This window comes from Nothobranchius furzeri, chromosome 14 (assembly GCF_043380555.1).
Source record: "Nothobranchius furzeri strain GRZ-AD chromosome 14, NfurGRZ-RIMD1, whole genome shotgun sequence".
In the NCBI taxonomy this organism is placed as follows: domain Eukaryota; kingdom Metazoa; phylum Chordata; class Actinopteri; order Cyprinodontiformes; family Nothobranchiidae; genus Nothobranchius; species Nothobranchius furzeri.
In genome coordinates, this window is record NC_091754.1 from 21,607,404 (window position 1) to 21,749,386 (window position 141,983).

At 41.0% G+C, this 141,983-nt stretch overlaps 5 protein-coding genes and 2 long non-coding RNA genes across 9 annotated transcripts; 4 read left to right on the forward strand and 3 right to left on the reverse strand.

Moving 5' to 3' along the window:
• The first annotated feature begins 17,250 nt into the window (after window positions 1-17,250).
• On the forward strand, window positions 17,251-31,990 carry hnrnpa3 (heterogeneous nuclear ribonucleoprotein A3). 2 transcript variants are annotated; one of them, XM_015966455.3, is made up of 11 exons: window positions 17,251-17,321; window positions 18,279-18,401; window positions 18,484-18,630; window positions 18,709-18,919; window positions 19,003-19,092; window positions 19,223-19,294; window positions 19,451-19,495; window positions 30,003-30,146; window positions 30,233-30,349; window positions 30,425-30,494; window positions 31,784-31,990. In XM_015966455.3, the coding sequence occupies exons 1-10, from the start codon at window positions 17,286-17,288 to the stop codon at window positions 30,475-30,477; spliced, it is 1,038 nt and encodes a 345-aa protein (XP_015821941.1). In that variant the 5' UTR covers window positions 17,251-17,285; the 3' UTR covers window positions 30,478-30,494; window positions 31,784-31,990. The 2 variants fall into 2 exon arrangements, with proteins under 2 accessions (XP_015821941.1, XP_015821940.1); XM_015966454.3 differs by lacking the exon at window positions 31,784-31,990 and adding an exon at window positions 30,596-31,245.
• On the forward strand, window positions 20,374-21,267 carry LOC139062626 (uncharacterized). Its single transcript, XR_011516191.1, has 3 exons — window positions 20,374-20,507; window positions 20,587-20,655; window positions 21,035-21,267. It is a non-coding gene; the product is annotated as an uncharacterized lncRNA (long non-coding RNA).
• A 2,842-nt stretch (window positions 31,991-34,832) lies between the features above and the next one.
• On the reverse strand, window positions 34,833-40,584 carry nfe2l2a (nfe2 like bZIP transcription factor 2a). Of its 2 annotated transcripts, XM_015966453.3 has the most exons (6): window positions 40,403-40,541; window positions 38,341-38,368; window positions 37,970-38,239; window positions 37,638-37,730; window positions 37,384-37,551; window positions 34,833-36,445 (listed from the first exon to the last, which is right to left on the reverse strand). In XM_015966453.3, exons 3-6 carry the CDS (start codon window positions 38,234-38,236, stop codon window positions 35,189-35,191), a joined length of 1,785 nt encoding a protein of 594 aa, XP_015821939.1. In that variant the 5' UTR covers window positions 38,237-38,239; window positions 38,341-38,368; window positions 40,403-40,541; the 3' UTR covers window positions 34,833-35,188. The 2 variants fall into 2 exon arrangements, with proteins under 2 accessions (XP_015821939.1, XP_015821938.1); XM_015966452.3 differs by lacking the exon at window positions 38,341-38,368 and having other exon boundaries at window positions 40,403-40,584.
• Window positions 40,585-42,448: 1,864 nt separating this feature from the next.
• On the forward strand, window positions 42,449-43,490 carry LOC139062627 (uncharacterized). Its single transcript, XR_011516192.1, has 3 exons — window positions 42,449-42,597; window positions 42,684-42,720; window positions 43,355-43,490. It is a non-coding gene; the product is annotated as an uncharacterized lncRNA (long non-coding RNA).
• Window positions 43,491-44,737: 1,247 nt separating this feature from the next.
• Window positions 44,738-74,618, forward strand: agps (alkylglycerone phosphate synthase). Its single transcript, XM_015966450.3, has 20 exons — window positions 44,738-45,001; window positions 50,212-50,301; window positions 52,049-52,139; window positions 52,237-52,357; window positions 52,468-52,542; window positions 53,414-53,485; window positions 53,806-53,885; window positions 56,963-57,043; window positions 57,940-58,065; window positions 58,199-58,307; window positions 61,391-61,518; window positions 63,333-63,384; window positions 64,678-64,754; window positions 64,836-64,948; window positions 66,243-66,312; window positions 67,197-67,258; window positions 67,958-68,047; window positions 70,638-70,737; window positions 70,837-70,894; window positions 74,408-74,618. Exons 1-20 carry the CDS (start codon window positions 44,817-44,819, stop codon window positions 74,527-74,529), a joined length of 1,902 nt encoding a protein of 633 aa, XP_015821936.1. The 5' UTR covers window positions 44,738-44,816; the 3' UTR covers window positions 74,530-74,618.
• Window positions 74,619-80,269: 5,651 nt separating this feature from the next.
• pde11a (phosphodiesterase 11a) lies at window positions 80,270-134,279 on the reverse strand. Its single transcript, XM_015966448.3, has 21 exons — window positions 133,341-134,279; window positions 132,894-133,052; window positions 119,094-119,183; window positions 117,082-117,222; window positions 116,898-116,962; window positions 115,624-115,756; window positions 114,851-114,926; window positions 106,701-106,768; window positions 106,516-106,608; window positions 105,643-105,693; window positions 101,774-101,920; window positions 101,554-101,661; window positions 98,034-98,143; window positions 96,576-96,666; window positions 91,238-91,338; window positions 90,885-90,962; window positions 90,738-90,801; window positions 90,572-90,646; window positions 89,876-89,959; window positions 80,594-80,813; window positions 80,270-80,416 (listed from the first exon to the last, which is right to left on the reverse strand). Exons 1-21 carry the CDS (start codon window positions 134,130-134,132, stop codon window positions 80,403-80,405), a joined length of 2,760 nt encoding a protein of 919 aa, XP_015821934.1. The 5' UTR covers window positions 134,133-134,279; the 3' UTR covers window positions 80,270-80,402.
• A 1,471-nt stretch (window positions 134,280-135,750) lies between these two features.
• Window positions 135,751-137,101, reverse strand: LOC107389987 (cytochrome c-b). The gene is made up of 3 exons (XM_015966449.3): window positions 136,967-137,101; window positions 136,341-136,517; window positions 135,751-136,254 (listed from the first exon to the last, which is right to left on the reverse strand). The coding sequence occupies exons 2-3, from the start codon at window positions 136,510-136,512 to the stop codon at window positions 136,109-136,111; spliced, it is 318 nt and encodes a 105-aa protein (XP_015821935.1). The 5' UTR covers window positions 136,513-136,517; window positions 136,967-137,101; the 3' UTR covers window positions 135,751-136,108.
• Between the last annotated feature and the right edge of the window lie 4,882 nt (window positions 137,102-141,983).

Below are 141,983 nucleotides of genomic sequence, written 5' to 3' on the forward strand. Positions count from 1 at the left end.
ACTCATACCTGAATACATTCAATGAATTCTTTTAGGGTGTGGTTTTGTTTTGTGGGTCATCTTAATTTTCCCATGCTGTGATGAAATGTAAATCCTTGGAGGACAAGACGATTGAGGACATTTGCCAAATTTTATCTCAGAGCTCAGGCGAAGCACTAATGATGCTGATACAATTTCCTCACACAAACAAGCAAGTGCACATTAGCACACAATCCCCTGGAATTATGACTACATTAACCTGCATTCCAAAAATGTTTCTGTGTGGAGTTTTCCTGCCTGCACACTGTGATTTCTGTTGAAATTAAAAATGTGGCGTTGTTGTGTCGGTCCATGTCTCTGATCTGGGACCTTTAAACGGTGCCCGTGTCCTTCCCCTTGCCGTGAGGCTGTGTGGCTGTGCCCTGTGTAAACACCTGGTCACCGCTGCTGTGAAACGTCTGACCACAGAACAATAGACAGCCAGCTGGCCCATCTATTATTGTATGTTGAGCTTCACCTCAAGCCTTTGCGTGTGAGTCCACCACCCCCCCCCCCCACCACCACCCCCGTGAGTAATTACACAAAAATGAGCCTTTGACCTTTGATGATCACTGGAGGAAAAAGAAACTTTAAGGGTAATATTGTCAATGTGTGTGTATCGATCACAACTGTAATTACATCTAAATACCTTCACAATCGAGTGGTGTTTTCTGTTGGAAAAGGGCCGTTAATTACAACACAAGAAACAGATATCACTGCTCTCATCAGGAAAGAGATTTATTCTGACTCAGCTGTCAGGTGTGATCTTCAGATTGGTTTGATGTTTAAAGGTACAATATAAGAGTTTTACAGTAAAATTAACACAAATTGGTATGATGTCTCAGCCGTGTTTGAAGGAATGTTACATTGAAACAGATTTCCTTCTCAGCTGGTTTGGGGGTTGTCAGTTTTTCTACTTTCAAGTTTGGCCAAAGAGGGACGCGGTCTTTGTTTACAATCTGCGAGTCCCCAGGACAGCTGTGGCTACACTGTAGCTTATCACCCTCTGTGTGTGAATGTGTGTGAGCACTGGTGAATGACTGATTGTGTTATAAAGCACTTTGGAGGGTTCTATGACTCTGGAAGGTGCTAAATCAAATACAGACCATTTCTCTTATAATCTAAAGCCCTTTTTAAAAAACAATGCCATCAAACTGCAGCAACGCCGTGGCGGCATCAGGGACACTTAGGTCGTTTATAAGTGGTCAGACTGTGGAGGTAATGTGGCACAGTCGTGTCCTTTTTGTAAAAAATTAGGCAATGGCGACGTAAAGGAGGTATGGAGAAGTCTCTGCGACACCGTGGACTTCCGTTTATCTTGAACATAACTTGCTTTTTATTATGATTGAAGCCGTGATCGTTACGTTTGTTTTTTTAACAAGCCGCCCCTAAAGATGTCTGTTCCCGTCAGTCCCCGTGCAGTCTCTGATGATCTGAGCTGCAGCTCCAACAGAGAGACACTCATGGAGCGCTATGGAGCTCCAGTTTGCCATCTCAGCTGTTTTTGTTCAAAAAACAAAACGTGTTGCCCGCGTTTACTTTCATTTTCAGTATATGTGTATGCCGGAGCTCGGCATTTATTCCCCACGTCCTCTGTTGCGCCATGTTGCAATAGCCGTTCATAAGACAGACCATTACCACAGTATTACCACCAAGCGAGGCAGAACGAATACCGCAAAATTCACGCAACGCCATGGCGCGTTTATAAAATACACCGTTGTGGTAATATTACGTTGATTTGCCGGCATGGCTTATCTTGTAAAAAGGGCTTAATATAGGGAAGGACAACACAAACGCTGAGCTAGCGATGTTAACAGTAAATTAGAAACAAAAAGTTCATCTCTAAAAAAAATCTCAAGCTAAATTTTCAGTAACCAACAATTCCATATTATAGTGAAACGTATTTATCTACTCATCAACTTACTGTGTATGACTCATCGTCATCTAAAATCTTCCGGCGCTGATCCGTAACTGGCAACGGTGATAAAAGTCACGGAACAGCAGTGCATGTCACTTTTAAAGTACCAACTTTAACCACAGGACGTAATTCTTCCTTCATTCTCACATGATGTACCTTTTATAAAAACTTTAAGTCATCAATAAGATAATGTGACTAAATCATAGCCAGCAGTTCAGTCTATTGCTTGGTTTTCACCATTCACACCATGTGATCATGACGAATAATGGTTCATCCCAACGTTTGAGTTTTTTTAAGAGCTTGCGGCACGCTTTATTAAAGACAAAATAGGTAGAAAACTAATTAAGCTGACCAAATAGGAATGACGGCATGCTCAACTGCCAGAGCCAAGTAAGGGCTTGAAAAATGGCTGCGCTGCAATTTCAATTAATCAGTTGTATTTTGCTTAATTTTGTTTGACGTTGGCAGAGGAAACGTCCCCTGGGAGTAACTGTCCTTTGACCACTAATGCTTTAGTAATTCTTCCATCAGTGAAACTCATGATTGAAGCAATTCAAGGGTGTGTGTGTGTGTGTGTGTGTGTGTGTGTGTGTGTGTGTGTGTGTGTGTGTGTGTGTGTGTGTGTGTGTGTGTGTGTGTGTGTGTGTGTGTGTGTTCGTTTCAGTGAGGGGTTGTGTGTGAGTACCTGTTTTATTGTGCACGGAGTGACGAGTATGGAGGTTGATTACAAAGCCCACACAACCGAGAGTGGAACCTGATCAACCTTACAGTGACTCCAGAAGCATGTGACCACTGCTGCTTCCTCTCTTCTCCAGCCGACAGCCCAGGAAGGAGACGTTGAGCCTAACCTCTGCAGCAGTGATGAATTAACAATAGAACAATTCGATGCCCCGGTAATTACAAAACACTTTGGACAGGGCGACATTTTTCAGCTTCGCCACACAGGTTTGCCGGTATTGGTGGCTTTCACCTGGAATGCCGGGACCCCTTTGCTCTCCCTAACTTTGTTTTCTCTGACGCAGATTAGATCTGCCACCCCATTACAGATTCATTTTCCTAATTTTTCATGTCTGCGCCGCTCCCCATCTGCACAGGGCTGATAATTGTGGGGACTAGCCCTGGTGATTAACATCAGCAGAATTAATTACGCCCGCCATTAAGGCTCCAGGTTGCACACAATGATCAAGAGAAATTAACTTTCTCCCAGGCTCCTAAATCATCTCACCTTCAAGTGGAGTGATGGCAAAGAGACAGGACCCGGAGTCCTGGACCCCGCTCAGCAACTTCTTAACCAAACAGGGGGGGCGTCCTGTCTCTCACCAAGGAGATTAGAGCTGCGGCATGATGGGTATCAATTACACCACCTTATGTGAAGGGATATGAGCGAGGGGTGTCCAGAGTCTGGTGACTAATGACCCTGGGTTGGAGCCACCCTGCAGCTGTAGACCAGGGAGCTAAATGTTTCTTTGGCCCAGGAGTACCCAACAGATGCTGGGAGCTTCAGTTTACAGACCAGACACACAGGCATACGAGCATTTCTCTACTGGATTGGATGACCGTTTGATTTTGTTTGGGAATTCACAACTTAAAGCCGAAATCCAGAGATCGATCTCAAATTGCACCTAGAGGAAGAAGAATGTATTGCACCTTTAAACCCCTCTCCCTGCTTCCGTGATTTTGTAAATGTGCACCTTTACAAGTGATATTTCAACTGTTATTCTCTCGTTATGCAATTTATTCAATTTGTTTGTGTGTGCATTCTCTGCGTTGGCTCTAAGGCCATGAAATGATTTGCTTCTAATCGTGGAAGGGGCTTAACAAAAAAACGTGAAATGAAAATATATACACACACATATGATTTTTTGAGACGTACTTGTCCATTTGCCAACTCTGCATCTGCTCAACATCCAAGCTGAACACAGAGATCCTTCCGCTGTTGAATAGCAGGTCAAAGGTAAATTCTCTGCCTGTCTTTGAGGTGCTTTGGGCAAGTTTAGTTCGTGGGTTTTTTTTTACTCTTTTGTCTGTCTTCGAGTTGAAGCAGAAAGTCGTGGAATCAGTATTTTTTTGTGGCTGTGAAGGCGATTGTAGCTGCACCATGATTCTCCATGACTTCACAGCTTTGTAAATAAATCTAAAACACAGCTCAGGACTTTTGCAAACACTTGTGCACACTCTATGACTGACATCCATACGTACGTAAGCAGACGTCTAATGCTGGCTAATTGCCGAGCGGCGCTCAATTCAAATTCCACGGGGCTCCCCTTCATGCAATGGGAGCGGCCTTAACTAAATTAAATTGAGGTATTGCCTACATTATAGCACAGTACAGGATAAGACTATCAGTTTTACGGATTTCTAAAAAAAATCATACATGATTCCTGAAAAGGGGAAAGCCTTTTAAAGAGCAAGTAACCCCCAAATCTACTTTTTTGCTGATAGCCTATAAATGAGTGTCTAATCGTGCTGTACACATGTGTAGTCAATAATTTGGCACTCAAGCGCATCTTAGTTCAAATTTAAATATTCTGCCTAAAACTGTCAGTGTTGCGCCCTCTTCAGGTAAAAACTCTACACTACATTTGAACTTAAATCTGCCATCGCTATTGGGTAAGAGGTACACTATGATGTTAGCTGGTACCATATGATGTCACAATGTTGCTGTGATTCTGTGTGTGTGCGTGCGTGTATTTGTTAGCGGCTCTGCCCTCTCGGTCTGCCTGGCAACGGCTCCTTGCGGCACATTTTTCAAACAGAAAATGAGAGTGGCGATAGACTCTGGTAGGAGGTGACTTGCTCTTTAAAGAGAAAAATGTGTTAAGTTAGAAGCCAGTGTGTATTTTTAGATTGCGTGGTAATTATATATAGAGAATATGAATGCCTGATGTGTTTGTAATGGTAATGGAGCGGGCCCTGTGCCCCCCGCAGCAGGGAGAACAGTGGTAATGTCGAAGGGAGATAAGCAAATTACGTCTGCATCATATTGACATGTCAAGGTTAAGCAGACAGAGTAAGGGGCAATGAGTAAGAGGCACAAACTCTTCATTCTTCTCCCTTTTTTGAACACCAAGATAAGTGCATGCAAGTACGATGAACAAAAGGTAAATGGATCAGGAGCTAGCAGAGAGGTGGCTCTGCTGTGCTAAAACCTGACTCTGTTCCCCATGAAGACTCGTGCTGAGATAGAAATCACGCAGAGCAGACCAGCACACACGCCCGTTTGTTTAGGGAGGGCTCGGCTCTCCGCTCTCGTTTAGACTGATTTGATTTAGCTCCACAGGATCTAATTAAGCTCAGACCCAAAGCTCTCCGGAGTTTCAACAGTCATATTGTGAATGTCAGGTTGTGAAGAATTGCCACGAGCGATCAAACCTGTTAATGTGTGTTTTTATTCTATTTTTTTATGAACCGACATCACATTGATGGAATGATTGCTGCCAATAGATGTGCGGCAGTAAAAAGCTGACAATTGTCATGCGCGAGGACGGTATAAAGTTTAACGAGGGCTAGTGCAGAACGGGGCTGTAAAAATGATAACAAAAACAGTAACAATAACGAGTCTGCCAAGTTTACTTGGGCAAAAGTGCAAAATGGTGAGAAAATAAAACAGTGCCTGCACAGCCCGAGGTTTATCCCATGGTGATTGTCACAGTGCCTCCTTTTTCCCTCTAATTAGCTGTGGCAGCTTTGCTTGAATTTGGTGTATAATCCCCTGGATGAAGTGCAGTCAGCATCTTTTCCTTTTCCTAAAAGCATGAGAGGTGCAGTATCATCAACTCTATCTTCTCTCCAACACCGCCTCTGGAAGATTTAATAAGGTTAAAAGACTAGTCAGCAATTACCCCCTGCTCAGCAGAGAGAAACTCTAAAACACAATTGCATTACAGCTGTAGATAAACGCCAGACACCACATCCACACACAACGTGGCCCCCTCTGCTTTTAAACAGCGTTTTAGCTGTTGTTTAAAAAGACTTAATGGTTTAAGACTTCTGCTAACAGCTCGTGTTGTTTTTAACTCCCCGCGTGTGTTGGTGTCTCTGTCTCACTGCCTTGCAATGGGCCGAATGAGACAGTCCAGAGAGCGTCTCGGAGTGACATTTATTACCTCTGCTGTGGGGAAGCAGGTAAGCAGAGCACGCCATCTACAAAGTAGTCCCCTTTGACACCAGCGCTCTACAAATCAGGGCAGGCCAGAACAGGAGGGGGGCTCTGACACAGAGGTCCTTTAGAGTTCCAAGAACGGACGGGACCACAACAGCCAGACATCTGGGGTTAGTCTGGTTTCATTTCACTCAGACATCTCGAGGAAAAGACGTGTCTCATGAAACTTACACCAAAGTTTCTTACCTGGGCTGTCCTGAAGTTCCAGAACTGCATGCGGGGGGGGCTCCGGTGAAATTAGCGCTCCTTGTTGCACCTATTAGATAATACTTCCTGTATTAGTGGGGCAGCAGTGATAGGAGGCAGATTTACAGCTCTCTGCGGCGGGTAGCCCTCTTTAACATGAGCCGTACTCATTAACCAGAGGATGTCATCACTCCACGCCACCGCTGCATGGTACATGTCACACACATCCTCCATAGGCCAGCCTTTGTCCACCTCCGTCCACAACATCCTCTAAATCTGTCACTGGCACCTGGACGAGGGCCGTGTCGCCGTGGCGCTCAGGTGTTTGTGTGTGTGGATGGATGTGTGGGACAGTGCTGGGTCCGTCCACATGGGGAGAGGTGTGGGCTCATTGAGGACCCGACTCTGTACACGGGCCAGATAAGCAGAACAGGACAAGATAAGGAAGCATGGCCGGCTGCAGCAGAGTGCAACAGATATTCGGATGCCGCCAACAGATTTAGCAGCCTGTGCTCCTTCTATGTAAACAATTACTCTACTGTTCTTCCATAACAGGATTATATTATCAATCTGCTGCAGTGGGGGTTAGGGTTAGGCTTGGTTTAATGATACAGTTTTTGCATGCTTTATTCCAAGCAAAAAACTAAGATGTAACTGGAAAATCTTCCTCCTTTTCATCATTTTTGGCCAGATTATAATAATTTTATAACATGGAACTGCTTTGGGCTCTGGGCTAAATTATAAAGAGATGGTTGCAAAGGTTTTGGGATCTTTGCCCCTTTTATTTTTTTATTTTTTATTTTTTTGCTTAAGACAAAGGAGTTGACAACAAAGAGCTTCAACCTCAAGCTTAAGGCTCCCTCCAAAGTTGTGTCTAAGCATTGCATGTGATTTATATTCTAAAGGAGCAGAATCAGCATCAGACATTATAATGATGTTTATGATCATGTTTATTTTAGTTTGCATTCATTAAATGAAACCTTTAAATTCAATTTGGAAAATTTGAAATTAGTGTAGTAGAAAGAAATATTGTTTGTTTTGTTTATTTTTTTGTTTGAATAATGAAAGTAGGAATTACTAAATGTTCATTTATTAGATTTTGTATTTATATACCTTGCATTATTTTTTTTTTATTCACTGTGGACAAAGAGCTGAAAATTGTCTAAAAAATGTGTTGAAGCACAGTGATGGTAATCATATTCTAACGAGATAAAAGACCGGGGAGGATTTGCCTGGGTCGACTTGCAAAATGACCCATGCCAGCACCGGCTATTATACTACATTAGTCATCGACTCCTGGGAGCATGTAGGCCTTATGGTTACTCTTCTTTAAATAGGGTATCATCTAAGTCCAAACGTTGTAGAGTTGTGTACATTTGCTGGTGTCTGAGTGAGAATTATGGCTTGTTTATGAATCCGTGGGCTTCTTTTATGGATCTGTGTGTGTTTGCGTCTGCGAGCCTCGCTCTCTCAAGGTGCAAATGTCATAATTCAGCTGCTTGATAATGATGCTCATCGCGTTTGCCGTGTCCAAGCGGTGCCGTTAGACACTGTGTCTGCAGAGATGCAGCCGTTCCCCCTCACTCCATGGATTGCACCTCTCATCATCAACAGCGCAATCATTCTCAGCGATGGTAAAACGCAGGGGACAGGAGACGAGTCGTCCCTTCAAGATGGATGTGTGTTATTGTTTGTGGGATGACAGTTTGTTTCAATCAGGTCCTCTGTGCTCTAATCCCAGGTAGAGCTCCTAAAGTGCTGAGTCAGTCACTGCCTCATCGATCCATCACGGTGGGTTAGTAGTGGGCAGGTGTACTATGCCGCTCCCAGGAGACAGAGGAAACACCTGCCCTGCACTGCCCGGGACTTCATCATCCTGCTGTTCCTTTGTCTAGTTCTGCCTGCAGCTCAACGTCGGGCCGCGGAAAACTGTGAAAGCAGCACTTTTGTGCTTGTTTGTTGCCCGTGCACAAGAATTAAGGCTAGAGGAAGATGGCTTTCCCCTGCCTCCCCCACCACCACCTTACCCCTTCCTTATTTCTCGCCCAGGAAGAAGAAGATGCACCAAACAGACCGCACACACAATGATCTCTATGAGCATAAAGATGTTTTCCTTTACTTTAATCTTGTGTATAACACACAGACCCTGAGTTATCCAACTGGATGCTTGTTTCTAGCATCTGCAGAAAGGTCAATGCATTTAGAAGGATGCTGAGTAGGTGCATTGTGCTTACTATTACGTCTGAGACAAGTGTGCAGAGGAAGGGTGGGAGTCTATGTTTCTCCCACTGCAGGCAGTCAATTAGTACCAGAAGGAAGCACAGCGCTCCTCTGTAGCTCTCTCTGCTGAGCAGCTGTAAATAAAAGCTTTTATTACACCACACTACCCGTGTCTCTTCTCTGGACATCAATGGGCTGATGCGCTGGGTTGTTTCCAATCATAATAACCTCGTTCCTTCTTCTCTATAAAAATAAAATCTTATTCTCGGACAAATCTGTAGTTGTTATTCCTAAATTAGAAACAAATTTAGCACAGGTGCATTTGAGAAGAGCTTTGCAGTAACAATTTACATTTTAAGAATCCATTTATTAACTATTAAATAAACTATTAACAACTGCTTAATCATATTACATAATGCATTATTAAGCAGACATCCTTCTTAGTCATTTGTCCTAACCTTAAAGAGACTACCGGTATGTGTAGTTTTTTACCATTAATTTCTGGAAATATCCATCAAAATGTTGTTGAAAATGAATGAAATGATGCCCAGTTGTTGAAAAATATTGGCGGCTTTGTAACATATAAGCATAAAAATCAGGTCTAAATTACATGGGAGTGGGTCTAAGTCTCTGGGCGACGCTATATTAGAGGCCTACTACGGGAGCCCATGAGGACTAAATGGATTTACTGATTAGTAACAAACGATTACAAAACTTTTGCCATTCTTAAATGCTGTTGTTTTACACATTTATCTCTTCACTTGTTGCCAGTGATGAAAGGGATTCGTTATTTAGCTGAAGTTTGCACTCCCCAGGGCTTTTTGACCCTAATGGACATCCGTTGGCAAGGTCTTACTCTAACACAAAAATACTGCTTGCCTGCAATGATTTAGGTATCTACTGCCCCCAGTGCCAAGAAAAGTACATACTGTCCCTTTAAGGACACTTAATACTTAACAATATTGGTAATGTTTGCAAAGGGACCCTTTGGAGGACAGCAGGAGCTCAAATAGAACGGGTTGTCCAGTAATCAGAAGGTTGCAGGTTTGATCCCGGCTTCGATCAGAGAATGCTGCTGCCGTGTCCTTGGGCAAGACACTTAACCCACCTTGTCTGCTGGTGGTGGTCGGAGGGACTGGTGGCACCAGTGTTTGGCAGCCTCACCTCTGTCAGTGCGCCCCAGGGCAGAGTGGCCACATCGTACCTCATCCCCACCAGCGTGTGAATGGATGAATGACTGATTGTGTTGTGGAGCACCTTGGGGGGGGGGGGTTGTATAACCCTAAGAAGGCGCTATACAAAAACAGGCCATTTACCGTTTGTTTATTAATCCAAGTAACATTAATAAAAGGACCCTTATTGTAACGTGTTACCAGATTCCCAAAGCAATTTAAACATCTTACTTTAATTGCATCCATCAGAAAAAAGTCTGAAATTTTTAAAAATGCATTTGTTCCAAAAGAAACTGAACTAAACATTTGAATCCCTGTCAAAATGGTTTGTTAAAAATATTTTGATATTTTAAAAGCCTTTGACAAAACACACAAACTTCTTTAATTTGATAAAGATAAAATAATAAAAATGTTACAACACCAATATGTGTTTAATAAATTACCAGAATCATAAATAAAGCGATTTGACTTAAACAACACTGAAATGACTAAACATGACTGAAATCTTGCTTTTAGCTCAAACTCAGTGAAGTATGCTCATGTTCTCTGCAAAACAACATATAATGTTGTACGATTAATGTGGCTGCTCATGCTTCAAATGACAGGTTTCTTTTAAATCATGTAATGACAGCATTGCTACATATTTTACAGTAATTTGCACATGAATTTATAGCCCCGGATCTCAGATAAGAATGTTTGGTTTGATTTATGTTAGTTTTCAAAGTCAGATCTGAGGAATTTGTGCAGCTTTTACAGGAGAAACGTATTTCAGTGACAGAAAGAATCAAAACGCAAACCTTAGCTTCTGAATATTGAATTCTATTTATATTTGGTGTGATTTACACTCTGTTTCCTCCACACAAGTGAACAGGAAACAGATGCGAGGAATTGTTCTGTCCCTGAATTCCTCAGAGGGAGATTCTCGTCAACACCAGCATGTGAGGCCGGCTTTGTACTTGCATGTGAAAAGGTAATAGACGGTGACCAAATTGACTCCCTGGTTTCCCTGCTCTGAATGTCCATTTCCTCGCTGTTTCCACTTGCGTACGTCCGTCTGTCCAAGCCCAGGTTATAGCTGGCACGCGTCCCCAGAGGAGTCCCCGAGCCAAGTCTGAGCTTTCTCAGGACAAGGTCATCTTGACGGAGACAGAGGAGCGCCAGGTCCACAAAAACATTTTAGAGAAAAATATTAGACGAACTCTTGTGAACAAAGAAGAAACCATGTATTATAATCATTTCAGTGCTTTAACAGCATCCCTGATGGAGGATTATCCATGCAGCAGCTAATGAGAACATGTCCCCATAATAAGATTAATTATAGAAACTAATACAGCAACTATGATTAAGACTCCAGATTATTGCAGATAATCAAGTGCCCAGACATTTGACAAAGGAGGGATGCAGTAATTTCATATGAAAGAATTTTGTTTGGCATTTACAAAGAGAGATGAGGATTTGCTCAGATGATAGGGAAGGCCACTCGTTGTGTGGAGTATGGCGCCATCTAGAGGCCATTAAAGGGACTTCAGGGACAAACAAGCTGGACTATTGCCTTCATTATTTAGTTGTTTTGTTTTGTGTTTAATTATGAAACCTTTTTATATCTTTGCACGAGAACAAGTGGACTCACTCGGTTTTTTTATTTTGTTTATGTCATTATGTTTATCACGTGCTGTTTACCACGTGCTGTTTACCACGTGCTGCCCCCTAGTGATGGATCAGCTTGACTACAAACTCAAATGACAATGAGCCTCATTTGCGTCAAAAATAAATAAAAACAGAACAAGTATGACCGTGTTTTCCACCTTGTGCGTTCTCGTCTGTGCCACCCGATAAGAACAAAGAGGAGACGGTGACATTTGTGCCATCCCTCACCTCACTGGCCATTTGCAGCCGTTGGCTCCTTCCTTGCAAGATTTATTATACATAAAATTTTTGCTGACATGCTTCCCCTCTGCTGCTGCTTGGATATATGGCAAACCATAATTTGGAGGTGTAAAAATGGATATAAAACCAGTGTTAATTATTTAATCGTGGCTCCACAGTAAGTGCTGCCTTTTAGCCCCTGACATGAATGTCATCCCCCTCTGTTTCAGCAGATCATTATATCACTCATTTGTACCAGAATTAACTAAAAAATAAATAAAATACTATCAAGACTGAGACTGAACAGCTTTATAGCAAATCTGAGAAAACAAGACTTTTTATGAGTGTCGTTAGCTTACAATTTCTGCCACTTTTTGGATGTAAATGACCAGATAATTGCCTCATTTTCTCCTGATTGGACTGAGCAGAAGGCCTGAAATGCTCTGATAAAGTAAAACAAAAGCTGCACGCTTCAACAATTAAAAACTAACTTCTTCAAAAATGTTGTCTGAAAGTTAAAAGGAGCCTCCAGGAGAAGAGGGAATGGAAATGTGTGTGGGACGCAGCGATGTGTGGGACCGGTGATACATCTTTGTGTCAGGGGGCAGTTAGGCACAAAGACTGAGGGGTGTGATCAACAACCAAACAAACATGTTGTGCTGAGGTGAGGGCGAGGAGGTGTACACAGAGCATCCATCAAACCGCATCTGTGAGCGGCTGATACTGCTCGGTTTCCTTTCACTCTTCACGCTCAGCTCGCCTCCTCCTCACCAAAGATCTCACCTGTAGAGGTTCAGCTTTCAGCTTCTGATTCCTGAGCATCACTGTGTTGGATCACGTGTGTCTTTTGGATGCACCGATACCTGATATGCAATAAACGCAGCACTCTGGAAAATCTAATCACACGTGTTTGTAGATTTATGGACAGATGCCAAAAGTATCCTGAATACATTTTTGTTTTCCTCGACATTTGGAAAAGTAAAGATTGTTTGATTTTCTCCCATGAGGACAAAAATGCCTTTTGTTCAGTAATCTGTACTATTATTTCATTAAAATGATAGTATCCTTCTGTTTATGTGATGTTTATATTTATTGTTAACAGTGTTGGCTGAATTTACTTTTTACATGTGGAAATGTGTAACTGGCTAGTTCTGCAATAATGCATGCATTTGCCTCTGAGTGTAATTCATTCTTTTGCACACACCAAACCAAACCATACATTTTTCTAATTTTAACAGTTAATGAAGGCATTTACGATGAAATTAACGGCATTAAAATACTAATTGTTGCATCTGGTCAATTTGCTCAACCAGTTAACCGATTGAAAGGTAACTTCATGCTTTCGTTCTTTTTTAAACACAGAAACAGTTTTGTTTACCTGTTTGTAGCTACGGTTTCGCCGACAGCTGCCGGCTTCTTCAGGCTGACGCTGATGGTGGCGCGTCACTTCCTTCTCCGTTTATGTAATCAGAACATTATATCACCGAGCAAACATAATAACAGAAGAGAGAGACCGTAAACAAGAGGACAAACACATACAACACGCTTTAAAGACCTGCAGATACCCGACATGGGCAAACAAACAAAGGAAAACAACAAACAAAAACAGAAAGCAAAGAACAACCCAAAAAAAAAGAACCAGAAACCCAGAAAGAAGAGAACCAAAACCAGTGATAACCCTACCATACATCAGAGGCATAACGGAAAAAATAAGAGCAACAATGAAAAAACACAACATAAACACACCAACAAAGCCATACACAACAGTTAGAAACAGACTAGTACACCCAAAAGACAAAATATCAGCTGGACAAAAATGTGGAGTCATCTACGAAATCCCATGCAAAATATGCAATAAAACATACATAGGAGAAACCGGACGCCAACTCAATACACGGACAATAGAACACAGAAAGGAGTGCGAGAAAGAGGCAAATCGTAAACACACAAGAGCAGCAAAAGAAGAAGCAGAAAGTACGATAAAAAAGTCAGCCGTAACAGATCATTGCTTAAGAGAAAACCATATAATGGACTGGGACAGCACACGGATCATAACCACTGAACAACAAAAATACAAAAGATGGATCAAGGAAGCAATCGAGATAAGGAGACGTGGATGTGGGACCATGAACAGGGACGACGGAGTTTACACGCTGGACCACGCATGGGACTGCATCGTCGGAGAGGGGAGAGCGGGCAGTAGAGGGCGACAACGTCCTCTGCTGCCCGCAGATAAACGGAGAAGGAAGTGACGCGCCACCATCAGCGTCAGCCTGAAGAAGCCGGCAGCTGTCGGCGAAACCGTAGCTACAAACAGGTAAACAAAACTGTTTCTGTGTTTAAAAAAGAACGAAAGCATGGATTTACAAAGACACAGCAAGAACACACATAAGATGAAAGGTAACTTATTTTTGACCAAGACTTTAGTTCACGGAGCAGACCTGAAGTATCTCTCCCTTTAATGTGATATTATATAAAAGGCAGGAATACATTCCTTAGAAAATGTTGTCATATGCTTACAGCATAGTGGAAAAGCTAAATCCAAAATATGAGCGTGCACGTCGCTATTTTCTTCATTTTTCTGCAATGAAAATATTTATAAATCATGCAAAATATTCACAATCTCAGAGTTATCAATAACACTTCACATTAAGGGTCATTTTATTAACGTCATTTTTAAACTATTAACTATTACATAAAGTATTAACAACTGCTTAATAGTAATGTTAATATTAAGTAATGCATTACTAAGCAGTTACACACCGTATGCCCCTTTGTCATAACCTTGAGGACACCTAAATGTTAATACTGGGAATGTTAATAAAGGAATCCTTTGTTTATTAATGCTTAACAATGCCCTAAGTAACATTAATAAAGGGATAATTTGATTATTAATGCTTAACAATGCACTGAGAAACGTTACTAAAGGGATCCTTTGTTTATTAATGCTTAACAATGCACTAAGTAATGTTACTAAAGGGATCCTTTGTTTATTAATGCTTGACAATGCACTAAGTAATGTTACTAAAGGGGTCCTTTGTTTATTAATGCTTGACAATGCCCTAAGTAACAGCAATAAAGGGATCATTTGATTATTAATGCTTAACAATGCACTGAGAAACGTTACTAAAGGGATCCTTTGTTTATTAATGCTTAACAATGCACTAAGTAGCATTAATAAAGGGATCCTTTGTTTATTAATGCTTGACAATGTACTAAGTAACATTAATAAAGGGATCCTTTATTATTAATGCTTAACATTGCACTGAGAAACGTTACTAAAGGGATCCTTTGATTATTAATGCTTAACAATGCACTCAGAAACGTTACTAAAGAAATCATTTGTTTATTAATGCTTAACAATGCCCTAAGTAACATTAATAAAGGGATCATTTGATTATTAATGCTTAACAATGCATTGAGAAACGTTACTAAAGGGATCCTTTGTTTTTTAATGCTTAACAATGCACTAAGTAATGTTAATAAAGGAATCCTTTGTTTATTAATGCTTGACAATGCACTAAGTAATGTTACTAAAGGGATCCTTTGTTTATTAATGATTGACAATGCCCTAAGTAACAGTAATAAAGGGATCATTTGATTATTAATGCTTAACAATGCACTGAGAAACGTTACTAAAGGGATCATTTGATTATTAATGCTTAACAATGCACTAAGTAGCATTAATAAAGGGATCCTTTGATTATTAATGCTTAACAATGCACTAAGTAGCATTAATAAAGGGATAATTTGTTTATTAATGCTTGACAATGCCCTAAGTAACAGTAATAAAGGGATCATTTGATTATTAATGCTTAACAATGCACTGAGAAACGTTACTAAAGGAATCCTTTGTTTATTAATGCTTGACAATGCCCTAAGTAACAGTAATAAAGGAATCCTTTGTTTATTAATGCTTAACAATGCCCTAAGTAACATTAATAAAGGGATCATTTGATTATTAATGCTTAACAATGCACTGAGAAACGTTACTAAAGGGATCCTTTGTTTATTAATGCTTAACAATGCACTAAGTAATGTTAATAAAGGAATCCTTTGTTTATTAATGCTTGACAATGCACTAAGTAATGTTACTAAAGGGATCCTTTGTTTATTAATGCTTGACAATGCCCTAAGTAACAGAAATAAAGGGATCATTTGATTATTAATGCTTAACAATGCACTGAGAAACGTTACTAAAGGGATCCTTTGTTTATTAATGCTTAACAATGCACTAAGTAGCATTAATAAAGGGATCATTTGTTTATTAATGCTTGACAATGTACTAAGTAACATTAATAAAGGGATCCTTTATTGTTAATGCTTAACAATGCACTGAGAAACGTTACTAAAGGGATCCTTTGATTATTAATGCTTAACAATGCACTGAGAAACGTTACTAAAGGGATCCTTTGATTATTAATGCTTAACAATGCACTGAGAAACGTTACTAACGGGATCCTTTGATTATTAATGCATACCAGTGCACTAAGTAACATTGTTAAAGGGACCCTTAATGCAAAGTGTTACTGAGTTAACAGTATAAATCATCCAAATGAAAAAGGTTTATCATTTGTTTAGTCTACAGTTAAATATTATGTTTTATCGATGATAAATTTTTATAGTTTTGGCACAAAAAATATCAATAAGAGATGCAACTGGTCAATAGTCCAGGTCACATTAATTAATTTGACTGTAATGTTTGCAGTGTTGCAACTTCAGAACTTGATATTACATAAATGAACTAAATTTGCAGGCGTGGTAATATAATAAGAAAAGCAAAGAAATTTGTGGGAAATATCTAAAAAAAAGGTGCATCAGTCCCTCTAAGCAAATGAGGGACCCTCTAAGCACGAGGGTAAAAAGAACAAATCACTTTCTTCCTCTTAACTGTGAACTATGGACCTATCATAAATACTCTCCATTAACAGTGTCAGAAAAACATTAGGCTTTTATTGGGGCTGTATTTTCTTCACATACTACTATAAAGTTAATGACGAGCATTGTCTAATCCATAAAACTGTCATATATTTTGGAGACGCTGGTCAGCTTCAACAAGGCTGAATGAAAATTCATAAATAAAGATTCAATGTGCTGAGTCGCTTTGAACAGAAAATACACACTCCTTTGTGTTGTCTTTTCGCCTCTCTTACAAACTAGGTTAATATTTTTCAATATGAAAATATCATATATATATATATATATATATATATATATATATATATATATATATATATATATATATATATATATATATATATATGCTGATTGCATGGGAGTTAATGATCCCACATATTGCTGCAATTATTGTCCATAAAAAGTGCCAGTGTTTGTTAATCAACAGAGAAAAGAGAAAAAAAATAACTGTCTGTAGGTCTGTGGAGATTAAAGCCCTCATGTTATTATTTTCTATTTTCTATTTGCTCCTTTGTATCAGAACAAGACAAACACACCACACATCTGTCCAATGAAAAATGCTCATGTCACTATTGTCTATAACCTCTAGGTGGCGACAAAGTTTTGTTCTAGTTTGACAACGGTTACAAAAAATCAATCCTAATTTATACTAAAACCAAAACCTGACCTGAACCTTTATGTAATATTCATAATTGTATTAATGACTAGAGGTGTGTATTTATCATATGTTATTACAAGCTGTTATTTTGCTGTTTGTGTGTTTTAAGGGAGAAATTGTCAATAAAATGCGCGCACACTTGGCTGAGGTAATCACGTGACCTCCCCCATGTCTCCGCCCTTCTCAGGAATCAGCAAAATGGAGGTGAGATGTTATCAATTGTCGCAAATTAAACTCGTAAAAATATGCAAAAACAAGGACAGCACGGTTTCAGTAGTCTCTTGTCACACGAGTCTAATTTGTGACAATATATTTGTTCCGTAAAGTCATTTGTGTCTTGCCTGTAGGTCGCTGGACTCTTATTTCATATTAGCTATCGTGGAAGCTAATGCTAATGGTTGCTAACGCTTTGGTAAAAAATATGAATACATACGATATTTCTGGCTTTTGCCCGCCCCAAACACTGTCTATGCACTACACACGGATATATCTATATGCATATATTTAATTTTTAAAGTTAAACTGCTTTTTTCCTAAAGCATTTTAATCGAAGCCGTCAAAACAGCTAACCATTTCGACAGCAGCCATTTTAACACAATGTTTGTAAACGCCTTTCTAATCACATTAATCTGTGAAAGCATGTTTAAACTTAGGGTAAATTTCATTAAATTCATTTATTCCTTCAGTTTTCTTCAAATTGTTATCCGTTAAATCCATTCAGTGTAGCAGAAACTGGGATTAATTCCGACCCGTCAGTCAGGAGTTAATCCTTGTAGTTTGCACAGTATTTATGTATTTTAACTACACACACACACACACACACACACACACACGCGCGCGCTTGTCATGAAACAGCCTTTAGTAATCTATAGATAGCAGGTTTCTGGGGCGTTACTTGGCTAAATACTCTTCTAGGGAAAAGGGATCAAATTTTCACCCATCAGGAAGCGTTTTATTCATAAAGCAATTTTTTTATGGATTAAATAAAATTATGAAAAGATTTAGGTTTTATGTAAAGGAAACATCAGAATCAGACATCACACATTTGCAGTAACCACTTTAAATAATTTTTTGTGCCTAACTTAAATGTTAGGGGGTTGTCCATTCGCATTTGTTGTGTTATTTGCTGCAAATTCACTTTTTATTTTGTTTTTATGACAGGATTGTGAATCTAAAGAACCCGAGCAGCTTCGAAAGCTGTTTATCGGAGGCTTGAGCTTTGAAACCACCGAAGAGAGTTTACGAGCCCATTTTGAGCAATGGGGATCTCTTACGGACTGTGTGGTTTGTAGCTTTGTCATAATCTTTGAAACAACAGTGCCACATAACATGTCAGTATTGTAACTGTCTCTTTCTTGTGTTTTAGGTGATGAGGGATCCCAACAGCAAGCGGTCAAGGGGTTTTGGTTTTGTAACATACTCTTCTGTGATGGAAGTTGATGACGCCATGAAGGCGAGGCCTCATAAAGTAGATGGTCGTGTTGTTGAGCCCAAGAGGGCTGTGTCCAGAGAGGTAAATGCATACATTTCATACCAGAAAAGGAAAAGACGAATGTCATTTGGAGGTTGATGCATTTTACATACATTTTAGGACTCTAACAAACCAGGAGCACACATGACGGTAAAGAAGATTTTTGTGGGCGGTATCAAGGAGGACACAGAAGAGCACCACGTCCGGGATTATTTTGAGAGATACGGGAAGATCGAATGCATCGACATCATGGAAGAACGCTCTACAGGCAAGAAGAGAGGATTTTGCTTTGTCTCCTTCGACGACCATGACACCGTTGACAAAATCGTCGGTATGCTGCTTCTGAATTTTCGGTGTTAATTGTAGGTAAACATAAAGCGGTTTGTGATCGACCATTATTATTATTCCTTACAGCCCAGAAATTCCACATAATCAACTTTCACAACTGTGAAGTCAGGAAAGCTCTGTCAAAGCAGGAAATGAACTCAATATCCAGTAATCGTGGTAAGCATGGCATCAAATGAACATGAAGGCAGGCCCTACTATTATGGTGGGTGCTGTATTTAGTTTGGAGTCTAATAGAGTCCTAATTCTGTTTCTAAAATTACCCCCCCCCCCCCCCCCCCTTTCATAGGCAGAAGTGGAGGATCTGGAAATTTCATGGGCAGAGGTGGTAACTTTGGAGGAGGTGGAAACTTTGGTCGAGGTGAGCTGACTTTTACAAACGCAGCTCAGGAGTTTCATGTTGTTAAGATTTATTTGATATGACTCTATTATTTTTTTGTTAGACCTGTGAAACTGGCAGTATTTCATCTGGTTTCATTTAATTGGCCTGTATTTGACATAGATTGTGTTTTTTCAGGTGACTTTGGAGGAGGGCGTGGCTACGGCGATGATTTCGACAATGGTATGAAAAGCACCTTTTAATGAAGTCTTACTCTGGCCTTTTTTCCTGATGCATAAGCTGAGCTTAACGTCTGCAAAGGGGCTGCCGTTATAGTCAGTGGGTGTGCTTCCGCCAGGCTCACAGAAGCTCACACATCCTCGAAATGCTCTGTTAAAATTATGCACCCGGTCTATTTTTTTATGAGCAATGCTTCCACAACGCATCAAACTCAATAGTTCAGGTTGGGTTAGCAGGGGTAGGCAACCCTGGTCCTTGAGCCACATTCCTGCTGTTTATTCCCTGGACCAGGTGTGTGCAGCCAATTAGAAGCTGCAAGTTCAATGGGTGTGATATTACCGCAATGGTGTGTTTTATAATCGTGTTGTGTCCAACCGGTGTTGTACAATTTTCTGCTACCATCTGATCCTCTGACTCCAGAGTGTGCCTAAAGTCAGGGGGTTGGACATTTTTCCCAAATGTAGCTTTTTTTTTTTTTTTTTTTTAACGGCTCTCCCCAAGAACGTAAATAATACTTTTAACCGTTAAAAACAAATGTTGTCACATTCATAGTGGACGTAAAAGGAACAGAAAATAAACCCCAGACCTTTTTAATAGAAGCTGTCATCTTTCTCGTGCTTGTTATAGGGAGCCTAAGTCTCCTTTTACGGTCGGCTCATGGGGCTGAAAGAGCCGTTTTCTGATCCACTTTGCCTTACGCTCTGGACCGCACATAAGTGGTACTTCAATTTAAATGAAAGGTAATGATGTGTGTTTCGACCACGCCTGTGTAACCCGGGTTATCTTCCAGGGTTATTGAGCCTAAATTCCTTTAAAAAATTCTCCATTGTTAGGAACCGTTTTTCGTTAGTATAAAAAATTACGAGGGTTACTTGAACGCAGCATGGAGCCGAGCTGCGCAGCCCTCCCCACACCGGAGAAAAAAAACGTTTTTGTCCGTTAGGCTGAACAGGTGAGCAGAAGTTCAGCTAACTGCCGTCAGCGATGCAATAGGTGACTGGAAGCTTCTAGAAATGTAAGGTTCATCACTTAAGAAGGGTTTAAGATTATTTGTGAGAAGTTTTTATTGAAACAAAAGTGTTTTATGATTATAGAGTGTGTTCGCTACTGAAGGAGGAGCCGTTAGAAGTAGACCTCGATTTGTTTTTTGAAGAAACCCTTTGGTGAGTTAATCTAATGTTTCATGGACTGAATGTATATGTAGATGTGAAACAAAGTAGAAAAAAATGTTGATGTAAGCTATGCTAAGCTATGTTCTGTGAAATATATGTATGTTTTTGACCATTTGTGACGGTCTCGTGTAGCCAGATTTTTAAGCCACCCGGCTAGCTGTTAGCTCAGTTTCTGTGAGTAGATGTGTTAAACTGTTGAGAAAATGAATTGTACACAAATTTCCTTTGAAGATAAGGTGATTTGTTTTGCTTTTATATTTATTTTGTTAATGAAATCTACTTTTCCAAGTATAGTTATTTTGTGAGTTTGGAAGATAATAGAAAACAGACAGTGACATTATTATAATTTTGTTGCATATGTTTTATGCAGGCTTGTTGATTGAGGTTTAAATCACCTTTTCCTGCCTGGAAAGCCAACACATTTAAAGACTCAGATGCACTGCTTTGGTCCACTGGGGAGGTATTAATACTCATGGGTGCCACATCCATGGCAGGATGTCTTCATCATATCCTGTCTCATCAAAGATGTGGTAGGATCATTTAAGACCTCTACACGATTCAAAGGACTAAGGTTTTTTTCCCTTCCTGAGTGAGGGTTTGGACACTTTTTTTGGCAACTTTCCAACATTTTAGTGGACTGAATTATCAATTTGCCCAAAAGCAAGAAGACTGTGTGACATAGTCCTGAACACTTTGTTAAAGGACAATTGGTTTTATTTATTTATTTATTTATTTATTTATGTATTTATTTATTTATTTTTTTATTGTCTATTTATTGATTGTTCAATTTTTATCATTCCTTTAAGAGCTCTCTAGGAGAGGGAATTTAGCATTTATTCCCTTTATGATGAATATTACAAATTGTTACATATTTCAATATATTTAATTTATTGAATTGATTGTTGTGTGTGTGGGTTGTGGGTTGGAGGTTTCAAACTTCAGGTAATGAGATACTACTGCTAAGAACCCAGAAATAGAGTTCAAAGGAACAAAAAGCAAGAAACCTTAGTAAATAAGACAGATTTGATCCTGTAGCTCCCACAACACTTTAACCTTGAAGAAGTATTCCACGCTGATATATTTGAATACACATACTCAGTCTTTCAGGGAGCCACAGGTTACAAAAAAATGGAGGTTCCACCGAGATTCTGGGTTGCAGTAGTCGCCTAATCCTCCACCCCATAGCACAACACTTTTACGTTGGTTTAAAACAAACAAGTATGGATCTTTGCAATCATTTTCATGTTGATGGTCAATGTTCTTTGTATGTGGAGGGTGTTGAAGACACTTGCACTAGTGAAGACATAGCAAGTGTTTTTGAAATCAATGGGAAGGTATCTAGAGTTGTCAGAATTCCCAATGAATCAAACAAGCCAGAGGGTAGAGCCCTGATAGAGTTCGAATCTGACAAAGCCATATCAAAGATAAATCCCCAAATCTTAGGCAGTTTTCCAAGCCCACTTAACCCTTCTGTTATCTGGTCTGCAAGAACAATACGTGACATTGCCCAGGAAGAAATCGGAAAAGAAATAGGCCAAAGATATCTTGAGGAACTGAAAGCTATTGGTGTCAAGGGGAAAGCGGGGTTCCTTAGCATTCTGCTAAATGAGATGCAGGGATCTCAAGAAGCCGTACCTCCGGTCTCTGATACCCGATTACCTACAGCAGAGGTTGGGCTTTACTCTATAAGTAATGAGAGTGGAGAACCTGTTCGAACTTTACCATGCCAGGGTGTACCTGACCCTGTTTTGGACCCAATCATTCTTGATAAAAATGTGTTCAACCCATCTTCTGTCCAAAAAGTTATTGTTGAACATGTTATCCGGAACGAGTCCCTTAATACATCCAACACCCCTACGCGGATACGTACCTTCTCTGGTCGTGTCCCGAGACCAAATGGGGAAGTAGACTATGATACCTGGCGCACTCAGGTGGACCTTTTAATGAGTGACTCTTCCTTGAATGATGTGACAAAAGTCAGAAAGATACTAGAAAGCTTGCTAAGCCCAGCTACTGATGTTGTTAAGATACTAGGGGTTTCTTCTCCACCTAGTGCTTATGTTATGCAGCTTGATGCAGCCTTTGGTGTGGTGGAGGATGGAGAGGAGCTGTATGCTGTTTTTTTAAGCTCAAATCAGAACAGCGGTGAAAAACCCTCAGCCTTTTTGAACAGACTGCACTGTCTTCTCACAAGAGCAATTTCTAGAGGGGGAGTTCCCCCTGGGAATCCAAATGAATTGATTCTCAGACAGTTCTGCAGGGGTTGTTGGGATCAAAGTCTTATTATTGGTCTACAGTTGGAGTACAAGAAAAATGATCCACCATCTTTCCCGAACTTGCTCCTTTCAATAAGGACTGAAGAGGATCGAAGATCTGCAAAGCTTGACAGGATGAAGAAACACCTTGGATCCGTCAAGACCACTGCACTCGCTCATTCAGTGCTTGACATGCCTCAATATGATATTGACTGTAGTTCAGCATCCAGTGCTAAAGAGAATAACATGAGCAAATTTCAAAAACAGCTCAATGAACTCTCAAAGCAAGTAGAAAAATTAAGCCAAGAGTCCAAGAAGCCAGCTACTGGATGTGAAATCTCTCCAGAGCCAACATTAAGACAAGCGGAAAATACTAAGCTAGAGAGCAAGATAGATGAGCTATCAAACCAGCTAAAACAACTGACTGAAGGTCAGAAGCTCAGCAAGGCAGGCAATTGTGATGGAAACACTCAATGTCTGAGAGTAACCAGTAACAGTATTAAGAACCCAGGGAAAGTTCTTAGCATGCCAAGGGCCTGGTTCTGTTTCAAATGTGGAGAAGACAACCACATTGCTGTCCGGTGTCCAAATGAACCGAACCCCATACTTGTTCACCAAAAGAATGCAGAATTAAAAGCAAGAAGGGAGAAGTTCTTGGCTCAACAGGCAGCCGAGCCTTTTTCTTTAAACTTGTAACAGCTCCTGCAGTGGGACTTCCAGGAGCTGGGACTGCAGAAATCCTACGTCCCAAAAGTTTTGTCTATAGTTCTGTAACCCAAGATGCAGTGGTGCCCCATGCACCAAACTTGACCAATGGTGCAAATCCAATGTTACCATCTGGGCTTGTGGGTCCTCATTGTGCAGCATCTGTCCTTCTTGAAGGGGTGCCGTGTGAGTCAATTATGGACACTGGATCCCAAGTCACAACCATTTCAGAATCCTTCTATCGAAGCCACCTTTCTCATTTGTCTGTGCAACCAATCCAGGCTCTTCTTGAAGTTGAAGGAGCAGGAGGACAGCATGTCCCGTATCTAGGTTACATCGAAGTATGTGTCACTTTTCCTTGTAATATTACTGGTCGAGAAGAAGAGTTAGCTGCTTTAGCACTTGTAGTCCCTGACTGTGCTTTTAATAACAGAATTCCCCTTCTGATCGGGACCAATGTGATGTTCCAACTACATGACAATCTCCTTGAGCACAGTGGTCCAAAATTCATACATCAGCTGTGTTCTCGAGATTTGACAATGGTCTTGCAGCATGTAGCTCATGCACAGAAGAGTGACAAATTTGTATATTCTGTGAAGCTGCATGGCGAAAATGCCGTCACTATACCAGCGAATCAAAAGCGTTGCATTATGGGTAATGTAAGATTAAAGAAACATGATATGAACAAAAATTTTGTTCTTGAACCACACAAACATCTTCACTTACCTGGTGGATTACTTCTTGAACCCGCATTGGTGGATACCCCTTTCATGACTAACGCTAAGATCCCCATAGTGTTGCGTAACCTGAGTGACCACAATGTGATGCTACGGCCGAAGTCCGTCCTTGCTCAGTTATGTGCAGCGCAACAGTTGCACACACCAAGACCTGAGAGAAATGTGCCTCAGAAGCAGCCTAATTGCGGAAACCTAACATTTGACCTTCAAGATTCGCCAATTTCAGAACAGTGGAGAGAACGCATTACCACCAAACTTAACTCCATCCGTGAAGTCTTCTCTACTAATGATTTGTCATATGGTCATACTACAGCTGTAAAGCATCACATACGGCTTAATGATGAAACACCTTTTAAGGAAAGGCCACGACCCATTCATCCCAGTGACAGGGAGGCTGTCAAGCAACACTTAAAGGAGCTGCTTGATGCTGGAGTCATAAGGGAGTCAGAAAGCCCCTTTTCTTCCCCAATAGTTTTGGTGCGTAAAAAAGATGGGTCAATAAGATTGTGCATAGACTATCGCAAATTAAATGCACGCACTATCAGGGATGCTTATGCACTACCGACTATCGAGGAGACCTTCACAGCCCTCAGTGGAGCGAAGTGGTTCTCAGTAATGGACTTGAAATCTGGATATTACCAGGTTGAAATGGCTGAAGAAGATAAGCCAAAAACAGCATTTGTGTGTCCTCTGGGATTCTTTGAATTCAACCGTATGCCACAAGGTGTCACAAATGCACCAAGCACATTTCAGCGGTTAATGGAGAAGTGTGTCGGAGATCTAAACCTAACAGAAGTGCTGGTATTTTTAGATGATCTGATTGTGTTTTCTGACACACTGGAAGAACATGAAGCAAGGCTTATGAAAGTTCTGAACCGCTTGAAAGATTTTGGATTGAAGCTATCTCCAGAGAAGTGTCATTTTTTCAAAACTTCAGTGAAGTATCTTGGTCATTTGGTCGATGCCCAAGGGGTTCACACTGACCCAGAGAAAGTTTCAGCCCTGAAGACCTGGCCTCGCCCAACAAACCGGAAAGAGCTTAAATGTTTTTTAGGGTTTGCTGGGTATTACCGCCGGTTTGTTAAGGAGTATTCACAAATTGCCAAGCCTCTGAACAACCTGACTGCTGGGTACTGCCCACCAAAGAAAAGGGGTAAAGTTTACCGTAGAGAACATTCAAAAACCCCAGCTCCGAATTTTAATGTGCCCCTTGCTGATGAATGGACCTCAGAATGCGACAAAGCTTTCCAGACCTTGATAGAGAAGTTGACAACTGCGCCTGTACTTGCTTTTGCCAGTCCATCACTGCCATATATCTTACACACTGATGCTTGTTGTGATGGGTTGGGTGCAGCGCTCTATCAAGAGCAAGATGGACAGTTAAGAGTCATTGCCTATGCCAGTCGTGGACTCTCCAAAAGTGAACGAAACTATCCCACACACAAACTGGAATTTTTAGCTCTCAAGTGGGCTATTTGTGAAAAGTTTAATGACTATCTGTATGGTTCCAGTTTCACTGTATTCACAGACAACAACCCCCTTACATATGTCTTGACATCAGCCAAGTTGGATGCTGCTGGACACCGTTGGTTAGCCGCTTTGTCCACTTACCAGTTCAGTATCAAGTACAGAGCAGGGCAGGCTAATCGTGATGCTGATGGGTTGTCCCGCCGACCGCAAGAACCACCCTGTGAGGATGAGGACTACATAAAGGAGAAGAGCAGAGTAGACGACATGAAAAAACGTCTTCAGGAAGTAAGTGCTGATGTTGATCATGAAATGATCTCTGCATTGTGTCAGCGTCACCTTGTGAACTACCAGGACAGACATGATTCAGACATTGGACAAGTTTTGACGGTCGAGTCTCTAATCATAGAGCCCTCAACTCTTTCTGAAATATTTTGTGAAGACACCCTTCAATCAATGACAATCTCTGATTGGCGTGAAGCCCAAAGACGTGATCCCTCCCTTTGTCATGTCATTACTCTCCTTGAGAAGGCAAGCAAACCCAGTCTAGCTGACATCACTTCTGAACCTGTTGATGTCAAACTCCTCCTGAGGGAATGGAAAAGGTTGGAGTTAAGAGATGGGGTGCTTTACAGGAAGTGGATGGATAAGGGACATGAGGTTGCACAGTTGGTCCTTCCTGAATGTTTTAGAGAGAGGGCTATGTACGGTCTCCACGACGAAGTGGGCCATCTTGGGGTTGAGCGAGTTTTACATCTTGCTCGTGCCAGATTCTACTGGCCCAGAATGGCAAAGTCAATTGAAGAAAAGTGCCGGAATTGCCCACGCTGTTTCAGGAGGAAGGCCGTACCACAAAGGGCTGCTCCATTGACAAATATTTCATCGACTTATCCACTTGATCTTGTCTGCATGGATTACTTGTCACTAGAACCAGACAGTCATGGTACAAGAAACATATTGGTTATCACCGACCACTTCACCAAGTTTGCTGTGGCAGTGCCTACAAAAGACCAAAAGGCAAGAACCATTGCAAAAGCTTTGTGGGAAAATTTCATTGTCTGCTACGGTTTCCCTAGCCGCTTACTGAGTGATCAAGGTAGGGATTTTGAATCCAAGATGATTAAAGAGCTATGTGCAATGATGGGGGCTAACAAGATCCGTACCACTCCATACCACCCCCGTGGAAATCCGGTGGAACGGTTTAACCGGACACTCTTGGACATGCTTGGTACTTTAGAAGAGAGAGACAAATACCATTGGAGGGATTTTGTCAAACCATTGGTCCAAGCATATAACTGCACGAGAAATGACACTACGGGGTATTCCCCTTATGAATTGATGTTTGGCAGACAGCCAAGACTGCCCATTGATATAATTTTGGGGATACAACCTGAAAAGACAAGTCACAAGACTCAGAGTGAATATGTTGAGAATCTCCGTCAACGGCTGCAAGAAAGCTATTCTTTAGCTGCAGAAAAATCTCAGAAAATGGGCCAAAAGAATAAAACAAGGTTTGACAAGAGAGTCAGAGCAGCCGAACTCATTGCAGGTGACAGAGTTTTGGTCAGGAACGTTAATATGAGAGGAAAGCACAAACTCTCAGACAAATGGGAACAGGACATTCATGTTGTGGTCAGAAGAATCAAAGACAGTCCGGTCTATGTGGTGGAAGCAGAATCAAGAAGAGGACCACAACGCACCTTGCATCGAGACCTCCTCTTACCATGTGGATTCTTACCCGTGGAAGAAATAATTGAACATGGAATTCATGAAAAGGAAGGAAAAAAAATGAAATTGAGAAGCAAAGATCTGAGACAGATGCAAAATCACCAAGAAGGTGACCCAGACAACAGTGAGGATGAAGTGAGTGATCAGGATGAACTGAACTCCAGTCAGCTGATTCCAGAGATAATTACTAGGGGTCCTTATATATCAACTAATAAGGATGTTGTACCTCTGTCACGCACCTGCGACACAGACCCCAGTGCTTTTGGTGTCATTTCGCATACCTCTGTGTCTGATCGTGAGATGTCGAATAGGAATGAGAAAAGGCAAATCTCACCTTGTCATGTGGATGATGACGGGCAGTTTCTGCCTAATAGATCCCCTTGTGTGGATAAAGACTATGTTGTCATTGACATTCCCACAAAACCGTCATCTGCATCAGCTGACAGTAATTACGCAGCAGATATCAATGCTGAGCAAATCCTAGATGGCTCAGAGCCTGTCACTTGTGACTTGCCATCATGCGACCTGAGACGTTCCAGTAGAGACAGACACCCACCTCAGAGACTCACATATAATCAGTTGGGTGAACCCTTGATCCAAGCAATTAGTTTATTTCTCCGAGGTTTTGTTGCTGCATTGTGCCGTGAAGTCCCTTTATCCATAGCAACGCATGAAGGGACCCATGCCATCTAGAGGGGGAGAATGTAACCCGGGTTATCTTCCAGGGTTATTGAGCCTAAATTCCTTTAAAAAATTCTCCATTGTTAGGAACCGTTTTTCGTTAGTATAAAAAATTACGAGGGTTACTTGAACGCAGCATGGAGCCGAGCTGCGCAGCCCTCCCCACACCGGAGAAAAAAAACGTTTTTGTCCGTTAGGCTGAACAGGTGAGCAGAAGTTCAGCTAACTGCCGTCAGCGATGCAATAGGTGACTGGAAGCTTCTAGAAATGTAAGGTTCATCACTTAAGAAGGGTTTAAGATTATTTGTGAGAAGTTTTTATTGAAACAAAAGTGTTTTATGATTATAGAGTGTGTTCGCTACTGAAGGAGGAGCCGTTAGAAGTAGACCTCGATTTGTTTTTTGAAGAAACCCTTTGGTGAGTTAATCTAATGTTTCATGGACTGAATGTATATGTAGATGTGAAACAAAGTAGAAAAAAATGTTGATGTAAGCTATGCTAAGCTATGTTCTGTGAAATATATGTATGTTTTTGACCATTTGTGACGGTCTCGTGTAGCCAGATTTTTAAGCCACCCGGCTAGCTGTTAGCTCAGTTTCTGTGAGTAGATGTGTTAAACTGTTGAGAAAATGAATTGTACACAAATTTCCTTTGAAGATAAGGTGATTTGTTTTGCTTTTATATTTATTTTGTTAATGAAATCTACTTTTCCAAGTATAGTTATTTTGTGAGTTTGGAAGATAATAGAAAACAGACAGTGACATTATTATAATTTTGTTGCATATGTTTTATGCAGGCTTGTTGATTGAGGTTTAAATCACCTTTTCCTGCCTGGAAAGCCAACACATTTAAAGACTCAGATGCACTGCTTTGGTCCACTGGGGAGGTATTAATACTCATGGGTGCCACATCCATGGCAGGATGTCTTCATCATATCCTGTCTCATCAAAGATGTGGTAGGATCATTTAAGACCTCTACACGATTCAAAGGACTAAGGTTTTTTTCCCTTCCTGAGTGAGGGTTTGGACACTTTTTTTGGCAACTTTCCAACATTTTAGTGGACTGAATTATCAATTTGCCCAAAAGCAAGAAGACTGTGTGACATAGTCCTGAACACTTTGTTAAAGGACAATTGGTTTTATTTATTTATTTATTTATTTATTTATGTATTTATTTATTTATTTTTTTATTGTCTATTTATTGATTGTTCAATTTTTATCATTCCTTTAAGAGCTCTCTAGGAGAGGGAATTTAGCATTTATTCCCTTTATGATGAATATTACAAATTGTTACATATTTCAATATATTTAATTTATTGAATTGATTGTTGTGTGTGTGGGTTGTGGGTTGGAGGTTTCAAACTTCAGGTAATGAGATACTACTGCTAAGAACCCAGAAATAGAGTTCAAAGGAACAAAAAGCAAGAAACCTTAGTAAATAAGACAGATTTGATCCTGTAGCTCCCACAACACTTTAACCTTGAAGAAGTATTCCACGCTGATATATTTGAATACACATACTCAGTCTTTCAGGGAGCCACAGGTTACACCTGTCACGTACTTTAAGAAACACTCCTGTTAGGAAGGGATTGTGCCACTGAGGGGTGAAAATGTCTGCTGTGCTGCACGTCCGTTGAAAAGCCCAGGTTACTGCTAGCAAGCATCTCGTTTTTAAGGTTCAGGACCGGTGCTGTCACCTGTTTTTAGTTTTGATGTCTTTATGTGAACATTAATAATAGCTAAATGTTTTGGGTTATTTTCGCAGGTCCTCGAGGGGATTATGGTGGTGGACCCAGTTATGGAGGTGGCCGGGGGGGTTATGGAGGAGGTGGTGGTGGTCCAGGGTATGGAAACCAGGGTGGAGGTTTCGGTGGCAATTGTGGTGGAGGGTATGGAGGAAATAGAGGAGGTAAAAACACGTTCTTATCAGATGCTAAATTTGTCAGAACTAAGGTTAAGGTTATAATTAAGGTTTGATTTAAACCGATTATTTAGATTATGGAGGAGGTGGAAATTACAATGACTTTGGAAACTATGGTGGACAGCAGTCAAACTATGGTCCAATGAAGGGAAATAACTTTGGTGGGAGAAACTCCAGCGCACCATATGGTGGTGAGTTTATCCTCCACGTTGAATCAGATCTTAAAGTCCAACAGCATCATAATTGTTTTCTTCTCTCCTTTCTAGGAGGCTACGGCTCCGGAAATAGTGGTGGGGGCTACGGCTCACGGCGGTACTGATCATTTTCAGTTTTCCGGTATGTTGCATCGAGTCTCACAGCAGCCTCGTAGCACAGTACAGCGTGAGCCCATGAAAGTGCAGATTAACTGTTTGTTCTATCCTGTATCCATTCAACAGGCTTCAGTTCTTAGCAGCAGAGGCGAGGAGGTGAGCAAAGGAGTTGTCAGGAAAGCTGCAGGTTACTTTGAGGCAGTCAGAGGAACACGAAGTCAGACTTTACTGCAGCTAAATCTGAGAAGTTTAATGGAAGAAGGACTGTAAGAACAAGAGCACAGACCATGCCCTTCCCTGTTTGTGATAGATGTTCCCCAACTGAGAAAGATTTCCTTTTTCTGCGTCTAAAGTGTGTGTTGTGCCTATGGTATCGGCTAAAAAGAAAAATGTGTTTTTTCTTAAATAATTATTATTTGAACTCAATCCTTTATTTTTCACTTTTATTTTTATTTAGTTCCCTGATGGCCAATTTATCGCTTGTCTTTTGAAGTTGTCAGATAGCATAGCTACACCAGGCCCTTCCATCAGTTAGAATTACAGATTTCCTTTTTCTCAAGTCGTCAATTTTGTAATTACAAGTGAAAAGTGTAATTTTGATTTTGTATGTAAAGCACAGTGTGTACTTCCTAGTATCAGTGTCAACAAATATAAAACAGCCTGGATTAGACCGAAGGAACTCCTTCACTCATCCTGTTCCCAGCTAAACAAATTTGAGATTGTTCCAATATTTTGATTAGTAGAAAAAGACGTAATAAAATTGTGTAGTAAAGTAATCATGAGGTGCAGTGCATCATTGGTCCAGAAAGCTTCTATTTGTTCCCTTCTCATTGTGATGTTGCATGTCTAGGGTGAATGAATGTAAAAGGGAGTTTTGGGAACTTGTGCCAGTAAAGTAGGATTATAAAAACCACGAGCACCTGCAGTTGGGCCATCAGCGTCGCTAGTGTGGAGGATTGCAGATGACTGTCAGACAGGACGTCTTCAGCCCCAGCACAGTGGACCAGTCAGCATTTTGAGAGAGAAGGGAGAAGGCAGCATCAAGCACATCGCCCAAGGAGGAAGCTTGCAGTGTCGTTCCTGGTAGTGAGCATCTGTCTCTTTCCCCCCCCCCCCAAGGCTAGCTAAGCGTCTGAGCCACTGGTGCAAGCGAAGAAAGACTTTAGGTCCCAGAAGCACTGGAGCTCCTGTTGAGTGTGTTACAGCAGCTTAACCTTCTAGATGTCAGACATTAACAAGAAAAGGCAGCGAGTATTTCACAAAAGCTTGAGAAGATGGGAGCAGGTAAGAGTAACCACTTTGCTTGATTTACAGATGTGGAAATGGGCATTCTCTTCTTGCTGAAAAGCTGTTGGAAGGTTCTGGATGGGTAAGACTTCTTTTGAAATATTATCCAAAGGTTGTACACATTTTATAGCAGTTTTGTTGATGAATGTAATGATGGCAGGTTTGTGACCAGTGTTGTATTTTATGCTCATTGTATGCAAGTCCATTCAGAAATAAGAGAGGAGACTGTTCCAGACAATCAAATTTTTGGAAATCTTGTGAATGACGTGCTTTTCAACTAAAAAATGTTTTTTGTAGTTTAAAGGGGGTGATATAATGGAAAATCCACTTTTTGAAGCTTTTTAGCATTTAATATTTTTGTTTCCTCATGAAAAAAATACCCAAATCCATTTTTGGCTGCATTCATGCATTTTCCCGTTTCAGCTACAAACTGTAGAATTTTATTTTGAAATTCCTGAAAGGGCCTAATGTAGAAGTTGTACATCACTCCATCTTCCTGCTCCTCCCCTGGAAGCTAGTCTCAGGTCTTCCCTGGCCAGCTTAGGCTAGTAGTCTAGTGGTTAGAGTGCTGGGCTGACGTAGCTTTGCACAGGTTCATGTCCCAGTCTCAGCATTAACTTATTTCTTCTTTTTTTGCTGCACTTGCCAGTGTGATGTTTTCTATCCTTTATTGGTAAACTGTTTAAATATAAGGGCTAATAATAGGGATGCACCAAAATGAAAAGTATTGGCCGAAACAAAAACACTGAAAGAAATTATCATGTCAATAATTAGAACCATAGTATTTATGGCTATGATGTGCACTAACCTCACTAAAATCAAGGCATTGTAATAAATCAATAACAAAACCATGAATAATGAATAATTAAAGAAAGTACAAGCAATCAGCAAGTTTCAACTTGAGGGCAGAGCGAGATTAAAAGAAAGCAGGTTTACCTGACGATCTGTTTCGGTTTTGGTGATTTAGGTGGAAAAAGGGATGTATATTGGTGAAATTTTGGCGATACGATACATATCATGATACGGGGACATGATACAGTGTATCGCAATATATTGTGATACATTCAGTTAGACGTTTTTAGCGTTATTTATTGTAGGAATATTCAATAATCAGTCCAAACTGATACTTAACATGAGGTATCTGAAGCATAACAGAGGGAAATAAAGCCCATTGCACACTGCTGCCAACTAAATGATAAATGACCCGCACTTGTATAGCGCCTCTCAGAGTAAGGACTCCAAAGCGCTTTACACTACAGCGTGTCATTCATCCATTCACACTGATGGCGTTGACGGAGACGAGGCTGCCGAGCACAGGCACCACCGGTCCCCCCGACCACCACCAGCAGGCAAGGTGGGTTAAGTGTCTTGCCCAAGGACACAACAGCAGAATTCTCGGTCCAGAGCCGGGATCAAACCTCCAACGTTCCGATTACTGGACAACCCGCTCAACTTGATGAGCTGCTGCTGCCCTAGCAGTCTGATTTTGAATTGTACCAAAAGAAAAGAAAATACACAAATATTTATATATAAATTCTTCCAAAAATTAGATGAGGCTTTTGAACATCGATATAATATAGCAGGAAAAAATATCACAATATATTGCCATATCGATATTTTCCTTTATCCCTAGTGGAAAATGACCCAAAAGTGCACTTTCGGTGGCTGAATTTTTGGTGCACCCCTATCTAATGTGGTCTTCGGTAGGTGTTTTATTTATTTTTATTTTTTGCTTTATTTATCCAGTGTGAGACGATGTGAGGTGAGCAGAATCAATCAACTAAAATGCTGATTGGAAATGACCAAATTCAAAGATGTTTAGAGACACAAAATAATTTGCAGAAAATAATCAATGAAACTAAAATATCAAAATCTGCTTCAGCTGGCTAAATAAATTACTGCTGACACCACTGGGATTCAAATCTATGCCAGCACATGACTAAACTGTTATGTCAGGTAGACACTTTAACCACTGGACAACCGTAGCTAATACAGTAACAAACTTGCCCTAATGCTGTTGTTGGCACGTTTTTTTGGAGTGGGCGTGGGCGGAGTTTCATTTAAACAAAGCATTTTATTTCCCAGTATAAATTCAGGCTGACGAAAATAACTCCTATTTAAGAGAAATGACATCTCAATAGTGCCAACAGTAATATTTAGTCATATACTGTGCTTACCATTGTTCTCAAAGGTTTAAGATCGCATTATATGTAACTAAAGACATAAAAGCAAGTAATTAAGATCTTAACCATTTCCCCTCAGCAGGAAATAAACGTGTTAAAGCCAAGGCTACTGTAGGATTTCAGGAATGAATGCACCCTTCCCAAATTTCAGTTCTGAATATTATAAAACATCAACTAATAGAAGCCATTATCTCAAAGTGATCCAGAAAGAGGTGTGGTTAAAACTCAGAAAAATAGTTGCTCATGTTAACTTGGGTGCCTCAGCCTGTAGTTTGTGTACATAGCAGTGTTGTATTATTGTCTGAGCGTTGACACACTTTCCTGTGTCCTGCTTTTTTTTTATTCAAATTTTGTAAAATGTCTTTTTTTTTTTTTTTCAATAAAACTGTTCCCACATGGTGGTTGTCTCCTTTCTGAACCTCTTGTGACCTTTAGTTGTTTTTATTGCACAGTATCTCTGATTTCAGACTCCGATGCCCGTGGGGTTTATAAATATTTACTGTGCACAAAGTGGTCAAAGGTGCTTTATCTAGGAGTGAAAATGAACATAAAGGGCACGTTGTTGGGTTGCCAAGCGTGTTTTACAACGGACCCACGCCACTGCATGCATAAATGTTCGTTGTGTAACAATGAGTGAGGTGTGTTATGCTTTAGGCAGGAGTGACAACTGAAAGGCTTTTAAAATGTTTAACAAAGCTCACTGGGACAAAAGTTTAAACCGGTGACTATTTTGTCTCCAGATGACTCCATTTACCAACTTTAGTAAGCTAAGCCTTCAAGTTGGGGCCTGACTCGAGCATGTGGCGAGTTATGCAACCACCCCTTAGATTTTATGAAGCATCTGGCAGCAATCGGTTACAAAACACCACACAAAAATCCTCACGAACCAAAGAGCAGTTTTATGAATAGTTTATTTAAGGGCATAAAAGACAGGATTTCCAAACCGGACACCAAACAGAAGACAAGTTATAAAAGAAGTAACTGATTGAAAGAATCAAGATGTATAGAAATATTTATATATACAATATATATGTACACACAGTAACATTCTCATTTATCTCAAAAGCAGATATTTATATTTACAAACGTATTGGTTAAAGAACTTTTGAGGATACCAGTACAAAATATTGAAATATTACAACGTTGAAGAGTAATAAGCAGGAACTACTATAGCTTTGTTGGGCTTCTAAAGCTTAAAGCTGAGTAAATACAAAGTTATTGCATAGTTTTCTGTTAACGCAGTACCGTGTTACAAAGGAGACAAGTGGTCGTCCTCGCTCTTGAAAGTCTTTTTGATGCGAGGGACGAGGAAAACACTGCCGTCTGTTGACTGCTGCAGAGAGTAATCCAGAGGCGAGTACGAGTTCCCCTCCTCGTCCCTCAGCATGCTAAAGACTTTCAGGTACAAGCTGTGGAGCTGCTGCTTCATTTCCTTCAGTTCTGTCTTGTTCTTGCTCTTTTCGTTCAGCTGGCGCTCCTTTTCCTCCTTCAGCAAGTCGAGTTCGCTCTCCAGACCCACTATGTTCTCCATCTTGCGCTTGCGGCAGTTCTGAGCGGCCACCTTGTTCTTACCGCGGCGGCGAATGTCGCGGACCAGGGCCAGCTGGGCCTCGTTCAGCTGGTGCTTAGACATCAGCTCGTTGAAGTCGTCAACAGGCAGGTTGATTATCATGCCGACAGTGAACGGGATCTTGAGGGACTTGGCCCTCTGCTCGTCTCTGGAAAGACGCACATCGGAGCGTTTCTTTGGTTTGTCTTTGGTAAAAGGAGCACTGCTGTGACCAGCCTCCTCCGCTGGGTCCACCTTGTGGTCTTCTGGTTTCTTTACCTGTTGTTGTGACTGCCCAGTTGGTACTGACACTGGTATAGCAGATCCAAGATCATCAAGTTGGTAATTTAATGGAAACATCTCAGAGTAGTCTGACTCTGGGCTCCCAAGGTAGTTGTCCATGTCCTCCATCTCTGAGTCACTGTAACCAAGGGAACCGCCTCCATATGCAGATTTACTCGGTGAACTGACATTTGGGCTTCCATTAGTGGAGAATCCTGAATCTGAATCTGGATGTTCTTTCAGATTTTCTTTGCTTTTGTCGAACGTGTCGCCAGGTGAGAGGCTGTAAACGTCCATCGGCGTAAAGGCGGGTTTGTTTGGAACGTCGGCCACGGTTTCACTGACTTCTTGGCCAAACTGACCACTACGCCCTTCCAGCTCATTGGTGGGATAAAATACATCATTGAAGGCTTCTGGGTTAAAGGTTGCATTTATCTGAGGGGCCTCTGCTTTCATCTCCACTCCGGGAACAGGGCCATCAAATGTGTGCAGAAACTCTGCAGGGCTAAAGTTCACAGTGTTTGTTTTGACATCTGAGATGTTGGTTGTGGGGTTAAAAATAGGAGTCTGGATCTGTAGATAGTTGGGAAAGTCTGGATTCTGAACTTCACAGTTGTTGGGAAGTGGATAGGCTGCAGTCTCCATTGTGTCTTCAATTTGCATGTTCAGGCATTGCTGGAAGACAAAAGAAGTGATGAATACACACACCAAAAACAGTATAAGGTTACAGTTTAAGATATGTTTGTGTAAAAAGAAGTCAAATATGGAGTTTTGATACAAAATACTCCACTGGTCACATTCGTCAGATGGCACCGAAACGTGGGATCAGTTACCAAATTTAATTTGACGTTAAAAAAATGTTCTCTGTATGTCAACTATAGAATAGAACAAACCTTTATAATCCCACAAATGAGAAATTTAAGTGCTACGCAGCTCTTATAGCAAAAGGAATATAGATGAAGACACAAAATAGGGCTATATGCATAACAAAATAAATTTATGTGAACAAAATATATAAAAAATTTTGGTGACGCTTGAACGAGCTGAACCAGTTTTGAATGTTTCTCAAAAGGAAGGGGAAAAAAACCGGTAGAGCCGGTTGTTGAACAAAGTGTCCAGCTGGGTTTTCCAAGATGAGGTAAACATCCTCCTCTGTGATCTCGTGACAGTTACAAACGATTTCATCTCCACTGTCAACAAACTATTCCAAGATCTCTGGTATGTCGGACTCTTGACAAAACTGTGCCACTTGACAGGTGGACTGTAGTTCAAGTGAGGTGAAGACAACAAGCCTCAGCCTGCTCCGCCTACCGGTTACCATGGAAGCGTGAGGTGCAGCTACAGAAAAGGTGCTCTTCACCTTTCCTCCTGTTAGTGTGGGTTTAGCCACACCCTCTTTAAACAAGATGTCTCCCATTTCTATGACATTAAAGTCCTTGAGAATTGTGTTGTAAGAACTCAATGACACCTAATCAGTGGAATTGGCTGGGCACACGTGACTCACGTACCCCCCCACACAAAAACGTTTACCCCCTAATGCCACGACGCTGCTATTAATACGTTCTTTGGGTGCTGGTTCCACAACACAGCCTGCTAGAGTCCCTGCACTATACCTGCAGCTCGGGGAGGGATAATAGCTCCATCCAGGCCTGCTCCAAATCTGGAGACATCCTCTGTGGCGGTTCCAGCTGCTCTGAGGGGAGGCTGACTGGCGGCAGAGCTGGATGCTCGGGGGACATCATGGTGCTGTTGCTGGTAGGTACTGAAGCAGCCAGTGTGTTCTGTGAGAGAAAACACAAAATGTGACAGTCAAATGTCCTCTACAGGCTGCTGTGTTGTGTGGCAATAATTGAGTCAATATTCTTACCTCGGTTTCCTCTACAGGAAACGTCTCTGCCAGAAGCTGCAAACATTCATCAAATGACATGCCATCGATGCTTTCTTCTGTGAAGCTGACATTCTGCAAGAGGATGTAAAGATGTTGCTGTGACGTGTGTACTTAAACTCCATTTGTGGCGTGTTTTTGATTTTGTACGGCGGCTTTAAAATGTATTCCACTTCGATGCAAACCACCTGACCCACCTGTGTGTGTGTGTCTGCTAGATGAGGTGGTTACCTAGCTACAACACAACCAGGGCCTATCACATGATGTAGGAGTGGCCAGCCACCAACAGGAGTAATGATGCCAGTTGCTTGTACCTGAGTAACCTCCAAGGGTGTGCCAGCTGACTGCAGAGGGGCGCTGGGCGGTGGTGGGCGAGGGATGTACTCCCCAGTCTCCTCATCTAGCTGTAGCTGTGCCAGAAGGGCCTTCTCTTGCTCCCGCAGCAGGTGCAGCTTCTTCTCCTCCTCCAGCTCGCGCTGCCTCTGCAGCTCGTGCTCTTTCTGACGGTGGTTGTAGTCGAACACCTCGCGCCTGGCTCCGAGATCGATGTCCTGCTTCCACAGGATGTCAATCAGGTCCATGTCCTGGAAAGACGGCCACAGATCACCTTAGAGAGTTGCGAGCTGCCGTGCCATCCTGCAGCGATGAGTGCCGGAACAACAACTGTGAAATCAGGCCGTCGTACCTGCCACACCCTGTCCTGTTTCTGCTCGCTGTCAGCAACGTGGTACAAAGCCCAAGTGGAAGAAGAGAATGAATTATAAATGTTGTTCTCTGTTTTCATTGTCGCCACCAAACACCCGACAGCGTCTTGATCTGATAGCCTTACCCATCTCATTACACTGAGGTGTGAGTTCTTTTGTCCCGCTCCAACTCTTCAATAATCAAGTGACCCTATCATTTTATGCGACCCTTTGAGTTTTCTAAACCAGTTTAAAGCCAAACGTTCGTTTGCAACTTGTACACTATGAAGACAGAAATAATTTTACACCATAAATTCAGATCAGAAACCAAACAACTATAAGAATCTTCTGAGTTTCCACTCACCACCATCATGCTTTGTGCTCTTTAAATGAAAAAACCCCAAAGTTGGTTGTTGTTTTACATTCTTCTTGGGTTTTTCTCTGTAGTTTATTTACAGAAGAAATCTGTTTCACAAGACCTCAGGATGTTGCATGAAACCAGACACCGGTCTGAGAAAAACCTTAGAAGCACGTGACATGTTTGTTCCTCAGATCGGTGAATAAAAACTACTTCTGATTGGTGGCTTTATCCTGAACTCTGGGCAAAAAAACCCACAAAAAGCAGAACAATGCAAAAACGAACGGGGTGTAACTATCTGATTAAAACGTATAGCGACAAACCACCATAGCAAACAGATGAGCTCCTATGTATTTTTGGACACTGTTGACACAATCTTTCCTGAATTTGTCTTTTCAAAATAAAAAGCCACTAACACCCCTTGCCTCAGTGTTGCATCAGAGTCATGACCGCCAAAGGATTACACGTTACTGAGCCTGCCTACGATAAATCACGCTCCCCGGCAGAAAGGTGAACATGCAACCAGAAATTATAGCATTTGGCAGAATGAGGAAGTCCTCAAAAAAAGTGTAGGTGGCATCTGAAAACACACCTGTGGTCGATGTTTTTCAAAGCTTAAAAAAAGAAACTGCGTTAGTCAGGCCTTAAATAGAAACTTCAAGTTCAGCACTTAAAATTCTCCTTTTGTGCACCACAGAAGTTTTATTTTAGTTAGATTCTCTTTTAGAGTAACCAGAAAATGCTAAAGTGTGGTGGCTTTTCTTTTGTAAGGTCAATGAGGATTTCACAAGACTCAGGTGGTCACGTGAACGAGGAAGCTTGGATTTCCCCTCGACAACATGCAGCCACACCAGTCAGACCACCATCCTTTCAGGTAAAGTTAAGACTAATGAAACGGGTCACCATAATGAGTATTTCACAACATTAAAGGCTGATCTGAACACGTGTATCATTTAAGATGGTTCTTTATTTAAAGGAAGTGAAAGGGGCCGATCTTTCCTTTGATCATTATTCTTTGGACATTCACCCTTGACCGAGAGTGGTGAAACACAGCAACACATGTTCCAAAACAGCCGCTTTAGGCTCTGATCTGTCATTTTTAAACACCCAAGCTCCCTTTGACAACATTCTTGCCTAAACACAGTAAAATAATTAACTAGTCAATTGAGAAAAGAGTTTTTGTGTTTTATGTAACAAAATCAGATTTAAAACAACAAAAATAGAAGCTACTATATGTTTTTTTTAAATATATAATAAAATGGTGGTTAGAAGATGGCCAGTATCAGATAAGGGATCACATGCCTGGGAGAGGAAGGGGGTGAGGAGGAAGAGGGAAAGGACGCGCATTCTTGTGAGAAAACAATTTTCTCCAGGTTTACCCACTTTTAAAGGCATGACACTTTGTATGGCCAAGGGGGAAAGAGCCAACGCCGGTTAAATCGTGCCACTGATATTTTATGTTATTCCTATTTTGATTTCCCTGCGAAGAAAAACGTTACATGACTTGCAGAACTGAAAGTTTTACATGAGTTACCGGTTTTATTTAAATGTTTTATCACAATAATTCCAAATTAAATAGTACAATCTGCCCCAACTTAGATATTTGATTTTAATTAAAAATACATAAGAAGGCCACCTAAAGTGTTATAACAGAGGACGTTGACAAGGTTTGTTCAAAGAAAGCTAATTAATCAAATATTGTTTACCTGTTGACTGGAATGCATCACCTCCATTTCCATCATCATGGAGATCTGTGCTGACGTAAATAAAACGCCTTATAGGTGAAAACTGGATGTATTATTAATCCACAAATGGCAGGTTAAAATGGCGAGCGGTCCGTAAGGCCAATACTGTCCGTGAGGGCGGCCGCAGCTGACTTTCGGGAAATATTTGCCTCCTCCGGAGCTCGAGAGCGTCACGGAACCGATGGCCCCGCCCACCAAGCTGCGGCTCCGGGATCGTCCCACTCACGGCGGCCTATGAGACAGGAGCATAAGACCCGCTGTGCGCATGCGCGCTATGCCAGCCTGCCTAAACCAGTCTATGGCCTAAACTCATAACTGTTTAACATACTGGTACCCAAGTAGTTATTACACAACTTACTTACACGTGTTTAAATTATCCTCAAATATCCACGTGAGCTTAATTTTATATCTAAAAAAGATATTTTGTGCTTAAATTGGCCTCTCCAAACATTGCAGCTGTTACCTATCAATGTTTTTGTTTCGTTTGGTAAACAGCGAGCCCTGCTGGTGGTTTGGGTGTGGGACTGGACGCCATGGCTTCTCCTGTCTCCTTGAGGTTATTTACTGACAACAGGAAAATTTCTATTAAAAAAAATTGTACATTTATTGAAAATGCCTCTTGGAGACATAAAGGCTGTTTTAAAAAGCACTTATTTATATGTGGTAACTTACTATTTTTGAATAGTACTAGCACATTTAAAGGTATTTGTATGGTATTTTGGCTACTTTCTAACAATTCCTAGATGTCACATTGCATCATACATTTGCATGTCTTCAGTAAAAAGTATGCAACTGATTCACTGCATAACAACAGGTTCTTTTTACAATTATGTCACATATAGTGGTCAAAATAATTAAAAGGTGAATTTTGATTATTTGTTTTCAAGTTTTGGTCATTGTGCTGTTACATCATCACGTAGTGTTTCTGATCTCCTTCAGCTTTTTGTTCCTTTCCTTTATTGTTTAATTGCAAAATATGAAAACTCAAGTGTCGTAAAATAATCTCAAAGAGATGCCTTCAAACAATAACTCAAGACCTGAGAGATACTTCATAGTTCAACCATGTGTGTGTTTTGTCGCTAAATAGGCTACTACTTTACGTGTCAAACTGTTGGGTTAGTTTTTATTCATCTAAATAAGTGGGGAAAGTTGCTTTTATGCCTATTAATAGCAATTAACTTGGTAATCTAAAAAATAGTTTCTTTCAAATTTGTCAAAGACAAAATAGTGTTGTTTTTCTATTGAGCTTGAGACTTTCATGTCTAAATATTTCATAAGTTTGCACTTGACAGAGAAAAAAACTGCCAAAGTTCAATGAAAAACTTTGATAGACCATCAGAATAAATGACAAAGAGCTTTTTGAAAAGTATAAGAAAGTCTGATTTCTTGGAAGAAAGATGAAAATGAGGAATGACTCAAGACTTTTGCACAGTACTTATTCATTTGAACATATTTGAAACAACAGAGGAAATATACACTGAACAATGAGAATTACTTTAACTTTTTTCTGCCAAATAAACTGCTTCGATAACTTTCACCAAAGGAAGTACATTTTTAGATTATGATCGTCTCACTTGCAAACAAAAGTCATGTTTTAGAGTGCAATTCATAATTCTCCACCAAATGAGTTACAGTAAAATAATAATTGTGTTTAGTGTTGTAAAATGAAACATTTAATAGGTGGTTTACGTTTTATCTTAAACTGGTTGCATGCATGTTTAAATATAATACAAACATTTTAAACTAAAACGGGGTTTAAGTTAGTGAAAGTTGATATCGGGAACACAAGGCGCGCTTTCTGAAGCTTAACTCATCAAATAAGTTGACTTGTGAAATATGTCAAAGTCGCAAGACTGGCTTTATTGTGCTGGGTTTGGCACTTATCTGCTAAAAACTCCACACTAACGTGCAGCTCGCTCTGCTTCTCCGTGAATTTACACTAAAAATCCCATTTTTCTCCCCTCCTCTCTCCCTGGTGCGCGCTCACGAGCACGCGTTCACGTTTGGCAGCTCCACGTCGACATTCTTCCAGCTGCATATAGTGAGAGCTGCACGGCGCTGGGGGAAGAAAAGGTAAAAGCGGTTGTAGTCACCTTATGATCTGAGCGCAGACGGACGTCAGCAGCAGTGAGAACAAAAAACAACAACAAATCGGGGTTTGCTTTGCAATCTGTTGCCTTGGCCTGCAGTGATCCCCAGCTCGCTTCTCTCTTTTTCTTATTTTTTCTCCTTTATGATCTAGACCACCTCGTGTTGGATTGCAGCTGTTTCCCTATCAGGTACAGTATGGCTTGCATAACTGATATCCTGTAAGGATAACCTTGCTTCACACCTAATACTGTCTGTTTTCTGTTATTTTGCATTGCTAAAGTTGCAGCCACTTGAATGATTTCTGATTTAAGTCTCCCAACTATCTCCAAACTGGTACAGCTCCCTGCTGGCCTTCTTTTTTCCTCACTGTCATGTCTGTTAACATTGTTTGGGGGAAAGCACGGTCTGGGCCTGCTTAGTTCAAGAAGTTTTTAAAACTCAACAGGTTGCAACCAGGCAGATGAGTTTATTTATTGTGATTTCACAAGTAAAATTCAAGAAAATGTGGATATGGCAACTTCTGCAACCATCCAGATGTTCACATTTGAGGAGGTGAGTAAATGTGCTCCAGGTTAATTCGGAGAAAGTGTAAAAGTGGTCCACATTCCTAAATGATATTTTGGTGGTTATTTCAGAAAAGAACAGTGAAAAAAATTCCACCCGGCGTGTTTTTGCCTGTGTGACTGGAAGGCTGTCTGTAGGCCCTTCTCAACTTTCTTCTGTATTCTTTAAAAAACAACATCAATGTTGCTCTCTGGTGTGCCAAGCACTGGAGTTAGTAAAGTTTTTGTGCATTTTTCTCTGTTTTTTACCTGGCTGCAGTTTGAAGGAGCACCTAGTCGTCTGGAGGATAAGGTTCCACACAAGGACAAACCTGTGAGGTGGCACTGTGGCTTTCCAAATAAAGTTCTGTGATACACTCAGACTCGACTCGCATGCAGTCAGTGCATTACAGAACTTTGTTTTGGGAGTTAATGCTTTAACTTGTGCAGAAATAAATCATCAAACCCTTCACTGTTCAGTTTCCAGAATGATGTAATTATTATTTATAACAAGCTTTTTAAATAAATCTTCATGTTTCACAAGTTGATCATAGTTTTTCTCTGTGTCTGTTTTTTGTAAAGGCTTGTATTTTATTGTAAATATGTGTTTACTTGTTTATTAATTGTGTTAAAACGTTGCTGAAAGTGCAGCACTGTGTGTCGTATGGAAACACTGATCAGTAACAGTGTTGTTACAGTTTCAGCTCTTACATTTTTTACAGTGTAATGTTTCTACATATACTAAAATCTAACGGTTGCCATTTTGTTCCCATCATCCTGTATCGTGGGCAAATCAATAAAATTTCTATTTCCATTTAAATATCCTCTAAATTTGCTTTTTATGTATGAAATGTGATAACATGTTGACTAATCCACATATTACCTTTCATAATAAACATTATTTTAATGTTTTCCAACCAATCTAACTGCTATGACTCCTTTCTCAACATATGCAACCGGTTTGGGGTTGCAAGGCATGCTGGGAAATGCATTAAATGATGCATTCAAGTGCATGCCAGTGGCTCATTTTAAAGAGTGTTTGAAAACGTGCCGGCTGCACAGTTTTCTGCAAACTCTAAAGAAGAAAATCCCCAAATCATACTACTTTATTTTAGTATCTGCCATAATTGCAGGCGGAGGAAAATATCCATCATATTTTCCCTGACCTAGACCATGCACTAATCTCTCAAACCCTTTGTAAGGATAAAAAAGACAGATTATGACCTGATCACTGATACATATTTTTTTTCTATATAATTTAATTTTTTTTGTTGCTTTGAGTTCTGTATTTGTCTTTGATTAAATTAGTTTCTGTGCAGTTTCAATTTGCGTTTCAGGGAATGTTTAAAATCCAACCATCACTGTTTAATATTAGTGATTAAATAGCAACTTTTACTAAATTTTGCGATGATTTGAGCTTAGAAAGCTTCAACTGCACTTCCAACCCAGCAAATATTAAAAACATGCCAATTTTTAAAGATTTATGTTGATGGTAAATTACAATTTGTGTTTCAGACCTCGTAACACAAAGCAGTAACGATTTGTAGATTTACTACCACTTTAAAATAGTGTCAAAGTGTTCTTTATTAACTCCGACAACGAATAAATCGATATAATTCAAAGCCGCCTTGACAATTAAAATCTGTGGCCTGATTCTGGGAACGGCTTATGAAGGCAGCACACTTTTCCTGCTATGAGCCGATCCTGGATCAGCTCCCTCCTTTCACAAACACGGAAGCAGCATGGCGTCCAACAGCTCCCGAGGCAGCTCCGAAAGGCACAGGATTGCACAGCACAGACTGAGCGTAATAGCCGGGCATCTACAGCGACCACTGAACGGTGACACAACCATCCGAGCCACGGAGTGCAAAGCTCAGGGGACCAGACCAGATGTCGCCACCGAAATGAAGACTGTACCCAGAAGGAGGTACAAGGCTGTGATGGAGCGGTTGACTACCGGCCATCTAATAACGAGCTTTTGCTCGTTATTAATCTAACATTTAACTACAATAAACAAAACAAAAGCTCATAGGGTGACATTTAATATAATCATGGGGGTTGTTCGTCCTCAAGCATAAATAACGTAGCTTAATGAAGCTTGCTAGCTAAGCTTCCTCGGCTACATAGTAGCCAGTCATTTGCTACAGAGTGGGTGGGTGCGGCTAGGAGTTTGGTTGACTTTGTCAAAGTTAGCCCACGTCGGTTAATGTGTCTCACGAGACAATTTAGTTGTCATTTTGGTTGTACAAGCCCAAGATAAATGTCGACAGAGCTACTCTTCTATCCACGAATAAGACGAGTGAACGTGGCGGCTTATTTCATCTGATATATACCGTTATGATTAAGTCATCCTCTGTCGTTCAGTTAATGCGATTGAGTTGTTTGAATTATTTAATATTACGTACAATACCGGATTTGACAGAGCATTGCTTTATTTGATGATTAAAACTTTTAATAAAAACAACAACAACAATAAAACCATAAAATTTAAAATGTATGAATCAGCGGAGAGCAACACGGAAACGTTTGGTTCTTCTGTAATCTGATTGGTCAGAACAAGCGATGGCCTGACTTTCAACCTCAAACTTTGGCAAGCTGATTAATCATATAATCCTTAGGGTTTTTTTAACTAATTTGAAACTTGCAGCATAAAAAAACCCTAACCCTAAATGTAAAACGGGAGGCAAAAACTGTTCAACTAATTGAAATTATTCAAAAGGCCTAATACACTTGAATGAACAATGTGGTGTAATAGGCAAATTTCTGAATTTTTTTTTCAGTTGTGACTAACCCATTAAATGTTGAAACGGCCTACCAGTTTTTCAAAGAATAATCCGATTCTGTAGATTGTGGTCTGTCAGTTGTGTAGATCTGGAAAAATAAATTAGATAAGTAGGGATGTGTATTGGGGAAATTTTGGCGATATGATACATATCACAATACTTTTTTACTGTTTTACTTTTTATCTGTACAACACTTTGGTCGGCTGCCATGCCGTTTTTAAATGTGCTTTATAAATAAAGTTGGTATGGTATGGTACAATGTATTGGATACATTCATGCAGATGTTATTAGCAATTTTATTGGACTAAATTTATTGTAGGAATATTCGGTAAATTGTCCAACTGATACTTAACATGTTTAACATGAGGTATCTGAACCATAACACAGGGATTTACATTTCGTTGTTGGAAACAAAACCCATTGCACTCTGCTGCCAACTAGCGGTCGGCTTTTGAATCGCACCAAAATAAAAGAAAATACACAAATGTTTGCATGTAAATTTTGAATATTGATATAATATTGCAGGAAGAAATATCACAATATTTTGCTGTATCCATAATTTCTATACGCAGCTTTTGAATATCGATATAATATTGCTGGGAAAAAATCACAATATATTGCCATATCGATATTTTCTTGCGTCTCTATAGATAAGCCTAATTGGATTTTGCCTCCTCGTGCAGTGCATTTTAAACTTATTACTCTGTTAAATTTTATTTTTGCAGTGCATATTAACAAATAAACATAAATTAGAAGTGTATCTGCGCAACTATGGAAGTGTTTGTTTAGATATCGGAATTTGTATTTTGACTTGTACAAACGCTATTATAAAAGCCATTGTGGTTAGATTATATGTTACAATGATTTGCCATAAACATCTTGCCATCGTGTGCTGACATCTAGAGTTAGCTTGGGAAAGCTTCAGTCTAATCAGCACCCCACAGTTATGGCTGCACCTGGTGTTGTCATTATATCTTTATTATGATCAGTGTTAAAGTGGCAGTGGGTAGTTTATGTTTATGTTTATTTATTTGGCAGACGTTTTTATCCAAAGCGACTTACAATTTATAACCTATAGGGCATGTTGTGATCTGTGGGGGAAACCGGAGTACCCGGAGGAAACCCACGCATGCATGGGGAGAACACGCTGCGCAACTCCACGCCGAAAGGCCACAGCCGAGTTTCGAACCTGCGACCTTCGTCCTGCGAGGCAACAGTGCTAACAACTGCACCACCATGCAGCCCAGCATGGTGGTGCAGTTTCTTAGTTTCTTGGTGAGAGGGGGCAGTGCATACATTTCAGGGTAGTTTTACACCATATCACTGACTTTTGCTAGTTTCAAAAAACTGTATGATTAAAGTTACCTGTCGAGCAGAAATCATGCAAACTCAGCGTGGCTCCTCGGACTTTGAGGGTCCTTCTGTTAATTCCATAGAGAGAATGTCACGCCGATGCTAGTTTTCTGGTGCTGTAGTTTCCGGATCTGCTCGGAGTCCTGCGCCTGCCAATGATATCAACCTACAGCAATACCATTCGGCTAAAAATTATTGCATAGTTTAGCAGTTTTGTTATTTACTGCCCAAAGGTTTTCGAATATGGCAACAACTTCTGTAGGCCGTACGTCCTGCCAATCATTTAGTATGACATCATCAGTAGACGCAGGACCCCGAGCCGGCCAGAAGGAAACATGGCATCAAATATGGCATGCACCAAGACTTATATCTGTGCCAGATTGACTTTAGACCTGATTTTTATTGTTATGTTTCAAAGCCACCAATATTTTTCAACGACTGAACATTATTTTATTTTGAAACATTTCGATGGATATTTCCCGAGATTAATTGTAAAAATTACTCATTGTGTCTTTAAATATTTCAAAGTTCAGAAGAAAGCACTAAATGGTTTAATTGTGTAAAAAAAAGTGAGTGAATTTGTTCAACAGCATTATCACAAAACTGGGATTACATGATTACTACCGGGGTGCTTTCAAGCAAAAAAAATCTGGATTTTCAGGCAGTTGTATGTTTTAGACTACATACCTCTGTAACCTTAGGTTATGTTGTGTAAACTGCACGCGTCCTCCAATAAGTCAAGACCTGAGATGTTTTTAACAGCAAGTGTGTGTGGAAATGTAGACTAGACAAAACCAATAAATGTAAGTGCAGCTCAGAAGAAAATTAATAAAGTTGTGCTTTAGGAAGTTTTCGACAGAAGATGCTTTTCCCAAATATTCATCAGATGAATTAAAACTGTTACAGCGGCTCTGCCGACGAGTTAGCTTTTGAATGCAAACACGGACACGAAACACCCACCTCTCTCCTCGGGTATCTTCCCTGGATCCGCTTCCATCGGAACCGGGAGCCCGCATTGCCATAGGATACAAGATGGCGCTAAACACCAGTCACCGTTTTCTAGGTTGAAATGTCTCTTGTTGTCCAAATCGTGTTTTTCTTTTTGCGACTCTGGTAGTTTGTTCTGAAGTTGAAATGGTAGCAGCCGGCCGTTTCTCCTTTTCTGATATTATTGAACGGAGACACCAGTGGTGTTCTGTTGCAAAATAAGGGAGTGCATAATGAGTGGAGGACTCGGGGAAGTGTAGCGAGACCGACGACTGTACGGTCCAACAGTTGCTTTCAGTCCAAAACGTTTTATTGGCGAAGGTTTTTAGACAAATTCGAGAGAACCACTTAATTAAATGTTTCCGTTTCTTTAAATCCACGATATATTTATAGCTATACTATGTTAGAACATTGTTAAGAGACATGAAAAATGTTTAGGCTAATTTGTTTTCCGAATTTTGCTAACACAGCTTCAAATTTTTATATAATAACATACGAGACCTGCGTCTCTGCTTTAAAGATGCTCCATTTGTTAACTTTTCTCTGTTGTAGGTTGTTAAGTAATGCCAACTTGATTTATATGAATCTGGAGTGATTAATCACACATTTGTGTCACTCTGCACAACACCTGGCATCATTTATTCTCATACCAGACACTGCTGAGAAAAAAAAACCCTCAAACAATTAAAATGTTGGAGCATGGTTGCCATTCAGAATTTGTAGGGAATTCCCAATGAACGACTTTATCCCACTTTATTCCACTGATAGGATCTCATCCAAGTACCAATAAGCTAATGTGAATCTTCAAGTTGTTGTACAGCTGAATTTACTTAAAAAGTATAGTCTACTACCTTTTTAGAAAGCAAGAATGATGATGAATTGGTTTATTCCTAGAAAGTATGCTGTTTGCCTGAGAAATCCCAGATCCTCTTTGCATGGAAAACCATTTTGTGGGGGAACACCTGTGAAATCAATTGGTTACTTCCCATTGTAGTTCCTCTGTGTCAAACAAAGAAGAGAAAGTGCCTTTGTCATGTTAGAAGTCACGAGTTTAAGCTTGATAGATCTACGAATTTAGTCCCAAAAACAAATGTACTTAAATGTAAAATAGTTCAACACATTTTCTGGTTCCTGTTTGAGCAATATGCTCGCAAGCCTGTGTGCAAAACATTTCAGTTTTCTGGGCACCCTGGGAATACCATAGGTGTGCCTGCCTGCATCCTCACAGTAAATGTGCCCACTCATAGCCAGCCTCTTTTCTCATGAATAGAAATGCTGCACGATTTGTTAGTAATTCTGTAGATTTTTTGGTCACACACATGTAGTCGTTTTTTTCTTAAAATAGACAATCCTCCATCGCCAATGCAGGAAAAACGGCTTGGGTAAACGCCACCTGATTTTCAGCAATAAACGATCCAGGCAAATTCTTAGGCATGCCAAGCCTGCAGGTGGCAGTAGTTCCCCAAATTGTCACCATCTTTGCTGATAAACATTCCTTGGACGTGGAATAACTAGGTGGCAGGGAAGAACAGTTTGTAACGTCGTCCTTCATCTGTGGTCTACGTAGACGTTATTGAGTGAAAGTGAATGTAAACACAGGTCACACATGTGATGTCAGAGTGTTTTTGTCCCGGGCAATGACATTGTGATACCTAAAACCCAATCATTTATGTTCAGATGCAAATGCTGACACCCAATTTGGTCAGAGTTTGTGAAATAATAGTTTTTAGTGTCATTTATCTTAACTTTCATGTGGATGTAAAGCCAAACTCAAAAAAATATCCTCGTTTTGCTACATGTTTACAGGGCCTTGCTCTTTTTCACCTTGGTGTTGGACATGTGGAGTTTCAGATATCAAGAAGGTTTCAGGGGATCAGTAATTACCTCTTTTCTAGTTTTTGTAATGGGAATTTTACACGACCAGTAAAACATAACAGAAGAATAGTAGCAAATACATTTTTGTAGTCTCCTGGTATATGATATTTAATCTCACAGAGTTGTTGTTATTCCACAGGCAGGAGATTATGAAGTGGAATGGCTGGGGTTACAATGACTCAAAATTCATCTACAACAAGAATGGCCAAGCAGAATTCACAGGCAAAAGGTAAAGTGGAATATCACACAGTGCTCCGAGGCAATCTGCTCTTCCCTTTCTGTTGGTAATTTAATCTTGTTCTAGGCAGTGTGTTAATCTTGAGGATTCATTCTGTGTTGTGGCTGGAGGCTGGAGCTTTATGCGCTGATCCCTTTCACAGTCCCCTCTTTGAATCGGTGTGCTGGTTTCATCATCCTCCCACAACAATGTGCTGCTTCTGCCACCTAGTGGTTGGCATTTAAATCCTTCATTGTCATCGGAGAAGGTCACCAGTTGTGATTTTTTTGCCTCTCCAAACTCTGCTGCTCGTTAGCGGGAACAACCTCCCTGACTTTTTTATAATTGATCATTTTATGTTGGGTGGGAAAAATCTAAATCCCAGGTGCTGCAGGAATGATGTCGTTTAATTGGCTGCAGGTGTTAAGAAACCATTTTAATTCAGAACAGAAAATAGCTTTTTTTAAACCTTTTTTTTTCAGTCTAGCCTAAAACTGATGAAAGCTCTTGTTTCATAATCAGCATGCCAATCGAGAAGTTAACGGTGGAAACTTTTGCAGCATCCATGAAAATGCATTTTGAGTAATGAGCTAAACAGGATGTAGCATTGCTAATTGTTTCCTCCTGGTGAAGCACGTGTCACCAGCTGCTCCGAGCTTTTCCAACTACCTGACTGTTACATAGCAACAAGGAGCGAGGCTCTGCTCCTCTGTGTTTGCTGGGACAAAAGTTTTTTTTTTTTTAGTGCAGAATGTGTTTCACCACGTCTCTTTTGGACCTGAGGCACACCACAGTTCCCTGATGGGCTGGCCTAGTCTTTGCCAGAAGCTCAGTTTTTGCAAGAAATAGCCAAGACAATCACGCGAGCAGCTCTGTCACTGCTGCTAACCTCATAGGCTTTTGTATTTACGCTAGATAGAGATAGAAAGATTTGGCGGGCTCATATTAACCATTTTTTACATATCAGCATCAGACCATTTATAAGCACGCTCATCCGTGGGCAGCCTAGTGCTGCAGCTGAAGTTTGATTTTAATTCTGACCACAAAATTACGATCAACAGTTGGGGTTAAAAAAACTGATTCAGAGTTTGAAAACTGTGTTATTGTTGACATTTTGGCATGCAAATAAGGTAGACTTAGATATCAGCCATGAAAATCAGTTCAAAAAATCTGCATCGGCCACCGGTTGACCGTGACCCCTATGTATCGGTATCAGCGATAGAAAACCCCGTATAGATAGATCTCTATTAGATGCTAACTTTTTTCCCAAATAAAACTGCCAAGTTACTACTTATAATGTAAGAAATCACTAATGTACTAATCAGGGATGCACGATACCTCTTTTTTCCAAACCAATACGATAGCGATACTTGGATCTGAGTACTCGTCGATGCCGATTACCGATAACCGATACCGATACTTCTACCACACAAAAAAATGCAATGATTTGGAATACAGATTTTATTTTCTTCTCTGCTTTCAACCGGAAAAGACTGTGAGGTAGATAAAAAGTAAAATATATGAATGGAAATCACCACAAAACTAAAATATTTGGTGAACAGAAATGACAAGTTACAGTGAAGCCATTTTCAAGCAACTGCATTGGTATCGGTTCCTGGTATCGGTTAACTTTTACCAATACCAATACTGGTATTGGTATTGGTACCGATACCAGTATCGGTGCATCCCTAGTACTAATGCAATGTGGTGTAAATCTAATCTATCCGTTATTTTTATTTTTATTTTTTACCTAATCCAGGTATAGACTGAGTGGGATGATCATCCCTGGCCTGAGAGATTGGATGGAGAGCACATTTGGTGCCACTGTGCAGCATAAAACTCCAGCAACAGTGAGACATGTTTTCTCATTGTGCTTCTGCTGAATGGGAGTACACATCACTTGGTCACAGCAGCTCAAACCACAGTGTTTTTTGTTGTTTGTTTCAGCCCGTTCTGAATACCAGTGCCGTTCAGCCTCCCACACTGAACGAGGCCTTCGTAGAGGGAATAAAATCCACAGGTATTCCATTCTCTCACGACCCAGAAGACCGAGTGTTTCGTTCCCATGGTAAGGCAGAAAAGAACATTATTTTTATTTTTTTTTCACCCCTTGAATATTAGTAAAGTAAGTTGATGAAGATGATGTATATTTCTGACTAATTCCTGTTTTCCCTCCAGGTCACTGCTTACATGAGATCTTTCCGTTGAGAGAGGGGAAGGTTGGCCGCGTCCCAGATATGGTGGTGTGGCCAAGTGAGTTCAGGTTTCCATTATTTGGTGGGCGGAGGGTGTGTTGTTTTTCATATTCCCACGAAGCATCACTGATCCTCCTCCTGGCTCAGGTGATTTAAAGGGTTAATCTCTGCAGAGGCAGGGATATTAATATGTATGAGTGGAAGCTTAATAAGAAGCGTCAGGGGGAGGACGGTTGACACCCAATACTCCACAGTCTGGCCCGCCACAGTACAATCATGAATTATGGTTGGGAGATTGCTTTTCTCTTGTTATGGCTGCTCCTATTTTATCATGCAAATGAGTGTTGACTGATGGTTGAAACTTGATTAGCAGCCTCCCAAACGGGCTGCAAATCACCAAGAAACTCCTCCTGGAATCTCGTCCAAGGTGGTTCGAAAATTTGGACTTTTCCACACTTGTAAAAATACTCATTTAATGTGTTATTTATTTATGATTGACATAGATTTTTTTCATTCAAATCAAGGTTTTTACTTTAAGAAAAGGCTTAGTCTCAATGGTAATCCTAAGAAAAAACATTGTATTAGAACATGAGCATCTCTCAGTGCCTCCAAAGCACCCTAGCCCGGCTAAGCACGTCCATGTGGAGAGCATTACTGCTCTTCCCGCTCGCTCGCCTCTCCAGTGTGAATGGAATTAGGCTCAGCGATTGGTTAAAATACGCCAGTATCGATCCAGCGCGTCCCACTCTGGAGAGTGGAGCTTAATGCAGTCTGACTCTGCCGGAGAAAGGCCCCAGGCAAATTAAAGATACCCTGCCTCTGCTGCTGCCCTGCTGTAATGGTTCAGACAGTATGCAGTTTAGCACACATGGCTTGATTTTTATTTTATTTATTTATTTTGTCTGATTTAGAAAACTTCCTTTTTTCAGAGTGTCACAATGATGTGGTGAAAACTGTGGAGCTGGCATGCAAACATAATGTTTGTTTGATACCTTTTGGAGGTAAGTCTGGATCAGAGCCTAATCTCAAATATATATCTTTACATTTTATTACCTGGAACATTTTTTCTTTTAGCGAGCTTTGAAGCTGAAGCTGGTTAATTATGGAATGTTGAGTCCCAATATCAACAAGCGGTGTAGGTTTTAATGTTTATTAGTTTAATGAGAATTCACACTTGAAATAGTTCATGTGGTTCAAGTCAGCTAGTCTAGTCTCATTTCTGTCATGGTTTCCTTCAGTTCATTCCACCCATGTCTCCTTTACTATGACAAGCTAAATTGTCTAACGAGTAAAGAGTTTTTTTGTAATACTCTTTTCTCAGGAGGAACTAGTGTCTCTAGTGCCCTGGAGTGCCCGCCCGAGGAAACGCGCTCCATTGTCTCTTTGGATACATCACAGATGGTACGCAGTTGCTTTCCTTTGGATGTGTAAATGTAAGAGTGACATCCTGTTGTCAAATTTGGGTACTGCAGCCAATTTTTCTAAAAAAAAAGTGACTTTCTCCCCCCTGTTCTGTGAGTTTCATGGCTGTTGCCAGTTATGGATCAGCTCCAGAACATCCTAAATGACAAGCAAAGATGAGTCATACACACTAAATTGATAAATATGTAAATACATTGTCAAATCTGGTGTTTGCACTCTTGGATGTTTTACGGTAAAGAGGACTTACTACTTTTGTTACTGTAAAATTTCTCCAGTATTACAGGAAGTGTGGTTTGCTGTTAGCTTACTGTTATAGTTCTGAACGATACATTAAAGGACATAAAACTTGATTGACCCACTATTCACTTCACACATACATTTCACTGTAATATTGAGTTGTTGGTAACTGAAAAAGAAGCTTAAGATATTTTTAGAGCCAACTATTTGCTTCTAATTCACTGTTAGTGTTTTTAGCTCATTAGCCTCTAGCCTTCTTCACCCAATATTAGAGTAAAACAAAAAGATGCCGCATCTTTTTAGGGGTACAAGAAATAACTTCTGAGTCACTCCTGATTGCTGGCTTTGGTTCTTTTAACAACTCTGGAGTTTTTTCCTACCGGTGTCGAATTACAAATGCCGGCGCTGCAGCGCAGACTTGGCAACCTCACACAGTAAACAGTAGACATGTCCCTCTTTAGTTTTTTGAAAGGATAAAACCTGACACCCCCAGCTGGCTGAGAATTAAATCTGTTTCCATAGAATCTTCCTTCCTACAAATTTGAGATATTACTCTTGTTATTTAATTGCAGAATTCTGACAAATTGCTGCTTTAAAGCCCTAGCACGTGGAAAAGATTGTTCAGAGTAGGTATTGCAGCTACAGTGGCCCACAAGCATCAACAAGGCAGTGTGTCATCAACAACTTCCAGCTTTCAATCCAGCAATGATGCCAGTTATTTTAATTTGTCATCTTTTTTTAAATTTAATCTAAATGTTAAGTAATAAAAACTGAGAGGCAGATGTGTGTCACATGTGGTTGGAGCAGGCCAGGCGACTCGAGAGGAGCAAATTTTCTCTAAACCTGCAAGGCAGCCACGGACAGAACTGGCACTACCCCGACATCTTGTATGTGCCTAAACAGCTACCGTAGTTCAATATGGTGCATGACCACAGTTTATGTATATAAAAAAGCAAAATGTCAAACTTATAGGAATACTTAGAGTTGACGTTGGTGAAGAATATCAAGGAAAAGGACAAGTTTAAAGGATTCACAAAATTTGATAATAAACAAGTAAAAATATTACGCACTCCCGCTTTAAAGCTCTCATTCCCTCATTATTTCAATCAATCTGTTGTGTCTCCAGTATGAATGAATGAATGAATGCCTCGTGAGTAGTTTTTTGGGTTTTTTTTTTTTAGATGAAGGGCTCCGACGCTCCAGTTCTAGGGGTTAGAATTCAGTCTGGGGTGGGAAATGGAAGGATTTGGAGTCTTAATAATCATGATGTGCGAACATCTCCCCCCTGATCAACTAACCACAGCACAACTCTTTTGCTGCCTTTGTTCGCTTTTCTTTCTTAGGTAAAAAATGGAAGCCTAGCCAGCCACGCCAATGCTTCCTTATGGGAAGCAAAGGGCTTGATAACGCTCCCATTCAAATAACCCGCACCCTAAGAATTCTAACCGAGCCAATCAGTGCTGAGCAGCGCACGTCACACACCACAACACTCAGTTTCCTATCAATGACAAAGATGGCGTCTGCAGCGGAGTTCGCTGCTGCTCTGTCCTCTGTTCTAAATGACTTGGACGTGTCTTTAAAACCACAACAAGAAGAAGCGCTAAAGGCTTTCTTCTAAAGAAAGATGTTTACTCCGTTGTCAGACGCCATCTTTGACAACAGCTAAAAAAACTACAGCATCGTGTGATACAGTCGTCATTTCCGTCTTTTTTCTGATTGGTTGTTTTTTGAGCTGGCTAGTTCCGCCCCTCGTGGTGCTCTCTGCCTCTTGAGTATCCAGACTCGTCCTCTATGTAGAATAGACGGAGGGCGAGTCTGGCAGGCCAGGCTAAAAAGAAATAAGCAAAATTGATGATTGAACTCCACAAATAACACAAGCTTGAATGTGTTCCACCAACTTGCAGAGTTGCTAACAGTTAGCTGCTATTAGCTCTGTGCTCTCCTGGCTGCTAAATCCTCACAGCCTTTCGTGGTAGCAAGCCAAGGTTGGCGATGCCATGAATGCTAACTTCCCCTGTGACATAGAAGAGACGCGATTTTCCGACATGATCATTTTCTCGTCTTATTTCCTTCCTGCGGCTAATTTGGGTCATGGGGAGTGAAGAAAATGTTCACATTCTGCATTCACATGCAACTCTGAGTGACCGATGATGTTTCACAAGAAACAATTATTATACGGCTTCTCAGTTTTTGACACCATTAATATATTTTTTTCACCCACAATAATAAGTATATAACACTTCTGATGTCCTCTTTGTTCAACCGACTCATGTTCCACGTTGCAGCAAGGCCAAACGTGTTTGTTCAGTGTTATTGGCTGGGATATAAAATAGTCCGGGGTTCGCCAAAGTCCTTTGATCCAGGGGCGCATTGGGGTGATATACAAGCTGTCTGGATGCCGCTTGGGTTGAGTTTGGTGCCGTGGACATCAGTGACCAGTTTTCTGTGTCAGGGGCCAGAGGTGAGGTGGCTCCAATGGAAACACATGAAAGGAGCGACGTGATGGGAGCATAAAGTTTATTACCTCTAGAGAATAATTGATGGCTGGAAGAATACGGCTTTCTGTGGAAAGAGGAATCCACAAGACAAGTATCTGGGGTTAGATGTTAACTTCAATTAGAATGACCATTATCTCCATCCTGTTGCACATCTGCTTACGTTTATCCTCTTAACTCTAGTGGGGGGGAAAGTGTGCTTTTAAAAGAATAGTGGTGATTCTAAACAGATCTGTTGAGGTTTTTAAAAAATAACACATAATTAATGGTTTTAGATCACATCATTCTGTTACATTCAAGCTTCTTCCATGGTGTTTTTTGCAGAACCGTGTTTTGTGGATTGATGAGAAAAACCTAACTGCACACGTGGAGGCTGGCATCATCGGTCAGGATCTGGAGAGACTGGTAAACACTGCTTATGAGCTGTTTGACCGTTTCCACGCACGCTCACCTTGTTACTCTTTGCACAGTAGATTTAACAGGATTTGGAAAGCAGCGGAGGAAAGGAGCACAGTGCTGAAGGAGGGAGATTAGAGAGCGAGCTGGTGGTCATGAGCAGATGGCACCATCAAACTAATTCAGAGAAATGGAGAGGGAGCGGGCGTATGATGTAGAGGAATGCGTGAGCGGCATCTAAAGCAGACCCCACCTCTGCATTTAGGCCAGACTGAGCTGACGGAGCAGATGGGTCTGCAATATAAACTGCCTTCTAGAGGGGTGTGTGATAAAACCCTTGTGCTTCTGGAGAGCGTTATTCTTACACCTAAAGATCTTTATTATCACTATTAAATGTTTTGTCCAAAGACGCAGGTTATCTGCTGCCTTGAGGAGAATTAATGAGCTTCTGATGACCCCAGCATCCTTCTGAAAGCTTAGTGGATAACAAACGTTTAATGTTTTCTTCTCAGGTTTTCTGTGTGTGGCACATATTGATGATCCTTTTGGATAAAGGCTAAAACGGACTCATTGGAAGTTGGTATTTAGTGCGGATGAATTCTTCATGGAGCCTAAGTGCGTTTGTTTTGTGCCGTTCCAATCTGTTCATTTTAGGTTATCAAAACAGTGCAGTTCCATAAAAGCTTTGTTTTTACATTCATGTTTAACTGGACCAGAGAAATGCTGCTGCAGAGCTGCAATTATATTTTCCCCCTTGTTTGCTTTCTTTCTGCTTGTCATTAAAACATTCTTGTAAGTTTACAGCATGAAATGTGTTTTTCCCCCTAAACATTTTTGGTTCATTTTTAACCACCACAACAAACACATGCTGTTTTTTTTTTCTTCTTCTTCTCTTTCCATCACAGCTTAATGAGAGCGGCTACTGTACCGGGCATGAGCCTGACTCCATGGAGTTCAGCTCCCTGGGGGGGTGGGTAGCGACAAGAGCGTCAGGCATGAAGAAAAACATCTATGGCAACATTGAGGATCTGGTTAGTCGTCTCCTGTTTTCCTTTCTGCACATTTGATCTGCTATGATGTCGGTAGAGTAAGGCTTTGTAGACTTACTCTTCCACGATTCCTCCAGTAATAACAAAAGGGCTGTTTTTGTGTATGATTGCATAGGTTGTCCACATCAAAATGGTTACACCACGAGGTGTGATTGAGAAGAGTTGTCAAGGACCACGTATGTCCACGGGGCCAGACGTTCACCACTTCATCCTAGGCTCAGAAGGTCTGCAAACGCTCATGTGTAATTTTATCGTGTCACAGCATGTGAGCATGTACGCATTTGTGCGTATCCCGTGTGTGTCTGTAAGGTATTTGTGATAAAACTGCAACATCAGGAGTAATTCCCAGGCTTTTTTACACATTAACTAGCACTGGTGCAGTAAAGTGATCTGGAAAAGGAGTTGGTGAGGAACCAGAGAGGGTCTCCTGCACCCCATCTGCGGTGCCCTGTTTTTATGAACGCCCACAGAGAATACTGGCAAATGCCAAGTTCCCTCGTACATAATGAGGGGGTTTGGAGACATTTGGCATTGCTATGTTAAACAGCTTTGAGTGAAAACTTCACTTTAGCGCTACAAAGCTCAGCAAACTACTCCTTGGCTCAACTGGGGACTGCAGCATAAGTCTCAATTTGCTCTTATTGGATGTGACCGGATTTGCTAACTAGTTTAAAGGTGCAATAAGTACGATTTTTTACAGTGACACAATCACAATCATGCTGGAAGGAATGTTGTACTTGAACAGCTGGGGGCTGGCCAGTTTTTCCTCCGTTTTAAAAAGCCAAAGAGGGACGTGCTCTTTGTTTATAATATGTCCCGCCTCCATACTTCCTGGTTCCAGAGCCCATCATATGTGAGTCTGCAAGGTTGCAAATTCTGCACAGGATTTTCTAATTCAACACCAGCTGGCAAACAGCTGCAGCGTTGTGGAATAAAATAGACCCAGAAGCACAAAAAACAAAAGAAGCAAAAGATATAAGTAAACAAAAGTTAAAATTTTTCTTTTACTCCAAGTAGGTAAAGAAGGCTAGAGGCTAATGCTGAGCTAAGAATGCTAATGGTGAATAAGACTCTAAAACATCTCAAGCTACTTTTTTCATTTACCAATAACTCCACATTACAGTGATATGTATTTATCTGTATTTATCAACTTACTGTGAATGACTCCTTTTCAATCGTCTAGAACAGGGGAGCAACTAAATTTGTTCGAGTGCCAGAGTTTTTTTCCAGCAGACACAGCAAGGGCCCGATGCTCTTCAAAAATATAGTTAAAGTCTTAATTTTATTCATTTTTAGAACTGCTTTGTTTTCCATCTAAACTGTTTTGATTGTAGTTTTAGTTGTTTGTAGAACGTAAACAATTATTGATATTTGGGACATGAATTTTGCTATTAAACTTCAGTCCCCCATTGGAGGATGTTTGGGCCCAAAGGGTTGGGGGCTGGGAGGAGAGGTCTGGCAGGTTGGATGTGGTTCCCTGATCTAGAGTCTTCTTGTGCTGATCCGTAGCTGGCACTCAGACAGAACTCGTTTGTTTTGATTCATGGGCTGCAGTACCCACATTTGACCACAGGATGTCATTCTTACTCCATAAATCTTTAAACTTAATGTAATAAACATTGATAAATGATTACATAAACCCACGCGTTCCTTCTTTGCACCTTATTATTGCTCATCTGATGCCAACTCCTTCTGCTTCTCCTTCTTCTTGAACTTTCTTTGTAAGTAGAGCTTGAGATCCTGAATTTGTTATGAACCTGTTCATAAAATAAGAAATGAGCTTTCTGGAGCAATAAAAGATTCAGACAGGACCACACATCTGTGGTACTTCATGTTCCTGTGGGAGGTCTGACATTGGGACTGCGAGGTCACCCTGCCACATGGTCTCATTAAAATTATCTACCTTCTCACCCTTAAACCCTCACACTGCTGTGTGACAGTAGGGCCACATCAACAACAGCAAAGCACCACAATTAAACCCTCGACTCAGCTCTGCATGTTAAGCGGAGCACATCCATTTTATTAGAAATTACCGTGTGAAACCTTAAGCGTCTCATTCTCTGCGCAACAGTGGGGTCTATTTATCTAACTGACCTTGAAGTGGCCTGAATACAAAGTACTTCTGTCTACCTTCAACCAGTGTAAAGAACGACTGGACTGATCAGTGATAATCCTGCTCTTTTAAACTCTGTCATTGGCAACAAAATGACTCTTATCTAATGTTCAGAGCCAGAGGATTGCTTCTGCAGAGCAGCATGAAAGGTTTCTCTTTAGAAATGCAATCCTGCAGTCAAGGTGTGTTTACAGCAAGTCACAAGGAAGTAAAGGCTTAAGCTGCGAGGCATTGTTTAATTGTATCGTGTCTGTCCCAGGAGCCTCTCTGACATTACCTTCCTCACTCCACCCATCTTTCTTTAAATCCGCGTCCCCGGCTCGCCCCGAGGCGCCTCCTGCATGATGCCAGAGAGAGGAGGGGCCTTTCTGGGGCGAGGCTCAGCAGAGTTGCACCATGTTTTCATCTGGGCCACTAGAGAGCAGCGTGTGGCATGTAGTGTCACATTAAAGGATTCGTTTAAACACATAACATCCTGCTGAAGCCTGCTGACGAAGAATAGAGAGAGCACTTTAAGGAAGCTAGATTGACATAAGAGGTGTAGAAAGATGAAACAAAAATGCAAAACAGCGAAATGCGAGAAATCTTGTGAAGAATTGTCAAAAATATAATAAAAAACCAACTGATTATATAATTTGAATATGAGGGGAATTATATCCCAAGTTTAACATTCAAATGCTAACTAGAAAACAAAAGATGATGTGATGTATGATTTTTTTGTCCTTTTTTTTTCACCACAAAATACCCAAGTGGTGCCTGACAACTACCAACGTCAATGTCATTATGGTGGTTTTGCATGAATATCGAGCCTGCATGTGTTTGAGCAGACACTAAATATCGTTAAAGGCGTGGAAAACGATGTCGAGCTCAGAAAAGGAAAGCATGAAGCCACAAACGTGTAATTAGAAGTTTGTGTGTAGTCACAAATTAGATCGTAGCTCCCTTTGGCTAGTGTGTGTGTGTGTGTGTGTGTGTGTGTGTGTGTGCGCATGCGTCATACATTTTAAAGTCTTTTAAAGCAGCAGCAAACATTGATAGGTGACACTTTTCAGCTTCAGTGTCTAGCACATTTTACTCCCTTCATGTTTCCCCAACTATGCAGTTAAAAAGGCAGATCTGCTATGAAATGTGAGCCAAAGGGCACTCTGAGACCTATAAAACGGTTCATTTATCGTTCTTTGGCTTATTCCACAGGAACCCTCGGTGTGGTCACCGAGGTGACGATGAAGATCCGTCCTGTGCCAGAGTATCAGAAGTACGGCTCGGTGGTTTTTCCCAACTTTGAACAGGGAGTTGCTTGTCTCAGAGAGGTGGCCAGACAGGTATGGTGTCCATCACTCCTTTAAGAAGCTGTTTTATCGCTACTTTATCTCCACATCCTCTGCAGCAGCTATAGATTGAAACCTGTGAGCTGACCACCACACACACTCTGTTTTCACAACATCCAGAAGCTGAAGTCATCAGCTGTTGCCAAGTACCACGAAAGCCTGTAGTGTGCACTTAGTGTTTGACACCGCAAACACACAGTTGCTTTGTTTGTATTTTTTTTAAATAGTCAAATTTTTTATGAGAGACTTTATCCAAGTCCCTCATGTTTTCTTCTGACTCATGCCTTTTTAATTCCTTCAGATGTTTGTTTTATAGAATTAGGTTTTATGATGAGTAGCCTGTTCCATCTGGCTGGGGTTGAAGTACAAATCTACACATGACACTTAATTTTTATGCTGTGAAATTATGTTGTTTCTTTTTCAACTCAAAATAAGCCAGCAGAAATTTAATCTGAAAATTTCAACTTTAGAAATCCAATAACACCTCACTGGTGTCACGTGATCAGAGAAGCTTCATTTGATTGACCAAAATCAACTTGACTTGATCAAGTTGCTTTGGTCGTTGTTGAAATTCTAATGTTGAATTTTTTACAAAAGGAAACTTTAGCTGGTGTATTTTAGGTAAAAAATGTCAAATACACAATTTCCCAAAATAAAAATTAAATGTCTAAAAATGTATTTTAGTTCCACAACAGTATTTAATTTCCCTTCTCCAAATAAACAGTTTCACAAATAGTCGATTATCAATTTACAGATAATTAGACTATAATAATAAATAGACGAACTTGCCATGTACGCCTTTCTTTCAAACCTAAGAGCAACTGCAGCCCGTGATGTCCACTTTTGGACTCATGCGCATTTCATTTTGGGGTGATTTTGTAATCCAGCTTGAGTTTTCAGTCTCCAGCAGCCTGTGTGTAAATCACAAACCATCATAAATCATCTGCCCAACTTGTGCACCTTAAAGTGCAATACTCTATTCAACCCATAGGTGGCACTGACACAGCATAGAAATTGAGTTGGATTTGATGTTTTAAACGTTATAATCTGATAAAATGAAAACGGATAAACACATCTTACAGCTACGGGTATGATTTCAGCTCTATCTGCATAAACGGACAGTGACTGTATGAATGATGGAGTGAGAGACGGTTGAAAGGAGAGATCCAACTCCTCCTAGCATGCTAGCTAGTTTTTTCTTGTTGCAGGGGCGCCGTCAGCCAGTACCCCAGAAGCTTTAATTTCAGTGATGTTGATTAGCCCAAAATTCTCCAGTTCTTCCTAGCAACCAAACATTATTGGCTGTTTATCTGCAGTTCAAGGGCTTGTTTTCCCAGCGCCCCAGGAGTGGAACTAGTGAGTCAGTTGGAGGACATTCACTGTTTAATGAGAGACGGCTAGTGAAAATGATGTGTTAATAATTAAGATTGCATTTATGCACACACAGCTGAATGAAAATTAAATATTTATAGTACATACATGTATATAGTTTTTAACTTTTTAAAACCCCTTATGGACGAGCTGCCACCAGAATTAAATAAAAAAAGAATATTTGCGATGAGCTTTGTCTGAACTGTTGTTTAAACCTTGATTTCATATGAAATTGTTTTATTTTACATGATTTTTGTGTTTATTTGCTTTGGAATCTCAGGAGTCTTGTGAGAAAGTGCTTTTGTTCATGGTTTCTGACAAATACAGACACAAAACATCCGTCTATGAAGCAAACACCTGATTCTTTTTACAGTTTTTAATAGATTTGGAATACTTTGATAACAACTAATGCAGACAAACATGTTTTTGTTCCTCAGAGATGCGCTCCAGCATCTATAAGGCTCATGGATAACGAACAATTTCAGTTTGGTAAGTTTTGATCAAATGAATACAGATTTTATTTCTCCTATGATCTAAGTAACTAATGCTAGCTATAACTTATAGAGTTCTAGCTGTTTGTGTGCTCTAAATTCAGTTTGTTGGGTGTTTAGATTATTTTCATGAGACATGAGGTGAAAACACACTAGAACACTCATTGTGTCCACCCTTTTCCTTTCTGCGGTGACTCATTTTTTTAAAAAATAAAAGGTAGTTTATTATGCAGTGATGTCAGCCTCTGCATCTCTAAATTATTATTCAGATTGTTTTCCCCCCCTGCAGCAGAACAACACACACACACACACACACACACACACACACACACACACACACACACACACACACACACACACACACAGAACCAATGACCTGGGGCATGTTGAACAATAACCTTGGCCAAAATTAATGTTGAAGTTTTCTGATGCTGCTTCCTGCAGTCCAGTGGAATGCATCTGGCATTAGCAGAGATCTCTAAAGTCCCAGAGGATCTCGTTATCGTCTCCTGGATTTTCACTTTTTACAGAGTAGGCACTTCTAACCATTAGATAGGTAAGATAAAGTGACCGCTGTTTTCCTTTTTTGTAACTGTTGCCTGAAATCTCAGGCTCTAAGATGGCTGCGTTGGTAAATTAGCGGTTTGTCCTTGCTTCCGTACATGCCACCTAGTTATTATTAGGTTTAAGAAGGGTAAAAATGAGAAGTCCTCTTTTCTGGCTGGGACACATACTTTTGTAAATAATTTGAACATTTAGAATTATTATGACTAACAATAGCATTTGATAATAGTAAAAATAAGAACATGGAGAGTTTAGGTTTAATTTCATCTTTAGATGTTGAGTAGTTAATTAACCACTTTGATGGCAGCGAGAGACCCAAAGACCTGCAATCAAAAATGGGAAGGGAAACAATTAGGACACTAAGCAATGAAGAGACTTGAGCATGGGGGGAAATAAATGAACTGTTAAGTCTCGGCGATATCACCCATGACTTCCCTGCTGTGATTGATAACCATCCCACCGGCCCCAGCCTCTCATTTTCACTTGTCCACAGGCGCTTTTGTGCGTCCGATCGGGAATAAATCAAAAAGTGAGGGTGAGGAAGACCGATACCACCCACCCACCCCCCGAAACACTGATTTATTGTTGTTTTCTATGATGGTGGCCACTGGCCTGGAATAAAGTTATTCAAATATCATTTATATTTTCCGTGTTTGGTGTGAAAGCCCAGGTGCATTCGACTCGCTTGGCCTCTCAGAATTTCAGGTGGGATTTTGTGCTTTTACAGGTCACGCCCTGAAACCTCAAGTCTCCTCAATTTTCACTTCCTTTCTAGATGGACTGAAGAAGTTCTACATCACCAAGGTAAAAAAAAAAGTTAGACATGGCGAGTTTGACGACGTTCTTGCTGCAGGCGTTCTGCTAAAGAGACTTTTTAACTCTCAGTTCAAAGGCTTTGACCCCAGCCGCTTGTGTGTGGCCACGCTGCTGTTTGAGGGGGACAGAGAGAAGGTCCTGCAGCACGAGAAGCAGGTTTACGACATTGCTGCTAAATTTGGGTGAGAGCTTCTTCCCTCTTTTTTTTTCTTTTTTTTTTTTGAAGATAAGCTGAATAAAAACACTCAACAGTCCAGGCACAGAGCTGCGGGATTTGCTTGGATCCTCGGTCGTTGCGGAAAATAAGCTAAAATAAGGACTTTTAATTTTCAGTGTTTCATCCCAGTGCTGACTCGCCTCTAGATATCCAGCTCCAGAAAAGGTGTAGCAGTAAAATAGGTGTTGTGGGAAGGGATGGTATTATGTCAAAACCATCTAGAAGAATAAAGGAAGAGGTCACAAAGTGGGGATGTAATCAGCTGATATGATTGATCATGTGACTGATGGATTAGGACTTCCAGCCTGGAGGGAAACCATTATGTTTTAAAACTCCCAGATTACTATGAAAACCTCATGTCATAACAAGCAGTGAAATGGTCAAAGTCTTATATTGTTATTATTTTAATTATATTTAACCCCCAACTTGTTAAAATCACAATTTCACATCCTGAAAATACAAACACACAAGTTTTTAGAAAAAGATTTGAAGGAATAAACTTTAACACTCATCTTTGTTCATGTTTAGATGCAGCTGGTGTTTTTTTTTTTTTTTACCTTTGATTCTGCCAGAACTAGAATAAAATGTGTTTTGGGTGACAGAAAGATTAATCAAATGTATTTTATATTTATTCCTTTTTTATATTAATTTTAGTAATATCAGTACAAACACTTGGTCATTTATAAAAATATTAATTAACACCTTTAAATGTAAACATTCTAGTATTTTTAGCTTCCCTCCATCAGTTTTTCTTGTTTTTCCTGCAGAAACCATCTAGTTGATCTACTCCCATTTAAGTCTCACAATCAGGACAATGTGACATCATAGTGGTCGTGTGTTTGGATGTGCAGGTAGTTTCCCTCCTCCTCTGGATAACAGGAAGCCATTAAAGCCCGTCCGTTCCACGCAGCATCGTTTACATCATTGCATTATTATTTCGAGGAACTCTCAATCAGATCAAGTGTCAGTGATGGATTAGTGAGGTTAGCTTCAGTGAGGGGTGTTTTCCTCTGGTGTTGGAATCAAGAAGAAGGCTGCAAAATCCATAAAGCGATTTTGTAATGAGCTTGGCCTGATTAGTTTGGATGGTAAATGAAAACGTGATAGATGTGTGGCTGACCCGTGGCGATGCGCGGAGCGTCGCCGCATTGATCCATGCATTGTTGGATTGACGGGCTCCGGGACAGCTGTGGTGGTGGGGTGGGGTGGGGTCTGAAAGAGAAGAGCTGTTAAACATTAACCCTGTTGTGTGTTTCCAGGGGCCTGGCAGCTGGAGAAGACAATGGGCAGAGGGGCTACATGCTGACCTTCGTCATCGCTTACCTCCGGGTGGGTCACTCTGGGTTTTTCTGGGCAGGAAGGTTGGGAGTTTGACAGCAGATAGGATAGTGAGCGACGATGAAAGGCTGCAGAAAACGACCTCAGGAGGTCTTTGATTTGATCTGGTCACAGTTGTGATCGGTGCGTGTGACGCTGTGGACGGAGAGCACAGTGGCTCCTGACAGATTAACAATAGAGAGTGGACTCAGGTCAGTCCTGTTGGAGGCCTTTCACATGATCAACAAGCAGTGTGCTTATACACACACACGTCACTTTTACCACCTCACACACTCCTGTTATTCAAAACCATCACAAGTAAGAGAAATCCCAGGTGTTTGTCCTGTTGTTTGTGTTCTTGTGCAGAAGCAGCAGTTAAATAAAATCAAAACTTCACAATAAAACTAGATGTGGTTCATGTTTGTGTTTCTACACACGTCTTGTAAATTTGAGAGAACTTAAATTATTTTAATAATGTAAGTGAAGTTTTTCCATCTATAGAGTTTATTTCCCTTATTAAAACAAGTAAACAAACAAACAAATCAATACAAAATAAGTGTTTCTGCTACCTTTTCCTACTTTGCTGAAATGTGATGCATATTTTTTCTTATTTTGCAAAGAAAACCTGACTAACACCCTGTTACAGGCTCTGAGCCTCACCTGACAAACACGAGCCAGTCAGATACTCATGCAGACTAATGGGAAAAGTGGGAGGTTTGGCTCATTTAAGGGGTTAATGGTCAAATATTGAACTTTTTGTTGATTATTACTTGAATTGCAACTGCCAATAAAAGGAAATCTTTGTTACAATAACAGAATAATGGTTTTAATTGAATGGTTATCATCTACTTTCATAAACTCACCACCCTCTGTTCTTACTTCTGTTTCCCATCCAGGACTTGGGGATGGACTACTTTGTGATCGGGGAGTCTTTTGAAACATCTGTGCCTTGGGACAGGTAAATATACCAAAATAAGCGTACACAATTATTTATTATTATTCCCATAGAGAACACACCTTTTCTCCTGTTTCACCTGTTATTGTAAAAGCTAATTTCTTCCCCTCAGTCTTTGACGTTCACCTTCATGTCTGCTTTCTTCTCACATTAAATGACTGCGTTGGTGGAGGTTTCACCTCCTCAGGGTACAAACCCAAGATGACACACACACACACACACACACTCAGCTCTGTGTGGGCGATGTAATGTGTGCAATGTGGTCCACAGATCCATCTCACATCCGCCTCGTCTGATCTGCATTTCCAACATTTTTCATTCTCCTGCTTTCTTTCTGGCACAACAAACGGGGGAGCACGTGCAGCTCCCCCGTTGTGTGCGATGCCTGACGGGGAGACCAAGAGATCAGGCACAGAGGCAAGCAAATGTGCCTGGCTCATTACCCTCCCTCCTCCCTGTCCTGCACACTCCCACAGCTGGCTGCACATGCCTAGGACTGGCGGCCATTTCCACACCAGTGGGAATCTCTCGCACAGTGGTCGTCATGTTAGTCAGTCTGTTGCCCTCCCACATCCTGGCTTCCTGCCTTTTTTTCTGAGTTTAATACTTTTGTGTTGCTAATAAATTTGTTTTAGGGCACGGAGCTGAAGCTAAATGTTTAATGAGCAAAATGCCGTCGTGTTTTGTTGAATTTTCTTCCAGGGTGTTGGACATTTGCAGAAATGTGAAGGCACGCATAGTTCAAGAGTGCAAAGACAGAGGAGTTCAGTTTCAACCTTTATCCACCTGCAGGTAATCAGTTAAAGGAGACATGTGATGCAAAACTCACCTTTTGCATTCTTTCGTGCTGCCATGTGGGTCTCTACTGCTTCTAAAATCTCTCCAAAACAGCCATCCAGCTGTTTTCTGTCATTTAGTTTTATGAATTTTGTGCTTAAAACAAGCAGTTTTAAAAAGTCCCCTTTTCTAATGTCACAAATGGAGGAAATTGGCATAAAACCACCTCTCACCTACTAGAGAGCTGCTGCTGGAGGAGCAGCGGCTCTACTCTGAGCCCCTCCTGGCTATCGGAGCTACTCAGCTTATAGAGCTCCAGACCCCACGTGACTCTCAGTTAGTAGACGCCATATTGGCAGTCCAAAAAGGTAAACAAACACGGATCGTAAACATGAACATGAACGGGATCGGCGTGGATTTTACTTCGTCGGAGTTTACTTCACACTTTAAAACCGAAGAAATCGTTTTATAAAGTCAGAAATTAAATAGACTAAACATCTCCGACCCTTACCGTGCCCCTGGGATACTTTTTAAAAACGCCAGAAGCTGTCGGAGCGAACTTCTTACCGGACCTGGCCGGGGAACCCTTTGGGATTCCCCCGGAGGAGCTGGCCCAAGTGGCTGGAGAGAGGGAAGTCTGGGCCTCTCGACGCTACAGCCCCCGTAACCCGACTCCGGGTAAGCAGATGAAAATGGATGGATGGACAAATAACATAGATTTACATGTAAGTAGTTTAAATAGAGTGCTGTGCTGTTTGAATGTATAAACTGAACGCCAAGAGAAATCACTAGTTTGATTTTTTTTTTCGTGAATAAAATAAATATGTCAGGCAGGAGCGTCTCAGGATCTGTCTGAGATCTGTCTCGGTGAGACAGATAACAGCAATCCAAAGTGCTTTTTATGTGTGATCTGACAATTGATCAACCATTGCTTAAAAATTAAATACAGCTTAGCCGGTTAATTGCTGTGATCATAAAACACGTAAACGGCAGCACGCAGAAATCACGAGGCAATGTTTTATGTGATGTTTACTTGTTGTTATGAGTAATAAGACAGAAAAAGCCACGCCAAAATAAGTTTAGGAAGCCCGCTGAGAATCGTAATAAAAGCATTTAAAATAAACACCATACACAGTTGAGGAAACGTTGGTTTAAGTACCTGATATGAAGTGGTCGCTGCATAAGTGAAATCCTTTACTCTCGGGATCCCACAGTTTCATTTTAGCCCGGTCACTAGCGCGTTTTATTACAACGATCCAACGTTTGCGGCGCTCCGGATCTTGGGGAATCCTGTAGATGGCTCATTCCTTATGACGTCCGCATCTGTTCTGCATCCTGGGGCACAACAGGAATCTACCATATTTCCTGTCTGATTGAGTTTTCTGACAATAACAAATAGTCCAGCTGCGGGCTTCTGTCTGCCAATATGGCGCCGTTTCGATTTGAACTGTTGCGTGCCGGGAGACGTGACGTCAACTCCCGGAGCTCTATAGCAGCCTGAGCAGCAGATGGGTGGGCGTGGCCAGCTCCAGCTTATTTTCTTAGAGTGACTGGTCCCTGAAACGGCTCATTCTGGAAAGTACTGAAAATTTTGAGAATCAAACTGCTGAGATCTCTGTGAAAGGGATTCAGAGCCATGAACTTCATGAACACGTATGGTATCAACCACAGAACTGTTATAACTTAAGAAAATAAGTCACGTGACTCCTTTAAAACAAAGAAACAAAAGCAGTGACTGTTTTTTTTTTTATTTTAGTTGCATTTTATGAGAAAAAGTTGTGCGTCTGATACTTTTGCCCTGTTTGTGGCATTTGCAGCAGTTCCAAACCTCTGAATGTTAAAATTTTTCCTGAACTTTCCTGAAATGAAAAAAAAAATCCTGTTAATGTGAACATTTAGGTAACTTCTTCCACTTTGCTCAATCTGACTTATTTCTATAGATGCCTTTCCTGCAGTCCCCACAGAAAGTGTGGAGGCTGCATGTTCGTCCCAGTCCAGTTAGTCACAGAAAGGTAGGCAGACAGACGGCTAGCTGGTTGAGGAGCACCAGGCTGCTGCTCGCAGATTGCAGGCAGATTAAGCCTCAGCCTGATTATGCTGCAGCCATTCATTTCCCGGCTGCAGCCTGTCACATGATTGATTTGTCCATTTAACCTTTAGAACAGTCATGGTGCCAGGTGATGGGCCATGTCAAGTGAACAAGGGCTCTGCAGCCCGCTCCTCCACAGGGAACAAGGCCCCAAAAAATTATTTTAACACACAGCTAAACTATCTAGAAACGTATAGGATACACCTCTACCAGAAGCAGCTTGTTTTGCTTAATTAAAAGCAGCTCTGGTGATTTAGCGATGCCATTTAATTCATGATGATGCGTTGATAAGGTGACAGCACCTCCACATTGTTTCTGCTTCCTGGTAATCATGAATGGGATTGAGGTCAGAGGGGGGAAATCGCTGAGAGGAGTCGAACCTTCACTTTGTCTTCCAGCTACAAACGGGAGAGAAAAACCCTTTATTGTATGTAAATGCAGCTCTTTGACAAAATGCAAGTGTTTAACGAATGTCGGGTCTCATCGGGAACTCTGAAACGCGTCTGGTTTGTGCAGGGTGACTCAGACGTATGACGCCGGCGCCTGTGTCTACTTTTACTTTGCCTTCAACTACAGAGGACTCAGTGACCCGTTGCACGTGTATGCGCAAGTGGAGGTAGGTTCTGTTTTGTTTTTAACAGGTCACATGTCACAAATAGTCTCATAAAATCTGTCCTTTTTTATTCTCCCCCCCCCCCCCCACCCCACCTCTCAGCATGCTGCCAGAGAGGAGATTCTTGCCAATGGAGGGAGTTTGTCGCATCATCATGGAGGTACCAGACGTTGATGATTTCCATCTGAAACGTCAAGTGCATTTCTGCAAACTTCACAAAAATCAAACGAAACACTTGGGTTGGGACGCGGCGGCAGGACTGCGGGCCGTCCTGGCAGACATTCATTTGATCGGAGAGCTTTCCCTGCTTCCTCCACATGTCCAGAATCTGTTCCCGCAGCTCAGATGAATGACTCCCGACTCGGCTGTTTGCTCATTTCGGCGGTGGCCAAATGAAACGTGAGCGCAGGCGGGCGGCGAAACAACTCTCTGGGCCCCATCAGGGATAACCGAAACGGCTGCCTTATCTATATTGCCATCCCCCTCGCTGTTTTCATACATCACTTCAGGCTATTCATCACGCCTGTCAAAAACAGTATGCAGTGAATCAGCTGCGATATTAAATCACAATTTTATTTCCCGAAGGCGGGGACGGGTTCAAAATTAAAAGATTGCTAATAAAAAGGAGGCAGCGGGGTTGAGGTAAATGATGCTGCCGTTATCGGTGGCTGTACGCTGACCTCCAAACGGTGGCCCTGCCACCCCGAGCAGCACGGAGGGGCGATGATGAGGGGGGGGGGGAGGGATATTGATGCTGCTCCTGTGAGCGAGGCCCACTCTGTAATTGTGATTAATAACAGTGGGGCTCACTATCAGAGTGCAGACAGGCCGGTTTGTCTGCCCACAATCAGCGCTTGACAAATGGCGCTTGTTTCGCTGGGTTTTGTGTATCAAGCCAAACAGATGTAGTCAAGGATGGTGAGGTGGGAGGGCACACGAGGAAATATACATTTTTGTGGCCCCGTGTTCACAGCAAGTCAGCCCCTTGCTGCGTGGGCGTGGGAAGGAAAGCATCCTCTGCTGTTACTCTGAGCTGACACTGCAGTGTTGGAGAGGGGGGAATCACAATTTCTGATTAAAATTAGCTTAAAACAACGAAATCAAGCTAACAGGCTGGTTTAGAGAGCCAGGATGGGGACAGGGGTTCTCTGTAACCAGGACTCCAATGTTCTGAGTCGTTGTTGAGCATCCATCAACTCTGACTCGGCGGCATCACAGGGACCCAAAGCCGTTTCACGTCCTGACCCCTATCTGTCAGAGAAACGGGTGGAGGAGTTTAGACTCGACTCACATTTCTTCTTCTTCCCACCAGCTCTCACACAGGTCACGGCCCTCGGGAGGCTAAAAGAACAACCTGATTCTTTAAAAAGTTTTGCTGCCTGAACTTCCACAGGAGGAATGGAACTGTTTAAAAAAAAAGTCATTTCTGAAGTCTCTACCTGCTCTGCTTTGCATGTCTCAGCTGCACAGACCAGGTCTGCTGAGATTGATTGCAACAGAAAGGGGAAAAAAGAGAGAATATGACAAGATAGATGTGTAAATTATCACAGTGATGGAGGCAATGATGCAGTCCTAGCACCTTCTGTTTTCTTTCCTTTTCCTGAGAGGAGGGAGGGACGGAGGTGGAACCAAGGGGAAGGAGTTGGGAGGGGGCGGGGCCTTTTTGTGGTTACTGGGCAGCAGCTGATTGGTCCCTCTGTCACCATCTGGAGGTTTGTGTGGAGCCGGGGTCCCCAGTGACCCTCCTGTCGGCTCTATTTTGTTAGAGACAGGTCTCAGTGGCCTCCTGGCTGATCCCCATCTGGGTTTCCTGGCTGGACTGTGATAACGCCCCCCCCCCCCCTGACACACACACACACACACCACCATCCACCCAGAGGCTCCTGGTTACAGATGACGGAGAAGCGTGTGAACATTTACCTGTTTTCAGACATTTATCTAATCTCAGGTGATTACACTGTTGGTTCACTAGGTGAGCCACACCTGCTCTACGCTGCTCGCTTCTCGCATCTGTCCGTGTTCAGATCTGTAAAAGTCGCCCAACTTTTTAAAGTTTCTTTCCAAACGACCGCGTTTGTTTTTTTTTTGTTTTTTTTTTTCCTCATTCCTTGTTTAGCAGCTAATATTCAGACCTTTTTGCTTTATTTTGTTTTTCTATGAGACATTCAGACACACGGGAAAAGCACCGCTGCAGCCTCTGCTGCCAGATTCAGGCTTAACCCTCAACTCCCACCAGAAAACAAGCAATGAGTTTAGTTTTGCAATTGTATCCATCTGGGGCAAAAAGGGCTATAAAATAATATAAATTATGATACAAAATGATTATATTAGAGTAATGGTAATGCAATGAAATACTCCAAATTTTTATTAAAGCATCCCCATGCTTTATAGTTTTATTTGTTTTTCTCAAAAGACGGGAATGGATTTATTTTTCTGGTTACAGATCAGATTGCGTTGCCCTTTTATTGGTCTGTATTTATTTATTTGTCTAAAACTCGAACAAAAGCTAGAATTGAAAATCAATTAAACTTTTTGGCACAGAAAAATGGAGAGGTTTCTAGAAAAGTCTATTAATATTGAAGATGTTAATGTTTTAGGCATCTTCCTTGTAAATATTAACCTAATTTGAGTTCTTTACACCAGAAAAATCACAGATGGTTAAAAATAAGTTTCCCGGTTAGCGTACTTGGGGTTAGGGTGGATGGGTGGATCAGATCACCTCAGATCCAGGTGTGTGCTCCTGGAGTTCATTTGTGCTTCACCTATCTGACAAAACTGTCTTAATTGTGAATTTCTGCTGCATTTAGGTTCAAAATGCAAAAAAAAAAAAAAAAAAGTCCATCCCTGTATCCTGTTCAGTGCACTATAAACGGAGTGAGAGTTTGGGTAGTTTTTATAGTAACATTAATTTCTGCGTCTGTTTTCTGTTAGCACCTGGGAAAAAGATGGCAAATGATGCAAAGTGCCCAGGTGTATTAGCTCTAATCACACGCTCCTGTGTTTTGTTTTACTTTTTGAACATGTCTGGTTTAACTGGACTGCTTGCTGGTTCCAGACCCTCCTCTTAACGCAGGTGCTGTCGAGTAAGTCGGGCTGGACAGCTGGTGAAGTGGTGGCCGCTCTCTCCAGGTTCTAAGCCAAAGCTGCTCCCTCCTCGGGTTCAGGGTTTTTGGAGGGAAGAGCGGTTGCTCAAGGACCTTTGTGTGGGGCGTCATGGTTGGGCCGGTGTCAACCCTGCAGAGCAGCACTCAGGACGACACCACCTTGGGTCAGATGAAGGGGCACGCTCATTTGCACTATTGAGACCGAAACACAGAGGAAAAAGCCTCGGTGACGCTGCAGGGAGGGAGGGGTGGGATTTGAGGGGAACGTTGCTTCCAAAGAGCGAAGCAGCCGGGGACGGAGCGCTCCAGCCGCCAGCCGGCCCCTCCTCTGGGAACACACACAGCCTAATGAGTTTGATAGTCTGCTGAGCTCCATAAATCATGCCATGCAAAACATTTCTCCTCTCTGAATAAAAACATTTATCACCCTCTGTTTATTCACTCACTCTCACAAGATTGATTGGCTCCCAGCAGCCTGCTGAGCAATCAGCCGTGCCGATTCCTCTACCCCCCTCCCCGTTTGCTCCTCTTCTTTCCTTTATTTATTTTTTTCCTCTTCTGCCATTCAGTGGGGAAACTTCGAAAGGAGTGGATGAGAGAGACAGTCTCCGACGTTGGCCTGGGGATGCTCAAGTCCGTCAAGGACTACGTTGACCCAAACAACATCTTCGGCAACCGGAACCTCCTCTAAGCTCCCGTTTGTATCCATCTCACCTTTCTTCTGAAGGCTTCTTGGATTAACACGTACTAAATATGAAATTGAAATGGACAGAGAGCTTCTTCTTCGTGGCGTGTCATTTCAGTGCCATTTGAATATTTATGCCCCTTTTACTGTAACCTGCTGTAAGAATCATGTTGCTGCAGCATAACTTAAATCTGTAACTGGGTGCAAAAAACCTCAAATTTGTTCACGACTAACCCTCATGTCCCTTCTCAGTGTGCGTGCGTGCGTGCGTGCGTGTGTGTGTGTGTGTGTGCGCGTGCGCGCGCGCTGCACCACTTTAGTTGTAGATGAACGTGCTTTCTGAAGCTCTGTGCCTTTCTAAAGCGTCTGTCTGCCTTTCCTGTTTCTACAGTGAGTCACTTTGAGAAGATCAACAGCTTTTTCCTGTTTGTGATCTCATGTCTTCTTCCCTCACTGACCTTTTTGCCATAGATATTTCAGGACCGAGTGTGTTTGTGTGCCTCTTTAACAAACGTTGTCCAGCTAAAGCCCCGCCCCCTCGGCTCCTACGTATGTGGTGTGACTGCAGGGAGAGACTGTACCTTTTCTAGTGTTCTCCACGGTTTGTTACTGAGAAAGCAGAGTGGGGGGTAAAAAAGCCATTTGTGTGTTTCTGTGTTTTCTGTTTCGGGCGGCGCTCACGTCAAACCAAAGACTCTCCCCATCAGATTGTCCAAACACCAGTTTGAACTGATAACCACCTTCTCTACCATTTATTAACATTAATAACAGATTTGTTATTATATGCAAAGATAACATGTAAATATTTGACTGTTACACCTGTTTCATTCATTTATTTCCTCTCAATAATGATTAGTGTGCCCCCCAAAACTGAGTTTAGCCTGAATCGGTTGAGTAGTTTAGTATTTCTATATTGTGCAAAAGGGTGTTTAGGGACTGGATCATGTAATGAACTAGATTTTGATACTGAACTTGTACCGTCTAGCTGCTCTTTTGGAGAAGTTGTCATCTTTTTACCCCTCTGATCTGCACAGGTTCCGAGACTATTCGGTTATGTCCAAAAAAGGTTTAGAAAAATAGAAAAATCTTTCAAATGGCAGATCTTATGTGTCAAAAAACAGGAAAATTAAGTCCGATCCTGTGATTATTTCCTTCTTTTTTGTGTCAGATTTCCCTTTGCAATGTCTAAATTACATTTTGTCACTGCTGTTTGTGCAATAAACTATATTAAAACGATTCATTTTTGTCTCCCTTCCACACACAGATCTCTATTTCTTACTCTAATCTAGTCCGGGTTTGTGTTTGTTCAGCGTGCAGCAGAGCTCAAGGTAATCCTGCACAGTAGAGTTCAACAGATCCTGACTCTTTCCTCTTCTCATTTGGGAGTCGTCCTCACCCACGCAGCCGCCCACACGCTGCCGGCTGATGCCACAGCCACGCATCAGCAGCGTTGGAGCTCAGCCTCGAGCACCGAAAAGCGCTGCAGCTGCTGTGTTGTAGTTGGGTGGGCTTGTGAATAGATTTGGAAACTAGATTCAAGGACTTTAAATTCTTATTTCTAATTAATGACATCAAATTTATTCATATTCGTACATTTAGTAATGCTTTTATTAGCATTTTTAAGTGAGTTCAATTTATATCTGAATGAAATGGGCTTGAACCTGCAGAATTGCATTGTTTTGTGTGAGAGCAGATTTTACCACAAGGGGGCAGTGATGTGTTGATCTTAAACAGATGCTTTAAATATGTCAAATTCTCTCACTCATATTTTAAACAGCCAAGAATTTACTAAATGTTCACAAATTTTTGTCCTAAATGAAATTACAAATTTGTCCTAAATGAAATTACAAATTACCGAGTATAACTGGCTAAAACTTGTTCTGAGTTGTGCTTAAACACAGAATTATGGTGAACCTTTAAGAAAAAAATATCAATACATATTTATTTATATATTTTTTATTAAACTGAACAGAAACAAGCCTTTTTCATGCTTTGGGTTTCCTTTAGATTAGCCTTCCATCATTAAAATCCATGGGATGAAAAGGAAGAAACACAAGAAGCAGGTTACACTGCAAAAATAAGACAAGTAGAATTTAGCCACATGAGACCTAATAGAAAAATATAACAGCAATATTCAGACGTAACTCACGCAACATGATGCAAGAGAATTTAAGTTGTGCATGCCTGATGAGATAGTGTACTAAACAAAATACGAGGTATTTATTGGCTCACTTGTTTGCTACGTCCTTAACAAGTGATTTGATTTAATACTGCATAAAACATGCAATACAAAAGTTTCTGGTTGGTTTCAGTTGAGCTTTTTAAATAATACAAAAAATAAACAAGTAGAGCGCACAGATCCATGCCAAACGATGTGCACAGTCACATTTGAAATTCCAAATAACCAAGCTACAACACAATTCATAAGGCATACCCCTAAACTAAAAATAACACAAGTAGTAATAATGTTATATCAAAGTACTTTGCTATTACATGGGCACTTCAGTAGTACAAGTTTCAGTTTGTCTGTCTTAAATAAAAAGTAATTGTGAACTTTGAGGAAAATATTAAATAAAACTATTTAGAAATGATCCCAACCGTTTTTATAGATAATAGGTTAGCCTGATTCTGCTAAATTGTACAAAAATTTATTTTTTTTAAACTTTTCACAAAAACTTTCCCAAATTAAACAATCATGATGTATCAAAAAAAATTCATAAAAAACCACCAACTTATGAGTCATCAGAAAGTTCTGAACTTTTGTTTTAAAGGTTTGTGACGTAAGACCGACATCCTGTGGTCAAATATGGGTACTGCAGTCCATGTATCAAAACAAACTAGTCTGCACTGAGAAGCTGTTTCCAGCTACGGATCAGCAGAAAATTTGAGATGAGTGAAGACGGGTCACACGCAGAAGTAAGTAGATAAATACATTTCACTGCCATTGAAAAAAGCGGCTTGAGGTTTTTTTTTTCTAATTCACCTTGGGCGCAGCATCATTTGTGGACGCAGACATGGTAAAGCCTAATTTATACTCCTCCGTCTGCATTGATGGAGGCACACAACGCCATTATGCGTAGGCGCAAGGGCTCTCCGATAGGCTCGCAGAGGGTGACGCAGACATGTCCAAATTTTTAACTATCCGTCAAAAGTGACAGACTGCAAGCTTGTGACTGGTCAGGACACCCCTTCTTTTAAATACATTGCTCCCATTGCTCCCTCAAAAAATAAGATGTTTAGTGGCAGACACAGAACAATTGAAAGAATGCCTCACGGAAAAAATATGAATGCCTATTCACCCTTGACTGAAGGAGTACAAAAATGTGCATCAAGCGTTTCATTCATGGACGGAAGTGATGAAAAACGTGGGTTTAGAGGTGCCAATCGCACCAAGAGTTGGAGGAAGATGAGGGACAAATTTGTGTTAAAGTCTCTGAAATACTTTTAAACAATGTAAACACAATAGTGAATACACTATTTTTGACTGGATACGTGACTGTAATGGTGGCAGGTTACCCCAGTGAAGTGCTACGACCTCTGTTGTCCTGGAGGGGAATTGCTTTGCAAAACTCCCCAAGTGACGGAGAAGTCTGAAAAGAAAACATCTCTGTAATGCGTGTGCCTGTCTGATTGCTTGAGCTGACGTAGATGTATAAATTAGGCTTAACTCCACAGGTTCAAATATGACTGACTGTGGAACCAGGAAGTATGGAGGCGGGAATGTTAACAAAGACCACACATTTTTTAATGGAGAAAAAGTACCCCCCCCCCCAACTGAGACCTTACCAACGGATGGTCATTAGGGTCAAAAATCCCTGGGAGTGCAACCTCTAGCAAAATGACAAGCACTCCCTTTCATCACTGGCAACGAGTGAAGAGGTAAATATGTTTATATTTATTAATGGCTAAAGTTTTGTAACAGCTTGCAACAAATCAGTAAATGCATTTTGTCTTCATGGGCTCCCGTAGGAGGAAACATTGTGTCTAATATGGCGTCATCCAGAGACTTAGACCTGCTCCAATGTATTTCAGACCGGATTTTTATGGTTATAGGGAGCCTACGTCCCGCCCGTCTACTTCCGGACCACGGGTCCCCGGAAGAACGAAAAAATAAATGCAAGTCAACGGGGCTAAAAACGCTATTTTCTATTTCCGCTTGTTTTGTGCCATGGATTTCACATATGATGTCCGTGAATTTTAAAGACACATTTTGATACCAAGAACGCACTTAATTTGCAAACGGGGGGAAACGCTATTTTAGGTTTTGTGTGAAAATAAGTCCAGGACTACAAATGTGGATCGCGAAAGTGACGTCTTCGAACCAGACACGGAGAAAACTGAGGGAAAAGGGCTGTAAGGTCAGTAAACTTCCCACAGGAGGAAAGAACCACCATGAATCTGGTCATTTGGTAAGTAGCCGCTATGTTAGGGGAGAGGAGATTATGTGGCAACGTCACATATGCGACGTGCCGATTTCTAGTTTGTAGTCATGCTAAATACGAACTTTTACAAGCTAATAAATCTCTAAATACGTGGCTGGCAAGGTCGAAACACCCATCATTACTTTTAATTTAAATTGCAGTACAACATTTGTGTGATCCAGGATCTAAGGCAAAGCGGATTATAAAGTAGCGTTTTTAGACCCGTTGACTTGCATTCATTTTTTCATTCTTCCGGGGACCCATGAGCCAACCGGAAACGGAGGAGACTTAAGCTCCCTATATGTTACAAAGCCGCCAATATTTTTCAACAACTGGGCATAATTTTTATTCATTTTCAACAACATTTTGATAGATGTTTCCAGAGATTAATGGTAAAAACTACACATTGTCGCTTTAAATCTCACTCATGTTTATATTTGATCCAATGTGGCAGTCATGTTTAAAACTAACCTACTAAATTATGGTGCATTTTTAAAGTATAGTTATAAGTTATAATTTGTAATTGGATTTGAACCCTGAGATGCCCTATTGTGCTACATAAACCAAACTTTTTCAATCAAAAAATGATTTGGTTGACTAGTTAATTTTATAAACTCAAAACAGAATCAGACTAACCCAATTTCTAACTTTTATTAATTGAATTGACAGTTTAGCTAACTAGTGACTCACTGTGGCTTTATGTTTCTATGAATATTAAGCCATCAGCAAAAAAAAAAAGACTCCAACAGAATTACTACTTTAGAAATAAAACGTGACATACTTTATGTTGCAGATAAGCTGAAGACTTGTCCTGTAGAAATTGACATGATATCAGAACTTTCCCAAGGCACATTGTGTACGTGTGTGACAAGTTGAAGCCCTGCACTTTAAAAATTGGGCAACATATATTTCCATTTGTAAAACTCTTAGTTCTTTGTGGCTCACAAGGGGTCGTGACTGCATTCCTTGTTTTTTTTTTTTTTTTCTAAACTAATGGCAGAAACACAGCACGACTTCAATGTGAATTCCCCAAATATCTAAGAGCCTCGTCTGAGAGGCCATGCATTTTTCAGTAGGGTCTCAAAACAAGGCACAGGAAGGGAGGGAGTGGGAACTTCAATTTGCATTGCAAGCGTCACAGGTCCGTTTGTTTCTGCACCTCTTCATCCAAATGCGATGCATACAGTATTTCTTTAAAATAACTCAGTAGCCTTTTTACAGATTTACAAAAAAATGTCCTTTTACCCCTGAATAAAAAGCAAGCAACACAGAGATACCAAGAGCAAACTAAACCACAACAGAGAGGAACATTACATTTCAGGTCCTTGGTCAAAATAATCTGTGCGATGCCTGGAACAGTTGATGTGAGTCGACGTGTTGACACAGTGCTTTGAGTTTCTTTTCTGACACAATGTCATCAGCTGATCTGTAGCCTGCCAAACACGGCTCTGTAAGCCTTCAACTCGGGGAATCTGAAGGGAGCAGAAAAACCTTTATGATAGCGACACGCTCAAGTCTAAAGCTCATCTCTGGTAGCAAAAGCAAAGAGGAGCAGAGCCCAAAAGCACCCTCTGCATGCACTGCCTCTGCTGCAGGCTGCGCTCAGTAGAGAAAAAGGCTGGCGTTAAAGCTCGTCAGGGGAAACTAACTTGCTGCCTTTGATTGTGTGCTTTCAGCATCGCCGCTGCAGCAGGGTGTGCCTCCGGTTTTGGTCCCCGTGCAGCTGCTGGTTCCTGTGCCGTCACCACTGCTGGAGCCAGAAACACTCGGACCACACTGTCTCTTCCTGTTTAGTTCCTCCCATTTGGCCCTGTTTGCTTGGATCATGTCGAGCATGGGCTGAAGCTTAGGATTCAAGTTGACCAGAGTCTAAGGAGACGGAGAAAGAAGGGTAAACCTTGACAAATTCATATTGCATTTGTTTAAACGGACATTCAGATAAATAATTATTATAGAAATGTATGGCCTCTGGCAGTTTAATGCTAAACATGAATAAAAGTAGAACAAAGTCCAGCTAATATGTCTTTAGCCCTATGTTGATGTTAACTAAACCATCCCAACCATCACCAGAAAAGTTTCTGCAACTGGGTAGACAGATTTATCGGTCGGCCGATATATTGGGCTGTTATTTACCATTTTTTATACAGTATATCAGTATCGGTCAATATACCTCCTTAGTAAAGCTGATTTAAAGTTAAGCACATCATCGGGCAGCCCGGTGCTGCTGCAGAGTTACAGTTATAGGTATATTTTTGTTTCTGAATAACATCTTCACAATAAATACTCTAAAAAATTGTTTAAACTAAAACCTATTTTTATTTACCAGTTTTGAACATTTAATACTTGGTCAGTTAATTTATTTGTTTGATAAGTGTTAGTTGAATGTTTGATTTTAACACTGAGCAGTGCAGAAATGAAGATTTACCAGTAGCGTAAATTCAGTCAAAAACTGATTCCACTTCAGAAACTTTGTGCATCAACAGATGTTATTAGTAACATTTTAGCATGCAGATCAGATGGAATATGTCTAGATATTAGCCATGAAAATCGGCAGCACATCTCGCCTATCGGATGACCACGATTTCTATGTGTCGGTATCGGCAATTGAAAAACCATTATCAGTAGACCTCCACTGCCAACATAGTGGTAAAAATGATTTAAGCAAAACGTTTGATGTATTGCTAAATAACTTATCATATCCCTTTGTAGCATATTGTGTCACCTAATTTGATTTCAGATCATATACATTCAGGTCCATAAATATTGGGACATCGACACAATGCTAACATTTTTGGCTCTATACACCACCACAATGGATATCAAATGAAACGAACAAGATGTGCTTTAACTGCAGACTGTCAGCTTTTATTTGAGGGTATTTACATCCAAATCAGGTGAACGGTGTAGGAATTACAACAGTTTGCATATGTGCCTCCCACTTGTTAAGGGACCAAAAGTGATGGGACAGATTAAGAACCATAAATCAAACTTATACATTTCAATACTTGGTTGCAAATCCTTTGAAGTCAATTACAGCCTGAAGTCTGGAACACATAGACATCACCAGACGTTGGGTTTCATCCCTGGTGATGCTCCGCCAGGCCTCTACTGCAACAGTCTTCAGTTCCTGCTTGTTCCTGGGGCATTTTCCCTTCAGTTTTGTCTTCAGCAAGTGAAATGCATGCTCCATCGGATTCAGGTCAGGTGACTGACTTGGCCATTGTTAAACAGTCCACTTCTTTCCCTTCAAAAACTCTTTGGTTGCTTTTGCAGTTTGCTTTGGGTCATTGTCCATCTGCACTGTGAAGCACCGTCCAATGAGTTCTGAGGCATTTGGCTGAATATGAGCAGATAATATTGCCCGAAACACTTCAGAATTCACCGTGCTGCTTTTGTCAGCAGTCACATCATCAATAAATACAAGAAAACCAGTTCCACTGGCAGCCATACATGCCCACGCCATGACACTTCCAGCACCATGCTTCACTGATGAGGTGGTATGCTTAGGATCATGAGCAGTTCCTTTCCATCTCCATACTCTTCTCTTCCCATCACTCTGGTACAAGATGATCTTGGTCTCATCCATCCATAGGATGTTGTTCCAGAACTGTGAAGGCTTTTTTTTAGATGTTGTTTGGCAAACTCTAATCTGGCCTTCCTGTTTCTGGGGCTCACCAATGGTTTACATCTTGTGGTGAACTCTCTGTATTCACACTGGTGGAGTCTTCTCTTGGTTGTTGACTTTGACACAGATACACCTACTTCCTGGAGAGTGTTCTTGATCTGGCCAGCTGTTGTGAAGGGTGTTTTCTTCACCAGGGAAAGGATTCTTTGGTCATTCACCACAGTTGTTTTCCGTGGTCTTCCGGGTCTTTTGATGTTGCTGAGCTCACCGGTGCGTTCCTTCTTTTTGAGAACGTTCCAAACTGTTGTTTTGGCCATGCCTAATGTTTTTGCTATCTCTCTGATAGGTTTCTTTTGTTTTTTCAGCCTAATGATGGCTTGCTTCACTGATATGACAGCTCTTTGGATCTCATCTAGACAGTTAACAGCAACAGATTCCAAATGCAAATAGCACACTTGAAATGAACTCTGGACCTTTTATCTGCTCATTGTAATTGGGATAATGAGGGAATAACACACAACTGGTCATGGAACAGCTGAGAAGCCAATTGTCCCATTACTTTTGGTCCCTTAACAAGTGGGAGGCACCAATGCAAACTGTTGTAATTCCTACACCGTTCACTTGATTTGGATGTAATACCCTCAAATAAAAGCTGACCGTCTGCAGTTAAAGCACATCTTGTTCGTTTCATTTGATATCCATTGTGGTGATGTATAGAGCCAAAAATGTTAGCGTTGTGTCGATGTCCCAATATTTACGGACCTGACTGTATTGTATCGTATTGTAGCACATTGCATCACGTTATTGTAACAGACTGCATTTATTGTATTGTACTGCACCAAAATGTATCGTAATGTATCATGGCAGTGTAACATGAGTTCCATAGCCCAACATAGCATAACATCATAGCATGATACAGATTATCATATCGTAACATGAAATAACATAAGGTGACATCAAACACTGCATAACATTAACTTATTGGATGGTGTTGATTCTGATCACCAAATAAAAAACAAACATTTTCTAACAATCATCTGGGTTATTCAAAGTTAGCCATGTGGCTACATTTTGTTCTGAATACACAAGTGACTCTGCACATTAGTATGAAGTTTATTACCCCTCAAATTCACTTTACAGCCAAAACAAAAGAACAAACAAACAAATAAAAAGAGTAGACGGAACATCCCGTTACTAGAAAAAAAATGGCCACTTCAGGACTGCTTTCTTTAAATGGCTGTTAATTTAAGACACATGTGGGACTGAGATTAGCTGCTTTTGTCTGTTTTTTTCTGTCTTGAACTGGCAGAAGAAGCAAACCTGTCTCTGGTCATTTGATAAATTACCCACCAGACAAGTTACACGCTGTCTTTTCTGTTTGTTGTTTTTCCAAAGATGTCCTTATAATAACTCATACTTTTGTTGACTTTTTTCGTATGCAAATATAACATCTATACATAACCTACAAAGGACAGGACAAATATTTATTCTATTAAGTTTCACACCGCTTTTATCAGCTTAACCCTTATATTACCTTTAATTTTCTAATGTTTCTGGAGTTTGAGCACAAAACAATGCACATACAAAACTTCCTATAGAAATATTATATAATAATTCATATGTCCCAATTTTTTTACATGAATTTTATCCTTATCTTCAGCCCTAACAAAAGATAATAAACAATGAGTGTGTTTCTGAGATTTAATCCCTTTATTGCCAGGTTTATGATCAATACTAGAATTGTGAAAATATGAAAAAATAATCTATAAATGTTTTGTGTTTTATGTTCAGATTACTTTTTTGGGGGTTAAACTGTCCCAGCCTTGGAGTGTCACAAATAAGCATAAAAATTTTTTTTGCTCACTTTATAGTTTTGGTGTAATTTCATGTTTTCTGAAAAAGTCACAATTTTATTTTTGGTGCACAAAAAATGCAGACACAATACATCCTCATATAATATTTCATAACTCCCCATTTTTTACATGAATTTTGTCCTTGGCCTCAGTCCTCACAAAATATAATAAAATGTTTGTGCGTTCCTGAGATTTAACCCATTTATTTACCCCTTTATTGTCAGGTGCATGATCATAACCAGAAATGTAAACAAATGAAAAAAATTTAAAATTTTTGTGTGTTATGTCGAGATGATTTGTTTTATAGGTGAATTTTCAACACATTGGAGTGTCATAAATGGTCAAAAAAATGTTTTCATAGAATTTTTTTAATTTGAATGCAGCATTAGTTATTTCCCCGGTATACGTAAGAAAAATGCGCAATCTAGTGGAAAACATGAAAAACTCAAATTTGAGTCTGCAACTGCCCTGGGAGCCCAGACACACACACACACACACACACACACACACACACACACACACACACACACACACACACACACACACACACACACACACACACACACACACACACACACACACACTATATATATATATGATAATATTTAGGCTTACTAGAAAAAAAAAGATTTACATGTGAGTCAATGGCGCAAAAAATGCATTAAGGGCGGTAACGCTACAAAATGATTTCAGCGTTACATTAAATGGAGTAGGGGAATTTTTATTATTATTTTTTTTTTATACTTGCCCCAAAAATACACATTCTCCCCCAAAAAAAGGATACATTGCAGTAGCATATCCAAAATTAACCACAAAAATACATCTGTCTGCACAAAAAAATGCACTTAGGACATATAAGGATTAAGGACCTAAATATGAGGAGCCTGTTGTATAGATTTTGTTAGCAGAGTGGCGGTGGTTATGGTCAACCTAAAATAATTAACTCCTTCAACACCTCTACCTGAACTTAATAGGTTCACCAGGAAACCACTCTTTACTTATTATTTTTTTGTAAATGATCAGTAACTCTGAGTTTAACATGCACTCAACATTAAAATCCCCCTTCCCGGTATTTCCTAAATTAGCTTTTGACAGAAAATAGATGGAAAAATTGTTGATTCAGAAAAGTCTGACAGATATACGTCACACTGTCACCTAACTTCATGAATTCACTCGTCTTGACTCGTGATGGGGAAAGCTGTATTTGGTTTACTGTCCAGCAATCAGCAGAAAATGTCTCGACTAGCAGCAGCTAACTGTTAGCATTAGCAGCTCCACAACACAGAAGAACTTTGTCAGGCTTGTGTAATTTGTGAAGATAAAACATCAACGCTGCAGAGCAAACAGAGACTGTGGTGGAGTCATCTTGCTGTTTGACCAACAAAGTAACATATTAACAAGAGAGGAAGCTGTCAATCAACAACAATGTGCCCAGTACCCAGCATGCACTCTGGGAAGACCCACTGACACACAGTCAGCTTAGCGCACCCATAGGCATGAATACGTAGATGCCCCATTGGGTGCTGGAGAGCGCACAGCATAGCCGCCATATTGTTTGGGTTCCTTGCTCTCCAAACCCAACTGGAGTCAACGCAGAGTGACCAACTATGCCCGTTTTTTGTGCAGCCTACTGGTGCATTATTGAAAGCAGATCAAGTGGAGTTACTATTGACTTTTCCAGCCTGCCTAGGATTTTAATTTATTTTGTTTAATTATATTTTAATTATCACGCCAAACTATATGTCAGACTTTGTGAAAAAGCATAATAAAATGTGTTTTTTAGTTGGGTAAACAATGTCATCAGTAAAAAATACATGCACTGGGGCGAATGGGAACCCATCCAAGATGGCAGCCCATTGCTACGCCAGCTCCAATAGGCAGCACCAGTCCACAGACATGGGGTTCTGTGACTATGACCTAGCTCGAATGCTAACTCGACCTACATTAAATTAATGTCAGTCTGTAAACTCTAAGCTAACTGTGGAAAAGGAGAGGAACAAAAAGGACTTATCTTTTGTGTATTGGAGCTAAATGATTAGCGTAGCATTCTACCTTATACTACATCGGACTATTGTGTTAGCCTGTTGTAGCATTAGCAGGGATGTGCTACCATCATGAGTGCCAGATTCCTGCTGAGTGTAGATATTTCTTGAACACTGCAGATTTGATTAAAATTAGTTATCAGCTCCAGCAGAACCCGATGAAGGCTGAGGAGAGAATTCAGCAGTTAAAATCAGGTGTGTCTGCGTAGGAACGTATTAAAAACATGCATATGAATCAAGCATTTGGCCGATTCTGCCTGCCAATCAGAGGCTTCCCCTAATGGTAGGCGTGAATCTGAGTTGAACGAATCAGTCGGCAGTGGGTGTGTTGAAGTTCATCCCGAAGCTGGTCAAATTTCAAACCCTCCTCCTTCTCACATTGATGATGTCACACTACATACCCAAGCTTTAAGCTCCAAACCATGACATAGCCTCTACCTTGTTTTACATATGCCATTTATCGATCTTCCTTCTGACCTCCTCTGCACATTTTTAATCAATTTCAGACAAAAAATTGCCACAACTCTAATTTTTGTGTAGCTCAGAATCCCCAACCTCTTGTGCTGTTCCTCTTTAGAAATACTTTTCAGCTGCTGAGAGAATTTATGATGATTTTAACAGACACGAGAGGATTTTGGCTTTCAGTAGTAACATGAAGACTTTTACACAGTATATACTTTGTTGTGTAATAACATAAAGTACAATTAAAACATAAAACCAATAAATGTGCTGAAATTGAATGTGATTTATGATCATTCTCTACATTTTTAATCCAAGAAGAAGAAGAAGAAAACATCTTTTCTATAGCGCCTCTCAAGATAAATCACGAGGCGCTTCACAAAAACAAAAAATGTAAAAATATAAAAAAGAATTTAGAAAATGATTAAAAATATATTAAAATGAGCAAAAAATAGACAATTGTGATTATATATGTAAAGAAAGAGAGAGAGTGAATAGGAAAGAGGGAAATCAGTGGATCCTGAGGAAGGTGGAATAGGTGGGAGAGCAGAATAAAGAGAGAGTGGTGAAGAAGGTCACACAAAAGCCAGCCTGAACAGGTGAGTTTTCAGCTGCTTTTTAAAGGAGACCACTGAGTCCACTGATCTCAGGCTCAGGGGGAGAGAGTTCCAGAGTCTGGGGGCCACAGCAGCAAATGGTCTGTCACCTTTGGTCTTAAGCCTGGTGCATTGCACAACCAGTAGGCTTTGATCACTGGACCTCAGGGACCTGCTGGGGGTGTAGGGACTAAGAAGATCACCAATGTAAGATGGTGCTTGTCCATGTAAGGCCCTATAGACCAGAACCAGGATCTTAAAATGAACCCTGAAGTTGACTGGCAGCCAATGAAGCTGGATGAGAAGCGGGGTGATGTGGGTGTGCTTGGAGGTCTTGGTCAGAAGCCGAGCACAGGCATTCTGAACCACCTGTAGACGGTTCAGGGAGGTTCTGCTCAGACACGTGAAAAGAGAGTTACAGTAGTCTAAGCGTGAGGAGATGAAGGTGTGGAGAACTGTCTCAAGTTCAGAGTGAAACAGAATGGGACTCAGCTTAGCAATGTTCCTGAGATGGAAGAAGGAAGAGCGAACAAGAGAACTGACATGAGACTCCAGGGTGAGAGCTGGGTCAAAGGTCACGGCACGCCAAGATTCCTGACAGAAGGTTTGGTGTGAGAAGCAAGCTGACCAAGAGAGAATCTGACTTTGGGAACCAGCTTGTCTGGGGCACAGATGAGGACCTCTGTCTTATCTTCATTCAGCTGTAGAAAGCTCCCAGCCATCCAGGTTTTGACAGAAGTGTGTAACATCTGCAACTTACACATCTCATGGGGCTTAAAGAAGATGTACAGTTGGATGTCATCTGCGTAAAGATGGTAGGAGATTCCTTTGAAGGAGCTCAGGATGTGCTGAAGAGGAAGCAGATAGAGGAGGAAGAGCAGAGGCCCCAGCACAGATCCTTGTGGGACACCATGGCTAAGAGAGGTGGTGGAGGACCTAAACTTGGAGACGGCCACAGAAAAGGAACGCTCAGAAAGATAAGAGGAGAACCACTCCAGAGCAGTTCCTGATAGGCCTACCCAAAAAGGCAATGTCAGAAGCAATGACCTTCAGTGTTCACCAATCTCATATTTAAATATAAATGATTATTCCTTGAAGTAAAAACAGCAGTCACACACTTTTGAAGCACTCAAATACATAAGAGATGATTTTGCTTTATAAAATTTGAAAATGAAAAAAAAAAGTGGTCTGATTTGTTTATTCCTCCTGAGATGAAAACCAGATGCGATTTTGCAGAAAATGATTGAAGATTCACAAGGTTCACATGCAAGCTGACTAAATCTATTCTGCACTGAAAACTTTCCCAATTATTTATTATTTCTCTGGTCTTTTTTTGGACATTGTTAGCTGTTTGCACAAGATAATGATTACACTAGTGTCGACGGAGAGGAAAAACACAAAGGAGAAAAAAAAGAAGGCTGTCACATGTTTCGGGTAGATAGAGGGATGGTTATATAATCAGGGATTAATATTCCACAATGTTGGGCGCTACCAGCCGGGATAAGGAGATCAGTGAGATCAAGAACAAAATCTCCTCCACCCACGGACAAAAATCCTGCCGCCTCTGAACTTTCTCTGCTCACCCCCATCTTGCAGGTTTAATTGGCAGCAGCGTGATGGTGAGCTCCATATCCTCCAATACATCAGCCTTTTAGGTGAGAAAAGGCCCCTCACACACACATCTTTGATGCTTTTCTGTCTACACAACATGGACAGCAACAAGGATAAAACCCAGAGCCTGGTAAAGATTAGTCTGCTCTAACTTTTGACGCTCTGATCTTAGGATAATTCTGGAGCAACATAATCCACGGTCTGTTTTCTGCTCATAACAACTAACAGTAATGTGTTGCTGTGTAGTTTAACAGCTCAAAAGCATAGAAAATCACCCACTCTTGCAGAAATGAATGAGTTAGTTCAGCCTCAACAACTCCCCTTCTGTCTGACTCTAGTGAATTTAACTGATCTCCTCAGTAAGTCAGCCTTCTCATCCTCCTTCCTCGTCCCACACAAGAGGGAAGGAGCAGACTAATGTCATTCAGAAACACGTAGTGTTCTGCAGCACCCTCAAATATAACCACTGCCTCTATGTGTGATTGGTACCCTTGCTTAGCTGAGATCCCCAACAGTAAAATGAGATTTTGTGTGTTTTCAGCTAAAGTCATCCCTATTCACACATTGCTGAAAGGAACAACCTTGAATCTGCTTTAGAGCTTTCAATATAAAAAAAATAATACTTTTTCTGAGAAAAGTTTGAATGGCGGCAGTTTTATTGCTGGCGTCAGAGATGCTGCTGATGTCAGAGGAGGATCATGTGACACGGTGAAGGCCAGGGAGCCGTTCATCTTCTGGATCTTACCTTATACAGCGGCGAGCAGATCCCATCAATCCACTCCAGCTGAAGCCCCGGGAGCTCATCCTTCCTGTTGCGGTCAAAGATGGCCTAAAACACACACGACAAAATCACTATTTATTTCATTTTTACAGTCTGTTAAAGATTCAGTGAATTCTTATTTTCATGCTGACATTACACACATTTCCCGCTGTCACATCCTCTGAGGCTGTGCTTCAGAGATAGTTACCAGGCTGCAACTCAGAAGTTAATATTTCATTTCCAAACACCCACGCACACAAGAGCTAAAGGTTTGACACAAGCAAACGGACCTGAGGCAACTGAATAACTTATTTCCATGTGGCCTAACTCAGTTACTTAACCGTCATTAATTGCATCCAGTTTTCATCTTTTAGAGATCTGAAGCTCATGTGTAAAAAAAAAAAAACAACCTTCTATTGCAGCTCTGAGGAGAATATTTCAAAGGGAACACAATAAAACAATCTGTTAGGGCAGAATAATGAACAGAAAATCTGTTTAACATATATTTTTTCAGCATGGCAGCAGAGGGGTCGAGCTGACTGTGCGCGTTTCTCACGCTCGTGTTTCCTACGCAGCAGCAGAGGAGATATATCTTCGTTTTGGCACCATCAGCTCTCAGAGGGCGCAGAGGTGAGAGAAACTGCAACACGCACAAAAGCTGAGCTGGTTTGATTTACTCACGGAGGGCGTGAGCTTCAGCTCCAGCCGCTCTCTGTCACCTTGCTCGAAAAACTCACTCGTCACCAACTCGGCCACCTGAGAAGAGACAGTTTTATTTATTTATTTATTTATTATTCATTCCTTCAAATCATGCCTTTGTTCGCTAATTGCATTGGCAGTGTGTCACCTTGCGTGATATTTCCCAGGGTTTCGTGACGGCACCTAGATCACACGCCGTCATCATCATGGATCTGAGAAGAGGATGAGTTATTTTCGGATGTAGGTTTAAACCAACTTTTAGAGACAGGAATAAAGAAAGGAGAGAAGACGTCACCTGCACATGTCTCTGTGTCCCTTAACGTTCCAGTTGTATTCTCCATTTTTAACCAGCTCAAAAAAGGTATTTCTATTCCTGCAAGAAAGCAGGAAACACTTAATTGTGAATTACTTTTAATCCACAAGGGGGCGGTCTTACCTCAAACAAGCCAGCATGTGCAACCATGGTCCTGGAGGGTCACTATCCAGCAGGGTTCAGTAGCTTTCTGCTCAAACACACCTGATGTAATGGCTGTTGTACCTGATTTAAACCAGGTGTGTTGAAGCAGAGGACCCTCTAAAACATGCTGGACCCTCCAGGATCAGAGTCGGACCCTGTGGACGTCTCACTTGTTCTCAATAAGAACTTACTCAAAGTAAAGAGTGAGGTCCGTGGCCAGGATGGACTGTTTGAGCAGCTGCATGAGGTCGCTGTACTCTGTGGACGACAGGTTGGAGAAGATATTGTGACCCTGCAGAGACACAAAAGGCACATGTGGCACTTTTCCAGCAACAAACAAAGAGCTTTGAATCAAAAGACCTGCAAGCTCAGGATGAATAATTTATTATATTTAGCTTGTCCACCATTTACAACTTTTCTTTTCCCCTCTTGGTTTTATTTAAGATGTTAAACGAAAACATCTCCCAACATGTGGGCGTGGAATTATTAAAAAAGGAGTTCAGTCAGCTTAAAATAAAAAATTTTTAAATGAAAACATTCATCCGGGCTTTGATCACAGTTTGCCTTCAACACAAACTTTTGACTCCGAGGTAAATGGCTCCCCTGCTGGGTATACACACAACAGCCTCATTACTGGTGTTCTGGTCAAAAGTGTGTAAACAGATCCACCGCTCTGTCCCAGAAAATTATCTTTATAGAGGATTATAGTAAAAAAATTGATATTTGGGATCCAGTTCCAAGAAAGGGGAGCCACCTCTTTACAGCTATGATAAATTACTCATTTGGGGTAATTAAGCTGTGCGAATAATGATACTGATGTGATAATAATGTAATCATCCCTGAATGAAATTCAGTCTGTGTCCATATTCCCCAGAGTTAAATAAGTGGAAAAAGGCATTTTGTAGCCAGCTCAGTAATTCACCTGTTCAGGCAGTGTTTTGTTAGCTTTAGCTTAGCATAAACAATGTAAGGGAATGGTAATAGTTAGCATTTAATGTGAAAAAGTTAATGATCCTACTTTTTCTTGTTGACTTCACTACTCACTGCAAATAAAAATAAAAAGCAACAATGAGGAATTACAGGAGCCAATTTAGACTTGGGACTACGTATCGACAAAGTTCTGTGGAGAGAGCAGGAGTGAACGATGCTAGCTGGTTTAAACTTGTGTGCTAATATCATAACATTGTGCAGATTACTGTCATGAACCAGAAAATTAAAATAGTATTGGTCAGTTAGTGGTTTTGAGCCAGTTCCGACCCAGAAACCAGCTTCCCTGGCCCGCTAGGCTTTTTAAAAGCTCCCCATCCTCTTTTGGAGCTGAGTGCTGGCACTAATCTGGGCTCTAGTAGCCCGCAAATAATTTTCAAAACTCCACCACAATGATCTGGAGGATAGGAGGCATGTTGAACTCCCATCACATCGCTGAGATTGTAATCCTCCGGTCTGAAGAGCATACCACAAACGACCATCTTTTCAGCTGCACAAAACACACCAGGAACGGAAGAGTGCCGCTCATTCTCTTATTGGGAAACTTGATGTCCGGACCTGCAGGAGTTTGTGCGTCATCTACAAACAAAAGTTCACCATTTCTAAGAAAAATGAACACAATGCAAAACTAGTGAACACACACACTTAACTCCACAACACCACCTGTCTACCTGAAAACTACCTACTCTCCACACTGAGCTTCTGGCAGGACTAGCTCTGCTGAAAAGGGCAATTTTTTACTAACAAAAATGAGCCGTTGTTTATTGTAAAACAAAATACCCACAATAAGCAATTCAAATTGTATTTTTGGACAGAATTTTAAAGAAAATTAAAATGAAATTTAACCTGTAATTTGCTTTTTTACTTTTCGATCAAGCACCCGCAAATAATTTGACGTTTTTAATTTTTGTTAGATTTTTTTAGTTAATTCGATTAAAGTGGTTAAAATGTTGAAATGTGTTGAAAAGTTCTTAAAGTGAATATGAAATTCTCTCTAAGCTCTTCAAATCCAAAAAAAAAATAGTCTCCAACATTTTAACTTATTTCCAGGAAAACGTTGCACAACCCTTTGTGCCGAACTAAAACTGCATTCATAAAAAAATATCGTGGAGTTAGGAAACCTCCACCTTTCATGTTTCTACCTGCTTTTGGATGCCACTCGTTGCACTCAAAGCACAAAAGCAAATGTAAACTAAACTCATGGCTCAGATCTATAAAACTGGTGCAGCAGCATAAAGAAACAAACTAAACAAAAGCTCCAAGCCAGAGAAAGCGAACATCTTACCTATTTTTTTTAATGTTGCCACCATGGCACTTCTAAATCTTTCATCACCAGCTCACGGTGAACCATTGACATATATATATATATATATATATATATATATATATATGGGGAACTGAGATTGATCATTTTAAAACTGCCTTTCATCTGCGTGTCACAGATCCAAACCTGCACAACGCCACATTTATCTGCTGCAAGTTCTGTTTTACAGCAAGCATAACAAATCCGAATGTTTTCCAGAAGAATATTTATAATTAGACTAATTGGATCTGTGCAGGGATGCAGCTCTAAATAAGTCAGCACATCTCACTTGATCATTAAAGCAGGTTTTTGACTCAGCAGGTGTTAAACATTCATTCAGCTCTCATAGAAATGACCAGAGCAGTTTTTAAACAAATCAGCTGAGTTTTCTCCCAACACACCTTTCTTCAGCTCCCATGAAATATTGAACGTCAGCAGCGACACAAACGACATCTCTCATTCTCCGTAACAGATGTGTGTGTGAGGGGGGGGTATCCGTGAGTGATGTTTAAAAGTGTACTCTGACGACTCACGTAGGTAGATCTGCTGACTGAATCATCAACCGTCTCTCTTCCTCGAATTAGCCCCACTATTCATTTGTATGCTAATTAACTGGGGACAACAGCAGCTCCACCGACAGACACCAACATGACATCCAGAGCAAACATTTGTCAGCTTACTGTGCTGTCAGCACCCTGATAATGAAGCTACTGGATCCCCCCCCCCCCCCCGCAAAGACTCATTTTAGCTGCTCCCTCGAAACGCCTCCAATTACAACTTCACCACACCCATTCACCTGGTAAAACGTCTCTCTCAACCAATCACCACTGAATCTATCACCTCTGTGATTACATTGATTTGAGGGCAGCGTGAGTTATTTGTTTAGAAGAAGAAGAAGGAAATATCATTTCTATAGCGTTTCACAAGATAAAAATCACGAGGTGCTTCACAAAAACAAAAACAAAAAAGTAAAAATATAAAAAAGCATTTAGAAAATGTTTAAAAATATATTAAAATGAGTAAAAATAGACAATTGGGATTTAAAAGAAAAATGTTAAGAAAGAGAAAGAGAGAGAGTGAATAGGAAAGAGGGAAATCAGTGGATCCTGAGGAAGGTGGAACAGGTGGGGAGAGCAGAATAAAGAGAGGGGATGATGGTCATACAAAAGCCAGTTTGAACAAGTGCTCAAGTGTTGCACTCACACCGAAGAAACACACGGATGCCAGTGAACACACACTCATTCGTGTTTGAGGGGTAAGCTGATCACTGTTTGGATAAAAAAAATGCTTTTTTGAATTCCGTCACATTTGTCAGCATTAGGAGTTTACAGTAGAAACAGCGATCTCAAAGTTCTGCTGCATTTTTCTTTTCTTTTCCTTCCACGCTGCTTCACCAGCACCTGGTCTACTTTTACAACGGCCGGTTGTTTCGCGATGTCAATACAATTTCTTACTAAATTACAACCAACTCAGCACGGGTTAAGCACAAGTCCGCCCAGCAACTCTAGCAGGTGTTGTGTTTTGAACCGTTAGGGTACTGATATACTGAGATGTAGTGCAGAGGAAGAATGGGAGAATTCAGGATTTATTTCGTGCATGACTGTTTTTCTCTTTAATGGCCCAATCCCAATACTCACACTTCCACCCTTGTGCCCTTCAACTGCACGTTCCCGGCGAGGAGAGCGAGTGCGCATTGTCCCAATTTTCAAGTGGACATGCCCCTTTTGCGCCCTTGATCTGCACTTCGCCCAAGTCCACATCGATGCAGACTTTGGGCAAGGGTATTACCCACAATTCATTGCTGTGTGAGAATTTTGAGAATAAGGTGAAGCAATGGCTCAGTGCCTTTTCTGAAAATATGTATTTTTAACTGAAAGAAGTTAATTCTAGGACAATTAATGATATTTATTCAAGCACTGAATGTTTTAGACTAAGATGTTATGTGGACAGCAATGAATTTAAAATTATTTAAATCATTTTTTGTTTGAAAGTTGTTCATAAAGATTTTTCAAAAGTAGCACAAACAGCGACCGGCATCCCAGCATGCGTCGCACTTAATAAAGCATTGCGTCCTGTTCCAATTTGGCACACTTGTGTACTATGCACTAGAAGCCTCACTGCGCCTCCTCTATGTGCACTTTACAGAAATACGTAGGGTGCAGTGTGAGTATTGGGATTGGGACAATGAAGTTTCATGTGGATAAAGTAAATGCTCCCTGCTTTCTTTACCTACTACAAAACACAGGGCCATTTCTGAATATGTGCCCCACTTCAGGTACTCAGTTGGTCTCTGAAATGGCCCATGGGAGGGTCCTTTTGGGTCGGCCTGGTGAAAAGGAAACACAAATACCGCAAAGTTCTGGTAAAATTGCCTGGAAGTTCCAGTAATGGAAATGGGTGAAATGATGTGATTCTTTTGGCTTTCCTTTTGCATTACAAGATAAATGTTTAGATTTTAAGACTGGAAGTGTTCCATGCAGAACCAAATTTATATTCATTAAATGTAAAATTTGAAACTGTGCAAATGTTGGCATCAAACTCTGTTTCTCCAAACTGAGGTTGTTCAAAAAGCAAGTTCATAACAGGTAAAACCTTCAGAAGCGCCTGAGGATCACAAACCGCTCTTTTTGTGCCGCTGCGTTTGTTTCTGGAGTTTGAAAAGGCAGCGAGGATGTTGTCAGCAGGTGTTGTGGGTTGAGACGCGTCCCCTTTTATATAACATCAACACAACGGCGGCAGCAACACATCAAGTCAAACACTATTGTTAGTTGAGCACCAAGCTTGTCACTAATACAAATGTGTGAAAACGCCATGCAACACAATTCAGGAGACCGGTTCTGACCTGACTTCTATCCACAGCAGTCATCTGAAGGCTGTTCACACTGCCACTGCTGTGAAATGCTACATGCATGTGCACATGTAACACACTCATAGATGTTAGTTCATTTAATATGTGCAGTCAGCCAAAAGTAATGCAGTCTTATGCAACAGTTGGGCAACAAATGCCTTGAAGTTTCATTAGTTTCTATGGATTCACTTGTTGTGCCGTTTTGGCTGAAGGGGCAATTTTCAAACATCTGTTTTCTCCCAGAGTGACAGAGGTCGTAGGCTCTGCTGCCAGCGGCGTTTGTAATCATATAACGCAAAATTGTGCTGAACAACTACAACATGCAATGCCAGACGTTAGCAGAAACGAAACGGTATAGCTGCATTGCAGCAGATATTAGAGCATAACACACCTCGCTCTGCAGGATCATAACAGCGTGGTTGAAGTGGTGGTGCTCCAGTGTAGCAGAGGTCCCATAAAGCAGAGCGAGGGCTGAACCCGTCCTGCACACACACACACGCACGCACGCACGCACACACACACACACACACACACACACACACACACACACACACACACACACACACACACACACACACACACACACACATTAGGATTAAGACAAGAGAGGAAAAGTATAATCGATTTTTTAGCCCAAGCTGAGGAACAAAGTCTTCTCTAAGAGTCGCCTGTAACTCCCCCACTAGTTCGCTCTGTTTCCAATTTATGGCTCAATAATAAAAGAAGCCTGAGACTCACAACTTAAGCTGCAGCTGAAACAAAGAAAAAGGGTTCAAACGCTAATTTTTGTCAGCAATTTTACAACACACCCTCAAGTAACACAACAGCCGTGTCCTAAAAGGGACACATTAGACATTTAGAAGTGTTTTCATGTGTAAAAGAAAAAAATAATTTCTAGTTTACTTGTTTTAAAATGGCTTACTGAATCGTCTCTACTTGGAGAAATAGTGCTTTCAATCTTGACCATAGTTACTAGTCATCATTTACAAAGCTTTGCTTCCACTGTAGAACATTTCTGGGAGGGAGGAAGGAGACAGGGAAAATACCATGGCTAGTGCCTTTAGAAACTTTGCTAAGACGTCAGCATACCATGATTGTTTCAGCAGCGAGCAATGTCATCGATCAGAACCAAAAGGTGACCACAGACATCGATGACATTAAAAGTTTGATTCTGTCAAAATAATAATTTAAGACATTCACGAGATGGGAAGAGTGGCAGTTTGACGTAAAAAGTGGCGCTGATTTTAAAACAAAGTGAACGTTGCTTATTTTATTTTCCTTCCATTTTTACAATTTCCAGTTGTTTGGTGACGTCCGTTGATGCAAAACTGTCTCTGTCAGTCTCTCTTTCTCAAAACAGCGGCTGTTCAGGAAGCTCTCTTCCTGTTTCTCATCGTCAAAGTTTCAGGATGTTTCTTTGTCTAAATTAGAAAACTTTACATAAACATAAAGTTTAATTGTACACACTTTGACAACGATGCACTGGATAGTTTTTGAAAATGTTTAATTAATTTTTCTGTGTAATTAAAGGTGGTTGAATGCCATTATTTTGACTGAATCAATTTGTATTTTTCAATGGAAAACTTTGCTCTTAGATTCAGTTCAACAATCTCTGTAATGGAAGAAATGCGTAGAGTGAATTTGACCTGATACACTAATGAGCCGACACCATCTACAGCCTCTTGATTGAGCGGAGTCTTACATAAGCCTTAAACAACTTCCCCCTTGACTTTTGCTGATCTGAGCTGGACTACTGCAGGCTGCTGCATCTGGGAAAACACACTATGGGAAGTGTGTAAGCAGCAGCTTGTTTATGTGTGTTTTGCAGCATTTGAAGAATTAAACTCACTTGGCCTGAAAGGCATTGTTGGTGCCCCTGTGGTCCAGGTCGTGGCACACACAACCTACGATGAGAGCTAAGATCTCCAGCTCTGTCAGCGTCTCTTGGAAACCCGCTGTCTGATGGACACACACACACACACACACACACACACACACACACACACACACACACACACACACACACATGCATATACACTCTGCATTATTCAATGAAGCTGTATTGAATAAAAATGGAAAAGCAGCAGCAGCAGCATCATTTTGGGGGGAGGCATTTTCCTAAAATGCCAGTGGGACTGCAGCAGCTTTAGCCACACATCCAGACTCATGGCTCAGCTGAGTGTTCTGGAGACCACGTGCTGAGTGAGTCACTGTGGGTCGTTGCAGGGAAAGCAGCAACAGCAAGACCCTCAGCTTACTCATTAAACCCCACGGCAGAAGAATGGAGGGGCCCAGAACCGCTTACACACTTCTATTTTATTCCACCTGCCAATAATCAATTCAGATGGGACATTAATGCTGAACCACTGTACTGTTAGCGTAAGAGTGTGTGTGTAGGAGCGTGTCGCCCCAAGGACTCCATAAAGTAAAGGAGCCATGCTAAATAATTCTCATGGGATTTCTATCCAAACAGAACTCACTGTTTGTGCACTTAATGAAACAATGACTCACAATTTAAATCTCAGCGATTAAATCTCAGGTGTTGAATGGAAGTTCTAATAAAGATAATATGAATATTTTAATACTCTGGAGCACTGGCTGATCCTTCAGCGGCCTGGACTGCATCGGCTTGTTAAACTGAGACTCGTGCACTCTCTCTCTTCTTACGTTCCTTTGTTAATGTCATTAAACAGATATAAACAGTTTGTTTTGTTCATAGGAAATGAAATATGGATAGAAATGTTCAATTTTTGTACATTTTGATCCAAAATAAATGCAACAGTTCTAAAGAAAGAATGAAATCAAGTTAAAGAATAGAATGCATAAAAACGATTGCGTTTATTTTTACTTTTAAATGAAAAAGTGATGTATAATAAACCATAATTCGACTCCATCAGCAGCACAACTCAGAGCTGAATAATAACTTTAAAAATTTAGGAAAATAATGGAATTTTCCAGATGAATATTTTCAAATACAATAATTCTTAAAAAATTATAAAACTGTAGAAGAAGTTGGACTCAAACATATAATTTACGGTCTCAAAATGTATTAAAATTATAACCAAACTTTTTAAAGATCAGCTTTACTCATATTTTTATTACATTTGCAGTGGCCTCTAGTAGGAATGAAAGCCTTGTAAGTCATTCTCTGGGGAATAAAAGCTCTGGTGCGCCAGTTTGAGGACATAGAATCAGCTGGAGGGGAAAGTAGCTTCAGACGACAGGATTTTGAGTCTTATGCCATTCATGCACTAACATTGGCTCCACTCTACTCCGCTCCACCCGCCCCAGCCTGGTCGCATTCGTTCCACACTGCCTTAGGAATTTGGACGTGATTGAGGACATGGGCAGCAGTGTGTGTGTGTGTGTGTGTGTGTGCGCGCGCGTGCATGCTCCTCACAGCAGTGAGAGACAGAGAAAGACAGTTTCAGTCAGAGGCTCGTTAACTCCACAGAATCCAGACTAATAATGAATTGCACATTCGGGAAGCCCCCATAAGCTGATTCTATCCGCCAATCAAAGGCTCCCACGTAACAGTGCTCGTGATTTGGAGCCGACCAATCAGTCAGCAGTGGGCGTGTTGGACCAATTTGGCTCCAGGCATACCGCCTCGGGAAGAGGGCTGAAAAGGCACCCGGTTGAGCGTGGGAAAATCCAAGGCTACCCAAATGAGAACACTCAAAACCCAGTCCAGGCGGAGTGGAGCAGATGCTAGTGAGTAATTGCCATTATTTCCTGATATTTAACCTCTGATTGGCTAACAGCAACAAAACTCTACCACTGACTCTGATTGGAGTTGCTCATGTTAATGGTTAGCTTCTACTGGTCGAGACATTCTCTGCTGTTTCCTGGATGCTAAAACAAAAACAGCCTATCCTGTCGAAAATCAAGATGGGTGAGTCCATGAATGCTAAGTGACAGTGTGATGTAGATCTGTCAGGATTTTCTGAACCAAGCGTTTTTTCGCTTACTTTCTATCAGAAGCTAAAGCAGGTGATAGGGGTACATGCTCTTTAAAGGTGTGGTTGACTGAAATAACATTTTTAAATGTATTTTTTTTCTGATTATAATCGGTCACTCAGAGGTTTTTCATGCAGGCTGAACATGAAAAAAGTCTCCAACACCTATCTCCTGCATTTGCTTCTGATAGAAAATAGACAGTGAAACTCTAGGATTAGAAAAGCCTGACAGATCTATGTTACCTTGTGAAACGGCATTCATGGACTCACCAACCTTAACTCACAACGGGGAAGGTTGCTGTTGTTTTAATGTCTGGTAATCAGCAGCAGATGTCTGAGCTAGGTTAAGCTAACCGTTAGCATTAGCAACTTCAATTCACATCAGAAGTCCTCCAGGCTTGTGTTATTGGGGGAGCTAAAAACATCAACGTTGCAAGTCCGAGATGAAGTCGCGTTGCTATTATCCAATCCAGGGCGAGATGTCCAAATATCAGGAAAAAAGACTACAAATTCTACCGTCTGTAACTCAGCTGTGTATCGCAGACATGGTGGTCTGCTGAGACAGGGGTTTGTAGGCTCTGTTGTGCCCTGAGTACTACCTGCAAGGCATTAATTCCTTCTAGAGACCTCCAGGTATTAACTCATTCACTGCCAACGACAACTAAAGTCGTCATTTGCATTATTTTTACTGTGTGGGCATCAGAACAAGCCCCCGTGCCGAGAGAACAAACATCTCAGCTCTAAAGCCGATCTTCATCCGCATACGTCACACATCACATGATCAGGAAGCAGAAAATCCATGTGTTAGGAGATCGTTTTGGGGCGTTTCTGTAAAACAAAGTGAGGCGTGAACCGGAAAAGCGTCTGCTGATCACAATTCGACAACGGATTATGAAAGAACGGATAACGCTCGAAACATGCTGATTCTTCCTGATATAAGAGGTGAGTCTCCTCTTTGTTTTGGTTGTTTTGGCGTCGACATCATCCTAGCGCGCAATGTTCTGTGACTCTTAAAAAAACAGTAAAAACGGCAAGAAACGCTGGCAGCGAAGGCCTTTAGCAATCAGGAAACGGCTGGCAGCGAATGAGTTAAAGGTATTAATTAAATGAATAATTCACTCTAAGGTTTCATGCAAATATTTCACATTGGACATTGTCAAGATTTTGTAAAAATTATTTGCTGGCAATTTTGAGATTGTTTACAGGGTGGACTCTGAAACTTAATATGCATTTGAATATCTACAAACTAAGCCAACAAATGATGAGTTGATTAATCCTAAACTAAATAAATCTGCCCAATGTTCTTCTTTTACAACAGATTGATTCTTGTTTTTATGGAAATGAAGGGATGATGAATGTTGGAAGAAAATATTGCAAATAGTTAAGATGTTAAGCTTGCAGGATGTTTACCGTCAGCATGGCGAACATGCACTGGCAGACGTTGAACGCATGTCTCCAGTTGTGGTAGAGAACCATCCTGTAGTTTTTCCTGACGGTCAGCAGCCATCTGCACAGAGTCTGCAGGGGAGAGATGATCACACGGGTCAGCTGTCTTCATGAGGATTAATAACAGCATTCAGAGAAAATTCAATCAAGTTTTCAAAGGGAAACGAGTCGGTGGTGCTTTTACCTCATAGTCGATTTTGAATTTCTGCACCATTCCCAACTCTATGAACATCCTAAGAGCAGCTGTTACCATGGCGTCGACATCCAGGGAGAAATCATCAAAGGAGAGTTTATCAATGCCCAACTCGCAGACGAGGGGGATGTTAGCAGCCTGTTTCATCACAACGAGAGAAAACAGAGAGGAGGAATGAGAACATGTGTCTACAGAAGGGTGGAGAGGAGGGGGCTCAGAGGAAACGTGCCATTTTGGGATGATGATATGAAAATGTGAAGAGATGCTGATTAAGACTCTGAGGCCAGATTTGGAGGGGACATCACCGAAGGATTTCTGTTTTTTTTTTTTTTTCATTGATAAATGTAGTAGCGGTGCATCTCTTTCATTGTTATTCAAATAAAAATAAGATTTTAATTAACCAGAATTAGGGTGATGCATGACTTTTCTTGTCACCAATTGCAAAAGGCAAATTTCCTCAGTTTTATTCTTTTAAAGCACATATGTCCCGTTCCCCTTCATCACAGCCTCCAGAGCCCAGTTTGTCAGGTCAGTGGGTCTTCATCTTCTCTGACTTCATGGTTCCTGGTGGGAAAATATTAGCCGGGCTTGCTTGTCACCGCATTTCGTACTCCAGCGGAATCCCAGGCAAGTGAACTCAATAAGGCTCCGTATGTAGAGCAGTTATGAAAGACAGTAGGGGTGGGGGGTGGAGGAAGGAAGTGGCGCGTTACTGCTGAATGAGGGGGCTGAAAGATCACACAAGAACACCAGAAACCAGGAATCCTACTATGCTGCAATGGCCACCAGGGAGAATCCTGCACATGAAAGTGCAAGAAAATAGGTCGTATCTATATTTCAGAAATGCCATGCCAATTAAAAATGTAGATCTTCTCAGTAGTTTTATCTTTTTTTAGATAATGAATAGCACATGATTGATTGTAAATTTAAGTAATTCATTTAAAATGGCACAATTTGTTTTTTTTCTCCAGGGAATTGTTTAATGTTCAACAATATTTAGAGAAACCCTCTGTGGGCAGGCATTGCAGATTTGCAATGTTAAAACCTACCTACCTGGTTACTCCACATACGTATTTCATGAGCATTTTTTAACTCAGAAGTACCCTGAAGGACTTAGTTGTTCGTCATTTTATCAAAATTAATTTTGAGCCTGAGAGGGTTAAAATCTAAAAACAGGATGTTAACAATCCCTCTCCAAAGTTAAGACTGGCCTTCTCTCATTAGGGATGAGATATGATATGTATTATTTTATTTATTTTTATTTTTTTAATTAAACTGACATACAAGTTAAAAATTGTGTGAATTATTACTTTTGATCCAGTAATCAGATTTAGCCACATATAAAACAATTATGCAAAATTTAGAAGATTTATCCAATTTAGAGCCATTATGAAAAGTTGATGAAGAGGATAAAAAAAACATTAGTTTGAAGATATATCTTGGTTTTTTTTATGTTTTACCAGATAAAAGTTGTAAATAAATACCACTTGATCTTGTGGCTAGCTAGAAAGACCTCAGTTTGGAGAAATAGCTTTTACCGTAAATCCTCTAATATTGACCTGTATTCAATTAACGGCCGGGTATCATATTTTGGCCGGTGTCGGCGGAGGTGAATAATGGCCGGGTTTTTATTGTGGCCGGGTGGAATGTGGTAACAAGCAAGTATGGGGGGCAGTTGTGTCATCCGTCTCACTTTTGATTTGCCAGTGATAGACCGTGAGGGTAACTTTAACCGTGCAGAGACGAAGAGGAGGAGAAAATTTGATATCAAGTTCAAAGAGAACGTGCTGATTATGCTGCAGAACACTCTGGGGAGCAGTAGGGGTTGTATGAACTAGTCACTAGTCGACTTCACTATAGTGACTTTTTATGCCTGTCATCGACTAGTCGCTGTCACATGATAATGACCGGCAAGATGCAGTCCTCAGAAAAGACAGCAGCCTGCTGTCAGCAGGTGACAAGCTCCTGCGCGTCGGGAGGCAACGCGCTGTGCCAGAGCGTCGGTACTGACACCCGCCGTAAAACGGACATTTAACCTAATTGTGACGTTTTCCCTCTTGCAATTTAACATTCCCCTCACCCCCATCCTAACCTTAACCAGCTTGCGTATGCAAAGCTCTGATTGTTGACGCGCTCCAGACATCTGCGTCCTGAGCACGGCCACAGTAACATTATCAAATCAGGTGTGGCCAACTCAAAAACTAATTTAACAGGCAATCGTTCATGTCGGCTCATTTCCTCTTATGTTTTCTGTCTTTTATTCTTTTATTTGTGCCTGATGCTTTTCGCTGCTGTGGATCGGGGCGCATCACCTGTTTTGTCCTCGGTGACGCACCTAGCAGCATGCACTCCTCTGTTTTTGCGGTCGGTAGATCTTTTAGAACTGCAGTTCAAAGGTAACTCATAAGGTGAATATATATGAACCCAGGTAGCAGTTTTTCTTTAGGATTGAGAGGAGATGCAGGAAGATAATAAACAGGCAGGAAAAATAGTCAAATAAAAACAAGTTAGTTTTTGTACCTGGTGGTTGCAACAAACAGACACCATTGAAGGTAATCAGAAGTGAGGAACAGAAAATGAAATAATTATTTAAATGTTTAGAGCAGCAGGAACTCTGAGAGGCTGCAGGCGCATCAGTGAGTTTGCGGCCGCTGCGCAGGGGGAGGGGGGAGAGGGCTGAAGCAGAAACTACCGTTGTTAAAAGAAGTGTGTTTAACTTTGAAAATGTGGGCACAATTTTAATTGTCAAAAACTCCAGCGAACCTTTAGTTCATTTTGCTCAAATAGAAATTGAGGCCTGCCTCTAATTCTGGTCCTCCTTCCAATAAAGGCCTGGAGCTTGATGAGCTTGAGTAAAATACAGGCCCGGGCCTGTATTAGAAGATTTACGGTATATACAACCACACTGATAAGCTAACTGCTAGTCTGAGGACAGCCAGGAGCTGAATGTTTCACTGCAGTCTTAAAGCCACTCCAGTCTCTGCAATTTCATGTTGGTTCATCAAGATTATTTCAAAGAATAATTATCATCAGCAAAATGGAGCATCGCAGTGCATTCGTGGTTCAAGTTTAGCAAGGATTTCTTTACATTTCTGCCAAGTTGTGAAAAACTGACAATACAAATATCTATAAATTAATGTTTGCGGTAATTATTGTCAAATTTAGAAGATTTAACCCGCTTTAAAATGACTGCTGGTCTTAAATTGTCTTTTGTCACATTGATTTTAATGTTCTTAATATTCTTGCTAATGGAAAGCACATTGAATTGCCTCTGTGTGTTAAATGTGCTACATAAATAAAGCTGCCTTGCCTTGCCTTGCCCTAGCATTTGGTCTATCAGTCCTGTTAGATGTAAACTCAGCAAACAGCTTTAAAGTGACTATGTGTAATTTCCCTGATGGTAGGTACATACCTAAGTCACTGCAAGTAAGCAAGACCTTACCAACGGATGGCTATTAGGGTAAAAAAAAATCCATGGAAACGCAGCCTCCAGCAAAATTTCAAGCACATCAGACTCCCTTTCATCACTGGCAATGAGTGAGGAGGTAAAGAACAATGTTTATGAATAGCAAAAGTTTTGTAATCGTTTCTTACAAATCAGTAAATGTGTTTTGTCCTCACTGGAAGAAAACATAGCGACTAATTTGGTGATGTATATCTGTCAGAGACTTAAACCCGCCCCCATGTATTTTAGACCCAATTTTTATGGTTGATTCATTTTCAACAAAATTTTGATGGACGTTTACAGAGATTAATGGTAAATCTACACATTGTCACTTTAACACAAAAGAAACCTTCTACATGGCTGACATATTCCTCCAATTGCAGCAAATAGAACAACATGGTGAACATCTTGTTACCTTGAATTTGTCCACTTCTGTCTTGGAGCAGGTAGCGTGGTAAGAAAGAACCTGCAACATAATGAACATCATTCAGTTTTATCATTGTTCACATTATGCATGCATGTGTGAGTGTGTGTGTGTGTGTGTGTGTGTGTGTGTGTGTGTGTGTGTGTGTGTGTGTGTGTTTGTGTGTGTGTGTGTGTGTGTGTGTGTGTGTGTGTGTGTGTGTGTGTGTGTGTGTGTGTGTGTGTGTGTAATCCAAAGACCTCCCAGATGAAGCCAACACTTGCATCTGGAGCACTCACAGCAGCAACGTCAACACAGATTTCATCATCGTGTTGCTCTCATTCCCTGTGAGAAATACCTTGCACAGACCTACAGCTGCTTATTTAATCATAAATGCTCATGTTTATTCAAGATTCCCAGAAGCTGTGCACACACACACACTTAGATTTCATCTTGCATTTGTCTCCAACTTTACATTCTCCTTCTCTTTCCAAACGCTAGTGCTAACCACTAGAATGCACCCGAAGGCTCCCTATTGTAATCCACAGACATGCTGTACAGGCTGACTAGTGCTGAATGGTTACATTCTGCAGGGCAGATGAGGGATTGCTTTTCACTGCCTCTCATTAATTTTCAATAAAACCTTTGTGAGAAGGTTATCTACAAAGATAGATCAGCACTTTTTCTTTTTCATGCATAGATTTTTGTGGAAATATGAGCCTAAAAAAAGAAGACCCCTGAGACAAAAAAAAAACAGCACAAAGAAATGTTTATTTTCCACATAGCAGCTGCTGTTTCCTGTGATTTCTGGCTAAATGTGTCACCCTTAAGTATAGCCTGACTATAATTGAACATTTTAGGACAAATGAGAAATAATTTCCTTACATCCAACGCCACCGATTGCTTGGCCCAAGACTTCTTCACTTGGTCGTACATGATTGTGTTGTTGATGCCCAGTCCACAAAATATCACAAAGGCCTTCGAAAGAAAAAAAAATTCAATAAACAAAACATATTCACAAATTCTTGCTGAGAGGATGTTCTACGAAACAAACGGAAAAAATACAGTACCTCAAAAAGACGTTGGTCTGCATCATCAAATGGTTTCCCATCGAGCCTGTTGAGCACCTGAGCGACACCTGTTATTAATAATAATAATAATAATATTTGTGTATTTTTATTTTTGCCCACTGCTAAAGGAGAATGTGTACATGACCAGTTTTTGTTGTAGTAGCTGAGTGATTAATGATTCAAAAGCTACATTCTGAGTGACACACATTATACCGGATGTGACTGGAACCCAGTTCAAGATGGCCCAGCCTTGTTTCTAGAAAACACAAAAACGGCTATAACTCTGAACATTTTTAAGATATTAGGCTAAAACTTGGTTTCATGATCACCCAAGAGTAGTCAGCCCGATAGCTACAATTAGTTGACTTAAAATTAAACTGGAAATGTTCCCCCAAAGTATCTGCCGGCTCCTGATCCGCCATTCTTTTGAAAAAAATGCACTGTATTCTGGGAAATTTTTGACTAAGGCCAGGCTACAAGACACCTGGGTGTTTCCCAATGCCAAGAAACCTTGCTTTGATGTCTTGGTCCCACCCGGTTGCCTAAGAGATACATCATCGGGAGCTGCCAAGGCGTGCTCCAATATTCATGTTCTACCAAGGCATCTGTTCTCTGTTTGTTAGCCGCTTAGCTAGTTGAGGTGTCTTGTAGCCTAGCTTTTGTCAAAAAATTTCCCAGAATACACGGCAGGATATTCAAAAGCCGGCAGCTACTTCGGGGGCAAATTTCAAGTTTAAATGTAAGTCAACTAATTGTAGCTATTGGGTTGGTATGTGAAATGTGTTTTTTAGATCCAAAGCAGTTAGCTATGGTTGGTTAGTTGCTTAGTAGTTAAAGCTGTGGTGGCTAGCAGGTAGTAACCCGCTTACATATTTAACACATATATACACAATTTAAAAAATAAAAGTCTCGTTTTATATTTATATTGAAACATATACGTATAAAATATAATGTTATCTCCCGTGTCACATGACGTTACGTGACCGCCGCGGGAGCCGCTGTCCCGTGACGCAAGTCTGCTCCAATAAACCAATTTCTTTTATCCTCAAACTGGATCTATAGAGCTCCGGGAGTTGACGTCACGTCTCCCGGCATGCAACAGTTCAAATCGAAACGGCGCCATCTTGGCAGGCAGAAGCCCGCAGCTGGGCTATTTGTTATTGTCAGAAAACTCAATCAGACAGGAAATATGGTAGATTCCTGTTGTGCCCCAGGATGCCAGAACAGACGCGGACGGCATAAGGAATGAGCCATCTACAGGATTCCCCAAGATCCGGAGTGCCGCAAACGTTGGATCATTGTAATAAAACGCACTAGTGACCGGGCTAAAATGAAACTGTGGGATCCCGAGAGTAAAGGTTTTTGTTTATGCAGCGACCACTTCATATCAGGTACTTAAACCAACGTTTCCTCAACTGTGTATGGTATTTATTTTAAATGCTTTTATTACGATTCTTAGTGGGCTTCCTGAACTTATTTTGGCGTGGCTTTTTCTGTCTTATTACTCATAGCAACAAGTAAACATCACGTAAAACGTTTCCTCGTGATTTCTGAGTGCTGCCGTTTACGTGTTTTATGATCCCAGCAATTAACTGGCTAAGCTGTATTTCATTTTTAAGCAATTGTTGATCAATTGTCAGATCACACAGAAAAAGCACTTTGGATTGCTATTATCTGTCTCACCGAACGGCTGGGATGAGGATCAGCACCTCCAAATCTGAGACCACGGTTCTCGACCGGAAAAGGGTGGCTTGCCAACTCTGGGTCGGGGGAGAGGTTCTACCTCAAGTGGAGGAGTTTAAGTATCTCGGGGTCTTGTTCACGAGTGACTGAAGGAGGGATCGGGAGATCGACAGGCGGAGTGGTTCAGCATCAGACAGATCCTGAGACGCTTCTGCCTGACATTTTTATTTTATTCACGGAAAAAAATCAAACTAGTGATTTCTCTTGGTGTTCAGTTTATACATTCAAACAGCACAGCCGCTTCACACTCGGCCGCGAAACTACCCAGCAAGAGCTGAAGGTCAGAGCTTGATGAAGCTAGGAGGACCACATCATCCGCAAAAAGCAGAGACGAGATTCTCCTGCCACCAAACTCGACACACTCCACACCACGGCTGTGCCTAGAAATTCTGTCCATAAAGATAATGAACAGAACCGGTGACAAAGGGCAGCCCTGGCTGAGTCCAACCCTCACCGGGAACAGGTCCGACTTACTTCCGGCTATGCGGACCAAACTCACGCTCCTCTGGTAAAGGGACTGAATGGTCCTTAACAGAAAGACACCCACCCCAAACTCCTGGAGCGTCTCCCACAGGGTGCCCCTGGGGACACGGTCATAAGCCTTCTCCAAATCCACAAAACACATGTGGATTGGTTGGGCAAACTCCCATGCCCCCTCCATCACCCTTGCAAGGGTATAGAGCTGGTCCACAGTTCCACGGCCAGGACGAAAACCACATTGCTCCTCAATCTGAGATTTAACTATCGATCGGACCCTCCTCTCCAGTACCTTGGAGTAGACCTTTCCAGGGAGGCTGAGAAGTGTGATCCCCTATAGTTGGAACACACCCTCAGGTCACCCTTCTTAAAGATGGGGACCACCACCCCGGTCTGCCACTCCACAGGAACTGCCCCCGATGACCACGCAATGTTGCAGACATGTGTCAACCATGACAGCCCTACAACATCCATAGCCTTGAGATACCCAGGACGCACTTCATCCCCCACCGGGGCTCCGCCGCTGTGTAGTTGTTTGACTACCTCAGCAACTTCTGCCCCCGAGATTGGACAGTCCATCCCCAGGTCCCCCGGCTCTGGTTCCTCCTCGGAATGCACATAGGTGGGATTGAGGAGCTCCTCAAAGTATTCCTTCCACCGCCCAACTGTAGCCCCAGTTGACGTCAGAAGCTCCCCATCCCCACTGTAAACAGTGTGAGCGAGTTGCTGCCTTCCTCTCCTGAGGCGCCGGACAGTTTGCCAGAACCTCTTTGGATCCGATCGATAGTCTTTCTCCATGGCCTCACCAAACTCCTCCCATGCCCGAGATTTTGCCTCGGCAACTGCCACTGCTGCACCCCGCTTGGCTATCCGGTACCTGTCTGCTGCCTCCGGAGACCCACAGACCAGCCACACCCTGTAGGCCTCCTTCTTCAGCCTGATGGCTCCCCAAACCTCTGGTGTCCAACAGCGGGTATGGGGGTTGCCACCATGACTGGCACCGGCCACCTTGCGACCACAGCTAGCAACAGCCGCCTCAACAATCGCAGAGTGGAACAAGGCCCACTTGGAGTCAATGCCCCCCACTGCTCTCGGGACGCGGTCAAAGCTCTGCCGGAGGTGGGAGTTGAAGACCATCTTGACAGGTTTTTCTGCCAGGCGTTCCCAGCAGACCCTCACTATGCATTTGGTTCTGCCAGGTCTACGCGGCATCTTCCACTGCCATCTGATCCAACTCACCACCAGGTGGTGATCAGTTGACAGCTCCACTCCTCTCTTTACTCGGGGGTCTAAAACATACGGCCGCAGGTCAGATGATACGACTACAAAGTCTATCATCAACCTAGGCTGCCCTGGTACCAAGTGTACCGATGGGCATCCTTATGTTCGAACATGGTGTTCGTTATGGCCAATCTGCGGCTTGCACAGAAGTCCAATAACGAAACACCACTCGAGTTCAGATCAGGCGGGCCGTTCCTCCCAATCACAACCCTCCAGGTCAAGCTGTCATTCCCCACGTGAGCATTGAAGTCCCCCAGCAGGACAATGGAGTCCCCTGATGGAGCACTATCTAGCACTCGTCCCAGGGACTCCAAAAAGGGTGGGTACTCTGAACTGACATTTGGCCCATAAGCACAAACAACAGTCAGGACCTGTTCCCCGACCCGAAGGCGCAGGGAAGCTACCCTCTCATCCCCGGGGTAAACCCTAACACACAGGCAGAGAGTCTTGGGGCTAACAAAAAGCCAACCCCAGCCCTCCGCCTCTCACCCGGAGCAACTCAAGGAGCACTCTCAAAGGAGAGTGTCCAACCCCTCTCAAGGACTTGGGTTCCAGAGCCAATGCTATGTGTGGAGGTGAGTCCGACTATATCTAGCCGGTACCGCTCAACCTCTGCCACAAGCTCCTGCTCCTTCCCCAGCAGCGAGGTGACATTCCATGTCCCAAAAATTAGTTTTCTTGTCCGGGGATCGGGATCGGGATTTATTTTATTCACGGAAAAAAATCAGACTAGTGATTTCTCTTGGCATTTTGTTTGTACGTTCAAACAGCACAGCACTCTATTTAAACTTCTTACATGCAAATCTGTTATTTGTCCATCCATCCATTTTCATCCGCTTATCCGGAGTCAGGTCGTGGGGGCAGTAGCCTGTGTCGAGAGGCCCCGACTTCCCTCTCCCCAGCCACTTGGGCCAGCTCCTCTGGGGAAATCCCAAGGCGTTCCCTGGCCAGGTCCGCTCCAACAGCTTCTGGTGTTTTAAAAAAGTATCCCAGAGGCATGGTAAGGGTTGGAGATGTTTAGTCTATTTAATTACTGACGATTTAAAACTATTTCTTCGGTTTTAAAGTGTGAAGTAAACTGCGACGGAGTAAAATCCAAGCCGATCCCGTTCATTTTGTTTACCTTTGTTGCCTGCTAACATGGCGTCTACTCTCTGAGAGTCACGTGACGTCTGGAGCTCTATAGAGCATTTACAGTGATCCCTCGTTTATCGCGGTAGATGCATTCCAGACCTGGCCGCGATAGGTGAAAATCTGCGAAGTAGGGACACCATATTTACAGTACAGTGTCAGAACCCAAGTTCCCAGGCCAGCCTCTTCCAGCTAGCCGGCCTCCACTATGGACCACAACTCCCAGCATGCCCCTCGCGGGGATTCCCTCCACGTCGCACCTACGTCACAAACCGCGGCTATAAACGGAAGTCGCCTTTCCAGCTCACCACTCAGTCATCGTTTCTTCAGATTCATGATCAGAGTTTCCAACCTACCGATCCATCCCACTAACTATCAGCTCATAGTAAGTTATCTTACTTACTTCTGGAAAGCCCGGCATTTCCGTGTCACTTCGTTGACGCTCGAACGCTCGGGGGTTTCCTAGATTAAATCGTGAGCCAGCGTTTCACCGACGCTCTCACTTCCGCGTCTGTGAAACCACGCTCCCTACAAGCTCAACTCCCGAATCCAGCCGACCAGTCTGACATACAGTACTATATTGAATTATCGTATGATCACATTCTCTTTTTGTGGGTAAAACTCAAGAAAAAAAATTTTTTAATTGGTTTTTTTATAGTTTTATTACAAAAAGTGCATTTTATGATGAAATTGATGAAAAAAACAGGAATTTCTTGATATTTCGCATAGAAAAATACCGTGAATCGGCGAATTTCCCTTGAATAAGGCTCCAAAGAAAAAATCCACGAAGTCGTGAATCCGCGATAAACAAACCGCGAAGTAGCGAGGGATCACTGTATTGGTAGTCTTGGGTATTCCAGTACATCCTGGAACATGAGTGGTTCTTTAACATTCCCCTTTACTTGTTTTATTCTAACAAGACCATTAGCAGCTCAGGTTAGCTTTAGCTGTAGCTCAAGCTAGCATCAGCAGTAACTCAAGCTAGTATTAGCTGTAGCTCGGGCTAGCATTAGCAGATTGGGCAACAAACTGTTTCTCAGCAGCAATTACAATGTTACTAAATTGCACTGGGAAGCAAGTCAGAGATGGCCCACACTTTTTGGCATACTACATCAGCCACCCCAAGCTGCATATATTTTTTATTCCTTTAAAGAAGTCAATCACTTGTTTTTTCTGGTATAAATGAATGCCTCGTGAGTAATTTTCTGTGGAAAAAAAAGCTCTCGCATTCCTGCTTCAAGAGTTAGGAGTTAGTTGGAGTTGTGTGGGGGTTGGAAAATGGCATGAGCTGGAGTCCTTCTCATTAATATTTATTATGAACATCTTGTCTCTCATCTGCTAGCAGCAAGGCGACACTTCTGCTGCTTTTGTTTTCTCTTCTTTCTTGAGTAAAAAATGTTAAGTTGATGTCTTATCGCCACGAATAACTCAAGCTTGAACATGTTGCGGAGTTGCTAATGCTAATGGTTAGCTTGACTAGCTGAGATGTGCTCTGCTATTGGCCGCCAAATTCCTACAGCCATCTGTGGATATGAGCAAAGCTGGGTGAGTCCTAATTTTACAATGTGATGTTGATCTTTTTTAGTATAGCTTTTCCTGACCCAATCATTTCCTAGTCTAATTGTTTTTGGCGGATGATGGCGATAGGGGCTAAAGACTATTTTCAAGTTCAGCGTTCAGAGTGACTGATCATATTTCAAAAATAACAAGTATTACACATCTTCTCAGTGAAAAAGATATTTAAAATAATACTTTCTACACTGATTCAAGTCATTAGGTGGAGTTTTATTTATTTATTTTTTTTATTCAATGAAGGAGATCTAAGGAGACGTGGCGTCAAATTTTGCGTAGCTTCACAAAATCAGACCTGTAGCCAGCACAGCCCTTTTAACCCAGACTTACAGTATATCAAACCAAAGTCATCCTCCTACAGGGGCTGTTTATCAAGACATACCGTAAACAATAATTACAACAAGCATGCAGTAAGCCGAAATTTTATTTAGGTTCAAGGGGGGATTTTGAACATAAGTCAAAGCAACAAAAGATGTCTTTCTTGACTTTGAAATGCTGACTCGGTGCCTGATAAATATATATATATTCAACTAAAAGCAACCTCACAAAACAAAACCCAAAAACAGACCCTAGAACGTCAACAGAAATTTCAAAGAAAATTTTACCAGTTGTGTTTCCACCAAGTCTCGCAATTTTCTAAATTTGCCTACAAGCTCCTTCAGGTGGAAACATTTTGGCTATTTAACTATTCTTGGTTCAACACTTAAAAACACCTCACATAAAAGTCTGTTGTCAGAACCAAACTGTGGAAATAATAGATTTTTGATTGATCAAAAACTTACGTTAAAAAAATCTCCATTTTTATTAAAATCTTCATGCTGTAACTTGTGGAGAGTTTTATGAAATCATATTCAATATATAATAATATATTTAAAAAATAACTATTCCAGCTGCTAATTTCAGAATAAAATGCCATATTTGAATTTTGATTTTAAACGTTATATAAGAGACGTTACATTGACATGAGGACATAAATGTTCTACTTGAATGTTTCCTTCGCTTGAGAATTTCATCTTTGCTGCTTTGTTTGTGTAATGATTTTTTTCACTCAACATCCTCAGGTGCCTCCCACGCACTACATTTCTTTCTCCCCTCACTCTTTCTCTTCCTCATCCTCTTTCCCTCTCCTCTGTCTCTGACAAATCCACTGACACCTACGCAAAGACGCACCCAGGTCTTAACCAACCATCTGCAGCAGATTTGTTGATTGCTTTGCACTCAAATAAAGCTAATGACTTCCTTGCATCAGATCTCAGCAAATCGAGAGGAGGAGCCATCCCTGCTCTGAGCTGCAACATGCAGCACCAAAAACTCCAGACGAACGGACCAATCGTTTATCGATGTCATTTTGCTTTTAGCTCGCGGCTGATCCACAAACACAAAGCGCATACTGGCAGGAGAAGGAGGGAAACTCTTCCTCTACGTGTGGTGTGACGGTGCAGCACAGCACGGATCACAATCTCAGATCAACACATGCTTTCCTTTCACTCTGTTGTTTGCTTCATGTAGCAAAGTGCATGCCTACTGCTTCTGTGTGCGCCAAGTAATTAGCTGTATCATGAACGCAACATGCAGCCAAAAGTGTGTAGGCTGTTTTCCTGTTTGATTTAGTCCCACAAGTTCAATTACTGCACTAAACGCTACATAATTATCTGTAAAATCACATTTTAGACTCAATTTGTGGGAGCGATTTTTTCTCTTTCCTGTTTCACAAGCGAGTATTTCTCATTAGGAGAATGGCACAAGTTTGTGCAAAACCAAAAAGACAACAACAATGTTTTTATTTACAGGACTATTCAGGGACTGCAGTAGCACTCAGCTGCAAGGTTTTCAGCTTTGTTTCATAACATAACAGCGGCATCACACCGGATTATCATTTCTACATTCTGATTGTTTTGTAACTTTTTGCGAGCATGCAGAATGTATTTTGAAAACAGCAAACTCACCAATAATTTGGTGGTTGCTGTTCCATATAGGAACACAAAGCACAGAGCGGATGTGGAAGTCCGAGAACTGGTCTGCCTGGAAAAGCGGAAGAAAAGGTGCAAAATAAACTCTCTAAACATTGTTGCTATATTATTGTAGCAGAAAACCGATGCATTTCAGACTTATTTAAAAATGTTTTTTTTTTACATTTTCTGTGAAGCATTTAGATTTCAAAATTCTATGCTTAAAAGGGACATCTCGTGATGTTTTTAAGTTAAAATAGTGCTATGTTCTATAAAAAACATGTTTATGAAGTTCTTTGAAAAAACAATCCTTTTGACATAAAGAATTAGATTTTTGACATTTCAGTACCTTCCAGAATGAGATCTGCTGCTTTTCCAGCAGCAGTTCTCTCTTGCACATGAGAGGTGTCACTATTCTAATTAACCCGTTTGTGATGTCACAAACAGGGACTTTTTGAAACGGCTTGTATTACAGGTTTTTTTTTTACATTTGGAGTGTTTAGAGGCAGCACTAAAGGACGGAAAAGTTAAGTTTTGCATAATATGTCCCCTTTAAGCAGGAGGATAATCTTTATGACTCTTCTCATATAAAAATATATAACCTGCAGGATAACAGAAGCAGTGACTCTTCTTACTATGAATGAGCTTGCACTTTTTAACTGTTGTTACCTAAGAAGTTGACCTTTTCTAATTGTTGCTCCTTGCTGCTCGACACGAATTGCTGAGGGTATTAAAAAGACTCTTGGATGAGACCAGGTGTGATTTATTACCTCAGCGTCAAAGCGAGGATCCTGGTAGGCATCACTGATGTTGACGGGGAGCCCTGTGGACGCCACCAACTCTGCGATGCTGTTGTTGATCAGCCAGTCTGAGTAAGAGGACTTTTCCATGCTGTCTTTAAAACTATAAGGTAAGAAATCAAGTTGGGAAAAAACGTGATTTAAAAACAAAAAGTACATTTTAACTCTCTCCTGCAGCTTAAAAGTCACTGTATAATGTTAAAATTCAATTATTCATCTTTCAGATTTGAGATCTTTTTTGCTACCCCAGCTTGTTGTTAATGAACATCTCATGCAGTAGATGTCAGAAAACGTCTTTTGCAGCTTATGATGTAATGAAAAGTTAATTGTGTGATTGTCTCCCTCATTGCCAAACGCCCACGCTCTGCCACAGAAGCACCTGCATCACTGCTTACACTTCCTAGCCCTGTTTATTTGAGAAAAAGAGGGGGCTTCACATAGTTTTACCTTCAAACTCTCTGTGTGTGTGTGTGTGTGTGTGTGTGTGTGTGTGTGTGTGTGTGTGTGTGTGTGTGTGTGTGTGTGTGTGAGTGTGTGTGTGTGTGTGTGTGTGTGTGTGTGAAACTAATTTTATCTTTCAAGAATAAAGATAGAAACACACTGATGTCAAATCCTTTGAATCATTTTGATCCAGTGATGCAGCACACGGTGCAGTACTGAATAAACCATTAACTCTTGCTTTCTTGTCTCAGTGTTGTCGTTCCCTTAGTGCCTTCATGCACCTTTTGACGCCAAATTTACTTACTCAATTACAGAAGGCTCCGCCGCCCTCGTTATTCATACGTGAACCTTCATGCTGACAATCCCAGAGATCCAGGGCTTTGAAGCATCAGAAAAGCCAGCAGCGGCTACTTATTTATCAATGTTTTTATTTTCTTGTACATTTTTTTTAATTGTGCTGCCTTAAAGTGCATATCAGTTATGACAAAGTGTGCAAGGGCGAGTGTGAGGAGTCATTTGTCTCCCTTTCAGGGTTGTTTTCATCCATAAACATCCCACACAGTATTAAGCCTGTTCTTCTCCGCTCAGCCATGCCAGTAGCAGGAAAGAAAAGCAGCTTAACCAAATCACACAGGGCTTTAACAGTGTGTCTGCCATTCAGATACACCAAATTATCCTCATATTACTATCAAATAGTCCATTTTAAATGATTCTATAGTCTTTTATTTACATCTTACAGATTCAAAAATGGGCTTAGAAGATGATTCCTGAGAGAAGAGAAAGGCAGAAATGAAAAGCGGTACCTGTTTTCAGTGTCTGCGCTGCATTTAGGGGACAGCAGCTCAAATGACTTTGTAAACTTGACCACCTAAAACAGGTGCAAGGAATGACATCAATATAAATAGATGCAAATTGTGAAGAATGGGCCCGTGCGTGTGCAATCACGCTAACTGATAGATGTTCACTCAGCAGAGAGAAAAGCAGTACCGGTGACTCGATGTCCTCCAGCAGCTGGACGGAGCAGCGCTCACATTTAAGCAGCGTTTGAGCGCGATGCATGATCTTCCTAACAATCTTCTCCAGGTCAGTTTGCTCCTCAAACAAATCATTGACAACCTCCAGGAGGGCCTGAACGACACAGGAAAACACTCTGAATAAATCAATTGTGTGCAGGTGAAAGTGAGAAGCTTTTAAATAAATGTGTTGTGCTTTGCTCAGCTGTTGGAACCCAATCATTATCATCATCCTTACACCATAAACCAACCGGACGATATAACACGATTACTTCCCCCAATAAAACTAAATGAGACCATTCATCTAAGGCAGCGCCGATCCATTTTAATGCACAGGCACATAAAAACCATACAGTGTAAAGGGGCCACTCTTCATTTTTCTCCTCTACTCACAGAACTGTGTTCTTATTATGCTCTGTTCTACTGCATATCACTAGCCACGTTTACATGCGCATATTTAATCGGATTGAATGCCCATTCAGATTGAAAATTCTGCATGTAAACATGTCAATCAGAATATTCTGATCCGATTCGGCCCGATCGGATTGAAATTTCAATCCGATTGAGAGAGGTGGTTTATTCCGTTCTTCATTCCGATTGACGTGCATGTACACAGCCATTCGGATTGTTGGGGTAAAATAATGCCCACTGCGCATGTGTGCAACAGCCAGCGGGCCTCTCCGCTGTCATTTGGACTGCCTGACTTCAAAAATGACGGTGTAATTAACGAGCGGCGGCTTTTAAATCCGACAACAAGCCGTCCCGTTTCAGTAATATTTAATTCAGAACTTGCATTTTGTGGAAGTAAAATAAAAATCTGATTATTGCACAAATCATTCGACAAAGATGTTCAAATCTTTACTGGAAATACGTAGGTTTATCGCGGGGGTTGCAGCGCACGGATCCCCGTTTCTGTCAGCTTTGAACACAGCAGCTTCTGCAGCAGGTGATGGAGACACACTTGTAAAGAACACAGGATAATCTGGGTTTTACAGACCTGATTGGAGGCTGATGTTGGGTAGGAAAACGTCCTCGGTTAAATACTCTGGACGACAGTAAAGTCCGTGTTCGTTAAAAGCACGTAAACGCAGATGACCTGAGATGCGGTTCGTTAATGATGAACACAGGCTTCTAAACTTTCTGAACATCTTCTGTTATTTTGTTTGAACAGATTTTTCTCAACAGTTTCAGCTGATCGTCACATGTTATTAATAATAAGCCACAACAGAGCTCAGTAATAAAACATGAGGCTACCCCCCCCCCCCCACACACACACGCACCCCGTCCCCGCTCTGCCGCAGCGCAACAGCTGTCAATTCAGACCTGCGGACCAGCTGATCAAGAGGCAGAGACATAACCCTCCCTTATTTTAATCAACAATAAAATGCAGCAAAGCATATATCTGCAGTTATTCACTGAAGAAAACGTAACTTCTATGAGCTAAATAAAAATATTAAATTGAATAAATGGATCAGGAAAGCAGGAAGAATAGTTATTTCTGTTTTTACATTTTTCTTTTCGTTTCATGGCGTTTGTTTACAATTTTTCTTTCGTGAAAGGCAACTCTGCGCATGCTCAACCTATTTAATCGGATTAAATGCTTGGTGCATATGTACGCACGGCATGATCGGATCATTTCAGTTCGTGTCCATGTGAACAGAGATTCGGAAATTCCGATCAACCAAGATTTCAATCGGATTGAGGAAATTTGCCACATGAAAACGCAGCTAGTGTATGACATGAATTAGTGCATCTCTTCACGTCCCCGCCCAGATTTAGATCATGACCAATCCCCCCTCCTCTTTTTACAGATCTCAAGAAAGTGCACATGCAAGTCTGCATGCTGCTCTGTTGTTTCCACTGCAGCAGCAGCAGCAGCAGCAAGTGGGCTGCACCTGATCAATACACAGCCTTGGAGTCAGCAGCTGGAGGGGGAGCTGAGATGAAACTATAAACGAGGGGGTCGTTATCCCCGTTAGCCCTTACCCGACTCCTGTCGTACTCCTTCCTTGAGGCAGCAAAGAGTAGAGCGTTGGAGATGGCAATGCCACAGAAGGGCAGATACATCTGCAGAACCTGTAGACACATTGAGAACTTGTATTTAATGTATAAAATGCTTGATAAATCAGTAAATCACTTGATGTGGACACTAGCTCTTTGAACAACCTCAGTTTTGAGAAAAAAATATTTTATTTTGACCAGAGCAATAACTTTATGGTTAAGAAGTGTACTAATTTGGTTTTAAACAACTCTAATAAAAACATCATTTTAGTTCATTCAAATTGTTACTGAGTCCAGTTAGCAGCAACGGTCAGCTGTGGTAGTTCTGCAAAAGCCTGGGGCGCTCCTCATGCAGGAATATCACAACGTTTCCACCAAAATAAGAATGCAATATGAAAGTGAAAGTTTCACATGAATGTTAAAAGGAGAAAATTTCCTTCAACTCCCATTGCCTCCAGTAGCCACAGACGGGAAAACGAGTGGGTCATCAAAATAACCACAGCTCTAGCCTGGCATGCCCTTGTGTGAATATTTAGTTTGGCCATGACCCACAGAAGGAGCTCAGTTGTGGGGTCCAGTCTGTTGTCTTTCAAACTGCCTCAAGATGTAATCGGACATCAGAGCAACAAACAAAGACACATTTTCATCGCTATGTCAGTCAGTCAATGGGGCAGTGTGCCATTCACCATCGAAGAAGAAGAAGCAAGTGCCTACTTCTTTAAATTAAGTACTTAACTACCTCTACCTGCTCATGTCTCAAAGAAAAGCCCAAGTCTAAATCATCCAAAGTTGATGCCAAAGCTGTTTCAAATGAGCACCGTTCCTGAGCTGACGCCATCTTTGTAGTTTTTTTCTGTCACAACTCTGGTGCAAAGCCTGCCCAGTGTCTGTCTACAAACATCGAGCGCTGTGATTGGCTAGACCCAAAACTGTTCAGGCCAGTGGTAGACCTGCCGAGGTTACAATGGCCCATGGCTAGACCGACCTGCAGAACAAAATGTTTTACTGCTATGGCTTGTCTAAATTTCTATTCTAACACAGATCTACGCCACAGGAAAATTTTGCTTTGGACTCACTCATCTTGTCCTGCGACTTCTGCAGCGAGGAGAAAACAGAGCACGGCTCGGCTAGTATAAGCTAACTGTTAGCATTAGCAATTCCACAACATGGCAGAACATATTCAGGCTTGTGTTATTTGTGGAGATAAAACATCAAAGTTGCATTTTTACTCAATAAAGAAAACTGGACCTAAGCATCTGAAGATTTGAGTTGCTGTTAGCAGAGATGGGAAATTGCAGCATCAACAAGTCATCTCCATGCCATTCAGCTCAGCAACTAAACCAGGTGATTTCAATCAGCACAGTGAATGAACCAGCTTCAGTTGCTGAGCAGAACAAAAACATGGCATGGAGATGACTTGTTGATGCCATAATTCCCATTTCTGGCTGTTAGTTAAGCAGAGGCTAAATGTCCCCATATAATGAAAAATAATGCGTAAGACTGAAAATCTCGTTGTTTTCCACCCCCACTCCTCCAACTCACTTCTGCTTCCAAAAACAGGGGTGCCAGAGCTTTTTTCCTGCTGAAAGCAATTATAACAAGTCATTCATTCATACTAAAGTCAACAGCTATTTCTTTGTGACTGTAGCAAATCAAAATATCTTTGGACCTAGCCATTAGCTTGTCAATCTAGCTTTGTTTTTCCAAACTAAAGCTGTTCAAAGAGCTACCTAAAAAAACAAAGGATTTTTTTCATTACCTTTCTACAAAACCTCATTTCAGCTTCATTTTTGTCCACCAGAGCAGCGTTAACATTTTAGGCAAAACAATGAATCAATATAAAGATTGTTTTATAGTTAAAGGCCCACTTTGCAGTTTTACTTGCTTTTAGCACACCCTAGTGTCCATTATTAATTATCTGTGGTTAAAGTGAAAATGAAATAAATCTTCTTGCTGTGCTTTCGTCTTTTTAACACCATAATCTAAAGATCTCCTTAGCCTTTATTAATGTTAACAGGAGTGATTCATCACTAAATCAAACAATTCAGCTGTGTTCATGATCTAAAACATGCAGGATTCCAGCTCCACCATGTCAGCTCCACTCCTCCTCTCCACAGCTCCCTCCACCAGCAGGGACCGGACCGGTGTCGGCACAGGATCTGCTCGGGTGCCAGATCGGCTCAGGGTCCAGCGCCCGCTGATGACGTAACAGTACTGCGAATCTACTCGGCTTTCACACATACATTTTGGAAAGACATCAGCAGTTTTGCTAATAAATTCTTGTTTGTTAACACCTAAATGTTTTCTTTATAATTGTAATTTGTTAATAAAACACCATATTATCTTTGTTCTGTAAAGAATGTGAAACTGCATAAAACCAACATCGGACTGACAAAAAAGAGAACAGTTCTTATATGTGAAGCCATATCTGTTTGTATTAACGTGGAGGTCGTCTGTATATATCCTTAGTTGTTATGTAAATACATTCTTTGATTCAAAATGTTGCTTGGTGTGTTTTAATATAGTTCTTATATTTTATTTTGTCCCGTTTCATCAACATCAAGAGCTTTTGATGGTCACCGTTTAACATTTTTTCTCCAAAAAGTGTTAATTTATGGACTACAGGACTACGACCGCAAATTTGTTCTGACCAAAATCATAACGTGATAATGTAACTTCCGTAAGCTTCATGTTCAGCCAATCAACTACTTTGACGTCATCGGCAGTCGAAGGACCCCGAGCGGATCATGCACCCGAGCAGATCCCGTACCGACACCGGCAAATGCAAAATTCTGGCCACAGAGGGCGGTAGGGGTCTGTGGGACATTTCCTTATCCCTGTAAAGGGTCATATTAGCACATACGGGCTCAAGAAAAGCATTTTAAAATGTGAAAAAGTTGCATAGTATCCTTTTATGAAGAAAAGACTTGGTTAAATATGTTAAATGAAAAAATGTTGCTTTAGAAAGCCACCCAGTACATTCAAAATGATTAAAGGTGTCTGAATAACAGGGTGATACTCTGTGTAGTGTTGACAGGAAATGGCCCTTCATTGACATCACTACTTGCTCGGACAAGTACATCAATTGTACTGACATTTAGCCATTTGACTGAGTGGCCTGGACCCACTGTGACTTGAGCTAATATGAATTCCTGTTTTCAGTCATATTTTCCTCACAAACAGTAAATTATCGTGTGGCCTAATGATGGAAATTCAATCAGTCTTATTAGCTTGGAGTCAAACTAGATTTCTTCTTTCTTGATTTAATATGACAAAGAACATTTCTTAAAAAAACTCACATCCTTCAGCCATTGAGAAGCCGCATTGCAAATTAAACTTAATTTTCAAAAGTGTCACTTCTTAATGCTTAATAATGACATCTGTCATTCGAGTGTAGGTTTTATCCATGTTCCCCAGCTTTGTTGCACAGGTTACAAACATGTGTATTAGATTAACATAATAAATTAAACATATAATTGAGCATGCTGGGGTCTTGCTGGAGATCTGTAACCAAAAGATGGACTGATATGGGTTTTCTATTGCCGATAACGATATGCAGAAGTCAGGACTGATATTTGCTGTCGATTTTTGGGGGCTGATTTTTGTGGTGGCATCTTGATGTTTTCTGCCTTATTTGCATTCTAAATTGTCAGTAATAACAACTGTGACTTTAACCAACGCTCATCTGAACTCTGTGCACTGCTCAGTTGTAAAAGCAAGTATTTAAAGGTCAACTTTACTCATGTTTTGAATACATTTGCAGTATATATATTCATATTACGTAATCGGAAGGTTGCCACAATGTCATTGTGTCCTTGGGCAAGACACTTAACCTCCCTTGCCTGCTGGTGGTGGTCGGAGGGATGGTGGTGCCAGTGCTCGGCAGCCTCACCTCTTTCAGTGCGCCCCAGGGCAGCTGTAGCTACGTCATAGCTCATCCCCACCAGTGTGTGAATGTGTGTGGATGGGCGAATGACTGATTGTGTTGTAAAGCTCCTTGGGGGTTCCTGGACTGTAGAAGGCACTATATCAAATACAAGCCATTTACCACATTGAATCCCAGCCCCTGCATATTTCAGGCTTTAAAGGGTTAATAACCCAACGTAGCCGAAATAAGAGTTTCTCCCCTCAACTTTGGAAAAGTTTATCACAAATAAATACCAGCACTCCTGACCCCTGAACCTTGTGGCCACATCGCTTTTTCTTTCATTTACATTTTCATCTATCCCAAGCCTTTGTGTTCTTTATTTATTTATGTCTTTATGAGAAAAGTATCTCTTCTAACATACATTTTAATTAGTACCGATGCGATTGTTTTGGTTTTCATAACTGCATGAATGGTGCTGAGAAATAATGTGCACATGGTGTTATTTCAGCTGTCCAAAGGAATTCTCTAATAATAATCTCTCAGAAAGACTATGGCCATCAATACCCCCCCCCCCCAGCAGGAGCAGATTCATTAGCAAGCAGGACTTTAGGGATCCAGAAGAGGCCTGCTCTTTCTAATTACATCCAATCAGGCAGCCTGTTACACAAAGTCACATTATAAACAATACTTTGTTCTTTTGCCTAGAGACCTCCAAACTGACCAGTAAAAATTGGTTTAATAAAATAAATAAAAAAATAGGAAGGAAAACAACTGGCCGAAGCCTCAGGGACAGTCAGTTCCTGTAACCTCAATGACTTGCTTTTCCACCAGTGGTATTTTTTATGAATCAAGTCAAGGGAAATTACACAGCCAACACTATTTCTCCAGCTCTCCGTGTGAATAACTAGGTGACTTGCAGAGCTGGGGCTACCATATTCGTTTCACTGGTTAGGCAAAGCCAACGCTGTTTTAGCCAGGACTAGAAGCTCTCGTGAAAAAAAAGTCAGGTTCAAATTCCAAAACGCGAAGGCTGATTCAGCCAAAAACGAAAACAGCTTATGCAGGACAAAGTCAATGATGACTAACATGAATTTAATAAATAACATTATAAGTTTGTATTACTACTATTTTGGACCTGTCAGGCTTCTGAGATCCTTTTTGCTGCTTTAGTGTTTTCACAGTGCTTCGGTCCGTGAATAAATACAAGAACAAAACTGATTGATTCGTTGATTGATTGAAACTGGGATAGAAAAACGTTAATTTGTTTTCATTCATTTAGTTGATTGTAAAGTTATTTCTAAAGTCATAAACAAGATAAAAACTTCCTGTTTTTAAGACTGATTTTATCTGAATATATTTCTGTGTTGACAAAGAGTCTGAAATTCTAAATATTATAAGCAATCATAACAGGGTAGGGTCAAATGCGAAGAAGAATTTATTCATTGGGCCATGACTAATGGGACTTTAACTTTAACATTTCCTAAGTGAATCAAATACAAGGTGATAGCTTTACAGGTGTCGGATTATCTCTGGTTCTATAATCAGTGGCACACCCAAGGCAGACTCAGACCAGTTAGAATGCTGGGTTTGAGGGGTATAACCAAAACGAAAATGGTTTCAATCGAAGACATTCACAACTTTTTCATTTTGAGATCACAACAGAAAAAGAAGACAGCAGCGGTATTGTAGATAGTATGAAAGGCCTATAAACCAGTGAATGACCATAATGAGTGTGTCTTGCTTGTTTTGTCAACTCCGCCTCCTGGTTACTCTTCTATAGCAGCTTCTGAGCGCGCTGCATTAATTTTAAGGGTCGCACACAATTTACACTTCAAATCAATGCAAGTTATGTGAGGTTTTAAACCCCCGAGCACGTCGTTAAAAAGGAAGTATATTCCTGGCCTAAGGGGTTGTTGCTCTCAATCAATGCAGACTGAAGTGTGTGAATGGTGCTTATACGCTTGTGCTTCCATTCCGCTTCATAAGCAACTCCTCTCATTTTACTATTGCTGGTTCTTTTGATTGACATCTTCTGATGTCATTTACTGAGTTACAACCAGTCAGCATGAATTCCACTCAGCGACTCTGCTGGGCTTTCCAAGTATCTACACCTATTCAGGTACTCTGTTGGTGGGCCAGCCCGGTGAAGTGGAAACATGCCAAATAGCGGTAGAGTGTCCGCCCTGGGACTGAGAGATCGGGTTTGAGTCATACCAAAGACTTTAAAAATGGGACCCAATGTCTCCCCGCTTGACACTCAGCTTTAGGGGGTTGGATTGGGGGGTTAAACTATCAAATTGTTCCCACTGCCACTGCTGAAGGTAAGTGGTGCCCCCAGAAAACTTTCATAGGGGTGGCCATGGGGCCAGAGAAAATTTTGGGGTGGCACCTCATGGTAACTCTGGGAAAGTGTAGCCCTGTTGCGATAAATGCTCCTCTAGTCATTTTCATTTTAAAAAAATATTCATATGATTTATTAAAGAATACTGATCTTCCCTGGGTGTGGACAGCCCCCCTTGGGGGCACCACTAGAGCCCACCACTCTGGGTCAAATGCAGAGACGTCATTTCACAATGTGTGATAATGACTAATGGGGCTGTACCTTTTACTGCAATAAATAAATGTTTGCCTTTTTTTATGTTTGTTTCTAAAGTTTGAGGTGAATGTGTTGGATACAAAAGCATTTTGTTTTAATAAGAAAGAAAGAAAGAAAGAAAGAAAGAAAGAAAGAAAGAAAGAAAGAAAGAAAGAAAGAAAGAAAGAAAGAAAGAAAGAAAGGAAAATTGTGATTAAAAAGAAAGGAAAGGGAGAGAGAAAAGGAAAGAGGGAAATCAGTGGATCCCGGAAAAGGCAGAATGAGAGGGTGATGAAGGTCACACAAAGTCCAGCTTGAACAAGTGAGTTTTCAGCTGCTTTTTAAAGGAGACCACTGAGTCCACTGATCTCAGGCTCAGGGGGAGCGAGGTCCAGAGTCTGGGGGCCACAGCAGCAAATGATTTGTCACCTTTGGTCTTTAGCCTGGTGAACTGCACAACCAGTATACTGAAAAGAATGAAGGAGCAACTCACAGCTACAAGCTAAAATATCCCAGATTTACCACGGGGACCAATTTGTAGTGCCACCCCAAAATTTTCACTTGCCCCCCCTTAAAAATTTTCTGAGGGCGCCACTGTCTATCATCTGACACATTTACCTAAGACACCCAGAAATCAGTGAAATCATATGTAAGGTTCAATCAAAGATCTCACAGGAAAAGTGTTTACAAAAAAACACATAATTAACTTCCGTAAGCTTCATACAAAAGATCTATAGACTATCTATAATGGGATTTTGAACAATGCAGGTTTCACACTTTTTATTTCACTTTGGTAAATATTGCCAATACTCATGGTTTATTACACTTTTTTCATTCATTCAAGAATTATCTACAAATGCAAATTGTCATTCGTTTAGGGTTTTTTGGATGGTAGACTAGTGCACCTGTATTTATTTAACCCTTATATGTCCTAAGTGCATTTTTTTGTGCAGACAGACGCATTTTTGTGGTTAATTTTGGCTATGCTACTGCAATGTATCTTTTTGGGGGAGAATGTGTATTTTGGGGGGAAATATAAAAAATCTAATAAAAAATTCCCCTACTCCATTTAATGTAACGCTGAAATCATTTTGTAGCGTTACCGCCCTTAATACATTTTTTGCGCCATTGACTCACATGTAAATCATTTTTTTCTAGTAAGCCTAAATATTATCATATATATATATATATATATATATATATATAATTATTATTCTGTCTGGGCTCCCAGGGCAGTTGCAGACTCAAATTTGAGTTTTTTATGTTTTCCACTAGATTGCGCATTTTTCTTACGTATACCGGGGAAATAACTAATGCTGCATTCAAATAAAAAAATTCTATGAAAATATTTTTATGATCATTTATGACACTCCAATGTGTTTAAAATTCGCCCATAAAACAAATCATCTCGACATAATACACAAAAAATGTTAATATTTTTTCACTTGTTTACATTTCTGGTTATGATCATGCACCTGACAATAAAGGGGTAAATAAATGGGTTAAATCTCAGGAACGCACAAATATTTTATTATATTTTGTGAGGACTGAAGCCAAGGACAAAATTCATGTAAAAAATGGGGAGTTATGAAATATTATATGAGGATGTATTGTGTCTGCATTTTTTGTGCACCAAAAATAAAATTGTGACTTTTTCAGAAAACATGAAATTACACCTAAACTATAAAGGAAGCAAAAACTAATTTTATGCTTATTTGTGACACTCCAAGGCTGGGACAGTTTAACCCCCAAAAAAGTAATCTGAACATAAAACACAAAACATTTATAAATTTTTTTTTTTCATATTTTCACAATTCTAGTATTGATCATAAAACTGGTTATAAAGGGGTTAAATCTCAGAAACACACTCATTGTTTATTATCTTTTGTTAGGGCTGAAGATAAGGATAAAATTCATGTAAAAAATTGGGACATATGAATTATTATATAATATTTCTATAGGAAGAGTTGTATGCGCATTATTTTGTGCTCAAACTCCAGAAACATTAGAAAATTAAAAGGTAATATAAGGGTTAAAATAATTTCTACTTTCAGTTTTCTGAAGCAAAGCACCTCTAGTGTAAATCACTTTAACTCAACTCAAACTAGAATAGACACATTTTCTGAAACATACTCCATGAATCATTTTACGAAGACAAAGATTTCCTTTCAGAAGGTCACGCATCTTGAATGCAGAGAATGGGTCTATTCACATCATAATAATTAATACTTTGTGCTAATTATTACCTGATACTCTGTAGAATCAACTCTTCAAATTGCAGCAATTTGCAAGTGAATGTAGAGTCGCTCAACTTTGCACATAACTATCATTTACCTTTTGATTTCAGAGGAATTTTGTGATATTTAGTGTTGGTTTCATGGAACATGTTCAATATGAGGCTCTGTATGAACCTTAATAGGCGATTTTCTACTAAAATGTCTGAAAAACGCGTGGCTCGGAGCAGAAATCATGTCCTCTGTTCTTCTCCTGCAGCTTAGGATTGGAAACGTGCATGAAAGTGGTTATTACTGCATCACTTTGAACCAATTTGACAGGGCCTTTGGCTGCCAGAGGGAGCACGGGCCCAAGGGGAGAACACGGTTTGCTATTGAGTCGCGTTAATGTTGAACTGTATCGGCAGATAAAACTCAAGGCTAAATGCAGATCTTACAGATGAACCATGAACATGTTTACCTGAAAATAATACACGAATGTAAAGAAAAACCATCATAAAGATAGCAAATAAAGCAAAAAGTAGAGGTGGATGGAAGCGTTTGGTCACTTGATAGATGTAACTGACACAGCTAGAGTCCTCCACAGAAATTAGACACTGCAATTACAATGAGTGGAACCATCATTTAAACTCCTCTCTGCTCTGCAGACCTGAAGAACACAATTAAGGCAGTGTGGGATTTCAGAGCAGCGATGCAACGTGAAACAAATGTCCAAAGTTTAGGCACAGATTGGTTTTCATCAAGGTACATTTAAGCCTCTAATGAGATCTCCTTCTGCCGCTTGATGATTTATAATCTGTTATTATTATTATATTTCATATAAAAGCTGAGCTGCAGCTGTGCTGTGCATGAAGCTCACTGCACTCACTGATGCTAACATTGCATTTCATTACTAATTCAGGAGCGCCCACAATGTTAATGCAGTGTGAGACGTACTCCAAACAATGGAGCAATAACGAAGAACTCCACTTAGATACAATAGTATATGAATACATGCTTAACTTATATTCCAGAAAGTGTAAAAAAACACATGAGATTTATTTTTGTGAATGATTTTTATGAGATTATGTGTGCAACAGTCCAAATGAATCACTGGTCCACTGCATTATGATATACCGTATGTACTCTAAAAAGCCCAAATGTGTGTTTTCTCTGTGAAACTGTCCCAAAGTACCGAACTCCTGGAATTTTCTGCATGTTGGAAAATCATAAGAAAATGTCCACGTCACATAAATAACTTTACTTCGAATAGTTTACAGTCAGTGCAAGCATTTGTAAAGAAATGTTTGACTGTTAGACAAATAACTCATTCCAAGATTTGTCTAATGGAGTAACTTGGAGGTTTGAATGTGAAATATTTCAAAATTAAAGCAGATAGGCAAAAAATGTTAGAATCCATCTTTGTTCTTCCACTTATCTTAAACTGGGTGGTGGACGTAACGGCCCAGGAGAGATGTTTAGATAGAGACACTCTCCTGCTCCTAATGAAAGATCCCAAGGTAATCCCAGGGTAGACAGGTGTTAGAATGCTTTCAGCAAGATCAGATGCCTAAACTACCTCAGCTGACTTATTTTGATGAGGAGGAGCAGCAGCCCTACTCTGAAGGCAGGGCCCGACCCCACCATGGAGGAATCTTGTTCTTCCATTCATTCATGAACACGGCACCAAGAGACCTTAACTCCTTTTCTCATTCAAGAGGGTGCATTTTAATGAATGCTCTATTTTGCTAATTGATTCATGAAAATCTATCCATCCATTTTCCTCCATTAATTGGGGGTCAGACTTCCCTCTCCCCAATCACTCGGGCTAGCTCCTCTGGGGGAATCCTAAAACTTGCCGGCCAGCCAAAAAACACAGTCCCTCCAAAGTATCCTGGGTCTTCCTTTAGGTCTCCTCTTGGTTGGAAATGCCTGGAAAACCTCACCAGATACCAAAGCCACCTCAACTGGCTCCTCTTGATGTGGAGGAGCAGCAGATCTTCTCCGAGCAACTCCCAGGTGACAGTTTCTCACCCTATCTCTAAGGGAGAGCCCAGAAACTCATTTCACTCGCTTGTATAATTCATCATTAAAAAAGAAAAAGATGGGATCACAGATTAACACGCCAGTGAAACAAAATAATTTAGTAATAATAATAATATAACGTTCCATCCATGTAGGTCAGAGAGCAAAAACGTAAGAAACAGAAAGAAATAAAATCACCCTTTTTAGTCGTTTTTAATGTCTTTACTCCTGTGAACTCATGTTACAACTGTGACAATAATAAAGTATGACAGCTGGTAGCCACATTATGCACAAAACAACCAACGTCTAAAAATAAATAAATAAGTTGAGTAACATCCTTGAAATGCCACACATGAATCATAAAGCATGAACATTACTGCGGGCTTATTCTTTCCTCTGCGCCACATTCTCCTGTGACACAACAGGGAAGCTGCAGCTCAGCATCAGCAACATTCGGAGGAAACCAGTAATGGAATTATATTTTCGGATTGGTTATTGTTGCAGATAATGCTGGAAAATCATCTTTAGATAAATGGAGAAAATGCTTTGATGTTTAATTGTAGCTTGATCGATTTTTACTTTAATGTTTGAGTTTGGTTTTTACATCTAGTACTGGTCGCTTAGAAGTTGAGCGATGAAAGTTTGTGATTTCACTGGATTAAAAACACATTTGTTTACCATCAAATAAAATCTTGATTGAACAGGCCATTCCTTTGATCTGTCAAATACACTGTAAAAAAACAACGTTTAAATAACTTAACCAAGTTATATCAACTGGTTCCACTAAACCTTGTTGCTAAGGAGTAATATAGTAAAATGGTAAATGGTTTGTATTTGATATAGCACCTTCTAGAGTCCTGGAACCCCCCAAGGTGCTTTACAACACAATCTGTCATTTACCTATTCACACACACACATTCACATTTACTTCTAACACAACACATAACAACATATAATTACTCTTTATAATTAGTGTGGCAGTGTGTATCCTGTCACTAGGGGGCAGTGTATTTCAGGGTATTTTTACACAACATCAACGTGAATGTTGCTAGTTTAAAAAACATTACGGTAAACGTTGTTGCTGTGGAGCAGAAAGCACGCGACCTCGGCGTGACTCCTCAGACTTTGACGGTCCTTTAGTTAATTCCATTAAGAGAATGCAATGTTGATTGTAGTTTCCAGATCTGCTCGGGGCCCTGCGCCAGCTGATGACCTAATCATACTACGGCAATACCACTCAGCCAAATATATTGCATCTCTTTTTCAGTTCTGTTCTTTCACATACAGGTTTTGAAAAGAGTTTAGCAGTTTTGTTATTAAATTCAAGTTTCTTAAATGTTTTTGACCGTCGTAACAACTTAACATTAGGGATACACAATATATCTGCATCAATGTCGGTATCGGTCCAATAAATAAAACTGGGCCCGTGTTAACAACCAATATTTTTTAAATCTCTTTTGAAAACCTATTTTGATGATTTGGCTTTTAACTCAGCATGAGTCTTTTTAATATAAGCTTTAGTTTTTTATGCTTTTTATGTTGTGTATTGTTTTTTTGATGTTTTAATTTCTGTGAAGCACTTTGGTCGGTTTTAAACTGTTGTTAAGGTACCATACAAATAAAGCTGCCTTGCCAATATATTTTTTCCATCTTGTTTCCATTTGTGTATTTGTTTCAGAGGGTGAAGGGGTGATGTGATTGTTTAGTCATGTCACAGTGAATGAAATTGTCTCAGAAGCGTTAATGTGTGTGGTGTGTGTACATAATAACGTAAATTCAGTTTTAGTCATTTTCATTCTATACAAAATCTGCTGATTTTAGAAGCACCAGTGTCAGTTTATCGGTATCTGCAAATATTGGTTATCGGCCATAACAGTGATATTGGCATTGGTCCAAAAATTCCCTATCGGTGCGTCACTACTTAACATCGTATAGCCAGCCAATCTTCTAGTGTGACATCATCGGCAGGCGCAGGACCCTGAGCCGGCCAGAAGGAAACATGGTGTCTAATAACATCCCCCAAAGATGCTATATACTCTAGACTAAAATTTTATTGTTGTATATTACAAAGCCGCCAATCATTTTTTTAATGACTAGACATGATTTTAGTAATTTTAAACAACATTTTGATGGATATTTCTAGAGATTAAAAGTAAAAATACACATTGTCACTTTAAGCAATAGGTTTAATGGAACCAGTTGATAACTTGGTTAAGTAAATTCAATGTTTCATTTCATAGAGTGTACACTTTAATGGAGATTTTGGTCCTTTTTCAGTGTTTCAAAGCAAAAGGAAACCACTGGTGTATTTTAGTGACTGCTTTACTCTCAAAAGGCTGTTTACAAAAATAAGAGGGTTTGGTCTCAAACAGTCTCAAGTTTATTTCTGTCTATTTAGCATTCTTTCAAGTTGTTGGAAATTTCCACAAACACATTTTTAAGATCGACAGGCGGATTGGTTCGGCGTCTGCAGTGATGCGGACGCTGAGCCGATCTGTCGTGGTGAAGAGGGAGCTGAGCCAGAAAGCCAGGCTCTCGATTTACCGGTCGATCTACGTCCCAATCCTCATTTGGTCATGAGCTTTGGGTAATGACCAAAAGAACGAGATCGCAGATACAAGCGGCCGAAATGAGTTTCCTCCGTAGGGTGGCCGGGCTCAGCCTTAGAGATAGGGTGAGGAGCTCGGACATTCGGGAGGGACTCGGAGTAGAACCGCTGCTCCTCCGGATCGAAAGGAGCCAGTTGAGGTGGTTTGGGCATCTGGTCAGGATGCCTCCCCGGGGAGGTGTTTCGGGCATGTCCTGCCGGCAGGAGGCCCCCGGGTCGACCCAGGACATAATGGAGAGGTTACATCTCCAATCTGGTCCGGGAAGGCCTTGGGGTCCTGCCGGAGAAGCTGGTGGAGAAGGCCGGGGAGAGGACGGTCTGGAGCTCCCTAGTTGGGATGCTGCCCCCGCAACCTGGACCCGGACCCGGATAAGTGGAGGAAGACGACAACGACGACATTTTTAAGGGACTCAGTGCTCAATGAGATGATGCACTAAAGGTTTTGGATCCATGCACGTTAGTTATGTCACTGACACAAGTCCAATGATGAAATTACCTTCTCGTCATCTTCGATGAAGAGCTCCCCACTTGAGGTCTTGTTGATGGCCTGAGCAACTCCGATAATCTCACCATCACTGTTGCGGATGGGCATGCACAGGAGGGACTTGGTTTTGTATCCTGTCAGCTTGTCGATTTCATCACTGAATCGACGGTCCTGCAACCAAAGATGCAGAAATCAATAAAAAGTTATATTAAAAAACTAAAATGAATTGTTTTAATTTGAAATATAATTCCATAAATTGTCCCTGAGTTTTATTTCTTCCTTTAACTCAGACTACTTAAATGACAATGAATTCCTGCTCAAATTTAGGACTTTGTGAGATTTTAAAAGAATCTGTTGGTGTTGGTTTATTAAAAAGTCTTCATTGTGTCACTCATCTAGGAAAGAAGAGACAAACTGACTCTCCTGTGTCTGCGTCTCATGAACATGCACAATAAGCACCTGATAGGCGTCAGGAATGTTCACGGTCTCTCCATGTTCGGCCACATATCCAATGATCCCTTTCCCCCACGGCACCTGAACTTCATCCGAGTTCATTGAAGGCAACACCGTGGTGCCCGCATGCACGTCGAAGAATTTGGACACTAGTGTCTTCTTGTTGCCAGTTCCCTCCACCAAAAACAAGGAGCACCGGTCTGCATCCACCATGATGCAAACAAACACCAGGATTTTGTAGCTGAGGCTCGTTAGATCCAGGTCGTTGGAGATGTCTTTGACGAGCTCCAGGAAAAACTCTCTTTCGTTGTGTTGTTTGAGGTAATATTTAAAATCCACGGCGGTGGACGGGTACTGGGGGATGTTGACTCTGGACTCCAGCAGCGCGCTCAGGATGTGCGCAGTGGTCGGGGGGAGAGAGCTGGCTTTCCTCAGCAAGGCTCTCCTCCTCATGCTCGTCAGCGGCTCCTGCGCCCTGGAGTTCACGTGCTCGTCGTAAGTCCTGTTGACGTTTATGGCCTTGGATCTGGCGAAAGTTTTGCGCAGCTCCTTCTGAGACGCTCTCCGCTGCAGACCGTCACATTTGCTCGCCCAGCTGTCCTTGCACGCGCTGCCCTTCTCCTCGCGTGGTTCGGCCCGAGCCGCGGCGGCCGTCGGACCTTTGCTCGCCCGGTGGTTCTTCAGCCATTTCTCCACCATGCTATAATTGCCCTTCCTGTTCAAGTAGTCCTCGAATAAGTCGGGGTGCGAGTCCAGAAAACTTTCTACGTCAGAGAACAGCATATTCGCCACTGCCATGGCTGCGCTTCATAAGACGGTCCTCTGTGAACCAAAGCCTTGGAGACGCACAGAGAAATCTCATCAATGAGGATTTACTGAGGGTTAAAGTGGAGAGAATAACGCACAACTTCGTCCCCGGCGCGTGGTACAAGGGAATAAATACATCTGGAGCTCCGAATCCAGCTTCTTCTCTGTGAGGAGAGGGATGGAGACTCTCCTTTTGCGCACCGGCACGCTCCCGCACAGCATCTCCGCAGCGCTCACATCGTTTAGGCTAATGAGCGCAGACCTAAGTAAAGTAACACAGAAGTAAAGTGAGGGTGGTTGGAGCGTCAGAGGCAGCGGGAATCTCACTCGGCAGCTCCGAGGTGTGTGTCCTCTTGTGCTGATGACGCGGGCTGTGGTTGGCTAATGCTGGCTTCGTCACACAGCAGGCAGAAGCTCAGGGTTGCTTCAGTATCAGCCCTCTGGCCAGCTGAACCCACTCCCCTTTACAGAGACTCAGTGCTTATCTTATTTAAAATCTCTAGGAAATCTGTCTGAGACAAACATCTGATTAATAAAAATGGATTTTGTTTATTAGCAAATTTCGAGAAAAATAAAAACCCTCCAGAAAACATCAATGGATGTTTCATTCATGAACCCCCCAAACTTTAGCTGATTCTAGGTCTGCAGTTGTCTGGATCATCAGGTTATGTAACAGCGACGTTCATTGGCAGAGCGAGCGTGTCAGAAAATCGCATTCCTATGAATTAAAAATGAAAATGGGTGCAGTAGCAACATTTGGACACAAGAGGGAGTGATACTCAAAATGTTGAACAGCTAATTTAGCAAATCAGGCTGAAGATGTCAAACTTTAGTTAAAAGGGGCAATAAAAGTGTCATCTGGAACTATATTTTGGGGGAATAATGAGGAAGAACATGGTGCAACATCTTTGGAAAAAAGGAATAACTTTTTCATGAAATCTTTCTAAAGCATTCAGCATCATGTTTAATGGTATGATGAAAAATTATTACTTATTTGAATCATCTAGATATTTATTTGGTGTTTTTGTTAGTTTTTCAACAAACAACTCATTTTCACATAAAGATCTTGAATTCAGAATTTTTAAAGAAACATTTCTGTTAAATTACCTCAAGTGATCCAAATGCACATTTAACCCATAAAAGTACCTTTTATTTTTAAATCCGAAGTCCAAAAAGTTTTCAATGATCTGAATTTAGTTTTTTTTACATTCATTAATTCATGCAGACTTTAGCCCTCCAACATATATACATTAGAAAACTCATGTGCCTCATTAAGGAAATGTTTGACAGCAGAAAATAAGATTCACAAATAAAAGGATGTACAGTGAATAAATATATCAACTAGTCTCTTGAGAGGGATCTAAAGGCAGAAAGGGTCAATTTTTATTTCTATATGACTGTTGTATTAAGCTGCTGTAATAGTTTATAACAGCTGGATCTTACCCACTGCATATCTTTAGGACTTCCTGTCATCTGAAGCAGACATCTCGTGAAATTTGCAAAAACCCCAAATAAAAAAAATGCTCAGCTGTTTACTCAGGAAACATTAATTTATGCCACATCAGAACTGCAAATTAATTTATCAAAAGAACGAACACTCAAAACTCAATCGCTTAGTGTCAGTTTTATTCAACTTACAAAAGCTGAAAATATTGATAGAACAGCTGAGGTACCGTCAAAGAAGAAAAGACTAATTACACATAGAAAATATCAAAAATAACTTTCTGTCTCCACAGTGGATCACAATTCAATAAGAGAGGAAGTCACCTGTTAAAACCAGATGTTTACTCAACAGCAAGGAGGTCAATTGATATATAAATCACACACAGCCCAGACACAGCCCAGACCTTTGATCACCTGGACTGGATTCTGTTTGTTCTAAACAGAAAAAACATTTACGTATTAGTCTTGGTCTCCTGAGAAGTTGGTCAAAACTGTAAACTAAGGTAAGATGTGCAGAGGCTCGTTTATGAGGTGGAAGACTTGAGATATGCTATAAGGTCGGCACGCTCAGTCTTCTTTTTGATGCCAGCAAAGATCATCTTTGTTCCTGGGATGTATTTCTTTGGGTTCTCCAGATAAATCATGAGAGTATCCTCTTCCCAAATAATGCCTGGAATTACAGAAAAGAATAAACAATTAAAAAGGAACAACATGAGGGAAATCAGTGGTATAATGATGCATATTGTGGAATGTTACCTTTGGTTTTGTTGGCATCGGTGTAGGAAAATCCCTCTGCCTGGCCCGTTTTACGTCCAAAGAGGCCCCAAAGGTTGGGTCCTGTTTTGTGTTTCCCACCCTTTTCCACAGTGTGACACTGCGCACACTTCTGGACAAACACTTTCTTCCCTTTTTCTACGTCTCCTGTCATAGTTTCTTAAAAACAACCACACAATAACAGATTTAATAAATATAAATTAAATTAAAACACACATCAGCCACTAGGGGAGCTCTCTTACAAGTTACACAGATACTTTTGTTACAAAACCTTTAAAAAAACACACCAGTAAACAGGTACCATGTAAATTAAACTAGAGCAGTATTTTAAGAAAAAAAAACATAACAGTTCAAGAGATAAGATCTAAGAAAAAATTGGGCAAAAATCCAGTTAAGCTTCTAAGATTTAGTTTAGATGAAAACAAGAACAGGGTAAAGTTAAATTCAGGTTTTTGAGTCTAGAGGGGTGGAATACCCGGAAACCGGCTGGAACCGGTACTAGGCCACGTTATGAGTGACAAAACCAGATCTAACTCGCATTTTAGTCGAATAAAGTTTAATAAAGGATAATCGATAACAACACGCAAGCTTAAATAACCCCGTCTCACCTTTTGTATACGCAACAGTGGCTTCTGCTCCTCAGATGGATCACTTCGGCCTCTTCTACGGGTTTCTCCCTCGAGCCGGCTCTTACGTTGTTATCTATCGATTGAAAAAACGTGCTTCTTCCTCGAAGTTACTCGAGCTGAACGTCATCAGTCAGCTGACACGCTTTTTCAGGCTTACGCTTCCTGGTTTCACTTCAGACAACTTCTGTTAAACAGAATAATAAAACTATCAACTTGGAAATTTGTTGTTTTTAGACATAAAAAGAACAAAGATCAAATATTTGTGTCATAATGTTGATTAAATGTATCTAAATAACCAAATATACGAATAAATAAGTACATGTAAAGTTATTCTCAGAGCCGTGTCCAGGACTTTTAAAATGGGGTGACCCATGTGGGGCACTTGTTTATGCATGGGTGGCACCAATGGTTATGTTTATTTATTTATCTACACAAATCGTTTATTTATTTATTTACTCTCTAGTGAATTTTGCAGTTTCACATAGCACAATCACCATTTCTTTTTCTATTCATCTTCTAGTTTTGTGGTGGTTAGCATGTCACTTCTTGTTGCGTTATTGTCACCAACTGGAGTTGAGTGGGACTCTAAATACTATTTATGTGAATATGAAAAAATAATAAGTAATATTAATACTACAGAAATGTTCTGTAGGTCTGGGCTAGAAGACAATGTTAAAGGTGCATGCAACCACGCACTATTTTGGAGTTTACAACCCAAGCCTTTTGTCGACAATGTAAAGTCAATTTAAACTGGAACTTAGTAGGGTGGCACGTGGGGTGGCCAATCAGACTCTAAAGGGTGGCATGTGCAACCCCAGGCCGCTCCCTGGACACGTCCCTGGTTATTCTTCCTGCACTTGTCATGATTTTTACTCGTGGACGGCTAAAAAGAAAAGACCAAAAGTGTAGTATAAAATTCAGACACAAGAGGGCAGAAACTCCCCATCTTTCCTTCATCTCTAAATGCTGTTGGAAACGAGTGTTGTTCTATTAATTACCAGATGAGGGCGCTAATTCTCCATTTCTTAAAGACTAATACACTGAAAATATTTAAAGCAAGTGTTGTAAGTCTTGTAAAAGTATTTTTAGACAAAGAACAAACAATATAAAAATACTGCAATTCTATTTGGTTACAAGTTACTGTAAAATAACCACGTACAGTAAGAATAGATAGACAATTAAATAAACCTCAAACTTTATGGGTGCTTGGATTCAAATTAAGAATACTTCAGCAGCACCCCTAAACGCAGGCTAGAAACTCATATGCTGGAAATTAAATTAATAAATTTACAAAGAATGAAATGTAAATTTTTTTTTAAAAAACACTGCTACTAAAAATTATTGTTGTTATCTTACCCACTGCTGATAGTTACAGTCTGTTTTGAGAAATAAAGCCTGCTTCCTCTATCAGAACTTCCAGGTGATTTTACCTGAGATTCACTGTCTGCACATGTCTCTATTTCATTGAAAGGACCACTTTACAGGCCATTTCATAAACTAGCCAAGTACTTGCTTCGGTTTACAGGTGCTGGCCAGTAAATTAGAATATCATCAAAAGGTTGAAAATATTTCAGTAATTCCATTCAAAACGTGAAACTTGTACATTATATTCATGCAATGCACACAGACCAATGTATTTCCAATGTTCATTACATTTAAATTTGATATTCATAAGTGACAACTAATGAAAACTCCAAATTTGGTATCTCAAAAAATTAGAATATTCTGAAAAGGCTGAATATAGAAGACACCTGCTGCCACTCTAATCAGCTGATTTACTCAAAACACCTGCAAAGGCCTTTAAAAGGTCCCTCAGTCTTGTTTTGAAGTCACCACAATCATGGGGAAGACTTCTGACTTAACAGCTGTCCAAAAGACAATCATTGACACCTTGCACAAGGAGGGCAAGACACAAAAGGTGATTGCTAAAGAAGTTGGCTGTTCGCAGAGCTCTGTGTCCAAGCACATTAACAGACAGGCGAAGGGACGGAAAAAATGTGGTAGAAAAAAGTGTACAAGCTCTAGGGATAACCGCACCCTGCAGAGAATTGTGACGACAAACCCATTCAAAAATGTGGGGGAGATCCACAAAGAGTGGACTGCAGCTGGAGTCAGCGCTTCAAGAACCACCACAAGGAGACTCATGAAAGACATGGGATTCAGGTGTCGCATTCCGTGTGTCAAGCCACTCTTGAACAAGAAACAGCGCAAGAAGCGTCTCGCCTGGGCCAAGGACAAAAAGGACTGGACTGATGCTGAGTGGTCCAAAGTTATGTTTTCTGATGAAAGCAAGTTCTGCATTTCCTTTGGAAATCAAGGACCCAGAGTCTGGAGGAAGAGCGGAGAAGCACAGAATCCACGTTGCATGAGGTCCAGTGTAAAGTTTCCACCGTCAGTGATGGTGTGGGGTGCCATGTCATCTGCCGGTGTTGGCCCACTCTGTTTCCTGAGGTCCAGGGTCAATGCAGCCGTCTACCAGGAAGTTTTAGAGCACTTCATGCTTCCTGCTGCTGACCAACTTTATGGGGATGCAGACTTCACCTTTCAACAGGACTTGGCACCTGCACACAGTGCCAAAACCACCAGCACCTGGTTCAAGGACCATGGTATCCCTGTCCTTGATTGGCCAGCAAACTCGCCTGACCTTAACCCCATAGAAAATCTATGGGGTAGTGTGAAGCGGAGGATGCAATACGCTAGACCCAACAATGCAGAGGAGCTGAAGACGACTATCAGAGCAACCTGGGCTCTCATAACACCTGAGCAGTGCCACAGACTGATCGAGTCCATGCCACGCCGCATTACTGCAGTTATTGAGGCAAATGGAGCCCCGACTAAGTATTGAGTGCTATACATGCACATTCTTTTCATGTTCATTCTTTTCAGTTGGCCAACATTAGAGAAACAAACATTTTTTCATTGGCCTTTAGAATATTCTAATTTTCTGAGATACCAGATTTGATGTTTTCATTGGTTGTCACCTATAAATATCAAAATTAAACATAATAAACATCGGAAATACATTGGTCTGTGTATATTGCATGAATATAATGTACAAGTTTCACGTTTTGAATGGAATTACTGAAATATTTTCAACCTTTTGATGATATTCTAATTTACTGGCCAGCACCTGTATGTACTTGGAAATGGCCAGGTAGAATCATTGGGCGGGACTTGTGGCTAACTCATGCTGATTGGTTGCAGTAGCAAGGCCAGATTAACCATATGGGCAACTGGGCAATTGCCCAGGGCCTCACGAACCCTAAAGGTTCCAGACCCAGGGCAGCAAGAGCACGAGCAAAATACTGTATCTGTAATCTCTCGCTTTATATTAAACTAGGGTGACCATAAGTCCTCTTTTCCCCAGACATGTCCGTTTTCACTCACTGTCTGGCGTCCGGGGGTTCTTGTATTGATGAAAATGTCCGGTTTTTCATCCAGGAGCAGGGATCGAATTATGGGGATATCCTACACATCCAGGGAGAGCCGGAAAAAAGAAACGTTTTCTACCTATATTACATCATTCATGACTCTTTTGAGCAGAGAGTGGCAGAGCGATGATCGTTGGTGTGCAGCGCTCCAGGCAGCTGCGTCCAGCGCACGGTCCATTCTCAAAGTGGCACAACCAAAAAACTATAATTAACACACGATGGTTCATGTCCACACATGTTCTCTACTTTCTGTTATTTGTGCCTGAAGCGCTCTGCTACTGCGGAGCTCATCACCTGTGCTGCAGTGATTTCAACTCACTGACGCAGCATCGACGCGCACTCCGCTTTGCGGTCAGGAGATCCCTTTGATCTGCTCAAAAGTAACTGATGAGGTGAAAAAGTAAGAATCCAGGCAGCATTTTTCTGGAGAGTTTAGAGGAGATGCAGGAAGATGAGAGACAGACAGGACAGGAAAAAAGTTCAATAAAAACAAGAAAACAAAACAAAGTGTTGAAAAGTAAAACATAGGTAGATTTATCTCCACTACACGTTTTTACCTGTATAAAACAATAAGTTATACACATGTAATATTTATACATCTGATACAATTCAGATCACCTTCAAAACTCAGACACACACCCAGGGCCGTTTCAAGGCATTTTGGGGGCCAAGGCAAAACAGAACTGGGCTCCCCTGAAGCCTCTGTGTAAACCCTCTCCAGGAGTATTAGTTATACAGTGTTTATAAAAGTCCCTCAGACATTACTGACATGGTCTAATATTATCAGTTGAAAAACTAAATTATCAGACATGCTGTCTCATCTGCTGCTGTTCTAAACTTGCAAAAAGTAACAAAACTATTTGAAAGCCACTATTTGTGGATTCTCTGAAAGTTTCCATGGAGTGTGTGACAACTTATTTTATCGTTGATCCTATGTCTAATCTCACAGCTGAAACAAGCATCCTTAATAATCTGTGCACAGGAGGCATACAGATGCTGTAGTAAAACAAAAGGTATAATAATTCCTTATTAATAAAACCTTGTTGCAGCACTGAAGCAGAAAAATGAGATTTTGCAATAAATATGCAAAATATTTACATATGAATTGTTTTAGAGCCCTTTTGTTGGCAGAATCTGATATTAATTTAGTTCTTACAAAAAAATGGGTCCCAGCGAGGTTTGTGTGGTGTTGCCATAGTGTGACGATCCCCTGTCCTCTTTTTTGGAAATGGAAATATGGTCACCCTATATTAAACAAACTGTCCACCCGGGCTTTTGCGCTGCACAGACGCTTCGCTGCCTATGACTTTGATCGTCAGTTGAGAGCAGTTGAGAGTCAGTCTCATGCAGACTGACCAATGACGAGAGGGTCTCAAGTTAAGACCCTCTCCTCATTGGTCAGTCCACACGAGGCGGGTCAAAGGTTACCCTGAGCGAGTTACGCGATATCAGGCATTCAAGTGTTGAGTATATTTACTGCATATTACAGTAAAATATTCTTTATGTGACCATATTATGGTGATCCTTGGGTCGTGATGATGGGGCCCTGTAATATTGTTGCCCAG

Coding starts and splice junctions, on each gene's coding strand:
- hnrnpa3 (XM_015966455.3), top strand. CDS start 17,286: ATGTCTCCGCCCTTCTCAGGAATCAGCAAAATGGAG. Junction 18,920..19,002: donor CACCGTTGACAAAATCGTCG/GTATGCTGCTTC, acceptor TATTCCTTACAG/CCCAGAAATTCCACATAATC. Junction 30,147..30,232: donor GTATGGAGGAAATAGAGGAG/GTAAAAACACGT, acceptor CCGATTATTTAG/ATTATGGAGGAGGTGGAAAT.
- pde11a (XM_015966448.3), bottom strand. CDS start 134,132: ATGGCAGTGGCGAATATGCTGTTCTCTGACGTAGAAAGTTTTCTGGAC. Junction 117,223..119,093: donor AGGAGTACGACAGGAGTCGG/GTAAGGGCTAAC, acceptor TGTGTCGTTCAG/GCCCTCCTGGAGGTTGTCAA. Junction 90,802..90,884: donor GGACACAGAGACATGTGCAG/GTGACGTCTTCT, acceptor TCCTCTTCTCAG/ATCCATGATGATGACGGCGT.
- agps (XM_015966450.3), top strand. CDS start 44,817: ATGGCGTCCAACAGCTCCCGAGGCAGCTCCGAAAGGCACAGGATTGCA. Junction 66,313..67,196: donor TCGTCATCGCTTACCTCCGG/GTGGGTCACTCT, acceptor TTTCCCATCCAG/GACTTGGGGATGGACTACTT. Junction 70,738..70,836: donor ACGTGTATGCGCAAGTGGAG/GTAGGTTCTGTT, acceptor CCCACCTCTCAG/CATGCTGCCAGAGAGGAGAT.
- nfe2l2a (XM_015966452.3), bottom strand. CDS start 40,441: ATGATGATGGAAATGGAGGTGATGCATTCCAGTCAACAG. Junction 37,552..37,637: donor TTCCTGTAGAGGAAACCGAG/GTAAGAATATTG, acceptor TTTCTCTCACAG/AACACACTGGCTGCTTCAGT. Junction 36,446..37,383: donor TATCCCTCCCCGAGCTGCAG/GTATAGTGCAGG, acceptor TTTGTCTTCCAG/CAATGCCTGAACATGCAAAT.
- LOC107389987 (XM_015966449.3), bottom strand. CDS start 136,512: ATGACAGGAGACGTAGAAAAAGGGAAGAAAGTGTTTGTCCAGAAGTGT. Junction 136,255..136,340: donor CGATGCCAACAAAACCAAAG/GTAACATTCCAC, acceptor CTGTAATTCCAG/GCATTATTTGGGAAGAGGAT.